General features: G+C 41.2%; 12 protein-coding genes across 23 annotated transcripts in view; 5 read left to right on the plus strand and 7 right to left on the minus strand.

Moving 5' to 3' along the window:
* The window catches only part of LOC129588762 (uncharacterized), a 9,757-nt gene extending 1,779 nt beyond the window's left edge, over positions 1-7,978 (minus strand). The window contains exons 1-7 of one of the 3 annotated variants that reach the window (XM_055483128.1): positions 7,298-7,978; positions 6,905-7,237; positions 3,652-4,949; positions 2,656-2,745; positions 1,313-1,604; positions 589-662; positions 1-100 (exon numbers count right to left, since the gene is read on the minus strand). The exon at positions 1-100 is cut by the window's left edge and continues 155 nt beyond it. In XM_055483128.1, the coding sequence (XP_055339103.1) occupies positions 1-100; positions 589-662; positions 1,313-1,604; positions 2,656-2,745; positions 3,652-4,949; positions 6,905-7,022 (1,972 nt within the window). In that variant the 5' untranslated portion in view covers positions 7,023-7,237; positions 7,298-7,978. Of the gene's footprint in view, positions 101-588; positions 663-1,312; positions 1,605-2,655; positions 2,746-3,651; positions 4,950-6,904 lie in introns of all 3 variants that reach the window. The other 2 variants (XM_055483129.1, XM_055483127.1) reach the window with 2 other exon arrangements.
* A 1,136-nt stretch (positions 7,979-9,114) lies between these two features.
* Positions 9,115-11,868, minus strand: LOC129588841 (protein D3-like). Its single transcript, XM_055483237.1, has 4 exons — positions 11,618-11,868; positions 10,715-10,841; positions 10,408-10,542; positions 9,115-9,664 (listed from the first exon to the last, which is right to left on the minus strand). Exons 1-4 carry the CDS (start codon positions 11,798-11,800, stop codon positions 9,450-9,452), a joined length of 660 nt encoding a protein of 219 aa, XP_055339212.1. The 5' UTR covers positions 11,801-11,868; the 3' UTR covers positions 9,115-9,449.
* Positions 11,869-21,259: 9,391 nt separating this feature from the next.
* On the minus strand, positions 21,260-26,564 carry LOC129588842 (galactoside alpha-(1,2)-fucosyltransferase 2-like). The gene is made up of 5 exons (XM_055483238.1): positions 26,368-26,564; positions 26,022-26,095; positions 23,335-23,729; positions 22,703-23,095; positions 21,260-22,146 (listed from the first exon to the last, which is right to left on the minus strand). The coding sequence occupies exons 4-5, from the start codon at positions 23,091-23,093 to the stop codon at positions 21,482-21,484; spliced, it is 1,056 nt and encodes a 351-aa protein (XP_055339213.1). The 5' UTR covers positions 23,094-23,095; positions 23,335-23,729; positions 26,022-26,095; positions 26,368-26,564; the 3' UTR covers positions 21,260-21,481.
* A 9,278-nt stretch (positions 26,565-35,842) lies between these two features.
* On the plus strand, positions 35,843-76,738 carry LOC129588718 (uncharacterized). Of its 5 annotated transcripts, none has more exons than XM_055483065.1 (6): positions 35,843-35,999; positions 36,295-36,722; positions 40,874-41,024; positions 45,905-46,324; positions 46,933-47,185; positions 47,434-47,734. In XM_055483065.1, exons 1-4 carry the CDS (start codon positions 35,945-35,947, stop codon positions 45,949-45,951), a joined length of 681 nt encoding a protein of 226 aa, XP_055339040.1. In that variant the 5' UTR covers positions 35,843-35,944; the 3' UTR covers positions 45,952-46,324; positions 46,933-47,185; positions 47,434-47,734. The 5 variants fall into 5 exon arrangements, with proteins under 5 accessions (XP_055339040.1, XP_055339041.1, XP_055339042.1 ...); XM_055483066.1 differs by having other exon boundaries at positions 46,946-47,185; XM_055483067.1 differs by lacking the exons at positions 46,933-47,185; positions 47,434-47,734 and adding an exon at positions 76,585-76,738.
* Positions 49,438-56,557, minus strand: LOC129588716 (uncharacterized). 3 transcript variants are annotated; one of them, XR_008690507.1, is made up of 5 exons: positions 56,197-56,556; positions 54,881-55,308; positions 52,712-52,865; positions 50,337-50,845; positions 49,438-49,747 (listed from the first exon to the last, which is right to left on the minus strand). XR_008690507.1 is itself a non-coding variant. In XM_055483063.1 (5 exons), exons 1-4 carry the CDS (start codon positions 56,249-56,251, stop codon positions 50,400-50,402), a joined length of 1,083 nt encoding a protein of 360 aa, XP_055339038.1. In that variant the 5' UTR covers positions 56,252-56,557; the 3' UTR covers positions 49,438-49,747; positions 50,363-50,399. The 3 variants fall into 3 exon arrangements, 2 of the variants coding, with proteins under 2 accessions (XP_055339038.1, XP_055339037.1); XM_055483063.1 differs by having other exon boundaries at positions 50,363-50,845; positions 56,197-56,557; XM_055483062.1 differs by having other exon boundaries at positions 49,438-50,845; positions 56,197-56,557.
* On the minus strand, positions 62,755-67,916 carry LOC129588715 (receptor-type tyrosine-protein phosphatase delta-like). Its single transcript, XM_055483061.1, has 6 exons — positions 67,713-67,916; positions 66,249-66,613; positions 65,480-65,633; positions 64,362-64,780; positions 63,409-63,649; positions 62,755-63,076 (listed from the first exon to the last, which is right to left on the minus strand). The coding sequence occupies exons 1-6, from the start codon at positions 67,762-67,764 to the stop codon at positions 63,033-63,035; spliced, it is 1,275 nt and encodes a 424-aa protein (XP_055339036.1). The 5' UTR covers positions 67,765-67,916; the 3' UTR covers positions 62,755-63,032.
* Positions 68,622-71,225, plus strand: LOC129588719 (protein D3-like). The gene is made up of 4 exons (XM_055483069.1): positions 68,622-69,015; positions 69,812-69,947; positions 70,295-70,432; positions 70,912-71,225. Exons 1-4 carry the CDS (start codon positions 68,869-68,871, stop codon positions 71,127-71,129), a joined length of 639 nt encoding a protein of 212 aa, XP_055339044.1. The 5' UTR covers positions 68,622-68,868; the 3' UTR covers positions 71,130-71,225.
* A 3,283-nt stretch (positions 76,739-80,021) lies between the features above and the next one.
* Positions 80,022-86,366, plus strand: LOC129588772 (uncharacterized). Its single transcript, XM_055483142.1, has 6 exons — positions 80,022-80,563; positions 80,919-81,052; positions 81,486-81,864; positions 82,660-82,864; positions 83,681-84,152; positions 85,532-86,366. The coding sequence occupies exons 1-6, from the start codon at positions 80,269-80,271 to the stop codon at positions 85,958-85,960; spliced, it is 1,914 nt and encodes a 637-aa protein (XP_055339117.1). The 5' UTR covers positions 80,022-80,268; the 3' UTR covers positions 85,961-86,366.
* A 1,057-nt stretch (positions 86,367-87,423) lies between these two features.
* Positions 87,424-96,698, minus strand: LOC129588708 (proton channel OtopLc-like). The gene is made up of 10 exons (XM_055483054.1): positions 96,104-96,698; positions 95,615-95,767; positions 94,699-94,816; positions 93,863-94,192; positions 92,773-93,108; positions 91,567-91,917; positions 89,989-90,255; positions 89,460-89,521; positions 89,322-89,369; positions 87,424-89,013 (listed from the first exon to the last, which is right to left on the minus strand). Exons 1-10 carry the CDS (start codon positions 96,313-96,315, stop codon positions 88,899-88,901), a joined length of 1,992 nt encoding a protein of 663 aa, XP_055339029.1. The 5' UTR covers positions 96,316-96,698; the 3' UTR covers positions 87,424-88,898.
* Positions 96,699-97,559: 861 nt separating this feature from the next.
* LOC129588709 (beta-1,3-galactosyltransferase 5-like) lies at positions 97,560-100,356 on the minus strand. Its single transcript, XM_055483055.1, has 3 exons — positions 100,237-100,356; positions 99,210-99,737; positions 97,560-97,962 (listed from the first exon to the last, which is right to left on the minus strand). Exons 2-3 carry the CDS (start codon positions 99,656-99,658, stop codon positions 97,614-97,616), a joined length of 798 nt encoding a protein of 265 aa, XP_055339030.1. The 5' UTR covers positions 99,659-99,737; positions 100,237-100,356; the 3' UTR covers positions 97,560-97,613.
* Positions 100,357-102,042: 1,686 nt separating this feature from the next.
* On the plus strand, positions 102,043-114,625 carry LOC129588706 (uncharacterized). 4 transcript variants are annotated; one of them, XM_055483052.1, is made up of 10 exons: positions 102,285-102,475; positions 102,541-102,622; positions 102,857-103,233; positions 104,090-104,499; positions 107,860-108,406; positions 109,206-109,503; positions 110,236-110,578; positions 111,445-111,819; positions 112,579-113,187; positions 114,169-114,625. In XM_055483052.1, the coding sequence occupies exons 3-10, from the start codon at positions 102,867-102,869 to the stop codon at positions 114,298-114,300; spliced, it is 3,081 nt and encodes a 1,026-aa protein (XP_055339027.1). In that variant the 5' UTR covers positions 102,285-102,475; positions 102,541-102,622; positions 102,857-102,866; the 3' UTR covers positions 114,301-114,625. The 4 variants fall into 4 exon arrangements, with proteins under 4 accessions (XP_055339025.1, XP_055339028.1, XP_055339027.1 ...); XM_055483050.1 differs by lacking the exons at positions 102,285-102,475; positions 102,541-102,622 and adding an exon at positions 102,043-102,204; XM_055483053.1 differs by lacking the exons at positions 102,285-102,475; positions 102,541-102,622 and adding an exon at positions 102,043-102,204 and having other exon boundaries at positions 110,239-110,578.
* Positions 114,626-136,206: 21,581 nt separating this feature from the next.
* On the plus strand, positions 136,207-137,640 carry LOC129588760 (uncharacterized). Its single transcript, XM_055483125.1, has 2 exons — positions 136,207-136,738; positions 137,141-137,640. Exons 1-2 carry the CDS (start codon positions 136,207-136,209, stop codon positions 137,452-137,454), a joined length of 846 nt encoding a protein of 281 aa, XP_055339100.1. The 3' UTR covers positions 137,455-137,640.
* The last annotated feature ends 3,550 nt before the right edge of the window (positions 137,641-141,190 follow it).

A 141,190-nucleotide genomic window follows, 5' to 3' on the forward strand; every position in this document is an offset into this window, starting at 1 on the left:
CGAACAACGGATGGTATGCCGTGTCGGCCGGCTTCGTCTCGTTCAGGCTCAGGATCCCGCTGGGGATGCCCGGGTACACGCGCGACAACTGCAGGCTCATCTACAAGCGATTTATTCAATAATATATTATTTTTATCGGATTTCTTTTTGAATTTTTTATATTTCTATTTTTCAGTATTTGTTCCTATGATGGAGAAAAAAATGGGTCACTATCATTTTACCAGAAATCACTCCAGCAAAATTGCTGATCGAAACAAAGCCACAAAAAAATAAATCGGCTCTTCTGACGCTGTTTTATATGCAGCATTAAAATCTGATCGTACGCGGACAGGGATACTGGCGTACAGACGAATTAAAAAATGAATTTTTGTTTTACACGAAGAAACACTGCCAATAGTTTTTTATTAAGCATAAAATGAAGGTTTATTTATTACCGTCAACTGCTTATTGCTATTAGTGACCAGAGTGAACTGCTGCACATTCATAATTCCGCATAAATAAAAATTAAACCATTACTTCCTGTTTTTTTAATAAATAAAATCAAAAATCATAAAATGTTTTGATAAATCTTCCGCATTCTCCGCTTGCCTTTTGCATAAGCTTCAGCTCGGATTCGTAAACAAGGGTAAGCAGCCGGGCACGGGGCATTACAGTGGCCGTATCTGCAAATAAAACAAAGAGCACCTAAAGAAAAATATTTGTGCTATCCAGCCGTGACAATAGCACCGAAAATGTTCAATTATATCACGCGGCGGAATCTCACAACTTAAGCAGAATCGTAGTGCAGTGGTTAGTACAGTCAATGTAAACCGTACCAATACAAGAATGGGATGTCGTATAAAATAGGAAATTTCGATAATTACCAAACATGCTCACAACAGCGAGTAAAAAAGAGAAATCTTTTTTAATGCTCAAACAGATTAAAAACTGCACAAAAAATAGAAATAATGATTTTTAATGAAGCAAATACGAAAGATTATTCTGATATTCAAAAGCGATTATAACATATTTATTACAAAACGTAGAAATAGAAACAGTTATCTAATGAAACAAATTCGACAGATTAATTAACCGATGTTAGAAAGCGATAACAACATAATAACAAAAGCATGTAAAAAATAGAAATAATAAATTTTAAGAAAATAAACTCGGCAGATTAATTATTCTATGTTCAAAGACGATTAAAACACATCAAAACCGGCACAAGCAATTAAAACACATTAATAACAGCACGTAAAAAACAGAAATGTTTATTTTCAATAAAATAAATTCAGATTAATTATTTCGATGTTCAAAAGCGATAAAAACCTACTTGTTGCGGTGTCCTTGTACACCGCGTACGCTGTCACCAGCCACACATTCCCGTTCTGCGCGGCGGCGGCGGAATCGCTATCCAGGAGCTTCGGGGACGGCGCAATAAAGCGCAGCACCGGCCAGGGTGTCGACGGGACCGGCTCCGTCTCCAGCACCCCCGGATGCATGCGGTGCTCCTCCACGACGTCGGGCGAGGTCGTGCTGACGTTGCTGGAGGAGGGCGCGTAGATAATCGGCCAAAAGACCATCTCGGCCAAACGTTTCTTGGCCGTCGCGTCGAAGACGAACTCCTGCGTGTTTAAAAGCGGACAATTCAATATTCATACCCGATGGGATTATCAGCGCGGCGGTTAACGGGATTGCCGGTTTAAGCTGCTTATTGTCGCGGTGTTTTACGTTTTTTAACCGCTTATCGACGGATTAAATGCCAATTGACGGTTAGCAAATAATGCGGCTGTGAATCTGGTAAAAATTGTCTGTATGAAGTGCAGACAATTTTTACCAGATGCGCAATGGAAAATTAGTTTCAGATTCAAAAAATGAAATACAGTACATGGAAAGTTGCGGAGAAATTTCGATCAGTCAATTGTAGTTTAGTCGAATATGGAACGAACAATCGAAAAAAATCCCTTAAATGATGGCCAAACAATTTTACAAGCTGCAGTTTTCAAAAAAATCAAGCATCACTACAACATTATTTTTGCACCTTCACAAAATGTTACTTTAATTAACAGAACATAGACCAATTCGTCAAGTTGTGTGCTCGAGCCCTAACTCTACGATTTTAATAACTAATACAGTAATACCGATCTTCAACTGTTCCCGCTTGTGAATCACTTTTTTACATCCGAATGTCACCATACTAACTCGTTTGTTTGTTTTAAAAATAATATTCTTCGATTCTTAATAATTTTTTATGGGGAATATTATTAAGAAAAACATACCTATAAATCAGTATAATGTGCTGTGAAAACTCATAAAAACTTAATACGCAAATTTTCAGTAAAACAACAGTTCAGTAAGAGTTTACAGTGTTTACTGTATACGAGTACTTATACTAAAATCCCCATATCGATAATTTATGTTCAAGTATCAGTTTGTTTTTGAATGCTTCTTCATCGATTACACAATTTTTCATCTTTATGATACTGATTTTGTGCTGGTTTATTTTCGAAGTCTTAAATACATAAAAAAGAGAAAACTGTAACGGAAAATTGTTTATTAATTCTTATTATTTTAATAATTATTTACTTTTTTTCCTTTTTCTTTGTTTATTAATTTTTTATTAATTCCGAGAAAATAATAAACGTCAAAGGCGTAGCGATCGAGTTTGCTTCTTACCGGCTGGCCGACATATTTCAGCAGGATGGTAATGAGATTGTCCAGTGCATCGCGTGAGAGATTTTGTTTCGGAATATAATCCAGTGTGTCCTTGATGGGAGAAAACAAATAGCCGCTGTTAGCTATATAAAGCTAGATCAGTTGGAATCACTGCATGTACTGCCGTTTAGAGTATCTGTATATTTGTTGTTTTTCCTCCGTGCCGCGCATCCTTTACGACGGCCACTTTACGACACTTGAGCCGCATCGTCTTTAAGACAACGTCAAGTGCTATCATATCCATGAGCGACAAAGCCGGCTCGACTAGCCGATTTTGTGCTCCTTACGACAAGTGCCCTTTTCGGTTTTTTCCCCAAAATAACTTAAGAAAAAAAATATTGAATTAATGGCATAAATTTTAGTCAACGCATTAAAATAACATTAATTTGAAAAATCAATTTCCAATAATTTAGCAAAGTGGGTTTCTTAAGTTTATTAAATCTGGACTTTTATTAAATAAAGCTAAATGTTGACATTTACAAGTGGACGGGAAGAAAAAGGAAATTATTCCGACTTTTCAAAAATTTATTTAGGTTATTTTTTTCATTATCGAAATTCGAAAATTTTTTACAAAGCGTAGTCACCTTCCAAAAAAATCGCTAATTAATTTTTGTCAGCTCCATTTCTAAAAAGAATAAGGCTTAGTTTTTGAAACACGGATAAAAACGGCTGGGAAGAAACGGGGACTATTCAAATTTTATTCACATTTTTCCAATTAATTTACAATAGATTTCCATATTAAATTTGTTAAATAAAGCGTAGTTACAGTTATAAAAATTAATATTTGGAGCGCTTGGATTTTTTGCTAAACATAATTAGCTTCAAGATGTAGGATTTTGGGCACTTACAATGGGCGGGAAAATACAGAAAATATTTCAATTTTGCGAATTATTCACGATAGTAATGCCATTACTGTAATGGTTTTCTTATTAATTTCTTGGATTTTTCATTGCTTACTTTCGCCGATACGCCCTGCGCTTCACTTCCGGCCAATCCCTCATCCTCAAACAACGCATTCGCCGCCTTCCCGGTCTCCGGCTTATCACTCCAGAAGATCATGGGCCGCGGCCGCGTCGTCTCCCGCGCCGTGCTGGCCACGACCCTCCCGGTGGTCCGCGTCGTCGTCGAGGTGGTCGCGGTCGTTGTGGTACTCTCCGTTGTCGTCGTCGTCGTCGCGGTGGTGGTCTCCATGGTCGTCAGGTCCTCCTCGACGATCGTCGCCAACCGTCGACCCTCCGTCGTCGTCATCACGTGAGTGGGTTCCGTGGAGCTCGCCAACGGCTCCATCATCAACGTCGAGAACAGGAACTGTGGGAGATTGGAGTGCGGGATGGTGAAGGGTGTCCAGCCCTCGGGATGGGCCTCCGGACCCTGTTCCGCCACCTCCGGGTTGCGATCTTCCGGGAGCAGCGCTATTTTCCAGGGGGAGGTGGTGTTGTCGACGTTCTCGGGGGTCGCGGCGTCCAGAATCCGGTGTTCGCGGAGCTGGTACATAGCCATGGAGTTGTTGGTCGTTTTGGCGGGAAACACTCGGGAGGTGTTGGATTCCGGGAGGTGGGACGTCTCGTTGTGTACACGGGAGGTCACAATCTTCAAGGGGTCTTTTTCCAAATGCCCGAAGACCTCCGATGAATTGTGGTGGTCAGAAGGGGCCTCCGGATCGAAAACACCGCGCAGGAAGTTCGTCTCCCGGTTCGGAAGGGTCTCGTTGACTTCCGGAAAGGTCTCCGGGACCGCGGAGGTCAGTTCCTCGATTTCCGGGATGAACGCGGTGGTGGGCGCATCGGTTAACCCTGCGTGACTGGAATTCTGGTGTTCCGCCGGGGAATGGGACACTCCCGCCCGGAAACTATTGGGATCCAGCGGCGTCAGCGTGATCCCGCCGCTGTCCCCGAAGGCGTCGGTGTGGGCGACGGTGAAGACGTCCGGCTGCTGGCTGACTACATCCGGCAGCTCCCCGTCTCCGCTGCCGACGGCCAGGTCCTCGGCGCTGGCCCCGGCGGCGCGCAGCGTGTCGTTGTGGAAGGGCAGGAGGGTTTCGTGGAGGAGGTCGTGGCGGGTGAGGGTGTCCGGCGGGGCTTGAGAGGGGTCAAGGAGATCAAGGTCAGCCGCGGCGGATGGGCGCGGGCTAGGCGGGAATGGAGTGGGGGTGGGGCCGGCAGGGCTGCGTTGCCGGCCGACGGGAGAAGGGAGGCGGTGGCTGTTGGGGTCGGAATTGTGCGAGGAGGGCCGAATGAGGAGGTTACTGGGAGGAACTGTATGATAAACAAAATTTTTTTGAACACTGTTGTACAAAAACACAGATAAAATCAGTCAACCATTTGTGCTATAACGAACAGAAATAAAAAAATAAAATTAAATGAACGATAATCCTCCGCGTTCAAGTGGAAAAATACGGGGTTCAAAAAATTAATACAGTTAAAAAAAGGCAATCATAAAAATGTCTTTAACATGACCGAAAAAAAAAATTAAAGCTTTAATCTAGGAAGAAAAGGCCTGAATAATTGTGATAGGAATTATGAGAAATAAACCCAAGTCAAACAAAATTACGTCAGTCGATTTTCACCGACCACAAATAAACAGACAATATAAAATTTCATTTACTTATAAGCTGCATAATCACTGTCAGGAAAAACAAAAAGCTTTAAAATGATTTATAAAAACAAGAAAATTAAGTCAACCGAATCTCACTGAACTAATAAGTCTAATTAAAAAAATAAGCAGATTTAACTAAAATAGTAAATTTAAATAAATATACCTAAAGAAAAATTTTAAATAAATAATTTACCTAAAGAGAAATTTGTCTGAAATGGGAAAAAATGGACGCGTTAAATGGGCAAAAACGTTTTGCAAGTATTGCCAACAGAAAATTGTGAAGTTTAAAAATTACTAAGTTGCCTTAAAGCCTTAACGAAATATGTTACAACAGTATCCTTTTGTTACCGGCAAAATTTTTACAGACTCACACAGGTTCTTGCAAAGCACTACAACCTGATAAGAGAAAAAAGCAAATCAGTCCACGGACATTAAACTGAAAAATGGACGGCTGTGCGTGGGCTGCAGACTACAATGTCAAGTGCTGAGAAAAAGTGTTGATCGTAACACAAATTGGATCAGTGTTAACAACTGGACCACAACGGCTAATTAATTGGATAACTGTGCTGCACAGACGCCTCAGCTAAATCGCTTCACGCTTAATTAACCCACATTCCAACCAGTTTACAAAATGCCTGCTGATCGAACCGGATTTCCCTTATTAATTATTTCGTCCCCGGTTAACAGAGCAAAACACTCACAAATAATGTGTAAACAATTATCACCGTTTAAAAAAATAATTGATCTTGAAATTCATTGAAAATAATTAATTCCGAGTATATTTTTTCGCTGTAATAAAATTTAAAAGCTAACAAATTCCGTTTGTTTTAAGGATAAACAAAATCTATCAAAATTCATAAACAAACAGCCGCTTAAAATACCTTATAATGATTATAAAAATAGAATAATTCGGAACGTGAATAAAAAAAACTGTGCAAAACGTCCCACTACGTCAACAAACGAAATAACCAAAGTAAAACCGAAAAACAAAATTAATACAACATTTCCGACAGACATGCGCTTTATTATTTTACCGCGTTATTTATTCTTTTACTTTGATCAATTTGTTTTATTTTTAAATTGACCGCATTTATTTATTATTTTATTTTTCGTTTTATGTTTTAAACTTTTTTGAAAAAATACTTTGTTTAAAAATCACGCAACCGTCGAACAAAAATATTAAAAAAAATTTGATTTTCACAGATTGTTTTTCATTTGAGAATGCACAATCAGTATTTATTTTTACAATAATAATGCAAAGAAGGAAAAAATTCGGAAACATTAGAACGATAATTCCGAAAATTATTCCTAAATTCGCTATACATTTAATACACCAAGCCAGCAAAAAGGACGGTAATAAAATTTCACAGGAGCCCTAAATGCATAAAATTTCCGCATAATGAACCCTCGTCGTGCTAATATTGGATTTACAGGTCCTAAATATGACCGTCGTCCATTCTTTACATGTCTCTCTTTCTCTATTCACTGCCTCACTGCTGCGCTGCATGTTTGCACATGTTCACACACAGCGCGGATTATACGCTGGTCGGATTGTGTGCTCCACAGCACAAAGCCCTCCTAATCAGCCCGGACACAAACATCACCTGAAACGCACCAGGAAAATATCTTCCCGTACCTGCTACATGATGCTGGGTGAGATTCACCGCGGCTGCATCACATGATCCCCCAAACAACAACAACGATAACAACACAATCAACATCCCGGCGCGCATTCTCACATCCCTGTAGTGGCAATACGATATCCAATTAACGGTACAGGTGCATTCAACGATATCGCCTTAATATTTTGCATTCCATTGAGTTGAGGGAATTTGTTAATCAGTCGCGGCCGTTGGTCATCTCGCAATGATGGATAACATTGTTGATTTGGCTTCTGGCACAATAATCATCGAACATACAAGCAATTATTTAGAAGGGATGATACTTTCTAAAAGATAATAATAGCCTTTTGAAATGTTTGGAAAAGCAGAAAAGTGAGATTTTTCACCTGTATTGCCAGTCATGCATGTATAATGCTGGCTGTGCGTGCAGTGTGCTGTTGCTGCTGCATCATTCCGACGGACTGACCGAGTGGCCACTTGGCCAGTGCAGCGTCGGTGCAAGTCACGCCCCGTTGTACGTACGTCCACGCTGTCTGGTCAGCGTCTATTCCACTGTGTCCACCTTCACCGTTGTACGTACCTCGACAGCGTCTGGTCAGCGTCTATTTCATCGTGTCCACCTGTATGACGGGTGCAAGCCAGAGTAGGCCATAATTAGCATGAGACCAGATCAGAGAGAGAGACAGAGGGGAGACAACGAGAAACAGAAGCGCTCAGTCGAGAGAGAAATTTGACCGGATGATCATAAAGCCAGGGGCCACTTGATTAATGATGGAAGCAGGTATGTTTACACAATAATCGCCGGTGAGAGCGAAAGTGATGCATGCCCGGGCGCAGCAATGAGATCATACCGGGGTAACCGGGCAGCTAAAGCACGACGGTGCACCGGATTGAAACAATCGACAATTTCTCCTTGTTTCCAAATGGAGAAAAATGTACTTACGGCTTTTCAATATTATATTGGAAATACTGCAGAATATATTTGCAAAAAAATATAGAAAAACAAATTTCAGGAACTCAGTTCCCAAAATTAATACGAACAAATTTTAAAATGTGAAAAATATGAAACTATTAAAAAAAGAAAAATATGAAGAATTTTATAAAAAATTGTGAAAATTATAAAATAAAAAAAAGATCCAAATTATTGTACTATTAAATTACTCATAAAAATGTACCAAAAAACTGTAAAATCTCAGCCTAAATTATTTAAAAAATATTATTCAAAAACGAGAAAAGCTTTCACAAGTATCTCATTAATTTTACGCTTTCAAAATAAATTTTAATTACGTCCAGTGAGGCAGCAGGTAAACACAGTCAGCTGCGGCTATAAAAAATGCAAATTCAGTAGCGAGTCGAGGCTGTATGCGTAAATTAACACACCACTATGCGGCCCAACAAGTGGCTTATTAGCAAATATTTGCCGGTAAATAGCTGCATCTCCCAGGCTGCAACGTGCGATAATAAATACGACCGTTGTTTACATGGGAAATCACCGTCAATACGCAGCGCCGTGATCGCGTAATACCCTTGTATGTCGACACGGAAATTTGCATAAAATAGTCACCCGCCGGCCGCCGCGGTGTCCTCGTCGCATTGATTATATTATCATCGGCCGCATTGTTTTCCATTAATGCCGGCACAAATGCAACGGACGATTATCGATGCGGGATTATTTTTCCACAGACACTCACTGTCACAAATGTTATGCGGCGTTATTAATATTGCCGGCAACTGGCAAGCCGTTACCGGAAACGGACAGTCAGTGTTAACGTTAACGCCATGCGGCGGCGGGGGCAAACGTCAAGTTCCGGTCACGGTCGTTGCGCATGTGTAAAAATATCTCCTTTCCGGAGTGTAGACAATACGCTCATTATATATCCCATACCGCAACAAATTGCCGTTGATAATTGAAGCATTGTAATGGGTATTCATTCGTATTTAACGCGGTACTAGAATTGCCCGTTTACCAAATAAACATATCACCAGGTAATAAATAAATACTTATTTAACCGTTAGCAAATCTCTCATGAATATATGTGTAATATTCTAAAAAGCATTTACAGTTACCGGTAATCATTTTAGTCATGCATCACAAATCGTGTGAAGAACTATTGATGTACAGTATATGACTTGCCTGTGCGCAGTGACTTGTTGAATTCCACGAGAACAAGTAAAAATACATTATCCAAGTTACGATAAATCGACAAGCAAATCGTGAAAATATTCATAACACACACGCGAAGTCAAATCTTGTACGTGCTGTTACGTACTGCCTGCAGTTTCTGTTTATATTGTAGTGAAAAGGTCAACCATCCTTTGTTTTTATAGACAGCACGATCAATAACTACAGCTTAAGAACCCGGGCCGTTAAATTTTAATTTAAGAAAAAAATGCAGCACGTTCACCGCATCACCAGAATCAGAGAGATTCTTAATTGGGGACAAAATTAAATTTTCCATAGGCAACATTTTGTATCTAGTTCCGATCGAGTTCAAGCTTTCTTGGCTCTTTTTATGAGGTATCGCGCAGCAGGAATGTTCAGAAGCTGGTAACGCCTTGTGAGGCCCAGTATTGTCGGGAATAGTCATCAGCTCGCGCGCGGTAGAAATTGCCGGCGAACGGCTGACTTAGTCCGTTCTGCAGCATAAACGTCCGCATGTTGAAGCGGAGACGGGCGTCGTTTCCACTGGGCAAGGCCGATAACTGGATGCTGCGGGTTTGCGGGAACAACAGGAAGACGTAGCGATGGAGGCCTGTCAAAGTTTTGCAATGAAATAAATAGTAAATCTCGGTGTTCTGAGGACATTTGAGCACATACAGATATTATGGCGCATGAACTGTATGTACATACACATGAAGTCTCTACAGCTTATCGTTAATTATAACTGGTAACAATTTGACGAGTGCACGAGAATTGCACTTCACGTAGTTTTCATTCGTATATTTCCTTGCACTGGGAACGTTGCTTTACAAACAGCGAATGCACGTATTTTTCTATAGCCTTGTATAAATGGCGTCAAGGAATCCCTGTACCTGCTGTCGTCACCCGGCTAGAGTATGACGCTGCGGCAGTATATATAATTAAATCAGGTTAAATCTTCCGCGACATGTTTCGCTACAACCGTAGAACACCAGCTTAGTGCCATCAGCAAGTGCAGCGGGAGCGCTTGTGAACTACATAAGGAAGCGTTTCTGTTATAGATGTTTTCTAATACTATACGTTGGTACGTCTGGTTTGTGATACTTAATTAACGGATTACATTTATACATATCGCAATACGTATATACGTATTGTAGAATCTTATTCAGGCAACCGACAGGCCCTGTTCGCGAATTGTACGCCGACACTATCGCAGCAAAAAGTTCAACATCGCAGCCGTCTCAGTTCAACGACTCGATATAAGGTTTTAAAAAAAGCGGACAACTGCTTAGCTAACAACTGTAAGCAACGCGATATGTTACGCCTATCAGCGGTGCCGTTTATCCATTAACATACTTGAATCAAAGGGTGCACTGCCCATGTAGGGCGCGTAGACCTGTCCGCGGAAGATATCATTCCCGGGGATATTGTACACCAGCCAGTGCAGTACCGATCGCAGCGAGCTGTTGGTCGCCGTCGGAGCATCCAGATCTACCATGCAACCGGGGATTATAACTCGGATTTGCAAAACAAGAGCCGGTGGGCACCGGTAGACGTTATGCAAATGGTTAAATTTGATTAACACAGCTAAAATGGGTAATTAAAATCATATATATGTCGCATCCGGATAAATTGACAGTTATTAAATTTCGTCCGGGTGTACCTAATTCAACCAGTGTGTACAGCTGGTCGGCGTAGGTGATGGGCCAGAAGACCGCCGGCTGGGTGGTCACTCCCGCCGGTGTCAGTTCATTCCCCAACTGGACGAACGTGCTTCCGTTGTACGCCATCTGACAATTATTACAAATGGATTACCAATAAATAAACAAAGTAACTGAAAATCGAAATGAAATAAATGTATGTAAATAATATTTCGCAAAATCGCTCTTTGCTCTTAGTATATTGTATCAGGAGAAGTACTCGTTATTTGTATCTCCCTCAAACTGTAACATATTTTATTCTACGTACGTATAGTACGGTAAACGAATACGCGTACGAGCTTTAAATACGAGTTGTACATACAGATGCGAGTTCACGTAAATGAATAAGTTTTATCAGAACTATTAAATCAAATTTTGTAAAGCATAAAAGGGTACAAATGTATTTAATACAGTCGTTTTCTTATCACATCTTGACAGGAATTAATGATGCGCTCATACATTTAATCAATATTTCAGAACTGCCAGTTATCGTTATAATGTAATACTTTTGTTAGGAAATGGCATAAAACGCAAACGCGGGCAGACTATTTACTTAACAGTCAAAATTTTTAACATTCCAACAACAACCAAATCTCTATCCTCCCTTAGGTTGAGTAAAAAGTTACCGTACTTAACACCGCTGCAACGTTTTCCTTTAATGACTATTAAAATAAAACTTTGCTTGAGAGAAGTAGTACGTAGAACGCACAATTCTCTGCAGTCAGTTCACGAATGTGTCGACATATAAAATGCAATAATTCGCTTAAGGCCGAACACACCTAACGTTTCAACTACTAAAGGATAAAAAAGAAATCGATTTTCCAAAATATTGTACTTACAAATTCGTATTATAATATATAGCGTACAATTAACTGCTGTAGCGGCGCTACATCCACCGCATCCGAGACGATTCCGTTCTGGGTGAAGGCACTGGCCACCTGGGCGTTCTGTCCGGAATACCACGTACCCGAACCGGGAATATAGTCCGCCTGCGTCCATCCAGCCAAAACTACCGCGGCAACTATCACACACCGGGAATGCATTGTCATTTGTCAGCGCACCGGTAAATTAAGGCAAAAATATTCACTGGCTTCGTACGTTAAAATTTCTGCTCTAAAAAATTATATTATATGTTATTGTTCAGCTGGGGAATATTCTATTCGCAGTGTTGGTTGCGTATAATCCGTATGATATCTTGCCATTTCAGTCAAATCAGCCGTTTTTTTTAAGTAACAGCTGTTCTTTTGTAGAATGAACGTGTTTGGCGCGCTAAAGCCGACTCGTATTATGTACATACAATATTATTATTTATACCTGCATTGCGACTGATTGCTGACAGTTGTGCATCCTTTGTCGGCAAACGCGCTGGATGTGCAATGTCTGGATTAGTTAACGAATTATGTACTGCTGTAGAATCTATGCCGTCTTTTAAGCAAATTCAAATGACTTTATCGGCGGAAGAATGTCACTGATTTTCGGATTGTTTTGAGGAACTTTTTCCATAATTACCCTACGCTGCAATACTGTACGGTACTTTTAGCCCGCAATATCGGCAGTACTAAGTTACTAACGTGCGAGTGCTTTTAATGTGCTACAAACTACATAATGTACTTGTACACTGTACAAATTTGCACAGCTAGCATGTCGTATATAATTAGAGTAATTCTTCACTTTTGTCTGGTAAGTATATGTCTTATCTTTTTACAGAATTTGTTGCGAATGAGATTGATCGGCTTTATCTCGTACAATTAGGCAGACACTCAGGGCTGCCGCTTCTTGGAATGAGTACATCGGGATATCCAAAACTGCGATTATAAGTACAGTAGTGACTACACAGGTAAATCGAACAAGCAGTCTGATATCAAAGCCGAACTTGACGATAATGCTGTCAGCCTAATTCCAAAAAGATATATATCTATATACTTAATTGTATACAAAATTAGCAGTTAGCATATGTAATTCCAATTTGATAAGTAAATCTACACAGTGACCCTTGCAAGGTCTGCGGAAAATACACCCCGCGCTACGCTCCTTTCAGGCTTGGACAACGGTACACCCAGCCACAATTCTGTTTAGCAGAGCAAGGGATCCGACGGCGATGCGCATGTCTGCCGTCCAGTGGAACATGAGATATATCTATATTACTAATATAGATATTAGTAATACTCTGTGGTGACTATTTTACTAATATCTATATTACATAAATTTTGCTTTAAAAAAAGAAGAATTTACAAAAAATGTTTGCACGAATTAGGAGAAATATACGGCGTTGTTTTAATTATCGGATGCGTGTTTAGCGCATCAAATAACTCTTAAAAGCCGGTTTGGAGCGATTTCACCATGTAGTTATCGAGATCTGAGGTTCTTGTTTTCCGTAATTTCTCACGGTAAATTTTTTTAGCAAACCGTCTTCAGATTCATACTCAGCGCGTCAGATAACATCTAAAAAGCCAGTTCAAGCGATTTTACTGTACATGTGTTCTTTTTGAGATCTGATAACATGTCAAAAATAATACAGTACTGTATTTAATAACAAAAAAATATGCTAGCATTTTAAATATATGTATTTTGATTTTTTATAAAACTAATATATATAAATTGATTTTTTGTTGCAACTTGTATCATGCAGTGACCTTTTACTTTGACGCGGTAGCCGCCACTTTCGCTTCAAGGGTGATTTTGACAATTCAGCCTCATATTATGGATTATGCGTGGATTTTAAAATATCAAAATAGCGATCACCCTTCAAGATTCATGATATGTGATCATATGTCCGTACGGGCAACGGAGTGTCTGTGCGATCAGCAACAAATTCCCGACGGACAGTGCGGCCTTCACGTGAGAAAAATAGCAACCTCGACAAATGTAGATAATTTCAGTGTTTTCCATGATGAAGCCGGCTCCATCTACGGCTGTGTGATGAGTAACGGTTTCGGATGTTTATAGAAAATTTGTGATTGATCATAGCCAGTTTGTAGCAGTCTGTACTTTACACTGTTATCGTATTAAATTATGTAGCACGAGAAACAGCGCGGTAAGTCAAGTACCCAGTAATATCAGCCGGTTCAAAAATTAACTGCATCCCGTTCAAAATTTTTTTGCGTTAGCAGCCTGACCGCGCGTGTTCTGTGAGTGCCCGCATAATTTTATTTTCATAAATTATTTCGCCGCAACTTGACTGCATTTTGCCATGGTTAGATAGACGGCTGTGTGTTACTGCACTGTAGAAAGCAAGTCTGTAGAGTAGGGAAAAAAAGCTGAAAGTATACGAGTACTGTTGGCAAGTTCCGAGTACTGTAGAGTACTGTAATCCCACGTCAGCGTTCGTATAATGTCCGAACTACGATTACATATTGCTCGGCAGCCGAGACAAGTTAATAATAGTTATATGTGTAGCGATCTCGGCAAAACATTTCCTAACCAAGATTCTATCACTGCACAGCATCGGTACAAACTACAAAGTACATAACTACTCCAGCGGATCGGGCGTCATGGTCAAAATCGCGGTAATGCGGCCTCTGCCGTATAAACACTATTAAACAGTATTTACTTCGGCAAATATAAACAGTGTTTTTGGTGATAGGACCGTCTGTTTCCGTTACCAGCGACCAATTGCATACCATACTGCTTGCCTAATAAATCGCCATGAAGAAGAACGCTGTTATCAATATAACCACCAGCACCAGCCGTCAACCATCCTGTTTTTCTTTTACGTTTTGGTTAAGAACTTCACCTAATAAAATGACGGTATAGGCCCATTTTTACAGCAGCACCATTTTTACAGACTATTTTACAGCAGCAACTGCTGCAGCGCAGTGAGTGATTGTCTGCCGCAAATGAGACTTGCGATAACCAGACACGGGTTCGAAAGGATCCGTACGGGTCACATCAAACCCGTGTTTTGTTATCCCTTCGGGGACACTTTCCACGTGATTATCACCTGCATTTTCGCGGCTGTGCGGCCCCTGTAAAGTGTAATGTCGCCGAAATTTGGACCACATTGCATTTTTAAGGGGCCGCCATTTTTAAGGGGCGTGCACATTTAAATGTGAGCGGGTCGATGACGCACCGAAGTGGAGATTACCTGAAAGTCACACACATATTTCTTCCATGGACGATTACCAAGAAGCAGGCATGAAATCGGTGGATTCTAAGGATGTTCCTAATGTGAGTTATTCCTGCGTCCAGTGGTAATCGGTTGTTTCAAAAACGTCTCTTTCAAAAGGTTTGCGATTATGACAATGCAACTGTTTTTTGTTAATTCCGCCGGGGATAACGGCTCTTGTTTGGATTTTTTTCCCTTGGTAAAAGTGTAAATTTAGAACCTGGAAATTAACTAAGACAGATAATATTCCATACAAGAAATTTATAATATACAGCAAAAAAATCTACATAATGAACGTTATTTTATAATTATTGGCCACTAAAAATTTTTGTCGCTTCAGAAATGTATAAAATATGTTGACAATTTATTTTCCGTGTTATTATTTCTGGTTCTACATGTAAATCGAAAATCCTTATAACGGTCGTTTATAATAGCGGTAAAAATATTTTCAACAGGTTTCGGTCCTCCGCGGGAGAGGAGTGACGATATCCGCACACTTCAAGTGTTTGAATATATTCTCGAGTACCCCAGTGTTATTCATGTGGCATGTTTGCCGGTTGTTGGAGCATTGTGCGCGCAGCTCACCGTGCTGTGCTCATTTCGGCACAGGCGTCCATAGTTGGGACATTCCAGAGGTATTTTAAAAATTTTGAAATTTGCTTTAAATTTTGGAAACATGGTGGACAGCTGGTTTGGTGTAAAGACGATTTTCATGGTAATGTACGATTTTAGAAAAAATTTGGAAAGGATCGGTTTATAATAAGATTTTGGTACACCTCCGTTCGTTTGAACTTCTGGAATTTTATTTTCACCGATAAGTCCCCAACCGGATGCTGCGCGCCCAAACGGTATTCACACCAGTGTTTGTACAAATTATTAGCCTACAGAATGTCATCAAACAATGCAAAAGAATACGCAAAAGCAAAAGTTTTCGTCCACGTACACGTACATGAATCTATTATAATAAAATGCAATTGTTGCAGGAAAAATTTCGCCGAACGATGGCATTCGTAGTGCCACCAATCAACAGCTAATACAATCAACAACCAAACAGTTAACTGAATGTAAATTGTCGCTCCTTTGCAAGGGAGCAACAATCTACAACAAATTAACTGGTTTCTTGGCCATGATCCCGGTTAACGTACCAGGACGATGACCTCTCCCGGGACCCGCGGCTACTCTCTGCCGCGCCGCATGTTCCCTTCCTGATGCCTGCGCCGCTGTAGACTACATGAGCTTTATACGCCAATACGGCATGCACGTCATCGAAGGCATCACCTACGGAAATGTTACCTGCAAGGCTTAGCTTCAACCGTGCCATTGCGTACGGCAAGCCTGTGGTTAATATCGCTGTGACTGTTTCGCCGGACACGGCGATCACGGCGCCGGCATGACGCCCGATTAAAATGCAGCTGCGAAACATGGGTGCATACTTCATCCCATTGATTGTGACTTACATTCATGCGGTTGAAATATGCACTCCTGTTTCGTAATCGTCTGCACTTACTGTACAATTTGTGAGTGGCTCGAACGTTTTCACTTCGTGCCCGAAGTTTATAAATTCCGGCCCAATTGCTCCAGGAATGTATGTTCCTATAGGAAGGATATATTCCTGGCGGAATTGGGTCGGTTTTTAGATCAAGCCGTATAGGATTTTGTAGCTGCAAGCCTGCACGTAATATGCTTCTTGGCCCTGCAGTGCCGGTGAGGACGAAACCGACTGTGGCCTGTCCAGCATATACAATTACTGGGGAGTGAGTTACGAGTATAACAGAAGAACGTACGAACGTTTTGATTGCTTTTGTCAGCCAGATTTTCGCCAAATAGAATTTCACTTACAGTTTTTTGCTGTTCGTATTTCATTTTTGTAACAGTTTCCAAGTCAAACTACACTTGCGAAAGCCTATTTGAATGCACTAAAAATAGTAAGACTAAATAATTTAATTAAAAATAGTAAGACTATAAGATTAATATTAAGTGTAATAACTGCATTTGGAAAATTCTTTACCGAAAGCCAGAAATGTTCAGCGTAGAAACTAGTCCATATTTTGTTTTTCCGTTCTCCATTTCAAATTAACTTTGTCTTAACAGATTATAAAATTAGCCCAAAATTGAACGACACGTGTGTACTTAATAGATGTCACTCCGGTTCGAAAACCGGAAACTGGACGACGTACGTTCTGCTCAAATAACCGTTGAATGGTTTTGCCGTGACGCGGATACGCTATGGGCGATTAAGGGAAATGGCCCGGTACATGTTGTCAAAAATGGTAAACAAACACTTAAACTTTCGCTTTCGCGCACTAAAAATTGCTTTTTTGTAATACTTTATGTCATTTTAAAGCTAAATAATAAATTGTTCTGAAAACCGTTTGCGCGCGCAACATCCGGTTGCCGAGATATGGCGTACTAAAATGGGCAAAAGTTTAAATGCACTGTTGTTGTTGTGTACCAAAAGTCTGATCATTGTCCGATCTTCTTGAAACTTTGCTGCAAAAGACAGATGGCCATAAAGTTGAAATTGAATCAATATCAGATTCATAACATGTTTTTCCGATTTTAAAGTGAATTTCAAAAGTTTTAAAATTTATTTGGAAATTATATATGGGAAATTGCTATGAACCTGAAACTGAATTGAAGCATGGCTAGTGCACGTCTCGGCTGCCCAATAGAATATGAGATAACGGGTGCCGTCGAAGGGGCCAAGGGATGTGCTCGCACCTCCACCGCACCGGCATGACGATCTCCACAATGCCGGCCACCACCAGCATCCCCGCCGCGAGAAAACTGCTGGTGACCCAAAGGATACCGGTGTGTGGCACCGTCACCGACGAGACCATGTGGACAAGGTAGGACAGTAGAAAGGTCACGAGACCCACCAGCACCGCCAAATGGGCGCACAAAAAGTGTACCAGAAAGACCACCGCCCGGTGGTCCGCGCGGTGGTGGTATCGGGGAAATCCGGAGCGATGGTATGGAATGGGGGAGGGAAGGGTGGTGTCGTTATTCCGGCCGGCAAGTTGGTAGCGCGGGGCGGAATTAGGTCCCCCAGGGGACGCTGCTCCGTACGCTAACTGGCCACCACAGCGCGATAAAAGTGAGAGTCAGTTGGAGAAGCCTCAAGAAGCTGGGCGTCCGGAGGTACGCGCGGCATTCGGTCCGGGTATGCTGGGTGATGATAGCCTCCACGGAATTCATCGAGCGTGGACCTGCTTGCATATAATGCAGGGTTTTTGCCGTGCTCGTTCACACTCGCATTTTTTCCGGGGGATAAGAAAGAATCAGAGAAAACTGAACCGGACATGCAAGAATACTTTATTACTAAGTAATCGGGTAATGCAGACGATTAAAGTCTCGGATAAAAGAACAGACGATTAAAGAACGGATTGGATCCTCGATGGCGACATAGTCACAGTTTACTACTCGTACCATTTTCCTTTGCAGGCGATGTTATGGATTATTATTCCGAGCCGTATACGCAATGCCCCGTTCAATGCATTTTCCTAGAATATTCTTATTCTGATCAGCCGGTTTAACGCTGGTTCATGCATGCGCTCGATTACTACTTTAATTAGGAGTACTTATCATTACGCATTACAAATAGTTAAAATTCCCATCCCACGTTAACTAGGACAAATTCTTCATTTGATCATATGTATTTGTTGAGCGAAGCTCGCCTTGCACATCTTGAGAAATAAATTTGACACATTAAAATTGCTTAACAGGGCCAAAATAGTTAATTAAAATCATATATGTCGCATCCGGACAAATTGTCAGTTAGTAAACTTAATCTAGATCTGGGTGTACCGAATTCCACCAGTGTGTACAGCTGGTCGGCATAGGTGATGGGCCAAAACACAGCCGGCTGTGTGACCACTCCCGCCGGTGTTAGCTCAGAGCACAAGCAGTCCGGAGTTAGAGCACGCAAAGGCAGAGTATGACCTACAATTTGGAACTAAAAAGTGGAAGCTTCATATTAAAGGGAATACCGGTGTATTTCTCGGTACAATGTACCAATTTTGCACCAAGTCTACTATAAACTTTTGGTACATGACAATGCACTTAAAATTTGACCTATTTGTTCGTTTCAGTCGTTGGAGGTTGCGCAAGAAACTGCTTTTCAGGCCAATTTAGATACATAAATCATTCGGCAATAGAATGACATAAATCGCTACAAAAAACGTTCTGAAGTGCGCGGAGGCGAACGTTTTCGTGGATGTCCGTATATGAAACGATCACCACTTCCGAAAAGTTTGCGTTTACTATCTTTCTTTTACGAGTGCTTTTAGTTTTCTGGGGCTTGTTAGGTTCATGTCTTTATCTTTATATTCATACAAGCTTACCGACCAAAGCGTATTTATGCGCCGTTTTAATAGGCTCGTCAACGCGTGGTCAGTTTAAGTCCAGCTTGGTCTTAAAAAATTCCATATTTTCCATAGGTGTGCCAACAGATTTTTGTTTGTTTTTATTACCCAGTGGTCAGAAGATGGTTTCACCAGGTCTTAAGTATAGGAAACGTAAAGAGCACTCGAAGAAGTAAGTATTCACTGCAGTTATGAAAAGCCCATAACACAATGACTGTAACCACGGAGACTATAACGGAAACATAAATACTTCTTTTTTAATGTAGATTGTAGATAAAAAATTATTATGTGAGCAGCAAATTACAGTAAGTACGTAAACCTCCATAAATGGTAAAGTACATTGCCCAGTATGCCGCCTACACAGTATCTATACGTCAGAACGTAAAAACATCAGAAGTCAGGACGCCAAAAGACAGAACGTCAGGTAATCCGAACGTGAAAAATTAATAACGTCTGAACGTGAAGAATCAAAAAGTCAGAAATTCAGAACGTCAGAAATTCAGAACGTCTGAATATCAGAATGTCAGCATATCAGAACGTTAGAACGTCAGAACATTAGAACGTCAGAAGCTCAGAACGTAAAAAACTAAAAACGCCAGAACGTCAGAAGTTCAGAACGCCAGAATATCAGAACGTCAGAACGTTATTACGTCAGAACAGCAGAATGTCAGAATGTGAAAAATAAAACGTCAAAAGGTCAGAACGTCAGAACGTGAAAAATTAAAAACGTCAAAATGTCAGAAATTCAGAACGTCAGAATAACAGAACGTTAGAACGTCAGAACATCAGGATGTCAGATTGTGAAAAGTGAAAAAACGTCAGAAAGTAAGAATATCAGAAGTTAAGAACGTCAGAAGGTCAGAACGTTAGAAAATCCGAACGTGAAACATCAGAACGTCAGAACATCAGAGCGTAAAAAATTAAAACCTTAGAAAGTTAATACGCCTTATAAAACACTACTACGAAAGCGTAGATCCGATTTCAATCTTAGTCTATTTCCTTTAAATACTTTTATTTATAATGACCTTTCCAAAACAAAGCCAATGCTATCCAGTACTTAAGTGCCGAGCGCAGATGCGCGAGGCTACCTTGTATATAGAGTAATTCTAAACTTTTATTTTTTGTTGTTTTATTCTTTTTGTATGTTAATCGCTCGTAATGTAAATAAGAATAACCATAATTCCCTGGCGGATGGTGGCAGGACGTATAAGCGATGCAGTGGATGCACCCTTATGCAGCAATGCGTCATTGCATTCTATTACAATACGATGCTACTTTTTATTAGCGATTCGTGTTGGCCGGAAATGTAATACAAGAGTATCAGTTAACAAAAGAGAACATGACATCATTTCCGTTCAGCCAAATGAAAGGCAAAGTCACATCTTCCTTCTCTACCATTTCGCTAAATGTACCGGGAACAGAAACTGCATTTCCTCTCTGAATCTCAATACCAATTTTTTGGCGTAAAAACTCTTTAATTACAATACTGTGGCTAGCTGTGTCTCATGTACATGCCAGCTCGCTGAAAGCCGGGAATGTCGCGCAGCTGGCTGAAAACAGCAAGCGGCGGAAGTACGCTTTCGTCGAGGGTTTGGGCTATTTTTTCTACGCTCTGGCGGTCGAGACGTTCGGAACCTTTGGAACGTCGTTTGCGGAACTGATTCGTTTTGCTGGCCGGAAGATCCGTGACGCTACAGGAGAGCCTAGATCCACGGCGTTTTTAAGACAGCGATTAAGTTTGGCTGTTGTCAGAGGAAACGCAGCAGCTGTTTTGGGTACCTTGAGTGCACGTCATAAGATCTTGAATGAAAATCATGATTATGGGTGTTTTTTCAATGTTTAAATTTTATTCATTTTAATTAGTGTAAACCTGTGAAAGCATACCGATATGTGCATTGGCTGCTGCCTATTAAAACAGTCGAATCACAATACTACACAATACATAGAAGTATACTTAGAAGTATATACGTTCTTCTATGTTTTTTTTCTTCCGGCTGCCCTTTACGGCAGCAGCAACTGAGCAATGTGATTCTGTGCAGTTGGTAAAAAACAATAGAACTGCCGAACCATAATAACTCTAATTCCATTCATAACAACATGCCCTGAAACTGGTAAAACAAACATTACGAGCATTCTACTTCATCAGAACTATTATTTCTAAAGCACGCAGTAGGCCATAGAACCAACTCACACAAGACAGCGGCATGGATGAACAAATCTGTCGATTGGTGACCGCTGACGGTGATTGCGCAACCACCCGGCTAATTATCAGCGTGCCATGCCGGCAGGAAGTAGTCTTCCGCTGCGAGACCCCGGGCAAACTCACTGCCATTCCGCGGCCAGTCCTTGAAATAGACGACTTCCTGCGCGTCGCTCAGGTACGCCGCCCACCACCCATAGTTGCCCACACTCAGCACCAGCACCTCCATAAAGGTCATGATGGTCAGGTCTACGGCGGGTGCTTTCCCGGTGACGAAGACGACGTTGGGCTCGCGGAATAGCCGGCGACAATAGTCCAGGTCGTTGCTGAGGACGAAGAAGACGGCGTGCGGGTAGCGGCGCTGCATGCGCAACGCCATACGCAGCAGGTACTCTTCCGTGGCGGCCACGTGGCCGTGAGCGGCGAATCCGGCATTGCTGATGATGTCGCCGCGGCGCACGTGGATCCCCACGCGTACCGGCTGCTGGCTTTGGCTGTCGGTGCGCAGTGTGCTACGATGGCGCACACTTCTCAGGCCCTCCAGAATGGCGTTGATGGCTTCCAGTTGGATGGACTCCCGAAAGGTCAGCAGCGCGCGGATCTCGGGGGCGATAGTGTGAAAGTACTTCCACGATTGACCGTATCCGGATAGCGCCGCGGCGTCGTTCGGAAAGCGCAAGCTCACGTTGTGGAAGGCGGGATTGAATTTTCCCGGTCCCAAGTCGCCTGCAAAAACATACCGGCTGAGGCCATCGCAAACTGATGGTGAGAGTTTAGTTGCAGCTGGGAAGATTAGCACTAGTTGGACTGCTTGAGAGGTGCATAGCTCTTAACGATCACCAGCGATTTTCTTTAGAGTAAAGAGTACTGCTGTGGAAATCGCTTTTCTGTCTAACAAATTTACGTTTCACGAAAACTCTTAAGACACAAATTGCAAAGGGAGGAGATTCAAGAGATTGCCGCAACTGCATTGGAATCTTATCTCGAGATTTTCTAAAAGTGCCCAATCTTCAGCCTTTTCGGTTTTAGTCCCAAGAATAAATTACTCAGTACTTCTAAAAAGAGAAACGACGGGAACCTATGCTAAGCTGCAAATGGGTTGTTTTGTAACCAGACTGCTCCAAAACACAGCCATCTGCCTTCACGAAGGACAGAAATAAATGTTGCGCGAATCGAACGTGAAATAGTGCGTGATAGCACCGTTCAAACGAAGCCCCTTTATTGTGCAGTCGATGCACATTGCAATAAAAAGCTAGCTTTTTAACGATCTGTTCACGCTAACCCAGAGTCCGCGCTTCCAGTGAATTGTTAGGGAAGAGAACAGACGGTTCAATGTAGCCGATGTCCATTCCTTCGAACAGGTCCATCCGTGAATCATTGGTAATGCGTACGGGAATGCGGTTGTTCTGTCGCGCACAGCCGAGCAGCGTGGCCGCCTGGAACATCAAGTTGCCCAGTCCAGCGTCCAGGATCGGTCGATAGTTATACGTCAGGTATCGGGCCGAGGATGCACCGCTGAGCGTGTTGTTGTAGGCCGTCTGGAACGCCTGGCGCAGCTGCAGACGGTATCGCCTAGCCGCTTCGATCCGACCAGACATACGATACACCAAGTCGCAACGGAGCCGGGACAGGTCGACGTCCGGCTCTTCGCCCGTTGCTTTTGGGACACACATATCTACAATAAAACGTGGCAAGTTGGTTCATAAGTTTAATACTTGGACGTTTATCGCGTTCCGGACAGTTTCACAATATCGCCTTCCGAACACCACAACCTCGGTATTTTCCGCGTCCGAGTTTTCTGATGTGGAACAACTCATCCGGAATGCGGTAAAAATCGAAGTGCACACTGGGTGATTCGTAGTGGTTGTTATATCTTAACATGAAATACAATTATACAAAGTAGTATCCGCCTACCGGATTCATATCATTCCAGGGTGATGCTGATCGAATAGAGCTGAAATGTCGCGCGAAATGGCTGAATGTCGGCAGACCCGGTTCTAACAAGAAATAACCAATGGAGACAGCTATTATTAGAGCAGCGATCAGGATTCGCTGCGTTGTCCAGCTCGTCATCCTTGTGGCCGGACACTGTATGGAGGATTAGGATGTGGCATTAGGATTCATTGACAACAACTCTCTCCCACATTCATAAATGGCTAGGTCAAAGTATCCAGTTATCCGAAAGTATCTCAAGGTGTCTTGCGCATTATAAGGAAACTACCATCGTTAACCGTATGATGGTCCGTAACCAGCAGATTCATTTCCACTTGCTGGTGGCTTTAAAGACGTTCAAAACTTCAGACCCAGCACTACAACGACAGCAAGTCACACGTACCAGTACAGTGAGGGGTCAGCCATCCAGCAGACTGTAAAGTGAAGAAATACTCTGTGCAGTGATGCTGTTGACGAGCATACCGTGCGGACTGTTTGTAGGGCTTTACTTTTGCAGTTTTACATCACAACCCCCTGTTCAGTTCAACGAGCTCAGGTGTATCACACGCCGGGACGACACCGGAACCATACTGCCGACATCAGTCAGTTTATTTTGCGTTGTATGTTAATGCACATTGTGGCAGATTAAGCGACAACACAATGCCGTCCGAATTAAATATTCAGCTTTCTTGATATGCTTCCCTTCGGCCGGCGCTTCTACACTGGCCTTTATTAATACGAGTAATTTTGTTATTATTACAAGTATTTTATTAAATAGTAGTAGTTTTGATATAAGTCTGTACCAGGAAATATTTAAGTACATGTAATATATAATACAAGAAACAGCCTCGGCTTTGCCTCCGCGTTTCTTGTGATCCACGGCCACTTTATTTGATTTCGACTGAATAAATACTTATTAGTATCACATCTATATTTCGTCGTAATATGATCGGTACATTGCAGTAGCGCAAAAACACCGGGTTTATGTAATAATTACAGATTCTCTCAGATCAGTATTAAATCTCTCCACTGGGTCCATGATTCTCTGATCCCCAACCTGATGCTACTCAGTAACGGCAGCTCGGTCACCCGCTCACCTAATGAGCTCTGTCCACAAGAAAGGAGTGGTAGCTCGGTAACTATAGCTCCCCTAGTGGGCTCTGTACACACTGCACAGAACACTGTTCTGTGCACAGAATAGTAGTGGTAGCTTGGTCACTCGTTCACCTAACAGACTCTCTGCACTGGACAGTAGTGGTAGCTCGGTCACTTGTTCACCTAACGGGCTCCGTATACTGGAAAGCAGCGTTAGCTTGGTCTTAGAAGCTAGCTAGCGTTAGCGTTAGCTTAGAAGAAATAGATGCGGCTTCGCCTCCGCGTTTTTTTGTAAATAAGGCCCGAATCAATGAATAGCTCGTTACACATTCACGTAGCGTTTTAAGTACTAGATAGTGGTGATAGCTCGGTCACTCATTATGTCAATTAGCGATTTTGCTCACTAGACGGCAGTGGTAGCTCGGTAACTCACTCACTCAATTAGCGATTTTGCTCACACTCAAATAACGATTTCGCTCGCTGGTCAGTGAAGGTATCTCGGCCACTCACTTACCTTAAAATAATAAATGCGGCTCTTTGCTTTTACCAATTGTTTAGAGGAGTGGTACTGACCAAAATGGTCAAACAGCCCGAGGTCCGTATGGTTAAGGCCAACCATTGTATTACAAATGTGCCGACAACGAAAATCGATAGGCTAACTTGTGATTGCTTAATTTTGTGGTAGGTGTTGTACGAAAATAAGTTCAATTTATTCCGTTTAATTTGCGTATTTAATCATTTATGTTGCGTATTGTATCCAGGCAAAATTTTTCGAGGTTTCAAGGTAAACTGGGTTGGATCGTTTGCGGCATCGTGCCGGCACGATTCTGATCGGACGTATTCGAAAACAAGTCATGTGACCCAGTTCTGGACCACGGCCGATCTAACTGTGGTATCAGATTTTTTTTAAAGTTTTTGGTTAGAGAGATCTCCAGACTGTGGGGAGGCCGCGCGTAATATTGATCTTTTTCTTAATAAGTATCTATCTGTACCTGTACCAGTGTTTCTACATTGGACTACTCGCAGAGCTTGCAAGTCACGGCATTTACTATACAGCTAGTCGACCGAAGCGCGGTCGTCGGTCACATCGGTCACGTCGGTCACGCTTTCATATTTTAAAAAACAATTCGTAAGAGAAAATGATGTTGAGAGCCATATTTAATGAAAAGAGAAAATAATAAATAAATATGGGAAAAAAAGATAGACCTAAAAGTTTTTATTTAATTCTGTTTCCCGCTTCGCTTCGGTCTTACAGTGCTAGCCAACAACGGTGCACTTTCTTGGTACATTTACTTATATCAAAAAATTAATATAAGAAAAGGTACTTGCTTACAGAACTTGTAAGTGTAATATATTATCTAGATATGAGTGAAGGCGCATCTTTAATTGTAAGCAGACTTCGACGGCACGATGGTACAATGCATGGCACGTATAACATAGTTAGATGGACGTACAGTTTTGACAAATTAGAGTAGTACTCACTGTACTTGTACAGTCTGTTTTCTGCAAAATATTGTAAGCAGCAGCGCGTTTCTTAATAGACAAAGGTAACTGCTAGCGCCATTTTACACTACCTTCATATAAATGAATATTATTTAACGTCCTTGCGTTAAAAAGCAAATCCAAATCATCTCTTTCCTCTGATGGGCTAGAAAATAGCAATAATTAGATTGAAATATTTAAACCGATGGAATAATTACAATTAATTAATTAATTAATTTTGAAGACTCAACGCCGTAGACCCCACCTGGTCGCCTTTCAGATTGATTAAGCGCAGCACCTACTAGCATTTCCGCATGTAGTCTCCCTCTATTCACCAAGCTGCGATCCAATGTTTTCCCGCTAAGTCTAACGAAAGTCTCTGACGGATTGTCCCACGGCCAAGGACCCACGATGGGCTGCCGCGCAATAAAAACTTACCTTTTTACACCATAGAGATGCGTGACGGATTGTCCTTTTCCCGGGAAGGTCAGCAGAATGTTTGTTCGGTCTGTCACCGCGTCATCAGTCTTTCACTCTTTCGGAATTTCTTTCTACAAAACAAATGTTAGATAACCGTAAAAAAACGGTGGTTTAACGGAAGAAATATTGCAGAATTTACGCAGGTAGTATCAACTATCAAGCAATAGTGTTTGGTTGTAGCCATGAGAATCGTGAAACAAAGCCTGTTAGATCTGCGAAATCTGTATAGTAATGTAGTTTAAGGCTCACTTTAAGTAATGTCGTGGGCTGCTTCGCCACAGCATTTGTTACAAACCTGATTGTTCAGAATTTTCTTCCGCTTTAAATAACATAATTTTACTTCGTTTAAGTAGTAGCAGTCAAGTGCAGAACTACAATGGACTTCAAAATTTTGTTACATTCGGTCCGGGACCGAATGACCAATAGAAATAAATGGCCAAGACCAAATGACCAATAAACCTGGAAACGCGCAGTAATTGAACACTTGCTGTTTGCGCATTTTCCAACGAAAACCATCCACCGATATCTCAAACGAAAGAGAAAAAAATTTTATGAATTTTGATACGAAACAAGTTAGTTTTTATGGGATCTGACAGAAAACCGACGCATCTAAAGTTTCTCGTAGGCAGAGCAAACGTTTTCTGTGTGAAAACTGAAACCAAACCGTGGATTCAAATGCTATGCTTTGTCTACGAGAAACTTTAGATGCGTCGATTTTCTGTCAGATCCCATAAAAGCTAACTTGTTTGGTATCAAAATTCATAAAAATTTTTTCTCTTTCGTTTGAGATATTGGTGGATGGTTTTTGTTGGGAAATGCGTGAGGTGCAAGTGTTTGAACTCAACAGGCCGATGGCCAGCCCGGAATTTGGCTGATTGAGTACAGGTAAATAGCTGGTTGCGCGCGTTTTGTGAGTGTAACAAAATTTTGAAGTCCATTGTATGTCGCGCTTGGATGAAAAGAACCATGATCATCGTATTATGAGTGTAATCTTATTCTAATTATCATTTAGATTAAAAGTATTACATAAAATTAAATAGTTATTTGTAATTATATACTTATGTGTAATTGTAAGTGCAGTATTGTATTGTATTAAATACTAGGGAAGCGCACCGCGGTTGGCTAGCACTAAAAGATCGAAGCGAAGCGGGAAACCAAATTGCATCAACCAACCAATTTAAGAATTCGAACATATCTTTACCCAAGTTTTTATGATTTATTCCATTCAGTTTATTTTAAAAAATTATTTCCGTAGTTGCTTAAAAAATAATTAATGCGTGACCGACGTGATCGATGTGACCGACAAAAATCCGATTTTCCTGAACATAGAGGACCTTCGCTTCGGTTGATTACAGTAAGTAACGCTAGCATTACTGTATTATAACGCTGTAGGGCACTGCAAAACTTTCTCAAACGCTGTACCATGCAGTATTACGGACATTGGGTGCCGTGGCAACAATAAATTTTAATATCATAATAGCAGAAAAGTTGTGTCTTGTGACAGACTTGTACATTTAACAAACGACCACCGCAACAATAATTCAGGCAAGTGAATAAATCAGGCAAGAAAACGAATTAAATATTTGTGTTTATGGTATAATGGTACTGTATCACTTCGGATGCTGTTGATGTTCTGTGTGCTGTAAAGTAGCACAAAGCGCAAGACCTGTCAGTCTGACAAATTTGTACATCGAAAAGCAACCCAACTCTTCCCAGGGGTTAAAATAATAGTGCAGAGTACTTAGTGCTTCACATAGCCGTAACGTTTTCCTTAATGATAACTAACCCTAAGCTAAAACGCGTGAGACAAGTAGTAGTTCACGTTGTCCAGTCAATTCACGAATTTTCCAGCCCATTCCGAAAATAAAAAAATGCGTAAGTTTCTACAAGTAACAGATAATAATGATACTGGACTACTGGTATCAAGCGTCACCGACACTCCACTTGCGAAATGTGATCAGAGGATATTCAGTATTATTTAAATACTGAAAAATTACAGTCTATCATAACTGCGGCAGCTTAATTTTTCCTTTTCCCGAACCATACCGCAGCGTGAGCGGCTATATTTAATGTCACTTATGGAAAATGGCCCGGCACATGGTGTCAAAAATGGGATCCGTGCATTGAAAGTTTCGCTTTCGCGCCCTCCGAAGCACTTTTTTGTAATACGTTATGCCATTCTAATTAATTTGTATGCACTGTTCTGAAAACCGTTTGCGCGCGCAACATCCGATTGCCGAAATATGGCAAACTAAGATGGCCAAAAGTTTAATGCGTTGTTGTTTACCAAAAGTCTTGCTGTTTACCCGAGCTTTTTGAAACTTCGCTGTGAAAGACACCCGGCCATAAAGTCGAAAGTGAACCAGTTTTAGGTTCATAGCACTTTCCTTTAATTTTAAAATAAATTGTAAAATTTTAGAATTTTATTTTAAAATCGGAAAAAAAGATTATGAATCAAAGCTGATTTTCCTGGCTGACTGTGCGGTAAACTGCTTAGAAAAATGTGAGCGGCTTAAAGAACGGTTCGTGCGGGATATTTGAGCACCCTGAGAGTGCCGTTAGCAATTAATTAACGATAAGCATGATATCGTTTTCAACCTGACAAGAAGTGTTTCTGTTTTCATTCCACGGTCCTGCAAAATCCATTACGATGAACGAGACCGTGAACCGTGCACGCTTATAGTTTATACTAGCCTGCGGTTGAAAAGTTGCGGTTGAGAAATGTCGTGGTAATAAATTGTATTCGGTGAAATATTACGATGTGAAATGTCGGGTTGTGAAATGTCGTGATACCGTCAGACAGAACATGGTGAACCGCTTGTACAACATTCATCCGCTTTAATAATGATAATTTACAGCACGTTATTGGGATGCAGCCAATGCCAGCCAGACATTTCCATAGGGTGTAGCCAACGCAGAACAACAATATTAACTATAACTTAACATATTACATGTATTATTGTACAGTATATGCTTTTTGTGTCCAGGACAAGAAATTACACCCGCTAAGGGCAGAAACAGGCAGCACAATAGCCGACGATAAATTGACAATTAATTAATTATTGTAAATAACGGAGGTCATCTCGTTGATGACGGTGAGATTGAGCCCGTTAAAAGACGCTACCAACCAGGTGTTGCCCGTACGGTGGGGCACGTACAGCTGCGTCCAGAGAAAACCGCCGCGGTACACCTGCACGACGGCGTTAGACAGGGCCAGATTCCCGTCCTCCGGCGTCCGGCGCGCCTCGTGGTCGTAGACTGTAATCTTATAGTCGCCGGGCAGCTGTTTCTTGACCATGGTAATGTCCAGCCGGTGGCCGACAAAACAGTTGTCCATCAGTCCGTCGGCACTGACACGGGGACCGGTGTACTCCACCCGGCCGCGTTGTCCGCCGTGGGACAGCGGTCCTTCCACCACTAGCTCCAAGTAGCGCATCCAGCGCTGTTCCTGGAGCATCAGGATGCGCACTTCCGCTTGACTGGAGCAGTCGGCGTCGGGAAGAAGGCCGTGCCATAGCTTGGGCATTCCTTTGCCGCCCAGAACAACGAACGTGAAGTGCTTGGCCTGATAACCACTGCGCGTCACCAGGGCGGTGTAGTAACCGATCGGGAAATTCTTGACGCTCCACTCGCCATTGACCGATGTCGTAGTACTAAGAATGACCGGGCCGCTGATATTGTTCATTCCGGAGCGGAAATCGATCGTGGCCCGGTCCGCCGGTGGATCCGGTTCATCCGTTGTACGGAACAGCTTCACGTCCCCGCTGGCCTGACCATTTCCGGTGAAGGTGCTGTTGATGAGCAGAAGAGGCTCCATGGACGCTTTTAGATGGAAACCCAACAGATGGTGGACGTTGTTGACGGTTAGCGGATGGAATCCTGCGGAGCGAATGGTTAGCCCGTAAGCGCCATCCTTCGGTAAGGACATAGTAAATTCTCCAAAGGAGTTGGTGTGTGCTGTTTAACGGTGGAATGGTACATCCCCATACACGACGGCCAGGGCATGCACGGTGGGCCTGCCACATATCAGCGTCCCGCACCAGCCAGGTGACATTGATCTTGCGATCTGGAACCACATCCAACTACCGATAAGTACAAGTGCAAAGTGCTCAAGCTTATCACGCAATTTCTATTGCAGCAACATAACGACAAAATTTTCAAATTCACGGGTGCATCTAACCCCATACTGCGGCGCGCCATGCCACACTATTCACGCTTGACATTGTACGGTAGTACCATGCATCTGACTTGGCTCATGCCTAAAGTAATTATCGATCTAAATTATACATTCGATCTAAATTATAAACTACCGATGAAAACTATAAAATATTGAGCTTTTTCCTTTATAGTTATCTTAAATACAGATTCTTTAATTAAGCCGTAGTGATACGAGTCATGACTGTAATGTCGCGATGTAAACATGAATAAAGATCTCAGATTCTCTAATTTCCAATAGAGCGATAACAATATCAAGATTCAGTTACACTTAAACAAAACAATATTTTCCACGGTACCAATAATAGAAGCGGCATTTCCTCTTTGAATAGCTAAAGAAATGTTCTGCTTTAAAAACTCATGGCTGCGAATCTCGCCTGTTTGTAATTCAACCCTCTTTCCGACTTCTTTAACCAGTTTCTTGGCTGATGAACCAAAACTACCAAAAGTTTCGAATCCAACAGCAGCGAACTCATATCGTCCTGACAGGAAGCTGTATTTTTGCACTTTTTCGGCTTCTGCCTGGTCGGCTGCCGCTCCGGCCCTTAAGCTGGTGTGATCCAAATAAGAGCGCGCAACGATGTCCACACAGGTTACATCCCAGGCCAAACACAGCCCTCTCGTCCAGGGGAAAGTGGTGATTCCGTCTGGGCGTGTGTCGTTTTCGTGGTGCATACCTCTAGGTTCCGTTCGCGCCGGGATGCCTGCCGAAACCAAAGCTCGTCGCAAGATATCGTTTATGCAGTCGTGCCGTGCCCGTCTTCCAGCGGAGAATTTGCAACTCAACCCATGAAGGCCATCGGCGTTGACTTCGGCACCGCACCTGCACTGGTTTTTGGAAGACGGAGGTGCGCCAAGTCGAATAGCAACGGCGATGCGGAAGGATTCGTCGTCCAATAGGTTTCCAATTGAGGACGAGGGAAGAGCGTGTGTCCAAACCCCGTGTAATGTGTGTGTAATGTGTAAACGCCCGTGTAATGTGTGTTGTGTGCGGCCCGTGTAATGTTATGTTTTACATTGTAGTACTGTATGCAAATGGTCAATGGTGGGCCTTTGTAACTGTACTCGTACTAAAAGTGTGCTGTAATGCTTGTATTAAAAGGTTCAAGAGACAGTGTATTAGTGCATAGATTCGTTCAACCGAATGCGTGGAGGTGAAGTGTCGTGCATTTCCCGTTTTCCAAGCAGCTCATTGGTCTATCCTGTCACGATTACGGGACTATCCTCTGGTCCTCTACAATAGTGAATGCTGCTCGTGACCGGCAAAAATGTCCCCCCTGTCCCCCCGGACATTTTTGCCGTGTCCCCCCTGCCACCATCTCCAGAACGGTAACCCTTTGGCCAGAATGGTGACACGGGGGACTTACAACGAAAAGCTGAATATCAGGTCAATCGGTGACCTTTGAAAAACCGCCACCAGCGTTACCACAGCGTTACCAGTTGAAAGCCGGTGAAGCACATCAATCACAGGATGAACCTTACTGCCGGAACAAAATTACAGGTGTCCTGCACGGGGGACATTATTGCCGGAATTAATTACCAGGTGTCCTGCATGGGGGACATTATTGCCGGAACGAAAATGTTGGTGTTCTGCATGGGTTAAAGTTAAAGTTACATCAGCCTACGGCTAAATTGTCGAAAAAGTGGCTGACTGTGAATAATCAATAGTAATCATTTGCCAGCCATGCAGTTCGACCTTCGCACCACGAGTCCACGACGCCAGTGCACGGAAGTGTGGCAAACCAAGATAATGTTCTTAAAGCATCATTATTCTGAACACGAACTGCTTATTCAGCACTTCTAGAGAGCCATCGACTATGCAGGATGGAGAAGGATGCGAGATGACGAAAGAGGCTTAAATATCGGAAGATTACGGCTATAAGAATCGGGGACTATCTAATTACCGTGTGGCAGAATCGTTTGTCCAATTTTTAAAAAATCGTCCCGCACGTTTATGCAAGCCGGATTTCAAATGGGCTGCGTAAAGGAACAGCGCCAAATGCAGATTTATGGGCCACACTAAGTGCGATACCACGCCAAGCCACACTATTTTGGGGTTTCAAGCATTTGGCATGGCTAGCCCACGAAAATTAATATCGATATCAGCGGTAGTCATATTCGTTCAGTTATTATTGTGTATTATTTGTAAATTAATTTAACTTAACTCAACTTAACGGAATTTGATGTCCTTCGCTACGGAACATTGCCCCCTCTAAGCTAAGACAGAGAAGATCGATAACGTACAGAAAAGTTTATTGTCAAACACGTGAGAAATCGCGTTCACAAAATGAATCCAACAGATGTCATAAACAAGGAGCTTCAGCAAAAATTTAACGAAGCTAAACAATAACACAAGCGAGTCAAGCGGCAAACTGAGGGTGATCCTTGATCCACATAAGTTTCTTCCAGTCCACGTTATCGAGTGCCTTCTGGAATGCGCCAAGAGACCGGTAGGCTTCGAATAGGGAGCTCATTCCACAAAGTCGCCAATCGTTCCAGATGGGATCCATGGACAGCTGTTACGGTCGTGCCACATAATGATGTTGGTGCCGGCATTGTTGGATGCGAATGTTGAGCCATACGAACGAAGTGACGGGTATTCCCTGCAACAGATTGGAGCGCAGCAGCCGTACCAACAAACTTCACAAAACAAATGTTACCTAGCGGCACCTTGCAAAACCATGATTTGTATACGGAAACTAACGCTTTTTTTACTCGACGTAATTTCAGGCTATACCACTGAAGTTCTTTAAGGCGTTCGTCATAGTTAAACGGAGCATTACCGAGACATAAAGTTTTCACAAATCTGATTTGACACTTCTCTACGATGTCACTTGAAATTTTTAATGCTGGGTGGACACAGGAGGCACAGTAATCGATTACCGGTAAGACTAAAGCTTCGAACAGCCTAATTTTAGCGCCGGAATGAAAAAATCTACATAATCGATTTATGTACTTCATTCTACGGCTGCATTTAGAAAAAGTTTTTTTCGCAGTTTTCCTTCCAGCTCATTTTACGATCAACATGAACACCTAAATATTTGACAACATCACTTTTCTGAACATTACTGCCATTTATGCAATAAGTGTTACAACTCTTAATTTCTCGCCTTAATGAAAAACAAACATGGACCGATTTATCAGCGTTCAAGGATAAACAGTTCTCTGTTAACCAGTCATCTACGCAAGTAATGTCTTCTTGCAGTAGTTTGCAATCACTATTATTAGTAACTGGGCGCAGGATAACCATATCATCAGCAAACACAAAAATCTTGCTACCGTTTTTAAGGACGGCAAGGAGTGCATTAAGTACACAAATAAAACTGCCTAACCTTCATTATAAAAAAAAGTGTAGCGGCTTTCGCTTCACACGCCATCACCGCGGTTACTGCCCACTACATGTACAGACACTTTTAGGCAATCAATATTGAAATCCGGCTTGTAAATAAGATCAAAACTATTACGAGACGCATAGCGGGTAACGCATGCGGTAATCAAGTCGAAATCAATAAAACAAATTGTTTTCGTGGATGTACGTAAACGAAACTGGCACCAATACTTTGTACGACTTGTACAAGTAAAATGTCTCCGGCTGTTTTTCTCGATGCATATGAAGTACTGCCAAAACAACCGGTTCTCTGTTCGAACTTGATGCGGGCGATTTATGCGCACTGGATGCGTTCCTGTTCCACTCTGTTTGAGAATTCTTTATTAATTTCGGAAATGCGAATCGTCTGGCTGGTTTCCGCTATTTGTAGTGCTACACTGAATAACCTGTACAGCGCCATATTTTGCGCTGTAATTGCAGCTTGCTAAAGATAACAGCGCGCTGCAAGAAGGACCTGCAGGCTCGGACGATCCATACGTATATGTTGGCGGATCGCCTTTATTATGGTCCTTCCGCGGTTGAATGATCTTTGTCCATGGTAGAATTGTGTCCGCAGGACATTAATGGGCTAGAGTTCCTGCGCTCCTCCGACGCCGAACGACACTGTCGCCGACACTGACCCGCGATGTTGAGTTCAAAATACAGTGTGATTGTGAAGCTGAGCTTGTCCAACGCAATGTCACCAATCTTAAGAGTGGGGTCTGTCGGTATGTGCTACACCTCTTTTTTTTGCAGTGTAATACGACTTAAACGCAAACTTCTCGTAGATATTGGCATAATTTTATGTAGACGCCTGCGCGACTACGTAGAGCTACTGGAAGGCACACTGAACGCGACACTGTCCATCGTATGCTGATCGGACGCGGGAGAGACTACGCGCGACGGGTACTGGGCGCGACATACCGCTTTTTGTTCCACGTGGAAATGGCCTTCGGGTCGTTTCAGTTTCGATGGATTTGTCATCATTTCTGCAGATTTGCCTGCCCACTGATTTTGTGGTCTCGCTTAGGAGAAAATGTACCGTAAAAGACATTATGAGAATAAACTCCAAAACCCTAAAATCTTAACATCCATCTGGTACAACTCATATTATTTTAGAATCTACAAGCGCAGTATCCTCAGCTGCGACATCAGTGTAAATGAGTGTAGTTTTACTGCATTTTGTGGTTAAGTTCCTACCCAATTTACAAGCTGCGCTCCCGGTCTACCAATGCACAGTCCGGTGCATTTTCCTACGAAAATAGCGAACCGAACCTAGGAAGTTGCACCGAAGTGTGCACTGGCAGAACGGAGCGCAGCTCTTGTTTGGGTTGAAAGCGAAGATACGAGTATCATTCTGTCATGGCTGATCTGGAAAAGTTTTAAAGTATAGAAAGACAAAGGGAATTTAGAGGGATTGCTCATTTGCATGTACGTTGTACGTATAATGTAAACGACCAAAACGTCCGGCGAACGTCTTAGTCGTTAGACTGATTGAAAAGCCGGGACCCTGAAGGGCGCCTTCTTCAAACCACAAATACGGGAAGTGAAAAATAATTTAATGGTTAAAACTTGAAAAAAAGGGGGGAAACAAAACGCGGGCGCAATAAATAACAGTACTCTGTAAGTGCGGAAAAAAGCTTTTAACTTTAAATATTTAGCCCCTTTATTACGCGCAATTTGCGCGGGGTCTGTTGGTAACACAATAATTATGTAAAATAAATAATTATTATGATTGTGTGCACGGCTGCTTAGCAACGCCGGTCGCCTACACGAATTTCCAACCTCAGTCAAGACTTGGCTTTCCCCCGCAACATTACTGTGATCGCGTCGTTTCTCCTGCCGCGACATTTCTATAACCGTGCCGTGTTCGATTTCCTCTCACACCAACATGAATGCTCGCATACGATTTTTATTGAATTACCGAAGTGACCTTTACGCCCGTTTCCCACCATGCTCACTATGCCCGTTTCCGTGTTGCTGGTCGTCGTTGTAAGCCTGTTCAACAGTAAGTAATACATTGTTTTCGCTTGATTGTAATAATTATGGTTGTTCCTGTAGCTTGAATTCTTTTCGAAAAGGGTGTTAACTGATTACGCATGTCGTTTCTGTAACGGATCTGTAGAAAGCGGTCTGACTGTGATTTTTATGTTTACATACTCTGTGCATACAAACTACATACAAACTGTATTTTGAATATAAAGTACATTGAAGATGTACTGTAATTAACGATAAATAAGACGTGCTCTATAAATTAAATTAAGTAGGACGTGAATCACGTGATCAATAAATTTCTTAAAAAGGTCAGGACGGCGCCAGTCCGGCCTCGGCCGAGCCTCAGGAGACAGCCAGCGGTCCCAACGGCGACGCCAGGGGCAGCCCCGCCGCCTCGCCTTCCCCAGATCCCGGCAATGCCATCCACCAGCCGAATTTCACCCAGCCTAATCAGAAATTTGTGCCTCCCACGGGCGCTTACACCACTGGCAACGCCACCTACTGGTCTAAGTCCATCCTGCCGGCCCGAGAAATGTATCAGCCCGGCGACACCCCTCAAGGTCAAGAGCAGGGTCCATTCAATGCGGCGGCCGACAAGCCGAAAGACGCCCGCGTGCCTATCCACCAAGCCAACATCCCGACGTCCGTTCCGCTGGTGCATTCCCGCGACACCTTCCAGTGGCCGGACTTCGATAACTACAGCCCGGAGGAAGATTACGTATTCCACTATAAACAGGTAAAGGTCACATGTCTCGCTGGGCGATGCAGACGCTTGCATTTTATTACTACTACTAGCAGACCCCGCGCAAATTGCGCGGAATAATTAATACGATCGGCAAATCATAACCAAGAGTAATGCAGAAATTAAAACTCATGACTGCCACCTGCAGGTAAATTGTAGGTTTTATTGAAGAAGCCCAAATTTCTACAATATACGGAAGTCCACAGATGACGATAATTTCTACTGAAAAATTTTGCCTGTCGCTTTAATTGACTGCAAAGATGACCTTAAACCTGAAATGCGAAATATTTTTTGCGAAATTAAAGCGAGAAATGTTTTTCATTGGTTTCCCATTTCGTAATTTCCAGAACGGTTATCAGTCATTTAAATTGCGTACACCTCCTGCATAGAGACTCCGTAATTTATTAGAAGTTGCTCTCCTTTCCCCTTTTTTGGCTCTAGAGTCGTAGACTCTAGAGCCTGACTAAATTTAAAACGGCTTTAAATGATGTTAACTGGAAGACAGTGAAGTCCCTTAAGAAGTGTTATCATACTGATCATGTGCAGCTGTTGGAAATATGAATGAGTGTTATTTTTTCTGCCTATCGTTGTTCGATATCTTGTGTTATATTTTAATTATGACGAGTCTGCTGCCTCGGATTGGGTCTTACCCAGATTGTGTGCGGACGTTAAACGATTAAACTTAACTTGACTATGAGATAAACTTTACTTAAACTTGAAATCCTAATTTTAGTACTAACACCAATGGTGCCATAATGCCATTTATGTCCCAGTTTAACAATCAGTACACTAAAAAATGCTCTACTTGCTATCGCTATTCCTTTTTAACTATTGCTTTGACCACAGAACACATCCAAAAATTTTTAACTAAAAATAAGAACAGAAGCATTTCGTTGTGTTTCCTTCCTTGCTTTTAACCCTTTTTCAAAATCGGGAACTGTTACGCAAAATTGGTGCATGCTTGCTGCTCCGCGAGCTCCGCTCCGCCTTCCACTATGCTATGTAGCGAACTGAAAAATCTATTTGTCCTTTTTTATTCAAGGGAACTGGTCCAGTACATGATACAAAATTCGTGTACACTGTACATGCACGAAAATCTTGAGTTTCGCGCACTCCCAAACACATTTTGTTTCGTTTTATGCCATTTTATAGCCAGATGATCTGATTTGTATACACTGGCGAAAAAACCGTTTACGCGCGCAGAATCAGGTTCAGGGGTTATGGCTGGCAGAAAATTCCAACAACTTTAAACGCATTCCGGTGTACCAAAAGTCTCATTATGGATCTCATCGCCATGAAGATCGTTTTTACACCGATCCACTGTTCCAGGATGCATTTTAAATTTTAAAATTTATTTTAAAATTTAAAGGAGATTTAGAGGAAAATTTAGAGAACTGTTCCAAGTTGCCCCGTTTGCCTTTCTTGAACATCACCTTACCTTATGTATTGAAAACGAAAGCGTAGCAATTGCCCGAAATCGCAGGCAGTTCTGTAAGAAAGGCAATCGCGCCCGCCCGGCAAGGCAATTTACAACGTAGTTAAGCGAAAACTAAGTACGTTAAACCACTGCGGGTGTCACGTACGTTTTTAAAATCAATCTTTAGAACCGTCCCAAAAGAAAGAAGACAAATGGCTGCGGAATCTTCGCAGCCATTTGTCTTCTTTCTTTGTTGTATTTTCTTTCTCCACACCAAATTTTGATGAGAAATTTACATTAGAACGATGGAATATTATGGAACGCGAAGTCCCATCCAGGAGCATAGAATCAAAATCAGCGGATTTTTCTGATCTAGAATTTACTTTTCAAAACCGGAAAAGGTCACGACGCAACTCTGAACTCTGACTGCCAGCTCCCTAGCGCCCCACAATTACCCTTTTTTTTTCTCCAAAAACCGATTTGGGATGGCAAATGCCGCAAATCTACACTTTAAGAGCTATCGAATGATGCGTAGTCATCGCAGTTTGGTGCAGTGCGTCGAGCTGGCGAACTCAACAAAGACTAAGGCTTGCGCGATTATTATACAGAGTATATCTGGTGATGATAATGATACTACAGTGTCTGTACCTACTTAAATTCGCAATCAGTAAATTTGTGTTATTACTATCATTATCGTTATCCGATCAGCCAACAAAGGCGTGCAAAACAATTGTGAACTGAGTGAATAATAAAGGGAGGAAAGGCCCAAACCACATACAGCAAACCAACAGAAATACCACACAGTCTATGCGGCCAAGGTCAGCTGGTGCAATGGCACTGCACCAACTGGCTTTGGCCGCATAGACTGTTTCGGATAGGATTAGGGTAAGGAAATCTTCCGATGCCCATCTCTACGGTGCACTGCGTTGACGCTAGCGAATGAATGAGCGCGGCAGCGGCTGAGTATCAGCTGTGCCGTATACTGTAGCATGTGCGAATTAGAGATGGGCATCGGGTCGGAATATCCGATCCAATCCGATCCGATCCGAAATTCGGGTAGGATTTTCGGATAAATATCCGGTCGAGTTCGGATTCGGATACGGGCCGGATTTTAAAATTTCAGTTTCGGATCGGATCGGATTTTGAAAGAATATCCGAGAAAATCCGACCGGCTTGCGCAACGGCAAATAAAACATTTCTTATCTTTAAAAAATAGAAAAAATCCATTCGCCGTATACGGAAGAGGTACAAGAATATATGCGGTGGGAAATTAAAATTCCTGTTTGTAAAGAGTGCATATGCGCAGGGTCGAAAATCAGCAGGTTTATACACCGCTTTGAGCAATTTGGTTATAATTTGTCTGTTTTGCAATGGTGTTCCACTAAGGATTTGACCGAAAGTTAGTGCACTCGCTTTTTTCTCAGTGTTCTAACTTCTAAGTCACAGATTCAGGTTTTTTTACCAACAGTTATCGCAAACGGTTATTCCAACTAGTATTATCTATTGCGAAAATTGCTATGACGGGTATAGTTCTTATTATCAAAAACTAGTTTTTTTTTGTACTAACCAGGGAACATTTTCAGCCTCCAAATTCAAAAAATTCTCATGTTTCTTAAAATGGTAGTGTACTATTGTAGTATGCTTAAAAAGTTTTTTTAGCTGCCATCGTCAAGGGGCGTGGCCAGACAACAATTAAAAGTTTGCATACTATCATATACTGTGCAATGCAGTGCAGTACAAGTTATTCGTAATTATTATGTTAACTTTTTCCTGCAGCACCGTGGACTTTTGCAGCTGTCCGCTGTCGTGATATGTTTCAACAATAAGTAAAAAAGGCCCACGTGCATCGGTTCGGGCCATTGCTGCCTGAATACACAAATTTCGGAAAATTTTCATCGATTTGTGTTGTAAACATTAAGTTGTGCAAAAAACCTTGTTCTGCTAATACACAGATCTGTGCTATACTTCATAACAAATTTCTGAAAATGTGCACACAGGCAGCAATGGCCCGAGCCGACGCACGTGGGCCTTTTTTACTTATTGTTAAGACATTTCACGACAGCGGACAGCTGCAAAAGTCCACGGTGCTGCAGGAAAAAGTTAACATAATAATTGCGAATAACTTGTACTACACTGCATTACACAGTATATGATAGTTGTTGTCTGGCCACGCCCCCTTGACGATGGCAGCTAAAAATATTTTTTTAAGCGTACCACAATAGTACCCTACCATTTTACAAAACATGAGAATTTTTTGAATTTGGAGGCTGAAAATGTTCCCTGGTAAGTCGGATTTGAATCCGATCGGACTCGGATATCCGATGATCGGATACGGATCGGATTCGGAAACTGTAATCAATAAAAACTCGGATACGGATCGGATTCGGATTTTGTAAAAAATTCGCGGATCGGATTCGGTTTTAAAATTTGGATCCGATGCCCATCTCTAGTGCGAATGCTCCACGCTGTCGACACACCCTTCATGGATGCAGCAGCGCTGATTGGTCAGCGTAGGCAACGAAAACGCTGAGTAAGCAGCGTAAAGTGAGCGGCACGTGTGTGGCGTCGCCACCTGCGCGCGGGCAAACAGAGCAAGCCTTACGAGCACCGAGTGGCGGTCTCTGACATTTTTTATTGTATTCTTATTTTCTGCTCTTTTTAGTTTATTTGGTTTCGTTTCTTATTTAAGTTTTTACTATTACTTCATTTATTTTTTCTTTTCTCATAGCTGGAGGATGCTATTTCGAAGGCGACTACGGCGGACTACGTGGCGGACTACGTGGATCTGCCGGATGTGGAGCCGAGTGAGATCTATGTGCCGATGGTGAATACTAAGATTAAGCACGGAAAAAAGCCACCGGTGGCCTATGCTCTATCTGGTACGTACACCACTTAAACATTTTATACTTAAGTATCGATTGTGCAGACATGGCTTTTGCATTTGAATTTTCGCCAATTTTTTTATAATGTAGAGTAGTTTACAGTAAATTATTGTTTTGCGAAGCAGGATCTCGCCGTGAGAGCGGGCTTCGCACAGTATTTTATTATTTATTACGCAAAAATTGCGTACAGCAATTGTTAACCGATCCGCAGTCAACGCAATACGACACAGTTTCAAAGAGTGAGTAAGTGCGCAACGCCAACGCGGCAACACGTCAATTCTTTGGCCTCCGTTTTGCTGCCCCGACAATTTACTGACTGGCATTATTGGTGATTCACATAGCCTGTTGACCTACAGATTACTGGCCTACAATTCGCTTTGCGACAGTGTTGTTGCCGGACGTTTTGCTGAAACTGCGTACTTTGTAGCCCTACAGCCTGCTTACCGGTCTGGTTCCTAGGTTTTTGTTTTTTAGCTTTTTGGCTGTTTTTTTTTGTTCTGTCCACTTTGGTTTCTTAGCTAGACGTTGGTTCCTATGCTTTCTTTAGTTCTCTCTTACGTCTCTTATATTGGTTGTTGTTATTTTATATTTTTTATACTTTCTTATGTTTTCTCGTGTTTTCTTATGTTTTCTTATTTGTTTGTATGTTCTGTGCTTTTCTTGTGTTTTCTTATGCTATGTTTATGTTTCTTATGTGTATCTTATGTTTTCGTATTTTTGGCTTATGTTTTTTCATTTTTATGTAAGTCAGCAGATTGTCGTCAGCAAATTGCCGGGGTTCGGCAAACTGTCGTTCATCAGTTTGTCGATCATCTAGTTGCCGTTTCAAAAAAATCGTCAGGCAAAAATTTTGTCGATCAGCAAAAAGTCGTCAGAAAATTGTCGGTCAGCAATATTTTGTTCAGCATATTGTCTGTGACTCTGTGTGCGTGCAGCGCACTTAGCTCATAGAATCCCCTTTCTAGGCCACACTCTGTCTCTGCTTTTTTGGAAGCTTTCCTTTGCCAAAGATTGGTTCTCGAGTCTTTCAGGTTTTGAAATAATTTTTAGAGCGAGTAGCTACATTCTGTAGTCTTGTTATTCTCCGTCGTATGCCGTATGTAGCTAGTCAAGATTCTACTGTCGCCTGGAATCTTCCGCAAAACGAAAACAAATAAAAGTTCAAAGTGCAACAATTCTCACCATGGTCAGAATGTAAACTCGTCAGATACTATCCACTTTTCATGAGTGGTCGCTCTTTGTGTCTAATCATTAATTCACATTGACTTTTTAATAATGAAAAGTGTTCAGAATCAGTTCGGCAGGCTGGGTGACGTCAGCAAGTGACTCGATTCGATATTATTTTAAAAATTTAAATAATAATTATTGCCGTTTTATTTGATTTTTATATACGGTGCAATTGTTTTCAGAGGTACATTGTGCCAGGTAAAAGGTTGGTTTCTAACGAAAAAAATAATTCGACTACCTACGCAGCGTATTCTCATGAGGTGTTCTGATAAAGGAAAAACCGCCAATAAATAAATAATAAAAATAAGCCAGGCATAATAGGTAGCTGATTACTAGGAAAACGCACTCGGTTTTTGCGGGCACTGTATAACCGAAACGTAGCAGAACTTCATATCAAAGTGGGTACATTAAAACGTTGCTATTGCAACCGCGATCTTAATTATTTCATTTTCTACAGAGACGCACTACTCGGAAAATGGATACTATGAAGTAGAGTAAGAATAATGAAAGTTTGTTGCCCTGCAACGAGCGCGGGTGCCCCGTCTAGGATTCGGACAGTGTAAATAAGCAGATGGTGTGTTAAAGTGCCTTTGAGAAATGATATTATGAAAACAGTAAGGTTTTTGGGACCCAGTGCGAAACGGTCGTTGAAAATAGGTTGGCATGGTGCTGATCTTTTCTGTAATTCCTATGTACCTTGGTAGTACCAAGGTACATAGGAATTATACCTTGGTACCACCATTATCTTATCATCTCTTATACACCTTGGTAGTACTGTATTTACACGATATTAAGGGACAGAGAAATCCCCTGGACCGCCCGCACTAGGCGTCGGCTCCATTGATGTCAAAGGAACCGACAGCTAGTGCGGGCGGTCCTGGGGATTTCTCTGTCCCTTAATATCGTGTAAATACAGTACAGTATTCAAGTCTTGGTTGTTACGGGTGCAGAGTTTATTGATTGTGTTAGCACCATTCTGCAGGTCGGTTGGTTGTCGGGCAAATAAAAATTGTTGGTACAGACGAGAAAAATTGGCGGTTACTTACTCCTGATTTTCACTGAGCAAAACGATATTATTGGCTGTCTCAGACAATGCTTGCTTGAAAAAAGGGAGGTTGCTGGATGCTGAAACAGTGGCGCCACTTTCTGAGGAGGTGATCTGAAGGGGGTGGTTGCAATGGCTGAGCCTCCGACGGCAGCTTATGTGGCGTATTTAATACCGTTCTGGACAACAGGGTTAGCGAGGATTTCGGCGATGCCGGCAAAACGATTCTGCCGGAGTTTGGCAACAGGGACAGACAATACAGAATACTAGACAAAATGGCGTGCAAGACAACTGTTATAACATAGGATTGGAGCGTCATTGGAGTGGTAGATTAAGAGAGTCACAGAAGGTCACAGAGTCAAGGTAAATCCAGGAGGCGAGGATCACTGAAAACAGCTGATAGCTTTGGCGATAAAATACAAACTCTGTACACTGACTAAGATTTCCGTTGATTAAAAGCTTTGCCTAGTATACTGTCCCGTATACCGGCACCTCGACATTTCGCCGAGGGCAACTTGTCGCAGGACATTTGAGCTTCATTTCGCCGCAAGGTCCACGTTTTTTCGCGGGACATTTAGTCGGCGGGACATCGCGGCGCGAGGCATCCCGTCGAATTGCCGAAAAATTGCGCATCGAATTTACATAAGTGCGGTGAAATGTCCAACGTCCAGTTGTCAGGGTGCGCCACAAATAGGTATGTATGCTTTCGCTGAAGGCTTGGTATATCTTTTCTACCCTCTGGCGGTCAAAGACGCTCGGTAAGTTTGAAGTGGCTTCGGCTGAGTTCATTAATTTCGCTGACCGTAAGATCCGCAAAAAATTACTGGGGAACCTCGACATACGGGAACCTCGATCTTCTTAAGGCAGGGCTTTAGTTTTGCCGTAGTCAGAGTAAATGCCGCTGCGGTTTTTATCTGCAGAGTAAGATTCTGTATTTTTCTCTGTACTGTCCTAAGATCAGTAATGCGACTAACTATTTTGAATGTTTTATCCGAGTTTCCTGATATTATTAATACAAGAAACAGGCTTCGCGTCCGCGTTTCTTGTGGTCAACGACCACTTTATTCAGCTTTCAATGAATATTTATTAGAATAACATATTTCGTTGAAACATAATGGGTATATCGTATTAACGCAAAGAAAACGGATTTCATATAAAAACACGAATTTTAATCTTACATGATTTTTTTAATCACTTCTTGATTCTCTCAAATCACCATAAATTCTCCCAATTGAATTCATGATTTAGTGGACCTCAACCTGATGAATCTAGGAAGTAAGAGCTCGGTCACTCAGTCATTTGACGGGATCTGTGCATTGGACAGTAATGCCAGCTTGGTCCGCCGTTCACCTAACGGTCTCCGTACACTGGACATTACCGGTTGCTCGGTAGCTTGGTCATTCGTTCGCCTAACGGGCCTAACTGGCCCCGCACACTGGGCCTAACGGGCCTAGCGTGCCCCGTACACTTGACAGTACAGGTAGCTTGGTCACTCGTTCACCTAGCGGGCCCCGTACACTGGACAGTATCGGTTGCTCAACTAACGGTCCTGTACATTTGACAGTACCGACAATACGTTTGACGTACATTTGACGACTTTGCCGAAAATTACCGTACATTTGACGCTACATATGTAGTCGTTCTTGTCGAGTTGTCGTGCTAATTAAATTTCTGATAATTCAAATAGAAGAAATAACTTCCATTTTTTAGCTGTACAGTCTGTATTTTAACTGGTTTACGTGGCAACATTGCCTGGTTAAAAATACCACGATGATAATAATTATCATTGCAATTATTTGTTACATTTGGTGAAGGTAGTCAAAACTCTTCCGCTTTGGCGTTCGAAGCGGGAGCGGTTTTGAAAGAAATGAATACTGTCTGGCCGGGTTTTCGACTACGGGCTTTCAGAATATAATATTGGTTTTGGTCCGACTTTTCTGGTTTGCCGGCTTTGGTGTATCCCATTCGTGGCAGTATAGATCTGAAAAATTAGGATATTTCTGACATTATGGAATGAACAATATTATTGTTCACTTGTACTTGTACAAATCAGCAAAACGGCCGTTAATAATCAATTAATAATTAATAAATCGGTAAAAAAATTAAATAAAAGATTAAAATCGGTAATAAATCGGTAAATAAATCGGTAATTTAAATTATTAATTTAATTTAAATTATAAATCGGTAAATTAATAAATCGGTAAATCGGTAAATTAAACTGTAATAAATAATTTGGTTGATAATAAATAATTTTATTGATCGAAGTTCTTATTATAACTCCAATTCGGTTTTTTAACCATGCACTCCGTAGTTGTAAAGAACAATTATGCGGAAATTCTAACCATGTTTATAATTTTTTACAGAATAATTAAAGATTCAAATAGAGCTTAGGCTTGTAAATAAAGCATGTATAATTAATGTATAATTAATTTAATGTATAATTAAATATAATTAATGTATAATTAAATTTACCGATAATTACCGATTTATTAATTATAATTAATGTATAATTAAATAGTTTCCGATTAATTAGGTTCCAAATTTATTTTCAGTAAATTGTGTTTGATATATGTACATCGGCTGAATGACCTTCAATACCTTACAGTGGCCAACATCACGGATGCGTGCATAACCGGAAATCGTCGACGGTAGCGCCACATCTCTGCTTTTTGACTTCATCCTGCAGGACGGCAACCAGCTGGACCTCGAAGGCTTCGAGGTGAAGTACGCGTTTGATGGACAGCCCTTCGAGCACGCTGCCACTCGCTTCCTGGGCCGTTTCTCGCCCTACATTATCACCGGACTGCAGCCCAGACAACGCTACCGGTTCCGTGTTAATACTCGTGTCAGCGGCGGCGGTGATTCCACGCAAGCCTGCGGCCCCGAATTTATCATTAACATGCCGGAAGTGGGCGCGCTGCTGGCACCAAAGGTTGCGCAGTCCAATTTGGTGTCATTCGAGCTGCAGTGGGAGCCGTCCGATAAGGATGAGGCCATCGGCCACTACCGCCTTGATTACTGGATGGTAAGCGGCATTTGCCGAAGCAACGGAAGGGTAACAGCGGCTGCAGTATTTTATCCAATAACAAAACATATTTCTAAAACGTTTTATATATCATTCTTTATACATTTTTATATTAATTCTATGCGTTTATCGTTAAAATAACAATAATATTATTAATTCTTGTCGATTTTAAAATCTTTCGATTATCAGTTATTGGCAATTGCGCGAATTCAAAAACCGTCTAGCAACAGCTAAATTTACTATTATTATCAAAGTAAATAGAAGCGAAACAATTTATAATACAATTATAAAAAATAAACTGTAATAAATAATTTGGTTGATAATAAATAATTTTATTGATCGAAGTTCTTATTATAACTCCAATTCGGTTTTTTAACCATGCACTCCGTAGTTGTAAAGAACAATTATGCGGAAATTCTAACCCTGTTTATAATTTTTTACAGAATAATTAAAGATTTAAATAGAGTTTAGGCTTGTAAATAAAGCATGTATAATGCTTATTTTACTCACATAACAGGGTAAAAGACAACCTCGGTGAAATATGAATTGGAAAATGGAATAAATTGTATGCCAGTTTAAAACAAATTTTTAAAAATTGCTTGGTGCAGTTCTCGTGCCCAGAGTCCCCGTTTCGGTGAAGTGCCGGTGCGCCACCATGCGATAGTGGATGGCTCTAAGAACTCCCGCAATCTGACGTCGCTACAACCCTGCCAAAAATATCAAGTGGAGATCTTGCCGCGCCGCAAACCCAAGGGACGCACTAACGGCCGCAACACCGATGGCGGCGGTGTAAACGCCAAGAAGGCCGCCCCGGCGTCCCGCACCCCGACATCATGAAGCTGAACTTCACCACGGATTGCGGTAGGTAGCATTTGAGCATTTCTGTGCGAAGGTCACTGTTTCAAAATAATAAAAAATAAGAAAAATAGTAGAAAATTGTTTAGGATTTCTGTATAATGTATATCTTAAAAAATTGGAAGCGTTGCTGTGTAAAGGTCAATTTTAATAGCAATTAATGGCGCAAAATGCGAAAAACTTTAAAAAACTGCCTGAAATGATATAAAAAAAGTATTTATAAAGTAATACATATTATTTTCGCGGTTTTGCAGGGATGGTCACTGGAAGTGTGGAGAGCCCTAGATTTACCTTGTGATTGCAAGCAAATACGCCGGCGCGGAGCTATTGCAAAATAGTCGTATATTGATGGACGTTTTCTGTGTGTGGTTTGTACTGTATTCGTATAAGACGCTCGTTTCCTCTTATAATGTCATCTTTTTTCCAAAACCCGCTTTTTGGCTCGCTTTTGGCGGTTCATTTCATGGTCGTGGTCTTGTATGTTTTGTCTTGACAGTCTTTATATAGTGCCTATTTAATAATTAAGCCAAACTGAATGATCAAAGATAAACAGCAAAACCCTAAAGTACTTGACGCTCGGCTGCGAGCTAGCTAGTAGCTGCATAAAAACGTTTGTCAACATAAAAACTGTTTGCGCTTTTATGAATACTCAGAAAGATGAGGTTGGAATATTTAATTTTTTCCAAGGATTTCGAAAAATTCAGTTACAGTATTCAGCAATTTACACCGGCTTTTAGTCTTTCTTTGCTTAACGCGGAGCCGACGACGAAGCCGTTTCTTGTTCTTTAGCGCAGGGGTACTGAAATTTCTGTACGCACTGAAAACATTTCTACACCGCACGGTTAGCGACTAAAGGATGCACAAATATCAACAACAAGACGAATGCCGGCAAAAAATAATAAATATTGGCAAAAGCGGCTTTACCGCGCCTTAGACGTTGATCCCACAAAACATGAGTCGGATGTAGGAGGTAAGGTGTCAGGTGATGCCGACGATAGAGCGACATTGTAGCCATATCTGCTGTCTGGCCAAAGAAAATGACTCGAAACAGGTAAATGAATGACGTAGCTTGTACAGGACCGTACCAGCTACGCTTCCTGCCGGTAGCGCGTAATAAAATTCTATGTTTATGTGCTACACAGAACATACAGACTGACAGCGACAACGGTGCAAAGGTTGTCGCACAACTAGACATCGTTTTCTCCGAGCGGAAAACCATAATTGACGAAAAACCTCATACTGGGCATTGATTTGACGCTATACAAACGAGAGCAGAGCGGCATGCGCTGACAATGGACATCAGGTTGTCGGCCAAACAATTTATTTTTTACTGTTACTTTTTACTGTCCTTTAAATCCTTTAGTTGGCATACTGTGACATAGGCCACTATATGGTGCATCATCTGCGGGAGAAATTATCGTTTGGTGGAGTGGGGCGAATGCCGACTGATTACGTATGGCACTCTTCCTCCACTCACACTCTTCCTCCACTGAGTGGAGGAAGAGTGCCATACATAGTCACTTCGGCAGTTAGTGAGTGCTTGCATGTTGCATCATCACTCGATCTGGAACCGCGTATTTCGTAGTGCGGACTACACTAACAGAGTCTTTACTGGCAGGCACTTGGAGCAGATCTGTTATCATGGAAGCTATGCGTAAGATCGACGATGCGACATTCGGTTGTGCATGTTTTGTAAAGAGAACCGAGAAAGAGCACTTCATATCCTTCCATCCGACAAGTTAGTAAAACAAGGTAAAATGTCACGCAGTATCGTTAATCGCTTGTTGAGTTTCTTATAATTTGTTGGTCTCTCGGCACATTGCTGGACGATGCCGGTCTGCGGATCGCTGTTGCTTTGCGGATGTGGGCACCGATTTGTAAGGATCCTTACAAATCGGTGCCCCATGCTCCGGAGCATAAATGTCGGTGTGATGAAATGGTTGATGTCTGCGGCATGAATGGGAATGAAATGTCTTGCTCCAAAAGCTAGGGGATTTGGGCGACACGCGAGTTTGAGTAGACGGCCAGAATTAAACGGTTATCCGGCCTTTATTAGTACGTACGCGCTCGTTCTACAGAAAAAGTCCGTGCGTGCGTGAAAAAGTCCGTGCATTGCTGAATAAAGTAAATCAATTTTTTTTGGAAAAAGGGTAAATATTAAATGCTTCAACCTGACCTTACTGAATATTCATAAAAGTACAAATAATTTTTGTGCAGACGAAGGTTTTGTGCAGCCTGACTCGCAGCCGAACGTCCAACACTGGAATTTTAATATTTACCATTAATCGTCCAGTTTAGCTTAATAACAAAATAAGATTAGAAGAACAATAAAAAGGCACAACGCACAAGACAACAATCATGACGTGAATCGCCGAAAACGAGTTAAAAAGCATGTTCTGGAAGAAACATAACATTGTGAGAGAAACGAGCTCATTATACGGGTAAAGTACAAATTACACAGAGAAGCGTCCATCAATTATGCCGCCATTTGGCGATAGCTCCGCCCCGGCGTGTCTGTTTATGATCACAGAGTGAATCCGGGGTTCTCCACACTTCCGGTGACAATCGCTGCAAAAGCAACACTGATAATTTTTAAGGGTGTTTCTATACATTATACTAACGCGCTATGCGTAGATTGCGCGTATTACGTACGTGTTATGACGTACGTCTGTGTGTTCTGTTACGTACGATTTGCTGTTTTTATCTAACGCATTTGATCGCTAATTCCATCCATGATTCTGGTTTAACGAATCAGTCTGGTTTAAGTTTAACGAATCAGTCTGAAGTTTCTAACTTCAACTAAATCTGTGAGCCTGTTCCCAGCTGAAAGGTCTGAGTGACTCTAGGTTAGAAGAAAGTTCATATCTCGTTCTGTTCTTTTCTGTTTGCTTGTTCGTTTTTGTTTGGTGAATAAACATTGGGAAGTTCCTGAGTGTTTCGGTTTCGGTAACTTTCGTTAGGTACAGCTATCCGCTCGTACCTAACGGAAGTAGGTAGTTCGCGTACCACTTACGGAGTCCAGAGCGCATTCCCACTCTACCAATTGAGTAGGTTTGGTCATCTAGTGCGGTTGTCGCGGTGCGACTTCCGCATAGGCGGCATAGCATGCCAATACGGTAATTTTAAATAATTTTACAATATTTTTAGTGCATTTTACGTTATTTTTGAAACAAAGACGTTTACGCAGAAGCGCTCCCGCAGTCCGTGATGAAGTTCAGCTTCACGATGTCGGCGGTACGGGGTGCTGGGGCGGACTTCTTGGTGCTGGGGCCGTCGTTGTGGCCTCACCCTTAATGGCCGCCTCCGACAGAAACTTGAAGGACACCGTACTGGACAGCGCTGCCTTGGGTATCAGCGGCGCGCCCACTTTCGGCATGTCGATTAGGAATTCGGCGCAGGTCTGCCCGGAGCCGTCGCGGCCGCTGACGCGGGTATTAACGCGAAACCGGTAGCGCTGGCTGGGCTGCAGACCGGTGATGATGTAGGGCGAGTAGCAGTCCAGGAAACGGGTGGCGGCGTGCTCGAAGGGCTGATCAGCCAGCGCGTACTTCACCTCGAAGCCATCCAGGTCCAGCTGGCTGCCGTCCTGCAAAATGAAGTCGAAGAGGATTGTGGTGGCACTGCGGTGGACGATCTCCGTGATGCAGGCGTCTGTGCTGTTGGCCTCTGTAATATATTGCCGGTCATCCCGCTGATCTGCATTGCCAAGGCCCACTCTGTACAAGCCTGAGAACTGGGCTGTCACGTGAATATAGATCAGACGCTAACAGCACTGGGCTTACGGGCCGACCGTTGCAATAAGTGCCGTTGACTTGTATGTTAAATTCCAACAACCTCAAAACATTCATTCTGCCTTTTTGCTTTAAAATTTATCACCAGAAAGCATGGCTTACTGTGCACACAACTCTGTAGTTTCAACGATTGTTCTTTGATGCTGCAGCGGCCAGTTTGCCGGCAGTAACCATCTGCATCCACTGTCGGAGTTTGGTTACCGAACATTGTGGTATGCGACTTTGCATAGCTATGACGCTGAGCAAGTATGTACGTCAAGGTAATTACGCGCTTTATCGATACCATACGATTACCAAAATCAAACGATAAAGCATCATAAAGAAGTATACAATATTCGGTTCTTTTAATATTTTGCCTCATTCTACCTAATTGGACGTTTTCAGATGTTGCTCACCATGTATTACATTTTTTTCATTTAATAATAATGTTATGCGAAGTACTGACAATTGTTACCATGGGTGGGAAACTACCAGGTACTTACTACAGTGTGAGAAATACAAAACTACCAAGTACTTACTATAGTGTCTACCTATAGTAAGTTCTTGCTACTACTTGTACTGGAGTATGTTACTGTTCGTACGTCTAAATAGAGCTATAAAGAGCGTAGCGGGGCTTTGGAAACGTAGCAGCTTTGGAGCGTAGTACGCTCAGCGTACCAGCTTTAGAAACATTTATAAATTTTTATTACCATGTAATATCGGAATTCTAAATTTCGGTGTTTAAATAAACGTTTTGAAAAAGCGTTGCAATATAACATTTCGAAGTGTTTAGAGTGTTCATGTGCACCGAAATTGTATGTTATTTTTTAAGTTGCGAAATATCTTAAATTCGTTGCGCAAAAAAAGTAGCATAACAAAAATCCGTGCCCGCAGCCAACACCCGTGCGAACACCAAAAGGTCACTCGTGCACCCAGCAACCGCCCAGCATTCAATTAATGGCCGCCATCGTTTTTTTCGGCCAGCGCTTTGAGCGAAAACCATTCTGCTCCCACAGGGTTTTGCTGGTTTGGCCTAGCCGCTGAATTTCAGTTTTTGTTCCTGAATCAATCATGTAATTGTCATTAAAATGAGCTTAATTCTCAGCGCTTAAAGTCATTCCTGATTTCCTGGATGAATTAAATGTGTTCCCAACACTGTCACGACTCGTTCCATCGATGCCTTCCAGTCCGAAGATGTTTCTCGCAGCATCGCAACGACAAGTTTAACGAATTTGTGCTCATAAAATGTGCAAAAGAAAACTGCACAAGGAACTTTAAAAGTTTTGGGAAAAATTGCGCAACACCAGTCGGCAGAAAAATAAAACGCAATGCCGCCAACTTGGCGCCAGCTTGGCTTGGCGACCTGCGGCATTAATGCACAATTGGGCCAGTGTTGCATGGATACATGTTTATTTTTTGTTATGGGGGGGGAGGGCCTGGAATATCAGATCAACACAGGCTGAAAACTGCGGCAGCCTGCGAAACTGCGGCAGCCTGCGCATTCGTGATAAACTGAGAAAATCGAAACTAATTCTCCTTCAGTTATTCTTTCAGTAAAGTAATCTTTTAGTTGTTTTAATCTTGCTGCTGAAAATTTAGCAGGTCGTAACAGTAAAACCTGGCAAAATATTTTACAAACCTGGCAAAATATTTTTTCGTATATTTTGAGAACGGCAGTCTGGCAGTCTCGCAACGCCGCAGTCCCAGAACGTTTTCCTACCACGTTTACACAACCGGTGCAATATGTTTATACGGTGCGTACCAGATTCATTTCTGAGGATATAGGCCACTGGGGGACTTGTTCCGTGCTTATTCTTGGCATTCACCATCGGCATATAGATCTCACTCGGCTCCACATCCGGCAGATCCACATAGTCCGCCACGGAGTTCATCTCATTCGAAGGGACATCCTTCCGCTATAAGAAAAATAAAAAAATAAGGTCGATGTTGCGTGCACGGGGCTCGAAAACGGGTTCTTGATGTGTGCACGGGTAAATTCTCTCTTTTAAACCGCTTGAAACGTTTAAAAAAATCCTTTTAAAGCCGATTTTTGTGTTGGAATATGTGTTGGATGGGAATCAGATGAGGGACAAAAGGGTGAATTTTGTCAGGGACAGTGTCAGAAATAGAGCAGCAAAACCAGCAAAAGATCGATGGCGCCTGAAGGAAGCAGCCTGGCTGTTCAAGATCCGCAACCGGCAAATTTTGCAGTGCCGTCATACATGTGCGACTTGGTTCCTTTCAAGGACACTGGTTCGCAGTATGGACTCCGCCGGACAGAGCGGATCGATGCGACCGCCCGCGGCGGAGCATCGGGGAGACGACCCTAGCGATGAGGCTTAAAGGTCTGTTTAATAAAATTATGAAGGATGGAGATAATCTGTTTGGTTGTGGTTCTGTTGAAGTCTTCCTGTCTTTACTGCGTCTGAGAAATATTGTTTAAATTTTTGCTGTTTTATTGTTTGAAATTTGACATTGACCAGACTATTGAGTGCCTCAGGGTTTGTCTGCTCGGAAATAAACTAAACTAAACTAAAGAGTGGCTTTAAATGCGGTTGCTCTATGATATCGCATTGGCCGCTGCAATTGTTTACGGGCTTGACCAGGGCACGGCTCCATTAGAACCGAAAATAAAGCGAGGTAATCGGAAGGCCACATTCGAGGCCATGAACATCCCCCCATTCCCTTGTGCAACTGGCAGGGTTGACAAAAGCCTGACCCGGAAGCCAGAAGGCAAAAATTTCTGCAATTGTACTTCGATTATGGCACACCATAAAATGTGTCACCAAAGTGCCCAACTCGCAGATATGTTTTATTTGCTATTATTTTATTGGAAATGGCTATTGTAACACCCCCCTTTGACTATTGTCACTCCCTTTTAACCCCCTTTTGCTATCGTCACCCGCTCTCTAAAAAGCAAAGTCAGCACCACCTTAGACTATATTCACCTTAGACTATTGCCACTCCTGGAACAGTTTTTGTAAGACTTTGCAGCTGACCTTTCAGACAACTTAAGAAGTTACAATATCTTCGAAGAAAGATGCAGAGCTAACAAAACCTATTATATGGAGAACTGGCAAATGTGCTTGGGAGACTAACTTAAGCGGCAGATCTGTACTCCGTAATTGTCGATTTAGAGCCGCCAGGGTTACAAATATTTCAAACGCCTCACGGGGTGGGCTCCAGTTACGGGCATGGGCAATTCGATAATTACGGTATCTTTCATAATCCATGCAGTCCTGATTTAATGGCTTAATCACCTTATCGATGCCGCCAGCGGCGCCATATCTGCAGATACTGTACTAAGACAACAGGCCCAGTGGCCTTTTTGCAGCCGTTTTCGCGGCAGAAATAATTAGCAAAAAATCCTGCATGAAGATGCTAAAATTGCATGTTAAGGAGACGAGGCCGCATCATTTGTAATTAGCGGCGCTTTTAGTGTGCGTAAATAAGCTCCGCTTGGCGCCTTTCCCTCAGGGTGGTGGCCTGAACCGAATCGAAAACAAGCCGCTGGTGGTAAAATTATAAGCAAAAACTTGCAAGTGCTGGCAACAGCGACAAAAGGGGTGTGGTCGGGAGTGACAATAGTCCAAGGGGGTGTTCCTCTTGATTTTTAAAAAGGAGATGGTAATAGCCAAAGGGAGTGAAAAGGCGTGACGTTGGCCACAAGGGGGTGCAAGTGGGTGTCAATAGCCTCACCCTATTTTGTTCATTTATTTGGTACTATGAAAAAAATGAAATACCGGTATATTTTATTATATTATTTTTACAATTTTGTATAACTTTGTAGTAGATTACTAATTTCTGGTTTCATCTAACTAAGAACATTTTGTTTCAGACTACAGTACACTGGTACGAAAGATCGCACGATTCGCACAATAATAATAAAATGTGAAAGTCTGCATCGACCAGCGGGACGTGTGACCTTTACCTTGTTAAAGTGGATTTGATATTCTTTGTCCGGGCTGTCGTTTTCAGTGTCCATTAACGGCCACCGGTAGGTGAGGCGGGAATGCTCCGGCGGGACGGACGTCGGGATCTTGGCCTGGTGGAGAGGCACGCGGGCGTCGTTCGGCTGGCCGCCCTCCACACCGAACGGACCCTGCCGTTGACCTGGAGGGGCGCTGCCGGGCGGATTCGGCAGGACGAACTTGGGCCAGTAGGTGGCGTAAACGGCGGTGTCGGTGCTCGCGGGAGGGACAAATTTCTGATTAGGCTGGGCGAAATTCAGCTGGTCGGTTGTATTGCCGGCGTCTGGGGAGGGCGAAAGGTCTGCGGCGGGGCTGCCGCTGGCGTGATCGCTGGGGTCGCTGATTGTCTGCTGAGGCTTGGCTGAGACCGGACTGGCGCCGACCTGACCTGTTGGAGAAATTTATTGATCACATCCTACTTAATTTAATTTATTGACAACGTCTTATTTAATTACATATATTTAATGTATTTGATATTCAGTATGTACGTACGAGCGCGCGTATGTCTCATTGCGTTTAGTAGATGCGTATTTCTCATTGCGTTTAGTAGATATTGCACAAGCATTTGAAGAAACATTTTTTTAAAATTGTGGCTAAAGCATTTTTCCATCGGATTTTATCGTACGTATAGCTCATAGAGTTCATAAGCTTAATAACTTCTGAGTAACAGAATTTTATTTAATACTCATTTTTTTAAAGGTTTTAGATGTCTTCCTCAAGGTTAAATGGGCGTAATCGTTTTATAAAATAGTGATTATTTTATTACGGAAACATAAAACAAATATTTATGGCGCAATAATTAATGACGAACATCAGTTCAACTAATTATACGGCTCCGACGCTTAAGTACATAGTCGTTTCGACTTTTAAGTGATGTCGACGGTGCCTCGTTAAAAGGGTCGAAGAAGCACGTGGTAATACTTGCTTAGCACAGGAGTATGATTACAATAATAAGCACAAGACTTTTCGGTTTTTTATTAATTATTTTTACTAGTTATTTATTACTGCCGAAATTTTTATTATCAAAGGATGGTATAACTACCGATGCTGGACATTTCACATACAGTACGTAAATGTCAGTTGTTATTAATGTTATTGAAAAATGATGAAAATTGTACCGTTCACTTGATACAGTGCTTAGCTAATAATTCAGCAACTCCTTGATCTTTCTCAAAACAAATATACGTAAAAATCAAAGTCAGAGCTGTCTACACTATATTATGTTCAGTAGAGCAAGTTGTTCTGAGCAGCGACATGCGAAGAAGCTAACACATACTGTTGACCAGGCCAACAACGACGACCAGCAATACGGTGACTGGCACGGGGAGCATGTTGGGGGGGAGACGGCGTAAAGGTCACTTTGGGTACATCTTTGAAAATCGTGTGCGTGCGCAAGCGCGTTCATAACAGGTGTGAGAGGAAATCGAATACATCACGATTAGAGAAATGTCGCGGCAGAGGAAACGACACATGGGACAATAATGTTGCGGGGGAAAGCCCGTTCTTGACGGATATATATAGGCAAGCGGGAATTTGTTTTGGCGATTGGCGTTGCTGAGCAGCCGTGCTTAAAAGTATCCTTTATTTTACATGTTATTGTGTTACTAACAATCATAGATGGATGAATTCGGTGCTATTTGAACCTAATAATTGATACGTACACTCTTGATAAATTGACATCGTGTGGAATTAGCCCACGCGAATCCCCACCCGAAAAGATTGGGAGTGCGACATTTCGCCGTACTCAAGATCAACGGGCCACTTTTCGCCGCGAAGACATTCGAATTTCGCCGCGGGTATACGGACGCTGGGACATTTAGGTTTGAGACATAAAGCTTGAGCGTGCGTAACCAGTTCGGCATACGGTCATTTCAACAAAAAATCTGAATTCTTAAATATCCAAGAATTTTAAAAAAAACTAGTTCTTGAAACCCAAAAGAAAATTAGAGGATAAAAAAGAAAATAAGAAAAAATATAAGAAAACCAAAGAGATGTAGAACAAGGTATAAGAATTTCATAGATAATTCTTCTGTAAAAATTCTGTTTTATGTGCTCTCTGTGTTATGCAACTGGGGAATGTTTAGTGCAGTGTCGGTCGCATAATGGGTGCTCATCATTTGTAACTGAATTATCGAATTTGCACCCCTGGGGTGCAAAAGTTCAAACGTCCTGTAGGAGGTGGGCTTATTTTGGGGAGGTGGCGCTATTTCGCGGGGTGGGACTATTTTCTAACAACAGTTTTCCGAGTGGGCCGTTATTTTTTAAACAGATGCCCATCCTGTTCTATTGATACTGAACGCAATAGGTACCGGTAATTGCAATTTCACAACCTTGCGAGCAGCATTCCGAAGCATCGCACCACATTATTTTTGTGACCGTTGACTGTTTATTCATTAAATCATAACAAATTGTACAGGGATGCTAATTCTAGCGCATACACATTTTAATGTAAGCAAGTTAAAAGATAGTGAAAGCTGTCGGAAGCACAGCGACAAATGACGACAGTGACAGCTTAATTAGTAACTTATTAGTTTAATTGTTAAATATTGCGCTGGCCAGTGCCCACCGCGACAAAGTACCGGCAAAAAGTGGGAGGGTATGTATCGACCGTTCGTACTCACGGCTTGTGATAACCATGGTTACGTCACTTACGTGGTGTCTTTTTCATTACCAAAGCATTGCTGTCACCATGCTAAATATTTTGGTCATTGTTATCAGGCGGTGGTGCACCTGCAGGAAATCGTGCACCTTCGCTCCTTCTTGTGTTGTTTTAGCCTTTTAGGTATATGCAACAACTGACAACAGTGGTAGTTTGGCTGTATCTATCACCATAAGTTTCTGCGCACCGTGACATTTCGCCGAGGGCTATTAGTAGCAGGAGATCTGTTCGCAGACATGGCACCCTATCATTTTGGCCACCATTCATTTTGGCCACCATTCATTTTCGCCGCAAAGTCATCGCGCCGCGCGACATTTAATTATAGTCGGCAGGACATTTTATTGCCTAGGAACACGTTGCTTACAGTACTGTACCTTAAATTTGGCGGTCATTTCGATTTCCCTAACGGTTGTGGTTGCCATGAGATTTTAAATATGACTAATCCTAATTATTTTTAGAGGACCTGGTAATATCATTTAGAATAATTATATTGTTTACAGATAACAATGAAAACATAAGTACATATTCAGTATTCGTTACAACCAGCCAGAAATCTTCCCGCTTAGCAATTGCGTAAAACCAAAAATATATTGAATTGAATTCGCAATTACATTCCATACGAATTATGATTAGCAGCAGTTCGATTCACAAAAAGGGGCGAGATTAATAATAACCGCATTATTTGACTATAATACAAACGCAAAATTATATATAATGTTTTGTTAAATAATTTTGATGAATGGTCTCACTGAATATATCTGATCATGTTAATAACTGACAACTGCGTTGCGTCGCTAACTGGATTATCAAGCACAGTTTTCGTGGTCGGACATTGTTTATGCAGTTTGGCATAAGGCCGGGTGTACTTGCAATTTTATACATACAGATACGTACGACTATACAAGCCCGTCCGGATAATGAGCACGTAAAGGTACAGGCTGTACAGCTAATGCATATTGAGCGCGCTAATCGCGCTTAGCACGATGGCCACTACGCTACGTTTACCACAATGCGTAAATGGCTTCCGCAGTTAGATTGCCCCTTACTGCACCGATCGTTTTCTAGACACCGTTCGCCAGGCAGTTACGATTATACCCAATAAAATATATTGCGTGCACCCTGGCGGGGCGTAGCATATTGTTTGGCGTAACCCATGAATTTACATTTTGCGCTGTTCTGTATCGTGCTCATCATCCGGACGGGCTTGTATATTATGATATAGGTCATGCATGATTCATCACTAATTTTCTACAAACATCCGAAGCCGTATCCCGCAGTTCTATCTCGACGCCAATCAGCTTAAGCTACATACGCCATTTCCGCTAAGCTCTTAGCTGTTTATGGAATGTCGATCAGACTGTAACAGGCATTTTCTCAGAAATACTGGGCTTGTCTTGTACTGTATGTAGTTGCAGTAGTTTGTATCGTACATTATAATCATCGATGTTGTTTAATCTAAAACTTGATGGAGTTAATATTTATTAAGTGCCAGACGGGAGAAACAACGATTTATTCTGTACGAGTACACTGTTTGTAAGCACTTATTACCAATATTCCTCCCTTTCGGCTTCGCCCCATCAGCCCCGTTTCGAACCTCTCCACCGATGCTTGCTCATGGAACTTGTGTACGATCTAGAATCCATCATGCATTACGGACCCTTTTGGTTTCGCTAACGGCGACCAGCCTATTTTACTTCTCAGAAACACAAGTTATGTTCTCTGATCGATTTTAACGTTACTTGTGGTTGCATGTATTACGCACAAGTCACAAGTAAAGGAACGTTCAACTGGTCCAGAGACGCAGGCTTGAGCGCTGCCGATGTGGCCAAGCTTTATGCTTTCCAGTCCCTTAACGAGAGGAAATAAAACAGCCGGTGGAGAGCCGTTTCCGGCAATCATTTCCAATTTCAGCGATGAACAGTGCGATAACCTGCGTGCCCCGCGAATACAATTGCAGTAGACATACAAATTGTATAGCTGCTGCAATTGTATTCGCGGTACTGTACAGTTCGCTTCTTGGATTAGAAAACAGATCCACCTCTCAGTAAATTAAATTCCGATTCTTAATAACGGAAGTCGATAAATCAATGCAGGCACTTGAGTTTGGTCTGTTGCGATGTGGAAAATTTCGATGCATAAATATCTGCAGCCATTCGCCGGGAAGGAATGTCTTCATACGACATACAACAATCTAGCAAACCTAACTGGATTTCGTTTTAACAGTTTAATGATGCGCCATTTCGCTTATTGTCATGATCGATCCCGAAAAGTCCCTCTTTTCAACAATTAGATACTGAATTGTTCAAAAAAGGGACTTCTTGGGATTAGATAGAGTGATAAACAATTCTGTTCCGGCAAAGCACAGTCCAGTCCCTGGAATAGGACGCCTTGGCTGGTTTGCCGAGGTTAAGAGCACAGTAAGCCTAAGGCCTTGGCTCAAATTCGAAGTGAATCTCGCTATGGTACGGCTGCTCAGCCGCACGAGGTGGCTGTATGCAGTGGCCACGCCTACAGATACGGTACGCGAAGCCATCTCGAGAGGTGGAGTTGCTGTATCGCAACGAGATTCGCTTCGAATTTAGGACGAGGCCTAAACTTGGAGTTCCGTCTGTACTCGGACTGTCCAAGTAAGTACAGACCCGCGCGTGCTCATTGCTTGGCACATCCAAGTTGTCCAACCTGTCCTCGTATGACGTACACGCATAGGTTGGGCGCGCCGGGTACGCAGAGTGAAAGGGGTCTTCAGTATATCGAAGATGACGCACACCGAACGTCTGCCACTCGGCTTTCTTTGCCATCATCGTATCTGTACTGTCCGAGTCAGACAGTACGATGATGGCAAAGAAAGCCGAAAGTCTGTAGTCCAGACCTGGGCAGTTATGGAAAATGCACCCACCGTTAGAGTTACGAGTTACAGGTAGCGTGCGAGTTACGCTATTTATGCAAGTAAAACCGAGTTTCGAGTTATACCGCGAGTTACGCTACCATAGACAATCTATACAAATTTTAGACGAGTTACGTTAGAGTTAAGTTTTTTGGGTAGCGAGTTACGCTACAGGGTTACGTTAAAACTCGATAACTCGCAAATAACTCGCGTTAAGTTATAGAGTTAAGTTATAACTGCCCAGGTGTCGTCCGAATTCCATCGCTGGTACGTGATCATCGCAGAAGGGCAGTCAAATCACAATACTTTCTCGTTGCATATCATATTACTACTGTATAATACTAATATTTTATTACTAATGGAGAATAAGTACAAGGCGATAGTACTGTGCATTCGGCCTCACCCTGTTCACGGGATGACCTTGGCTCAGGCTGTAACACTGGTACCCAGCGCGGATTGTGTACGTTTAAACAACCGCTTGCAGAGAATTACGGGTTCAGTTTGGCTACTCATTAACTTTCGGCCATGCTAAGAATTTAATAGCATAGTTTGTACGGCGATAGTGGCGGGCTGATCATTACCACCCAGACGAAGGATAACGCCTGGAATGTCAGGCTATGCGGCAGCTGCTGTGGGAAGTAAGAATGAACATAAATTATGTGCCGAGATGTGTGTACCTGGCGGTAAGAACTGTTCTTTCCACCAATGACGGCAATGTTAAACCGTCGCGGTAAGCCCATATTAACCCATCCCTGCAAGGTACGGTAATCATTCTTCTTACAATAATCACAATAAATCTACGTATTACCAAATCTACTTCCTATTTAAATTTTCGTTCGCAGCATAGCGAAGGTGTGATGGCGTACGTAAGTCTCAGAAAACGTAGGTGCCTCGGTTTTACGACGAGGTAGTTGTGGTCAAAATCAGTTAGCTGAGTGAGAGTCTCAGTGTTACAGGTTTTTTACGTGGCTCTTCTTTTTGGATCATTCCCTAAATCAGACGACGCTGCCTGCGTATAATGAAGGCAGTTTGAATACTAAAAAATAGTTATTCAAATAAAAATGATTCAAAACTGATTCATCTCAAGAACGAAAACTAAAGAAAAAATATTTCAACTGGTAAAATAGTATAACATGCACGAACAATGCGTTACTTTTGTTATTGGCTAAGATTTCCATAAATTTCTTGATCCATTGGCTGGCTTGTGCATTTATACCAATTTTTTGCCGAAAAGCCAAAGAGCTCCAGAAGATTATTTGCATTTTTGGATGGCGGCCGATGAGCGGAAACACGAATTCCAATACGTTGCAGAAAAAATTATATGCTTTATGGTGGTGAGCACGTGTAGCGCCGGATCCGTTTGGCTACATTGGCTGTTATTAAACGTCGGCCATCAGCGTTACCTTATCGAATGATAGGCCCTGGATCATAAATATTTCGGAAGCAAATGGGTGCGAATCGTCACCCTTTTTCCAAATAACATACCCTTTGACAACTGCCACTCCTTGGTCATTTCTTATAAAACATTGCTGCTACATTGACCTTTCAGCCAACTTAGTAATAGTGTATCTTAGAGGAAAGAAGCGAAACCTGCATAAAACAGGGGGATGGTCGCTGTGGTCTTTTTGCGGTCGCATTCGTTGCGGACTCATTAGCAAAGAACTTCGGAAGATGTTAAAAGGCTTCTGTTTTTGCAAAGTATGCCGAGCAAGGCCACGGTAAGACTACGATACGACTCGCGGCAGCATACGACGACTCGTGGCCGCTGGAAATGTCCGCAGACATTAGATTTTGGTCACCTTTATGTCCTCGCAGCGAGAAATTGTCTTGGGACAACTCGATGCGTAACTATCGAAGTATTCGTATTTCGTTACGGCGATGCTTTGGTACCGCGACTGATGGGCTTCGAAAAACTATGTAATGGTGTACGGTATATGGCATGTAGCGAGGCCGTCTATTATGGCCATTCTCCACCAAAATCGAATTGTCTGTAGTCCTTAGGCATGAAATGCCCGCAAAACCGAATTTCTTGCTGCTTACGTTGTCTCACGAAAAACTGTGTTCATGATCAATTAGCCATAGAGCTTATAAGGAATTGCCTCGCGATTAAACTGGGGTGCGGCTTGAGCGTGTAAATGAAATTCAGTGCAAAGATAATGTGCTGCGACCGTGTTTCTCAACCAATAAAATAAACTTCACAGTCTACTGAACCGTAGTCTATATATTGAACATTCGAAAAAAATAATTTCGCGTAAGGTGATACGTTTATTACAGCTTTCCCGTAGCCAAACCCTGTTTGCACTTCCATTTTTTATTTTTAAAATTACGCGACAGGGCTTGCCATATTTTAATAAACAAGATTACAAGAACTATAAGAAGACACAAAATACAAAAACACCACAACGATATGAAAGGCCGAAAACGGGCCAAAATGCGGCTTTTGGAAAGAACACAACATTATGAGTGGAAACGAGCTCTTTACACGGACACAGTATAAGGTACACACACAAACGTCCATCAATAGTGCCGCCATTTGGAAACAGCTCTGCGCCGGCGTGTCTTTTGCTGATCACAAAGTAAATCCGGAATTCTCCACACTTCCGGTGACGATAGCTGCAAAACCGCACACACAATCATCACATCAGTTTTAAAGTATTAAATTTTACAGCATTTGCTTCATCTGTTTTATTAATGTTTTAATGTTTCAATATTATGAAAAATAACTATTAAATTAAATGCTGAATTAGTTAGTTAAATAGTTATTAATTTAAAAAAAGTAATTTATTATTAATATTTCATTTTCACCCCTAATATAAGAAAGTGACCTTTACACAGGAGCGTTAATAAATTTTTGAAATATCCAGTCTGTTTTTTAAGGAAATTTTAATTGCAGCTGTTGTTAATAAAAAGTGACCTTTACTCAAGCACGCGGAATTACAACGTACCGCAACCCGTGTTGAAGTGCAGCTTCATCATGTCGGGGCTGCGGGACGCCGGGGTGGCCTTCTTGGCGTGGGCGCCTCCGGTTCCATTGTTGCGACCGTTATGGCGTCCCTTGGGTTTGCCGCGCGGCGAGATCTCCACTTGGTACTTCTGGCAGGGCTGCAGTGACGTCAGGGTGTAGGAGTTCTTGTTGCCTTCCACCATCTGGTAGCTGTGCGACGACGCTTCACCGTAACGGGGATCCTGGGTACGAGAACTGCACCATGCATTTTTTAAATTTGTTTTTAAATTGGCGCACAATATTTTACAGCAATTCCATTATTTCCATATGCTACTTCGTATTTTGTTAACATTATTCGATCTTTTAATAAAATTTATTCCCACAAAAGAAAAATAATAATTTGATTTCATTTACACTTGAATTTGAATTTTTAAGAAAAATATGGTTCAAATTGTCCGTATATTCCTAATACCGGTAGACTGCATAATTTAAACATCGCAATGAAATTTACTAACACTGTGGGCGAAATAGAAAATTAATAAATAATATATGCGAACCAGTTCTTGTGATTTATTATATTTTTAATCCTTTTATTTCGCAATTACCGTTTAATACGTTTTTATTTTACTGTAATAGTTACTAATAATTGTAAGATTTACGTATTCGCGAGTTTGGCAATAACTTTAATTTAAATATTAGTAAAAGAAATAATTATTTTCATTACTTTTAATTAATAATTAATTACTTAATTTTCTCAAACTATTTTTTTATTTTTTTATCAATTTTTATTTTTTTGTATGTTTTTAATTACAAAAACCTTTTTATACGGTTTGTGTGTCTTCTAATGATGTCTGCTGACTACCTCCCTTTAATATCACAATACTTATAATTAAACTGGTTAAAGTAACTGCAGCCGCTGTTGACCTTTCGTTGCGTTCGGCACATGCCGCTTACCATCCAATAATCAAGGCGATAATGCTTGACATCTCCCGCTTCATGGGGCGGCTCCCACTGCAGCTCGAAAAACACCGGATTGGACAGGGCGGGCTTGGGTGTCAGCGGCGGACCCACATCCGGCATTTCGGTCAGAAACTCCGGGCCGCAGGTCTGGCCGGAACCGCCGCGGCCGCTGATGCGGGTATTGACGCGGAAGCGGTAGCGTTGGCTGGGCTGCAGTCCCGTGATGGTGTAGGGCGACCAGCGGTCCAGGAAGCGGCTGGCGGCGTGCTCGAAGGGCTGATCGGCCAGCGCGTACTTCACCTCGAAGCCCTCCAGGTCCAGCTGGCTGCCGTCCTGCAGGATGAAGTCGAAGAGGATGCTGGTGGCGCTGCGGTCGACAATCTCCGTGATGCAGGCGTCCGTGCTGTTGGTCACTATGCGGGTAAAAGGTCACGCAATTTAAACCGGTTATATACTCGTTGTAACAACCAGTTCATCAATAATATTATTAAATTAATAATAATATAATAATAATACAATAATAATAATAATAAATTTAAACCAAATTTATTGATAATATTTAATTAATAGTTTAATATTTAATTATTATTTAATTTCTTTGTTGTAGTTTGTGTGTTTTTTCTAATAATTTGTCTATTGCATTTTGACTTGACCAATAAAAATTGAACATTAATTGTTTTATTAATATTAGTTTTTAATGATTTAATATTTAATAGTAGATTTTTTATTTTTTATTTTAGTTTCAGCCTCTAATTAACCATTTACAGTAACAGTTATGTTATAAAACCTTTAACAGTAATGAACACGTTGGAGTATTTTTTCAATACTTACGATGGTGGCAAAATGGAGATTATTATTAAAGTTATTAAAAATTATTAAAAATATTAAAAATTACTAAAAGTTATTAAAGAATTTAAAATTACTGAAGAAAGTTACGTATTTTAAAGTTTAATTTTATCAAAAATTAGGTTTATTTTTAAAAAGTTTAGAGAAAAGGACTAAAAATGAATGGGTAATTGACTACTAGTTTGTTATGTTAAATTTTCTTCGATAGTTGGTTTAAACTGCTGGAAACCCCGTAAAGCAGAAAGGCTAAATAGCCGGCACCATACCAGTTGGGGTTATGAATGTGATGGCTAGTGGAGGACTTTGTCCGTGCTCATTCTTGGCGTACACCATCGCGTTATACTTCGTACCCTTCTCCAGATTCTGCAGATCCGCAAAGTCCGCCACGGAGTTAACCACCTTGAATTCCACTTCATCAGTCTGCAATTGATAGACTTTTTCGTTAACATCTAACAAGAAATAATAAAGGTCACTCCTATGCGCCCCTGAATTTTAGCGCCCATAGTAATTTTTGCAGTGCGATGCACTGATGAACACCTATTAACATCTAACAAGAAATAATAAAGGTCACTCCTAAGCGCCCCAAAACTTTAGGTCGCATATTTGGCGTTTCCGGATCAAATCTGGTTAGACGAAAACTGATCGACTGGACGCAAAAAACAGCTTTCGCAAAAAAATTAAAAAAGACTGGGGGAAAATTTAAAAATAGAATGCGGTGGTGAAATTGATTTCCCACTCGTAGGAATTGTACAGAGTACAAGAAAGGCAAATATTGAAATAAAAAATTATTTACCGGAATTCTTGGGCCGCATAGCACTTTCGTTATTATTTATTTATAATATAGAATCGTGCTTTTAATTTAAATACAGTTACTAATTATTAATTATTTTAATTTAATTATGGCTTTGGTATGATCCATATAATTATTTTTATAACTGGCTTGAATTTGCCAGGATTACATGATTAATGGAAAAAATCGCTGTATATAGCGCACGCATACATCGGCCAATACCTAGCTGGCGCCGAGACCTTTACCTTTTTATAATAGACATCGAACCCAGTTACTGGGGCGCCGTTATCCATGGGCTCCTTCCACTGCACCCGGTAGGTGACCAGGGAGTCCTTCAGCGGGACGGACGCCGGGATCTTGGCCTGTTGCGGCCCGCGGGTGTCGTTCTGCTGGCCGCCCTCCTGGGCGGGCCCCTGACCAGGACTTTGGCGGCCGTCGAAGCCGGGTGGGAAGAACTTCTGATTGGGCTGGGCGAAGCTCGGCTGGTCGGTGGCGTTGCCGGGGCCGGTGGCGTTGGAGGCGTCGGGGGCGGGGCTACCGCTGGCGTCACCGCCGGGACCGCTGGTTGTCTGCTGAGGATCCGGGGAGGCCGGGCCGGCGCCGTCTTGACCTGTTGGAAAATATATCAATTTATTGCAGTTCAGTATATGAACTTTTACGTAGTACAGTATTGCGATTTTTCCCGATTTTTAATGTGAGAAGTTTATCATTTTGTTAAGAGAGATTTTAATTCAGGCATTACTGCATCCATATAAAAATGCCAAATAAATGCTTGACGTCAGCAAACGGGAGCGATCATTAATCGAAATTAAAATCGGGAGCGATCATCGAAATTAAAATTAACAGTATTGTCAAAAATTTTTTGCTTCTTTTATATTTTCACACAGTCCACAGACACAATTGCGGTATGCAGTGTGCACATTCATACAAAATAAGTACTACCTAGAATTAAATATTCGCTTCCTTTCATGAGCAACCTAATTTTTCGCTTGTTTCTAAATTACTTATATAAATTTGTTTTTAAGTGATTAATCGCAATTTATCAATCAATCGAATATTTTTATAATTTATTATTTCCCTACATAATAACAACACCTATCATGCAGTTCGTTGGAAAGGGTCAAAAAATAAAAAGCGTTATTCGAAAATTTGTGCATGGAATTTGATTGAAAGACTGGCATGGAAATTTGTGTCTGAAGCCGGCAGACGAAAGTAGAACAAAAGGAAACCGAATAAATTGCTGCTAACGGCACACGTTTGTCGTCGTGCATTCACAAATGAGAATCAGAATAAAAAATAAAATTAGCAATTCCATCATAAAACGAATCTGCAAATTATTAAATTATAAAATTTAAGAGAACTTTAAAATCACCATAAAATGAGAAGAAAAAATTAACACAAAAAAATGAAAAAATAAAAATTGTTATAAAATAAATAAAAAAATCATTATAAAATTAATAATACCGCGATAGCAGTTGCCAATGCATGGCGCTAAAGTACACGATTAAATACATATCAAAAAACAAATGGTAAAAAAGGTGTTAATTAGGCTACTATTGGCAAAGGGCTTCATCTTCATCAATAGGCCTTCAAAGTCAGACAGCCCTAGACACCACAGCAACAAGACAACCGCGATTCTCATAGCCAACGCCCTTTTGAAATATTAACTTTAGAAATACGTCATAAATCAATAAAAATGTAGTACGTACTGTTGACCAGGCCAACGACGACCAGCAGCACGGCAACGGACACGGTGAGCATGGTTAGGGAGAAACGGTGTAAAGGTCACTTTGGTATAATTCTATGCAAATCGTCTGCCTGTTCTATAGATGTGAGAGGAAATCGAAATGCTAGAGAAATGTCGCGACTGGAGAAACGACACGCTGGCAAATGTGTTCACGGGAAAGCCCGGTCCTGCTGGATATATACGGCAACGGGAGGCGGGATCGCGACCGTCGTTGCTAAGCAGCCGTGCGTAAAATTGCAACATTTTATTGTACATGGGCTATTAATCATACGTACATGGATGATGTCATGGTTCTGTGTGAATACAGATTTTGCAGTATAATTCTGATTATATTTTTCGGTATGGAATTTACCCACGTGAATCATGGCGTCTGCCCTGTTTCGTCAATGGATGACGCGGGGGGCGTTGCACTTGTCAGAGACACCTTTATTAGCAATTAAATACTTTACACTTATAGAAAATGTTTCTGTACATTAGAATGGTAATCGATGTACTGATCTGCGTCCACAAACGCATCTTTCTCGGACAGACGGTTATAAATGCCACAAAGGTCACCATTTCAAACAGCTCGCCGTCAAATTATATAGCAAGCAGAAAAGTCAGTTTTTATTATCCAAAGACAAAATAAAATGAAGCAGAGCTCGCTCAATTAATCGCAAAATTAATTTTATGTTGCTCGAACATGTAAAGTTCATCTTTGTTCGCGTCTTCAGTAATGTTATTAGATAGTAAGTAATTTAATTACAAGTAGATTTTTTTGCTCCTCGTATGACTAGAAACTTATTGTACATAAAAAGAACACACCGAAATTTATTTGTTTACAATTTTTATCACCGTGGTTTCCGGCTGTAGAATTGCTAAGATGCAGCTATTCGCAGCCATATATCAAAGCAAATACAAAACAAAATCACACTACTTACTTTTCTTCCGCTGCTTAAATTGTTGTAGTACTTCGACGCACCACTAATTCACCTCAGATAGAACTGTCCGCATATGGCGGTTAAATAAAATTCATTAAGTTTGCAAAGAAAATTCACTGAAAATTTAATTTCTCTGCTTGATGTCATACTAACTACTATTTTGAGCATTCGACTGCGCGATTGAGTGAACACACTACTATGCAGACGGCATGGCACTGGCTGACCTTTACGGCACACTTATTGTCTACGTGCACGGCACAGTCGTTCTCGCCGGTGGCGGATGCGTTTGCCCGGAGTCGCATCGCGCCGGATGTGCTGGACACTCCGCCCAATATGATCCTTGCTGTGAGGAAGCGTAGTGTATATTGTAAAGATTACCCTCATATTATGTGTGTCTTATTTTTTGTGATATAGTATTTTTATTTTGTATTTTTTCTGTTACTATTTGTTTGAATTCCTGTGTCACCGGTACTTTGCGCTGCTCTCCAGCATTTTGTTTTTAATTTTGTTTAGCTTTTTAGCATATTGTTTTCCTTTTTATTTTTAAAAACTATTCTCATATTAATCAGGTTTTATAATTGTAACGATTTTAATTTGTATTATTTGTACTGGTAGTATTATTTATTTCATTTCTGTATATTATGCCCACACGTGCTACTTTTAATGTATTGTTTTTTATCAGTCAGTATAAATTTCTTCAGTTTACTTTTGTGCCACTTATTCTTGCTCGATCAGTGTGCGTTTTCATGGAATGGATCGTATAATTTGGAATATTTTTAAAATTTGCGAAGCATTAATTGATCGCCAGCTGAAAAAGTACACGTCTGTTGTAAATTCAGGAAAAGGTCACCGATTACTTATCCTGATTAGCATTACTTTGCATTAATAACAATTGCCTAATCAATAACAAGTATTAAATAAATACCGCCGTGAGAAATAAAAATAAGTGCCGTGAGAAATAAAAATAAATAAATACCGAATAAAACAAGATTAATACCATACAAGTGGCAATCATCGCCGCTTTCGTCGCAGAAGCCACAAGGTGTCATACTGTATATCCTAACAAAAACTTATTCCGATCAACGTTAGTAATTTTTGCTTAAATACACTGTTTAACATCGCGAACTGTCAACGTTTGCAGGCGGCATTCGGCAGTCATCCCGTGCAGCTGGGCAACGAACTGACGCCGACGGATGTCATTAACCAACCGGTCCTGGTGTGGAGCTACCTGCTGCCGGCCACGCGCGACCCGCCCCTCTTCACACTGATCGAACTCGGTATACACTAATGAGAACAGCCGCAGCGTGATATCTCTCCATCATTTCGAACACTTTAATTTTCGAAACACCGGAAAATTTTAAAAATAAATTACAAACGGACTAGAAGAAAATGATTATGTAAAATTGATTAATTTTATTTCCTACACTGAAATGTTGCTGCCGTACAACGCCAGAATATTCTAGAATTAAATTACCAAAAGCTTAAATTTCTGACGTGCTACGCAAATTTAAAATAAACTGAAAATTGATTAGAAAAGAAATTAATAACAAAAAATAAGAGTGTTCCTGTGTTGCAAATTGTGACCAGTGTATTTTTTACAATTTTATTTTTGAACTGAAAACAGATTTGGACGCTCCCACCGCCACTAACACCAGCTTCCGGTCAGTGCTGCACTGGCTGGTGTACAACATCCCTAACATGGATCTGGCCCGTGGAACGATACAGATGCCGTATACCGGCAGCAAACCCGATGCCAACACTGGTGAATTTTATAGTACCGTTATTTCACAACGTCCAAATTCGGCACTGTTTTCAATAAATTCAGTTTCTTTGCTGTAAATTCCATACATGGACGCAGAATATTTTACATGGTAATTAGGACATAATAATGTAAATCTGACATATATTTATTCATAGTTGATTTTTATTTTGATTCTATTTTCATTGATTAAATATTGTTACGGCTGTGTTTTTGATAACTATGACAGTTAAAATAAGGAGTTATTCTAATGAATTTATTAGAATAAAAATATTTGGTTTTAATTTTAATAAAATTTACCAAAATTAGTTAGCCTACCATTAAATATTTTTTATTTTCACATCGTCGCTGTTTAAACTGAGCATTCAGATCTTGGCCTAGATCGTTAATAATGGCTGACACGCTGCCCAGAAAAACTCGTGAAGCGAATAATAATTTTTTATACTGAGTATGCGTGACCTTTGCCTTTTCTTTTGCTGCAGGTCTGCATCGCTACGCGCTGTTGCTGTTCCGACAGCCGGCGCGACTAACGCTGCCCCCGGTGGGCAATCCCAATAATCCCGCCGCGCGGATCGGTTTTGATCTGCGCAGTTTTATTCAGCGGTACAATCTGGGTCAGCCGGTGGCCGGCAATTTCTACGTGGCACAGGCCGATGCCTACTCGACGCTATTCTGGATGCTGGCCGGCACACCGAAATGATAAGAAAAAAATCGTTGTTTTTTGCCAATAAGAATCACCGAATGTTTGATTGAGCTAGCGTTTTTACGCAATAAAAAATAATGATAGGAAACACTGCGATTTCCGGTGGCCGATGTATTATGATTAAAACCCAATTCTACGATTTTGTGAATCGAATCTGAAACGGGATGTTTTGATACTTACTCGTACCGTAGAACTTTGCATTCTTATTAAGTACTTACTTAATTATGCTGTACATTGGACAACCAGTAATAGCACTGCCGTATTAAGGGAAGTGGGCCGGTACATGGTACCGAATTCGTGTACATGCACGAAAACTTTTACTTTCGCGCACTCCCAAATACATTTTTGTTTCGGTTTATGACATTCTGTAGCCAGGAGATTTATATACACTGGCGCGAAAACCGTTTGTGCGCGCAACATCCGGCTCGGGAATAATGTGTGAGGAGGAGTGGCCTCTCCGTTCACCCGCGCACAGGCGGCTGCTAAGTTGTTTTGCTGTTTTTGCCGTGTTTTTCTCCAGACGCCCTAGCAACGCGTCTTCTGTCTGCCTGGTCTCCCGTGGCTTATATTCCTTCACCACCAGACGTTTTCCCGTTTCTCCAGTTCGACATTTCTCTAACCGTGCGTGCCGTTGCGATTTCAGTTCACATCGCTAACACTGTCACTGTATCGTACGATTTCTAAAGAACGACCCCCGTGACCTTTACGCGCTTTTCGGTAACCATGCGCAGCGTATCCATTAATGCCGTGTTGTTAGCCGTCCTTGGTGGCCTTGTCAGCAGTACGTATTGCATTTCCTTCCGTTTGTATTTGTATCACGTTCTTTTACATCGTGAATGCGTTCAAAAAAGGGCGTTAACGTTGGTTTCGGGATGATTGTGTGACTTGTGTCGTTGCTGCGACTTCGATGTCCTCTGTACAGCTACCTACGGTGGGCTGATTACTAGCATTTAGAATAGGTTGGCTATGTGTTTAAACTCAAATTCTAAACCATTAATCGATTAGTTTTTCTTTGATTGCGTTTGAAATGAAAACTGTAATTATCCAGTGCATGTAAGTTGCTGCAACATACGATTATTTCATTTTAATTTGGTTACTCTTGCATGTTGCCTACGTATACACTGTAGCCCTACAGACATGCATGTAAAATTTGTTTGCTGATATCAGCAAGACACGGGTTGATTTTGTTTAAGTCTGTACCAAAACCTTTAAATACTGTATGTAAATCACCGTGCCCGTTTCATTGGAGCTGGCGTCTGACAATCGAAAGCACAAAATGTAGTTAAAATTTTAACTATTATATACACAGACAATTTATGGTTAGATTTATAGATTTTTTCGTATACATGTAGTTATTTTTAGTATTATAGTATTTTGTTTTATAGTCTTGTATTTATACATATCTGTCTTCCTAACAAAACAACATACACAGAAATGGTCATATAGTTTTCAGAAAAACGAACTCTGTCATTAAACTTGAAGCTATTCAGCAGCTATTCATGTAGTGCGAAACATGTGCGGTCGCACCAGTGACCGGTGACCGGAATATGAATAGCGAAGAACTGAAACAGTAAAATATCGAAAAATTATACAGAAGGCAAATATTTGAGACCTGACTGATACATTATTGTATCAACAGGCAAGGACGGCATCAGTCCGGGCTCAGCCGATCCTCAGCCAACAACCAGCGGTCCCGGTGGCGATAGGTCCGTCAACGACGCCGCGTCATCTAACGACACGCGCAGCGACGCCGGCTACGACACCACCCGGCGGAAGACCGCCCGGCTCCCCGACGACGACCAAGATTACGCCACCCGGCCACCGCTGCACCAGGCTAAGGTCACTGCGTCTGTTCCGCTGAAACAGTCCCTCGTCACGTACCGGCTGCAATGGAAGGACGCACCAGATAACGGCAGTCCGGTGGACATGTACTGGATCTTCTGTAAACAGGTAAAGGTCGATCGCAGAGCAGAGGGCAAAAAACGGTTAGCTTTATGAAAAACCAATAAATTTTCCTTCCATTATAAAATTTTTTTTTAACATAAGGTTTTTTTATGAAATTCGTTGCGCAGATAGGTTACTTTAATTATACAAACTTAAAATATAGAAAATTAATAAGCATATTTCCGGGGCCATGTCGTCACGGCAAGGCAAATGCAACCACGTGTACAGTAATGCTTTATGGCTCGTAGGCTCTGTATGCTGTAGTTTGCTGTATGGAGCGCTATCTTATGAGTTCAAAACAATCAGATTATAGCTTAAAAGAATGCCTAGAACTTGGATCTAGAACTTCCTGATCGAGGGCTTGGATTTGACATAACAGCAAACAGCATGAAAATAATTTCATATACATTTTCTTATTTTTCTCTTTTTTTATTGCGGTACTTTTTCAGTCATGATGCATTAATGAATTCTCGCTTTGACAGAGAGATGAACCGCCGATTGGCCAGCCGAACATGGTGAGCTCCGTGGCGGACTTTGTGGATCTAAAGGGTCTGCAGCCGGGGGAGATCTATGTGGCGCTAGTGCACGCCCAGAATAAGCACGGATTCAGTTCCCCACTGGCCATCACTTTCAGAACCCAGTCTGATAAGCATACTGCTTAGGGGAAATGGCCCGGTACATAGCGTCAAAAATGGGATACATACACTAAAACTTTCGCTTGCGCGCACTTCGAATCATTATTTTGTAATACTTTATGTCATTCTAAAGCTAAATGATTTGTATACATTGTTCTGAAAACCGTTTGCGCGCGTAACATCCGGTTGCTGAGATATGTTGTATTAAAATGGGCGAAAAGTTTAAATTTCAAAGTTTCAAGAAGATCGGATAATAACCAGACTTTTGGTACACAGCAATGCATTTAAACTTTTCGCCCACTTTAATACACCATATCTCAGCAACCGGATGTTACGCGCGCAAACAGTTTTCAGAACAATGTATACAAATAATTTAGCTTTAGAATGACATGAAGTAATACAAAATAATGATTCGGAGTGCGCGCAAGCGAAAGTTTTAGTGTATGTATCCCATTTTTGACACTATGTACCGGGCCATTTTCCTTAAGGCTGTCAAGGGTTTTGTTTCTTTTTGCTTTTCTTAGGTTGTCAAGAAGTTTGAGAAAATTAGAAATCCCTGAATTCCCAATATTCCATCCATTTTTAACTTTGTCTTTAGAAATTTCTTCAAGTGAACTAAAAAAATGATTATTATTGGCCTAGTACTAATTGTTATTAATATCTGCTTCATCCTGATTATTATTATTTACCTATTCTAAAACTATTATTAAAACATATTCTTGGGAAATTATATATATGTATTAAAAATTTTTATTCAGTGATGATCCGAAATTTACTGTTCCATATTAGCGATTAGAAACCACCTACAGGATGACCCTTGGTGTTGTACAGTGGTCAACAGCACGGACGTACGTAACCAAATTATATGGTTCAATTTTGTTAGTTAACGGTTTTATCGTTACTGTGAATTAATATTAATTTTGACAACTATTATTAAATATTAACATTAAATTTGATTTAAATTTAATAAATTCAAATTACTAGTTTTTATCAAATTCAAACTTCTTCCTCTTATTTTATTTTGTTTATTTTTTATTTAATTTATTCTTTATGTTTTTGTAACTCGCTTTTTGGTACAGATATTTATTATTTAATTGTTTGTAACAACGTGTATAAGCTGCAGCTGCATGACCTTTAACCTGCACAGTGACCAACAGCGCGGACGCCTGCATCACGGAGATCATTTAACAACCTACTATTAAATATTAAATTATTTAAAACTTTTAATGAAAATTATTAAAAACTTTCACTAAAAAACTATTAATACATTTATTATTATTAAATATTATCATTAAATTTAATTTAAATTTATTAATTAAATTACCAGGTTTTTTTTAGGGTGACACTATAGGCACCCTAAAAACCCCCGTTTACTATAGGCACCCCTTTTCCGCATCCCGTTAATTAAAGGCACCCTTATCTTATTAATTGATTCTTTCGTACACCCTGTTGTTTATAGGCACCCCTATGAAACTTTAACATAATTGTAATGTTAGAATCTCGAAACGGTACCTGATCGCATAAGCATGGTGAAGCAGATAAGTACTGTGCTTAAGGATATTACAAAAACGTAAAAAAATCTTGTAAACAATGTTAAGCATGTATTAGCAGAATAAAATACGGGGTGCGAATAGGGGTTCCTATAATAAACGAGGGTGTAAGGGGGTGCCTATAGTGATTTCCTTTTTTTTATTTAAATAGTACAGATAATGCAATTAACGAACTGCTTGTAACACCGAGTATAAACCAGTTAAAATTGCATGACCTTTATCCCGCATAGTGACCAACAGCACGGACGCCTGCATCACGGAGATCGTCGACCGCAGCGCCACCAGCATCCTCTTCGACTTCATCCTGCAGGACGGCAGCCAGCTGGACCTGGAGGGCTTCGAGGTGAAGTACGCGCTGGCCGATCAGCCCTTCGAGCACGCCGCCAGCCGCTTCCTGGACCGCTACTCGCCCTACACCATCGGCGATCTGCAGCCCAGCCAACGCTACCGCTTCCGTGTTAGCACGCGCCTCAACGGCCGCGGCGGTTCCGGGCAGACCTGCGGCCCCGAATTCACCACTGAAATGCCGGGCGAGGATGTGCCGCTGCCGCCCAAACCCGCATTGTCCAATCCGGTGTCCTTCGAGATGCAGTGGGAGGCGCCCAGTGAAGCGGAGACTGTTCAGCACTACCGGCTGGATTATTGGATGGTAAGCGACTAAGCGGCATGTGCCGGTGTAACGGAAGCTGTCAACAGCGGCTGCAGTTTTTACTCAAAAATAACAGCGTTTTTTGCGAATAAAATAAACCAAATTAGAAGTAGCATTTGCAGTGAAATGTAATAAATATGCTATGAGAATTGCTTGCGTACTATTAATTTTTTTCAGGTTTTATTGTGATTCCAATTTGATATTTGCATAGTGCGGCATAATTACATAGCAATGATTACACGGAAAATTCAAATCAAGTTTACAGTTAAGATAATTAAAAATTTAAATGGTATGTAAGCTTATAAAAACTTAAATTATTTACATTAAAATAAAGTAATAAATAATAATCCTAAAATTTTTTAGTTTTCTACAAATTAGTGTACACCAAGTTGTTTAGTTTTATACCAACTTTTATGGTTTTATACCAAATTTATACGAGTACGATAATTAAAAATTCAACCAAAATTTAAGCAGGGAACAAATCAATTTATTTACATTAACACAAAACGATAAGAATAATTTTTTTAACAAAAATAAAAAATAATCATAATAAAAGTGAATTATTATTTTCAGGCCGCAGCATAAAAATTATTAATGTTAGTAAAATATGCTATGGCAAATGCGGTTAATTATTCCCCAACATGTAAAACAAGTTTAACCAGTGCATGGTGCAGTTCTCGTACCCAGAGTCCCCGTTTCGGTGAAGTGCCGGTACACTACTATGAGATGGTGGAAGGCTCCAAGACCTCCCACACTCTGACGTCACTGCAGCCCTGCCAGAAGTACCAAGTGGAGATCTCGCCGCGCGGCAAACTCAAGGACGCCATAACGGCCGCAACAACGGCGCTAACGCCACAAACACTGCTCAAGCGACCCGCACCGCCGACGTCATGAAGCTGCAGTTTACTACGAGCTGCGGTACGTGGTGACTGAGCGCTCCTGTATAAAGGTCACAAATTCCGTATACTAATATTGTGCACGGATAATTGCAGCTATTGTCACCGGAAGCGTAGAAAATCCCGGATTTACCTTGTGGTAACATGGCGGCACGCCTCATACAAATTCCCAAATTATGTATAACGACGTGCATGATTGGTTGATGGGTGCGTTTCTAATTGTGCCTTGTAGCCAAATACAAATCACAATTATGTACTCGTATAACAACTCTCACAATGTTGGATTCTTTCCGAAAGCCGGATTTCGGCGCTTTTTCGACGCTCCTGTCGCGGCAAATTCAAATTTACAAAAAATTCATTATAATTATATATGATATTGGTAACTAGAATATCTAGAAGTGTACGAAAATCTAACATATGATGAATTTTTATTAATGTAATTATGACTGTGTTTTTAATAATTATGACAGTTCAAATACGGAGGTAAATATGATGAATTTTTAGTTATAAAAATTCTCTTATTAATTCTAATAAACTTACCAAAATTATTTAGTTTATCAATACCTATTTAATATTTTAATATTTTCCCATCGTCACCGTTAGACTTCTGAGCGTCAAGTCCATGGCATACAGCATTAATACAGACTGCAGTAGCTCGCAGCGCTGCCGAGAAAACAATATTTATAAACCTAAAATAAATAATAGAAATGAAAGAATTTTATTTTCATTTACGATTTACGAAATATAAATAAACTAAATAAATAAATTTAAAAATTAAATTATTTCTAAAAATTAAAAATGATTTTATTACGAGGGTTGTTAGTTATGTTCTGTCGTGCGTATATTAGTTATGAAACTTAAAATATGAAATTATTATTAAAAAGTAGAGCATATCATAACTGTAATAGTAGGCTAATGGTCGAGTCAATGGGTGCTCTCGGTGGCACTCAGCGGGAGTCAGAGAACGACTCACTCGCACCAAATTTAATTCGCAAATTAAAAATGGCGCATTAACACCCGAACGTGGGCTTGCGCTATTTCACATTACAATTTTTTAAAAAAACTGGGATGCAACCCATTGACTATCTGAAGTGCTTGTTATGTTGGGGATTAAATGTTCTTCTGCGCGTGAACTACTGAGCGCTTGTCTTGTCGTTTTTATTCTGGAATTTTAACAAGGGATGGCGAGAGCAGATCGGAACGGTCTGTTTGTTGAGGAACCTAAAATAGCAAGCCATCCTGTTGCGCTTGGCAGACACCGATCCCCAAATGTGTTCGTCCGATGGATGGACAGGGAATCATAGACCAGATCCCCAGTAACAGATTCTGTATTGCGCGTGGATCTGACTTTCAGCGAGGCGGAGTACCGTCGGGCACCACTTGCGCTGACTAGTGGTTACTGGTGCTTTTGCAATTAATGCTCCGTAGCAAAGCCAAACTTCTTTCCTTTAGCCATCAATCCTAAGACTACACTCACGACAGATCCTGATTTGCTTGGCGCCATACTTGGTGGAAGCAGTAGAGCAGAACAGGGTTTTGTCAATGGAGTACGAGACCAAGAGCCAAAAAGCATTCGAAGAAACGTTTATGTTGGTGCGCCTCGCAGCAATGAAATTATTTGCAGAAGCCTTTTCTGTCGGAAATAACTATCAACTGTTTACAGTAATCTGCAAATACCTTGACAACTTTCTTTGAGAAAACGCGAAAAAATGGAGGCGGGAGTTGGTCGACTGGTGTAATTGGCACCACAACGGACCCAAACCAAAAGCCTCTAAATATTAAAAAAATTGTTTTGCTTAATCGCTAGTTCGGATATTCATGTAACCTAAATATTCGATAAGCTTGATCCTGCACAGGTTCAAAATTTTTCCGAATCGGAAAGATTCGTTGCAGAGAAATGAAATAACAAAAAATAAGAAAATTAAACGAAATTTCCAAGGTGCCTTCGTTCAAAAAATTTATAACTTTTTTGTATCATATTTACAAATCTGGCAACAGATGAAAACGATGCATTAGGAGTTTAGTAATAGTAATATGAAAATAATATAATAATTGCATGAATCCAAAAATAGATAAAACTATTACGACAGAACATAACTAACAACCCTCGTATTTTAAAAAAAATTAAAATTATTTCTAAAAATTAAAAACAATTTTTTTTAAAATAATAAAATCATTGTTCTAAACGAATGACGCTTGACCTTTGCCTGTTCTTTTGCGGCAGGCCTGCATCGCTATGCGCTGCTTCTTTTCCGGCAGCAGCCGCGAGTCGCGCGACTAACGCTGCCGCACGGTGGGCAATCCCAATAATCCCACGGAGCGGATCGGTTTTGATCTGTGCAGTTTTATCCAGCGGTATAATCTGGGTCAGGCGGTGGCCGGCAATTTTTACGTGGCACAACTCCACGCTTTTCTGGATGCTGGCCGGCGCGCCGAAATGATGACAAAAAACTGTTGTTTTTGCAAATAAATACTGAACAAGTGTTTCTGTGCGTTGAAAAAAAATAATAATTAGGAAACACGTACCGCAACTTCCGGTGCATAATTTCATAAACAGCGTCACAGCGATCAGTTAAAACCCTTTTACTATCTTGCAAATCGCGTCTGTAAACGGATGGTTTTATTTTCGCAAAATTCTGATTAATTTTGAATACCTTGTGTTGTGTATAATTTAAGCTGAAAAATGTCAACACACAGATTTTTCAAAGCAGTTAGCGCAACAACGGTAAAGCACTTGCCTGACAAAATGTAAGTACAAGAAAGCCCGCGATGTTTACAAGGTCTGACTTCCCTGTGTGTCGAAACCGCAGCCGCCTTTGGGGATTTACGTGATTTCTTTTAGTTTTGCAGTAAATTCGCGCTAAGTGTTCATACTCTGTTTTGTACAATCGAAATCACAGCTTCACAGATCTGATTTCAGGATGATTATTGCAGAAGCAAAAATGATTCTTAAAAAGTTAAATAGCGAGTTGGGAAGCCAACTTTAGCCAACAGTTCCACTTACATCATAAAACGTTATCTGCGCACTCTGCGCCCGACAGCGTTATTACACTTATTAGCGACTTGGATGCTGCTGGTGTAAATGCTGACCGCCAAGACGGCAGTTTGGTAAACGAAAATGTTCAGGTTCAAACAAGCTGCGTGAACGCTGTGAATCGCAGATTACACTCATAACACTGAACTATACTGTCTGCCTGGAAATGCCAGAACGCAAAAGTGGGTTTTGTGATTTTATCACTTGATCTTTGTTGATGGATTTGATTCTGATCCGTTTATCAGTTGACGTTTCCCGTTTTTCATTTTGTATTAGCTGACTTTTGGCTGTCTTTGTTTGGTGTGCAGTGTTTGGTAGCTCTTGTACAGCGATGAGACTGATTTCGCTATATTTAAAAACCCCGTTGCGATAATCGTCATAGTACGGGCGTTGAGCTGGTCGAGGGATTTCTGACTTTCACTCTGAATATGGATGCAGATCCGCCCATGGAATCGCTGGTGTCAGACGACGAGTCCCTTCCGTCTCCTGTTGCCCATCCCGATCCCCAGGAGGACCGTCTCCGCGAGGATGAAGCGATTGTCCAGAAGGAGCTGGATTGCACCGACGGGACCGCCGTCAGCGACACGAGGGCGGGTGACGATGCGACAACGCCGCAGCGCGACAGTCCCGCGTCCGCGTTGGGCGACGCCGTGGAACATGGGGATGACGGGGACCGGGATGACACGCGCAGTCCCGCACAGTCACTGCTGTCCGATCCCGCAGGTGGGTGCCCGTGTGACAGGCGATTTTTCCGAGGAATTTATGTATTTACTCGGAGAATTTGTATAACAAAAAAAAGCACCATATTTTTTATAAAATTAATTGGTTAATATGTTAATATTTTGCTAGAATTTATTTAAATAAGTGATTTCATTATTTTTAGTAATAGTATTAATTTTTCGGAATTTTCTGGTATTTACTATTTAGCAATAATTAATAGATGTTTATTACTAGGTAATTTACATTAGTAATTATTATTATCGAGTAAAAATGCAATAAATTCAGAAATTCTTGGACTAATTTTTTATGATTTTTTCTTCACATCGGAATAATAAATAATTTGCTGTTTGTGTGGTAGATTGTGACATGCCCGTGGAGGACATGGAAGCGGAGCGTGTGATGGCACAAGAGCCGGATTGTAGCGACGGCGGCGTGGACCGTGACGACATCACACCGATGGACAGTATTGCTCCGGAATCCCCCCGGGATGATGTGAGTTAGCCATTACATTACCGTAAACATTTCTTTACGCCAAAAATCAGAAAACTGTAAAGATATTTATAAATTTAAATTATTTAAATTTATAAATATCTTTACAGTTTTCTGATTTTTGGCGTAAAGAAATGTTTACGGTAATGTAATGGCTAACTCTCAATTATTGAAAAATCAAAAAACATTAAAACCACTTTTTAGCAGATTTTCATCCAGATTTTTTCGTTCCAAGATAATTTCCCGCTCACTGATCGATTTGATTAAAAAATCCAAAAAAATTGCGTTGTTCAAAATTAGTTACTGAATAAATTTTACTAATATCCGGTGATTAATCAGGCCGATTAATAAAGAAAAATAACAGAAAAATTCAGAACAATTTGCATTTTTTAGTTCGCTCTTGAATAAATTTGTCTAATATCCGGTGATTAATCAGGCCAATCCCGACTCCGCCGCGCCTTCCCCCATGGCGGAGGCCTCCGTCCTCGCAGAAAGCGCTTCCCCCTCGGACGCCGCCGCTGTCGAGCCGGCGGATCTTCGCTGCATCATCTCCAGCTGTCGCCAGTACAACCGCCCCCATCCCGACGTCTACCCCTTCCCGCCGGCCGCCACACGGGCCCCGCAGCGCCTCACCTGGATCCGCGCCATCAACGCCAGTCCCATCCGCAACCGCACCGTCACCAGCGCCTACCTGGACCACGACCCGTTGGCGGGCGTATGCCCGCAGCACTTCCGCCCCGAGGAGCAGCTGTGGGATGGGACGCTGCAGGCGGATGCGCTGCCGACGGTATTCGAGGGCCGCCCTGGTTACTGGGGTAAATGTTTTCCGTTACTTATTTCCATAGTATTCTTAACCATATATTGTCATATTGTTATGTTTTTATTGTTTTTACGGTGTTATTTTTCACAGGAAATTGTTATTATCCTTCTTCGGTGGTGTTTTTTTTCTGGGGTATCACTTACGCTGAAAATTAATAGATTTTTATCAAGGTTTTTTGTTATTTTATTTTGCGTAGAAAAATAATTTTTGTATATCCTTGGTGCATGATAATTTACTGTGGGCTGATTTTTCGATTTTCGAAAAAATGGTTTTCCTTATTACGTTATTCTTACTGGGGTATGACTTTATGTTTTTTATTAAATGATTTTCCTGGTATTTTTTTCCTGGTGTATTCCTGTCTGTTACGCTAGAAATTTTAAATTGGAAAATAATAATTAGCGCGATACAGTATATTTGCGGGGCTATTATTTCCATTTTTTGAAAACCGTTTTTGTGTGTTTTTGTTGGGGCGCTGTTTTGCGTTAGAACTATATTTTTTTACTGGGGTATTATTTGCGTTTGCAAATTATTTGTTAAAATTTTTCCATTGTTATTTGACTGGTTTCCCTTGAATTAGGCCACATGGAATAAAAAGTGGCACAGTTGGCATAAACTGCCAGTTTAAGCAGTCATAAATTACTGATTTAATAAAAAACCGCTAAACTAATAAAATAAAATAAAATATTAATAAAATAAAATAATAGATTTATTAAAAAAAGCGCTAAATTAAAAATTGTTGTTGAAGAAGCAGGCGTACAGAATAATCAGTGTGAATAAATTGGTCCCGTAGTGGATTGTGTGGGCACCCAGTGCGCCGTGGCCGGCTGCCCGCTGACAGAGCTGCATTTGACCAACGGCCTGCTGCCCCTCCGCCGCCCGGCGGCCCCGGCCCGGCTGCACTCGCCACCGCGCCGCTTCCAAGTCCAGCCCCCGGCCGGTTTCCTGCGCGGTCCCACCAGTGCCACCCTCATCGACAAGACACACGACGAATTCCGGTCAGTTCTGTACCGAAAAAATTATTTTTTAAACGTCTTCTTGTACGGCGATCATTGTCAATACTGTATGTATTTTATTTTCGGAATATTTTTCTTAAATATTTTTTTCGCAGAGGCGTGGGTGGTGATGTGGGCAGCCCTTGCGAAAAAGCGTTCGTTCTCCCCTTTCTGTTATTTGGTAAAAAACTGAATTTCTGTTAAAATTTTGATATTAATGGGATTTTCTTCTTATATTTCGGCTTTATTTTAGTATCCACTGTACTACGATCACAATGTAACAAGCGGTGAGCCTGCATTGCAACGTTGTTCGAGCATTTTACATTCAGGTCCTCATTTTATTTCTCAAAATGTATTTACCTAATTAATATTAGTTTTTTTTATTAATTCTGAATTACATTTGTTATCACTGTATTTCTTAACATTTGTTATCACTGTATTGCTGTCCTTAAAATTTATTTATTCGCGCAGCAGTTAACAGTATTAGATTTTATTGTTATTTCTCACATTTTCACGTTTTAGTTTTATGGCTGGTTTCATTATGGATTTGTAATTATGTTTGCTGTTTACTATATTAATTTATTAGTGATTTATTAATAATTTTTTTAATACGGTTGCTGCTAACTATAGTTATGTCTGTTGTTTATAATGGATACCTATCTGTATTTATTCCCGCAGAAAATGATAATATCATTTTTTTTATTGAATTTTAATTACGTATATTGTTAACTATAAATTACTTAATAATCCTAAGATACGCTTGAAATTCTTAATGTTTATTTCAAGCAAAAATTATCCAAATATGTCATAAATTTGCAGTTCGGAAGAGGGCAGGGTCACCAAGAAGAAAAAGAAACCTCCCCTGAAACTCATCCTCCGCAAATCCCCGCCGTCGCCGCCCCCCGTGGTGGTCCGCCGACCCAAAGCGCCCCCGTTAACCGACGAGGAGGAAGAGGAGTTCGCCGCGATGCTGCGGGAAGCCCAGGGGGAGCTCTTGATCCTCCACAAAGAACTGGACGACGCCGAGGACGCCCTGTTGACGGAGCAGGGCAAGGTGCAGCATCTGCAGGGCCGGGTGGCGGCCTGGATGCAGTTGCACTACAAACGCCAGGCCGAGGAGACGGAGCGGCTGCAGACGCTGGATAGGCTGGCGGAGTTCTATTTGCGCCAACTGCGCTCGGCCGAGTACGAGAAATCCCAGTTGCTGGAGCAGCTGGACAAACTGCGCCCCGAGTGGGTCAAGGCCAAAACCGCCGTGGAGGCGCAGAAGACCCGGCTGGCTGTGCTGCAGGTCAGTCGATGCTTGTGTGAATTTTGTTCGGTATTTTCTTTTGTTGAATCTATTTGGCGAATATTTTTTTGAATGTTTTTGAATGATTTTTTTTGGAAATATTAAGATTGTTTATTTTTTTTATTTTGGTCGGGTTTTTAGTTTAAGGTTTTTTTGTTGTTTTTGTGAATTTTTTGGTTGAATGTTTTTGTGCAATGTTTTTTGATTATTTTTGAATGATTTTTTTACAAATCTTAAGACTGTTTTTTTTATTTGTTTAGGTCGGATTTTTTGTTCATTTTTTTGCGCATTTTTTTCGTTGTATGGTTTTATGCAATGTTACTTAGTATTTTTGAATGATTTTTAGTTACAGTATATCTGGAGGTTGTTTATTTTTACTTATTTAGGTCGGGTTTTTATTTGAAGGTTTTTTTTTGTTGTTTTTGGATGAATTTTCTGTGAATTGTTTCGGTATTTTTTTAGTTGAAAGTTTTTCGGGGATAATATGTTTTTGGAAAATATTAAGGTTATTTATTTAGGTCCAGTTTTTTTATTGTATTTTTTGCTGCCAAGTTTTTTGTGAATTTTTTTCGTCGAATGTTTGGGTAATCAATATCTTTTTAGTGTTTTTGAATGGTATTTTTTGGAAATATTTAAGGTTACTTTCTGGTTGTTTTTCGATAAATTTTTGTGAATTTTTTTAGATGATTTCTTTGCATTATTTATTGCCGCTTTCTTGGTTGTTTGTTGATAAGTTGTTGTGAATGGTTTTTCGGGTTATTTTTTTGTCTGAATGTTTTCTGATGAATTTGTTCTGGATATTTTTGGTAATTTTTTTGTTTATAGCATTTCGACTAAATTTTTCTGGGTAATCTTGAATTTTTAAATTTTTTTACTTGGTTGCATTCTGTACAGTAAATTTACCTGATGATTTGAGAAAAAATAAACCTGTACTTGTAGTACTTTGTAAGTTAGTGCTTTTGCGTACTTGACTTTTTTGCTAACCATAAATTGAAATTTTATATTGTGTGACAAGCCACCATACTACGATTTCCTTGCGTGTAGACTCGTATCGTAAAACGAGCAAGATACGTTTTACACGATTACTTTATAATGGTAATGACTCAACATGTTACAAAATACTCGTAATTTATGTATTTAATATATTTGCAAAAATACTTTACAAATATACATCACAAATTATTAATTTTATAAATATATTTTGCAAATGTATTTACTTATATCCGTTGCTTTACAAAATGAAAAATCGAACAATAAAAAATAGAACAAAATATTATGTTAAATAAACATTATAAAATAAGTATAAAAAATCCTAAGAAATCAGTAAAACATAGATAAACATTTTTAATTATACACTGCCACTGTCTGTGTTTCCATAGACGAAGCAAGCCGCCCGTCTGGAGCAGGCCCTCCAAAATAAAACCAAAAAAGAGCGGGCGAACATGACCACCCTCGCCGGTGTCCGCCGCGAGCTGGCGGCCAGTATCCGCGCCAACCAGCGGCAGCGCCGCGCCTACACGCAGTCCCTAACGTCGCTGGGCGTCCCGTTGCCGGCGGAGATCAACGCGCTGGCCGAGGCCGGCACCGTCAACCGCCTGGCCTGTGCGACACCGCACAAGCTGTCGGTACCGCCGACACCGCTCCCGGTGGCGGTCCCCCTGGCGACACCATATCCGCCAGCGACGGCGCTGCTCAATCCAGTGCACAGCGGCCGCAAACGCCCCGGGGAGGCGGGTGCCGTCGTCAATCCGCCGGTGGCCAAGCGGAGGAGTTATACACGTCGCGGTAAAAAATCATCCGGAAACTAATTTTTAAAAAATTCTGCTGCGTGCAAAATTACGGGAAATGTGGAGAAAAACATTGTAAAAAATCCGGAATTTTATTGGGGAAGAAATCGCCCCGGAAATATTCCGGGAAACAGCGTGGGTCAATTGAGCACAGTTTGTGCGATAAAGAGCGAATCTGAATTCTTCCTGAAATGTATTATTGGTTAAAAAAATGGTTTTATTCTTAATACAGTTGTTGTATATTATTTGAATAAATAATGGATATTTTGTATTTGTTTCTTTGCGATCTCGTGTAGTTGGTCGTTTCATGCGGTCTGCTTGCTCCTGCAGTGGGAAAGTGTTTTTATTATGTGTTTTTATTAATCAAATTATTAATGATGTGTTTTTTTTACGAGCGCGTTGCGGTGCGAATTTCTAGGAAAGCCGCATTATTAAAACAGAAAAATAAACACAAAGACTCGTGGGACTATGTTGTTTGTATGTTCTATATTTGAAGTTCAGTGGAAAATTTATTAAATTTACATATTTGTAATTTTTGGAAAAAAACAAATCCTATTGATATTATTTTTTTACATATGTATATTATTTTCTTATATTATTATGTATGATTAAATTAAGTGAAGTACTTCGCACTGGGATTGGGCATGGGAACCTTGCGTGACCTGTGCACAATGCCACAATACTACGATTCTCAACATTTTCCTCAGCTGGGTCGTTGTTTTGCGTCGGTCCCGCTGATCGGCAGCATTTTTAAAATGCTCTAGGCGTGATTGAAAATGTTAAAAAAAATGAAATCATTTAATTATTTTTTTATTGCAAGATAATGATAATTTTTATTTAGGAGAGAATTCAGCATTTTGGCGAAAACTCTTTACTGAAAATTTCCAGTCTACCAAAAGCATTAGCGATAGCAGCAGTATGACTGGACACATTAACTGATAGTATTCCATATTTCTTATATTTACAGAATTCGAAATTTGTGGATTTATTTGATTATTTCCTTGTCCTGTAAATTCCGAAATCGGGAAAAACTGGTCGAAAACAATTCTTTATTTTAATCTAAACGTGAGTTGGAATTCATGAAAATCCCCAGTCAACCAGTATTACAAAAAAAAACCTACTCAACCTAAACATTAAGTAAGGCCTAAACATTAAGTAAGTACGAGTATTTAAACTGGACGTATTATTCCTTGGTGCGTCGAAATTAGTCACCAATAAACATTTGTTTTTGAGAATTAGTTGGTCGATTAATCCAAAACAATTATTTATACCAATCCCTGCGCTGGATAATTCGGCTGGGCATTATTATTATCATAAGATACTGTCCATTAAAAATGGTATATTCCGGCGAACTGCCAAAAGGGATTTTGTCCGGAAAAGTTTATAAATTAAGAAATTAATAATCTACTGAGGAATTAATGATTTGTACTTGCACAAATATTATACAAGTTATTTTTAAAATAACATATGCCTTGAATAACATAAACCTTGAATGGTTTTAATCGACCAACATTATCGGAACAAAACACACAATACAACTGGGCTTTCGCAGAATATGCAAATTAATCACCGATTTACACAATTTCTTGGAATTAATTTGTCAATTAATCCAAAAAAATCATCTATAAAATCCCTGCGGTTGATAATTCGGCTGGGCGTAATTATCCGCATACTGTCCATTAAAAATGGTATATTCCGGCGGACTACCCAGCGGGATATACGGCGACGGCGGCGCATACCCGGCATCGTACGCCGGCTGCTCCTCCTCATACACCGGCTCCTCCTTCACTTCCGGTTCGGGTTGGGGGCGGGGTTCGGGCGCCGGCGGTATATATACATAATTGACCGCCGGCTGCTGGTACTGTGGATAGGCCGGCGGCGGAAGCGGCTGCGGATATACGATGTTATCGTAGAACGTGCACAACGGTCCGTAGAAGTAGAAGGAGTAGTTGAAGTTGTTGTTGGTGTTGAGGTTGTTGGTGTTGGTGACGCTGGCCATGTTGTTCTCCACGTCGTTGACCACGGAGTTGTTGGTGGCGAAGGAGATGTTGTTGTTGCCGAAGTTGTTGCACCAGTTGTTGTATGTGCCGTACGAGATGCCCGGGCCGCCGTAACCGTACTGGGGGTCGAGGGGCGGATTAGTAGGATCGAGAGGAATATCACCGGGATGATGGAGTATTCCAGGATTTTTAGGGATTTTTCTCCCGTTGAGGAATACATTTTTATGACAAATAGGGAGAAATATTCCGTAGAATTTTCAGCGCGGAAACAGCGATGGCTAACTCGATTCGGCAAAGCCGGCAGTCGTAATGTAAGGTAAAATAAAATGATTGTATAATAAACCAAAATGGAAATTAAATAATAACATGAACACACAAAATATGAAATGCAGTCAAATAAAATTAATAACAGATAATAATATGAAGGCAAAATGAAAATAAAATGAAATCGACATCAAATAATAATATGGACACGAAATAAAAACGCAATCGCATAAAATAGAGATTCAATAATACTCGTATTTATGGCGACAAAATAGAAATGCTGTCAGATAAATCGGAAATTAAATGAAATTTACGAATAAATGGCAAATAAAATCAAGGTAAATTATTCGTCATATAGCGGATGAATTTAAACGCCGGCTAAAATTAAAATGCGTTTCGATCGGCTTTGCGTTGCCGACTAGAAAATAAATTGCCGAACAGTATGTGTGACTGTTATAGCGCGTATACTTATATACGGCTGTGTTATTGTGTGGGTAGCGGATTCAGAAAAACCAGCAAATATTAAACCGTCACCCGGTGATCGTCACGCAGCATTTATTACGCATATTTTTAATACTGATCGCCAGCGTGTTATAATTATAGCAGCCGCAATGGTTTCCAAAGTGCGTTGGTAATTGGTATCCTCGTATAAAAATACACAGGAACGAGCTCGGTATTAAATTTTGCATTGCGGATCAATGGACTTCGGGAAACATGGAATGGTGTCGGGAGCGCAGACCGTGATCATGGCCCGACGGGATTTTATAGGCGCGCTTCCAGATATCGAAGAGACACACCGTGGAATGGAACCTACACGTACCGCTAATATTTATTAAAATACTAGTAAAATGAATTCAGATAAATATTAAAAATGATTTAGTTGTCGAATACTCGTGCAAAAAAAATACTCATATGTACAATAAAATGCCAGTTGACCTTTCGAACGCCTGTTACAGAATATTAAAGTGCACAAAATTTTTACAATAATAATTATTTTAATTTTTTAACATTTTATATGATTTGCCAGCTTGTGTGGATTAAAGCATATACATAGTTGTTTTTATTGGATTAAATATTGTTATGGCCGGTTGCTCTAGCGTGGTGGTCATGTGACTGACCTGTAGAATATCGTCAGGGGAACTGTAGCGTGAAGCAGCACCGCCCACCTAGACAAGCACAAATGCCGCTTAGATAACGCAAACGACGTTATATCGATATAAGGAAATTAACAGGTGAGCTTTATATTTTCCACATACTGGTGGGCACCGTAGAATTCGCGTGGCCCCGGCGCTGCATCGGCTCGCAACGTCAGCAGAACCTGCCAAGTGGCAACCATTATCTGTATATCCAGCTGAATTTATAACGGCTGATATAATAATAATATCACGTGAACTGCACGTTGCAGTATCGCATAGTCAACGCAGGCAATACTTGCACCAGTAAGTTACATAACAGAATTTCTATTAAGCTGTACGTTCACGTTATAAAGGCCACTGCATAGGTTATATATGTACTGCTATATAAGCCTATATTACGTTGACAGCAATTTGCTACCAGCTAAACCACGTCATTAGAAACATCGACTTTGTTGATAATTACCGTCGTATATAGGAACTGCTTCCTTGGCAAAGGAATAATAAAATAAATATTATTATTCAAAAAAAATAAAAAGGTTTCAGCTAGAAAGTGGTACGTGTTAGCAAATCAAATTTAAGCAAGTATAGCGGAGAAAAATGGAGTCATAATAGCCCTTACACTACGAAACCGCCCGTTTAAGTTACTTACATTCAGCGTCCATTGCGCGAAATTGGTGGCCAGCAGGAACATGACCATCTCGCGCGCCGGCTTCTCGGTGTTAACGGAGCCGGTGACCTTATTGTTGGGCGTGACGGCGCGCACGCACACCCGCTTACTGGCGTCGAAGAGGAACACCGTCTGCGCCGTCGACTGCAGGATCTCCAGGGCCGCGCCGCAGATATCTAGGATGGACTCGGGGTACGGCTCGGCGTACGTACCCAACAGCCACACCACCGAGTAACCGTACACGCCGATCTGCATGCGCAAGATAATAAATGGTCATATTACCGTATATATCGATGACCAGTGGAAATTATTTCAGCAAAATATGTCTCAGTTTGTAATAATATTAATGGATATCGTGCAACACAGCTTATACTTCTTGCAAAAAAGTTATTGATAATTTAACGATTAAGTTAAACGGTAAAGTAAAAAAGATGGGCATATTAACGAAATTAACCAGTACGACTACCGGTATATTGCACTCTGTACGAGTACCGTGCACAATATCGTCAATAGTATGTCATCGGCAATAATATACGGTGTTGGCAACGGAGACCATGAATTTCAAGAATTTGTATGCCATTACACTACGATTACCATGCATTTCGCCAAAACGTCTGCACTCTGTAACTGATGGTGAATCTGACAAATACAGAATAGTATAATCTGACGAAAACCGCAGCCAGCGTTGACATAATTCACCTGGTTTGTGTAATCTATAAAAATTTAAAAAAAAGGGTAACACGATTATAATTCATTATTCAGGCTAGATTACAGAATTACTTAACTAGATGTGTATATATATATACGTATGTGCGATACCTATCTATGGCATATGAAACTGCTAATAACAAAAACATAAGTGATGCATTTACGGTTTTTAAATTAGCTTTATTGTATTGTTAACGTAAATTAATGTGAAAAAGAACGGAAAGTGAGGTTAATGTATTGTGCACATTACTGAATCAAAACAAATTATTTAAGCCGTTAGTTAAAATTAACGTTTCAGACCAAGTCCAAAGGCCGTTGCACTACAATAACCTCGCAATTTGAGAAAACGCCTGCCGCGGGAAACTGACAATTGTGTAAGTAGTCGAAACAGAACAAAAAAAGGCAAGCGTTTGATGGGATTAAGCGCAGCCAGCGTGAACACTCACAGTTCTTTTAAAATACAGAAAAATGTAAATAATCATGTAATTCTCTCCATGATTTCAAAGTTGGAAACACCAAGCTGATTATAAGGCTAAATCTTGAAACTTATAATAAAATAAAATCGTATCTATATAAAAATAAATACAAATAAACAAAGTAAATACTCGTATCTATATAAAATAAATATATAAAACCAAGTTTGTTCGTGCCTGTATAAAATCTCGTATCTATCGTAAATTTCGTATTGATCACGTACGAAATTTACATAGATTTCTCGTACGTATCTCGTATCGTATTATTTTTATTTATAAACAAAATTGATAAAATTAAATTTTTTATAATTAGTTCGGTCAATATTCTTTTGATATGATTATGATTATTAATTAATTATTATCGGTGTTTAGTGTTTACCATGGTGATGAGCAGCAGTCCATCGTCCAGCGCCATATTGGCCGTGTGTATATGCACGGTCTGCAGTTTCGTGGCGAACTGGATGCCGCAGTAGATGGACGCGCCCAGTCCCAGCACGTTCAGCGTGACGTCCATGATGTCGCCGATCCAGCTGGCCAGTCCCTCCGTGTCGCTGTTCTCTTCCTCCTTATGGACGTACATAAAGACGATCAGCCCGACAATGGTCAGCACCATCACCAGGATGCCGGCAAATAGTCCGTTAGCCGCGTGCGAACAGTCCACCGTGAAGACCTTGGTGTTCTTCGTGATCAGCGGCCGGTTCTGGCCCGGGTTCTCGCGCTGCCCTATGACCTTTCGGGGAACGACAACCGCGTCATTCAACGATTAGGAGGTTTATTTTTCTTGCAGTTATGCGCTGTTTTGCTGTAGACCGCCGCGCCATAAAAAAAAACATTCACGTGGATTGTGCCAACAGCACACCTTGTCGGAAACTTGTAGTCTAATGGCATTAATGCAGAAATAAGATGAGCTCTTTAATATTCTTGTTTAACAAACAGCACGAGTATTTAAAAATTAATTTTTTTATTATTTGCAATAATAAAAACTGCAACTCCACCCTATGGTGACGCCAGACTTAGCGGAAAAATTTGTAGTGTAACGGCAATGTGCCATTCTTAGCTGACGGAATTTCTATAGTCTTTGCTATTCGTATTTAATCAATTGCTAGTTTAAAAAGTATCTTTCCGCCTTTTTTGATTATATACATAAGTATACAAAATAAATTACTGCAAAATATAAAAGGAGATTAAAATATCAAAACAATGAATAAATATAATATATTTAAATATTATGTAATAAACAAATTTATCTATATTACATAGATTGGTGAAACACTTTATTTATGCATATATGGTCATAAGATTGCATTTCTAAATATTATTTAATATTTATCATAAATAATAAAATCTAACAAAGTGTTATTAATAAATAAGCGTACATAAAATACTTATACAGAAATGGTGCGATCTTGCTTGTATTATACCCATTCCGCTTATAGAAAAACAAATAAAAACACATCAAAGTTCACTCAATCAGCACAAAACAGCCTCGGGAGGTCTACGAACAGAGAACAACTGATCTAAATTCGCTCCCGGTGGAGCCGTTAAAAATTAAAATGGTTGCATTAAACCGGTTTATATGACGCACCTTCCACATGACGAACATGATGCCGGCACAGATGAGGGCGTACTCGATGATGCAGGGAAAGAGGAACATCACCGACTGGCTCATCATCTCCTGCACGGCCGACTTCTCGTTGACACACAGCGGATTGTAGCCCAGGGCGCCGGCGCGATACGTGTGCACCGGCGGCGACGTGACGATCTCCAGGCCTAGCTCGATGCTCTTGTTCTCCGCCTTCTCGATGTCGTCAAACTCCAGCATCGTCTCGTCAATCAGTGTCCGCATCCAGATGCACAGGTCCGTGGCGATCAGGTGCGCCAGCCCGAACCGGCTCACCGCGCGGAATTTCGTGATTTTAAACTGTTAAAAAATTAGTCTTTCGTTAAAGGTCACAACGCGTTGATTTTCCACCGACAGTCAGAGTTATGCTGCAAAAATTATTGGAAAATTATTTTTGATTCTTTAACTTGCATAGGTCAAACAACGAGCTTCCGTCGTAAAGGTCACAAAAACATCTTTTAACAACTGAACAAGAGTGATGTTGGAAAAACCGTTGCAGAACAATGATAAAGAAATTTAACGCTTCAACAATGGCGAACATTATAAAGGTCCCAAATTGGGAACAGTTTTTTAGTAGCAAACAAATGATGTCGATAAAACTGCTTCAGAACATTTAGTTATAATTATGTACAAAATATGTGCCTTTTAGCATAATTAAAGAGGGTTTTAAAAGTTTTAAAAGTTTAAAAAATATGTGCCTTTTAGCATAATTAAAGAGGGTTTTAAAAGTTTAAAAAGTTTTGAATGTTTTGAAAGTTTTAAAAGTTTTAAAAGTTTTAAAAGTTTTAAAAGTTTTAAAAGTTTTAAAAGTTTTAAAAGTTTTAAAAGTTTTAAAAGTTTTAAAAGTTTTAAAAGTTTTAAAAGTTTTAAAAGTTTTAAAAGTTTTAAAAGTTTTAAAAGTTTTAAGACTTGGCCCACTTTGTACCTACAGTGAAATAATACATATGTACATTAAATTTACTGTAAAATAAAATATTAATATAGACTACTAATATTAGATAAGGACTAAAAATAATTCGTAACTGGTGGTGTAACTGTGCACGGTGACCTTTACCTGGGAATTTTTAAAGATAAAATATAATTGTAGCAGGATGAAGATGATGGAGATACAGGGATTAAGTCCCATGACGATGCCGAAGCAGGAGCGATTCTCGATGAACACGCCCAGCTGCATGCACGAATAAATAACGGCGCCCACGGCGAACATGGTGGCGCCGAGTTTCAGGTAGAAACTGCCGGTGTACACGTCATTCGTGGCCATAATCCGGCTGACACTGCTGGGCGAGCGCCGGTCACGACGCCGCGGTCGGCGTTGTCGGAACATCCACAGGAAGGCGAAGCTGATCCACAGGATACTGATGGCCATCAGGAAGAAGTCGTACCACTGCGAATGACAACGTAAAGACACGCTACAACGGCCAATGCAGATTTAGATTAGATTTTTTTAACCTTTTCATTTAATAAGTTTATCGAACCATCTAGTAAAGATTGTTATAAGTCGTTAAATTAAAAGGATTGGCTATACTAAATGAATAAATTAAATGGGTTCGGAGAGTTAACTAATTTGAATTAAACGAAAGAACTGTTTAGTTAGGTAATTAATTAGTTAATTTCAACCAATTAATTAACTAATTAAGTAATTAACTAATCACTGTTTTTTGCAAACTTTACCTAATTAATTTAAAGTTTAAATTATTTATTTTATTTTGAATTATATTAACTGAATTAAGTAATAAAATATATAAATACCGTAAGTCATAACTAAGCAATCTAGGAAATAAATAAAATTAAATTTTAATTTATCGGATTATAGTTGTGACTTGTGAGCATCATCGAGTATGTTGGGCTGTCCTGTATAATTAAAAATTTATAATTATGGGCAATACTGACCCGCGCATAATTAGGATCCATTTTGGTGGTCAGCGTGGAGGACACCGCCAACAGGAAGCCGGTCATCGTGACCAGGATACCGTAGAGGGCGCTGATGTGCGTCGACAGCTCCTCTTCTCTAACAGCGCAAAAGGTCACCTGTTATTCTTGCTGATTAGTTGCACGTCGCGCTCCAGCGACTTAGTTTTTTTGCAATTACATAACATTATTTCCACAGAAAAGCGTACCTCAATAAATTCGTACATGATAGCTTTGTTGAATATATCGTTCGATAACTATGCTAACAATTGTATTACATATTTTAATTACAGTAACTGCATGATGACTACAACAGTGATTCGAATATACGAGTATGCACAAATTTGCGGCATACACAAATTTCTTCTCAGAACGGTAAAACGCGCTCATGCATTGTGAGAATTTTGTAGTCTAAGGGCGCGTACAAATGGTTTGTGATCCGTAAATATCTGAATTTGTAACTCGCACCGCTTAGTATACGAGATCGCAGCGCAACGTTTCCAATCTTTTGATATTAATTTCTATTTCTAAATTTATTTTTCTTTGGGCAGCTGATAACTTATTGTTAGCTGGTAACACAATCTAGTACAATTGTGCATATGCACATATCTGTACGTATCGTATATCATTGTGACATTATTATGTACTCGTATTTATTATTTCTAAATTCAGTTTTTACTTCATAATACAGCCATGAGCCATTCATTTTCGTATTTACCAACTAATCTGTAAATATTGAAGTATAGCAACGTAATATATTGGTATAAAATTAGTCAACCACGTGACAAAAAAAACTGAATATTATATACGACACATTGTACTTGTAGGATCTAAGAATTAATACAATAAAATTAATATCTCCTGTGATGTAATTATGTTTGTGCTGCTCAGCACTTACTGGCCATGCAGACTGGAATGCATAATATCGTGGATGGAGTCATGGCGCTGCGGCGACAGTTGGTCCATCAGCGACATAGCACGCGGGAAGCGGTGTTCGAAATCGGCTTTCTTGCCATCCTCACTGGTGACCGACACCGTTAGCGGCGTCTGCCTGAAAGGTCACCACCAATAACATTACTGCATATTCCAAGCAGAACTATCTCCGTAAAAAACTGTACAAAATTAACAAACAGATCATATATACTATATTCGTAAACCAATATATAAAAATTATAAAAAACTAAAATTAAAATAAAATAATATAAAAGAAAAAAACATAAATATAAACATATCTGAAATATAAAAAATATAAAGTATAAAAGATAGAAAAATAACAATTAGAAAGGTAGATAAAAGTAAGAATAACATAAATAAAGAATGCAATAATTATAATAAAAAATAGGTTATGCCGTAATATGAAATATGTAGGTTCAGGCGCATTAGATACATTCGGTTGGCGCTGTCGGGATGCAGGAGACTGAAGAGCGGCTCCGGTTTAACACCACTGAAACTGACGTAATGATCGTCCGGTTTATCCCCCGACCGCTCATCGGCTGGATTCTGTCCGCTGAAAACCGACGCCGATTTCAGAGCGTCCATCACGCGCTGTCCGAAACGCTGGACGGCTTTCTGCTCGTCTATATGCGTAGCGTTGTCCATAATAATTTTGATTGCTATTCGTTTTTGAAAAAATCGGGCCTTAAAATCACACAGAAAAATTTTCTTTTACAAAGCAAAATAAAATAACGGACGAAGTTTACTGAAACCATTTAAGAAATTTAAAAACAAAATAAAATTACATAATAAATTCTGAAATTGCCAAATAAAGCCATTTGCACTAAAAAATGCATGCACTCTCACAGAATAACAAATATTGCGAGTAGTTAATTCTTACATTAATTTAAAGATAAAAGGAAATATGCGAAATAGTAAATAAATAAAGTACACTCAAAAAATAATAAAATGCTCAAAAATTAAATGGAGAATTACAGCTATAACAGCCTGTAATTGGCCACCGGCAAAAAACACTGTATTAAAATTGGCTTCCGTTGGACGAAAATGTCTGACATAAAATTCAACAAACGGCGTCTTGTGTGCTCCTGTTTTGCCGGTCTTAATTACCGTGCAGTTTTTGCCGGTACAAAAAGCCATTAAGCGTTTTGCAGACTCCAGCGTAAATAAATCCCCCAACGCGGCCATTGTAGCCGGCACACGGTTAAAAGGACTTCTCATGAAAGCCGGCATTGTGCGGCTGCGCCTTACACCGAGCTGGTTACTGTATGCTGCTGAATAAACAATAAATACTGTAGCTAAACGCAGTCGCATTGTTTATAACTTTATGCAGTGGGTAACAAAAAAACCCGGCTTCGGGTAGATTATTTGCGTTTGTTGCTGGTTACGTGCGCAGAATCACGATCAACACGTGTGGAAAGAACTGATGGAAACCGGCTGGAATATATTTCATCAGCAGAATTTTTATAAGATTAAATGAGCAAATATCAGGAGCGATAATTTGTCTTGTCATTTACATTTATTTCTTTACACTGGTGACGAAATTCTGCCGAGCATGAAAACATATTACGTTTATTTATTCAAAATTATTATTTCATTTTTAGATGTTTTGGCTAGTTTTAATTTTGGTCAATTTGATTTATTTTAAGCAGAAAAAATTAAAAATAATTACAGTATACTCTTAATTTAATTGTGATTTTGAAAGACGTATTTTTTTACTTAACGCGTTTTGTTACTCTTTTTACTTATTTTTTTACTTAATTTATTAGCCCTTAAAGGAGCTATTGTACTTTACTATTTTCTGACATTATAATATAGATTGTAATTCTTTATTATTTAATTCATTCGTTTCGCTGTGGTGTATTCATGATATGTGTATGTTAATCAAACGATGTAATATCTAAATTTTTGGTACAGTTGCGAAAATGTTCCCGCTGAAAGTCGCGTCAAAGACATTTGGCCGGCAAGCGCATATACAAATGTTTAACACAATTATGATAAAACAAGTTACGCTTCCCCTCCGCATCCGTCCCGTGAATTATAAAAAAATTCCGCCCGGCACAGCGTTCACTGCGCACCTCTTTATACGAAAAGGAATATTCAGCCACATTCAGCAAATTTAATTGTAGCATTTCCGGCAGCTGACCGGCAATAAATACATCATCGATCCAGTGTACCGGTAGCCGGGTGGCGGCCTGCAGTAAATCGGGGATACGGTCCGCCGGGAAGATGTACAGGTAGCCCATCATGTAGGGCGGATAGGTGTCGGCCGGGTACTCGGATTTCGTGAGGAACCTGTAAAATAATTAGACTTCCAACAATTTATCTAAAGCATACTTACGAAAAAAAAGCTGAATAATGAGAACCTAAATAACTGTAAAAATTACATAGACCGGAAAAAATTCTAAAAAAAATTGGGAGAATAAATAATTTTTCAACTTGGGCAAAAACCCTGGCAAATAATGTAACTGGCCACGTATAGACGTAAATAATTTTGATGCATAATGCATTTCATTATCCAGGGAATATCGTCTATAGCGGTATAAATGGCATTTACCGGTTTGGCTTATTTGCTAGCTTGTTCATCGAATGCACACACGGTTTAATGTTTCCACCATTACCGACCCAATTATTTCCTATAAATGTTTGATTTCGTAGAGTAAGGGCTATTTGTTCGAGTCTTCGGAAACTTGTGAAGGCTCTTAATTTGTGACAGTTTAGTTCACTCAAATGCAGAATATCGATTAAACATAAAATTCTTCTACTTTTCGCATTAGTTTTTAAATATTACAAAATAATTTATTGGTAGGATGGAGAGTAAACAATTTTTAAAAAAAAACATTTAACCAATATTCAAATAAAAATTCAAAAATATTAATCAAAGGCTATCAAGCATTTTACTCGTATTTATTTATTGGTTTCCTTCGTGTTCAGCAACGATGATTACACACTACGGCTACAAGTTCCAAAAACAACCAAAATCATTCCCTTCCACAAATTTATTTCTGCCCGGCAAAGTGCCTAAAACTGCGGCAGCGTTTCCCTTCATTATCGCTAGACTGATGCGTTGTTTTAAGAAAGCGGTAGATCGGCTTTCTCCTGTCTTTCCCCGCTTGATAATTTGCAATTATCAAGCATTATTCACTTGTGAGCATTACAAAACTGGCAGACATTCATTCATATAGCGTTATAAACAACTGGCATATCGTTATTTTGCAGACACATTTGCAAACATGAGCCCTCACACTACGAAAATCATACCACATGCACAATCGTCGGCAATAAGTGCGTGAAAATCTTGCTGTATCGATCGACAAACAGACAATAATTGATGAAGTAATAGTTAATTAAATATTACATGTACTATATATTATAGTGTATGCAATATATACTTGATAATTAATTAACTCTTTAAAGGAATATGCATATATTTTTAAATACATATAATTAACTGAATTAAATTGATCCTGAGTAAGGACCAAGAAGTTAAATTTAATTAATAGCTCGAGCGTGCGCCTATAAAATGATACCAAGAAAATTACCATTTGAGACCATCTTCCGGGCGGTTGACCTTTCGCATCTTCTCATTGGCCACAATCCAGCCGGTGACCGACCGCCCCGCTTCCGGCAGTCGCAAATAGCCGAATATCCCAAAGACATTAATCCACGTGTCCTCATCGGCTTTTCCCATGAACCGCGCCCCGCTGCAATGTTCAACGCCCCAGCGGAAGAAGCGCAGGATCAGCTGCGTCTGATTATAATACGAATCGGGAATATCGTCAATTTGCAGGAGATCTCCGTATAGCGCGTTCTCCGCCAATAATTCCTCTTGAAGCAGTGTGTCGTTGATGCCGCCGAATCCGAAGATAACCCGCACCCCACACAGTCGCCCGTGGGCGGCCCATGTCTCGCGGATAGCGGCGCGGTCGGCCGCGTGGGCGGGGCGTGAGGGACGAAGAGAAGGAGCGAGGGTGGGGCGGTGGGGTCGCATTGTGCCGGTCGAATTTTTCCGCCGGGATTTTCATGAAGAAATGCATCGGTCTTATGAGAGGAAATTATTTCCGAATTATCTGTTTCTAGCAACAAATTCAGTGTTTTAAGTAATAAATGTCGTAATACTTTTTTACATATAACTTAAACATACTTAGCAGTTTTACGATATTTTTAACAATTTACGATATTTATTTTCATAATAATTGATTCTCTAATTCTCTAAAAGGTTTTCTATTTTTAATGCAAATCTTTTTTTAAGATTTTGAAATTAAATAAAAATAAAAATTATAGCAAAACTTGATCACAACGTGTAAGTTTTCAAAACCAAATTCAGCATATTTATTACGTTCTATTTCAGTCTAGTACTTATTAATTAACTCGCTAAGACTGTCAAATTCCAATTTTGCACTTTTAAACGTTTAATCTTAGGTTTTTATAACAATTTTGAATTTCTGAAAATAACCGTTTTGAAACTTATAAATTTCGTTACGGTTTTCGCCGGTTTTAGTGAAGAAAAAAGCGGAAATAAATTTTTCTCTACCACTTTAAAAAAAATCATAAAAGCTAGGAACGTACCATCGCTAGAGTTGTGAAGCGGTTTTGTTTCCAAACATTCAGCGCCACAATACAGCTGAGCAGAATCAACGAGAATCCCACAATCTGTAGCGCATTAACACGCATGATCGCTGATTTACGGCCATGCGGTCGCACTTATACGAGTACATTCGATATTCCGGCATTTCTTTGCTACTTTTGTCTGCCTTCGGATCAGCATCGCATACTCTGTACATCGTTTCTTCACGGCACACTTCAGGCGAAAAGGTGCGTTTCTTCGTTGCAAATGTCTTCACCACAATTTAGGTCAGATTATCGGCGACTATTAATTTCACAGCTACAAAAATTACATAGCTTCTTTTCCGATACAACGGAAACCGCGGTTCAAGTTACCCACGCCTGCTGCATGTCTGCCGTGTAGTACGCAGCTGCATCAACTCTGAAGATCAACATATTAAAGATATAAGTAATTATTAACGATAAGTACTTAATAATAAAACATTACACCAAATTTATCAAAAACTTTATAAACATCATTATTTAAATTGTACTGATTTTGTTGGTTTATTAAAAATTAATGTTTTTATATCATATTATAATTTATTTATTTAAATTTATGATATTGTAATACTTGATATTACATTAAAATTACCAAATTGCAACAGTTATATCAGACTTTATTGTTTTTTTTATAAATTTATTCAAATCGAAAACATTGAAGTTCAGTGCTAGAATTTCCGGTGGAGGCGCCAGAAAACTATGTTTGCGGAATAGCGTAATTGATCGATCACATACTGGTCAAAATCGATGTGAGAAAATACTACAAGTTTCGGCGATTTCGTAGTGTAGTGGATATCTTTCCATATGTCGGCAAAAAAAATTGAAAAATTTAGAGTCAGTGCAAAGTCGTGCTGCGATTTACAAAAATTAATGCTGCTTCCGGAATTTTTTCTCTTCTGCTGACGTTTTTATACTCTTACTTATTTTTTTTATTTATTTTGTTTTATTTATTTTGACGTTAGTTTTTTTTACGTTTTTTGTGACTGTTACACTCATACTTTTTTCCTGTAAATTCCGTATCTTTATATGTTTGCGTAACACGAGTTCTTACCAAAATTTGTTTCACTGTGTTGCAGAGTTTCTTGCATCTTTCTAATTTTTTATAAATACGATTTCTAATTTCTAATTTCTGCATACTATTTCTAACAGTACTGTATGTGATTTCTAATTTCTAGAACGCCAGAAAGTGCATCAGCGGCGCTGCAGCGCTTCGTCAATCGTCATTGGGCGCGTTGAATGAAACTGCCGCCCATGAGCGGTTAGGCTGTCCGCTGTTTGAACGCAGTGCGTCTCTCCCTACAGCGCCTTTCTGTGCGTTTATCCAGTGTTCAAACATATGTCACCAATTGGATAAGTACTTACTGTAGTAATTAATTTCATATTTTCATCCTTTTTTTAATCTCGCCCTCTCCCATTTATGGACATCCACAATTGCACAGCTAAAATAATTTCGCAGCTTCTTATAATCAACCGCAAGCACGGTGTATTTAGCCACGCCTCACGCCTGTTTAAAGTGCAGCAAGCGGCTGCATCCACTCTGCAGCGTGCATGGTGAATCGGTCGGCCGGACCAGTTCCGTCGTGCTGTGTAATGGACTCCAGCGCTCTCTTCGCTAAGAAAATTATAAACCCCGCCCAGCAGCTACCATGTGCAGCCAATAGAAATTCACCATACGGACCGGCGCACGCTTCGTTCCGACCAAATCGAGCGTTTCAGACCGGTTCTCACTCTGCACCTATCGCTTGGGGTCCGCGTAACGAGCTCGCCTACTCTAGTGAGGTTTCACGCGCGCTGCTCAGCACACGTTTTTGACTCTGTTTTTAGCTTTTAAATTTTACGGATTGTTAATCAACGTAGTGCGGTGGCTTTTTTCATCTGTTTTCTGGACGTGGATAGAATTTGGTGCAAGTGATTGATTGTGCGTTACAGGTGAGTACAGGGATTTCTGCAGATGCTCTTTCCTTACTGATTGCTGGTTGTAGCTGTGCAGTTGCACACCGCAGAGGACTTTGTGATTCTCCAACTCTGCTCGCTTTCCAACTGTTTGTTTATACCGTGTACAAGTAAACTTGTGATTTTTTTAAATTTTATATTCTTACAAATGTAACGGTTTCAGATTAGTCTTTCGTAGTTTTTCATCTTTGAAAAAATTTGACGGGGTTGCAATCGTTCCACTTTGCTGCTGGCTGCAGTTCTCTGTGTGAGGAATAATTCCACTCGCGAAATTTCCGAATAACATTTGTATTTGTTATCACTGTTTTGCAGAGTTCCTGGCATCTTTTAATTTTTTACATATATTATTTTCCCCTGCGTTATCTCCAGAAATTATTTGAAAGAATTCTGCGCAGTAAGCACTGTAAGCCTTAATAAATTGTGTTAAATGTTGAACTCTTCGGGAAAACATTTCATTGGCTGGAATGGAGGATCAGGCCAATCAGAATTGGCGATGCTGAGCACAAGCCAATTATAATCCGCCGTTGTTATTTTTATTTTTAATATTTTCTGTGCGGATTTATTGTGGTTGCCAACGTTTTCCCGAGCCGCTGCCATGATTACGCTGACTTGAACTGTCGATTTGCAGCGAGCGGAGAATGGGAGAAGTGATGGCGGACGGGACGGAGCTGATCCTGTCGGATGACGAGGATGCGCCCCTGACGGCGCCCCTCATCACCCTGGACGATGCGGTGATCGACGATCTGCTGGCGGCCTCCACCACCACCCCTACCCCCACCGCCGCCCCGGGGGTCAAGCAGGAGATGAGCTTGCAGGAGGCCACGCCAGCGGCGGAGCGCCAGGACAGCGAGGAGGAATTCCCGGGGGCCTACGAAACGGGAGAGATCCTGCGGCGCCCCGGCCCCGCGCCCCTTAACGGGGAGGAGGGCGAGGGGCGTCCCGCGGAGGAGTCCGAAGATATGGATGTCACGGTCAGTCCCACGCAGCTGCTGGCCGGAATTGAAGGTACGAAAAACTGGAAATTTTCAGAATTTATTGGGAATTTTTAGAGTTTGTTAGCAGTTTTCTGGATTTTTTATGGGAATTTTCTGTGCAGTATCATGAGTTATATTCGATTTATTTGCTTATCTAACATTAAATTCTTCATATGATGGCATTGGATTTGGAGGAATTTTTTTAAAAAAGTTTATACATTTCCCGGCAAATAACTATTCGAAAATGACGCAAAAGAAAATTCCAGTTATCATCATGCAAAATTATTAATTCTGATAATTTCGGTTATGTTTGAGAGCAGCTAAAATAATTATAATAATTGGTCAGTTGTGGGATCTGTATTTTTAATGATTCTAATTTTTTAGCGTAATTAAATAAATTAGCTCTAATTCTCCGCTGTGCCGGCTCTAGTAATACAGTGCGCGTTGAGCAGGATATTATAGTTTTCCGGAAAAAAATTTTCAGTGTTAAAATGTTAAATGCTAATGGGAAAATTATGCACTGAAATAATATAATATGTATGACTGCTACTGATTTTGCTGTTTGAATGTAATCACGAATTCCGCATAGGGTTTGTGATAATTTCATAGAAATCGTTTCATGAGACCCGTCACCCGTGGAATACTTTTTTCCATTAAAATACAGTACTTACGGTATTATAAATACATTTATAAATTATGGTAGGAAATATAATTGTAATTTGTCATTACAGGTAATTATACAGCTAAACACTTGTTCAGATTGTGATAACAAAATCGCTGCATTTTCCAGTAAAAAACGGGCAATTTAATATCGCGGTTTGGTTACGATAAAATCCGTGGCATTCCGTGCCGATGATTACACATTTGGCATCCTTTTTCTATTTCAGACGGACTGCCGGATGAACCGTTGCCCAGCACATCGGGCGCGACGGATCCCGACGTGGAACCCCCGCCCGCGGCGGCCGGAGAGTCATACGACCCGGATATCAGTATGGAGCAGCCGAGCATGGAGGAGTGCTCCCCCATCATGACCTCCAGCACCAACGCCGTCATGAACCTGACGCTGGACGATCTGGATGTGGATGAAGTGGCGGCGCAGCGTCGACAGTCCGCCGCGGACGGTGACGATGATAACGATGTGGAGGACGACGCCGCGTCCGACAAGAGCTACGTGACCAATGAGGAGGATCAGACCGCCACCGCCTCCGAGGTAAACGAGCCGGAGGAGGGCGCCGGCTCCGCGGAGCACATGGAGAATATGCTGAAGAGTATCGGGCTGGAGTCGCGACAAGATGATGTAAGTCAGCCAGAAATTTCGCCATTTTCTGCTGTCGTATGTGTTGGATTTTTAGTTAAAAACAATTTTTAACCGGTTATTTTTCCAGTATTTTTTGCTTAATTTGTGTCATCGCAGTTAGTTTTTTAATTTGATCCATAAAACGATGAAAATAGTAGTGAGTTCTGTTTTAGACCGGTTATGTTTCCTGTATTTTGCTGAGGTTTAATTCGTGTTATTGCAATCAGTTTTTCAGTTTGATCCATAAAAAGATTGAAGAGTTTTAAATTCCATTTTTAACCGGCTTTTTTCCTATTTTGTTTAAGGTTTAATATTTTCTGATGAATTAATGCTTTTGATTTTTACATTAAAATATGGCTAATTCCGCTTGAAAATAATTTTTGTTATTTTATGAAATTTGGCGGCTGGCGATTACTTTTTGGCTTTAATACAATATTGTAAAGATTCTTTTTTCATTCGACCAAATTATACGGCTTGATTTTCAGTTTAAAGATTTCTACAGAATCTGAGTTTTAAGATTTGAAGTGATGTTTTTCTCGTAGCCATGTTGTCTCACTTTAAAGTTTAGTTTTAGTGTTGGCGCAGATTTTATTTTTATGGGTTTCTCAGAGGACTAATTAAGCACTCCCTCGTTTTTTATTTCAAAACTTCACTTAAACACGTTTTAAGAACATTTAAACAAACAAAAGTTCATTAAACATCTCCGCTCTTTCAACGGTACCCATAACAGAAGCGGCGTTACCCCGCTGTATCTCTAGAGACAGGCGCTGCCGGAGAAATTCGTGTGAGCGAGCTTCTCCTGAATGGGTCCGTAGACGCTTTCCCAATTCTTTTATGATTCTTTTATGATTAAGCACTTAAAATCAATAAGAGGTGATTATTAATTATTTACGGAATCTTGAAATTGGTTTTAGTCGGGTAGAAAAAATTATTAGTGTTGATTTAAAAATTTCAAAAAATATGTATTTCTCTGCCATGGCAGTGTAAGAGCAAATAATAATACTTAAATTTCATTAAAGTATCAGTCAAACGCAATCTGTAACGCTTTAGCATGCCGACGAAATTGTGCCTAATTTGCAAATGACGAACACCGTCGGGATGTGTTAGGAAATATCATCCACGCAGAAAACGCCAATATAAAAATATGCAAAATCATCAGTTGTATATTATTGTTTGAATACGGAGAAGAAGATTAATTTAATGAAGTACGTAATGAATTAGTTGATTATGAATCTCTCCGGTACACAGATTCCATCATGGATTGCTCAGCAAATATAATGGCTTTTGTAGTGTAGGGGCGCAGGCCGATAGTTGTTGACCGTTGTAGAAGCGCACATTGGCACACCATACTAGTATTATGTGGTGACTGAGTTACTGTACTACATAATGCATTAAAATTAATTAATGAATCCTTTCTCACTTTTTCCTGTAAATTTTTGATATGCAGTTGCAGTATTCGTAGGGCAGATTCAATCCACGCACAGGTTTGTTGCAAGCAGAGTATTGACAGTTGTCAGTTGTCATTATAAAAATAAAATTAATAATTACCAAAAATAACTGTTTGGTAAAAGTTTTCAAATGCCTGCTTTAAGAGTGCTTTTGTCTTTATTGGGCAAAGGCGCAAAAGCCATCAGAATAATAAAAAGTCCATTCGCTGATTCGCGTATAAGTACTAACAACTAACAAGTACTTACTATAAGTATAATGTACTAAGGCCTTGTCCCGAATTCGAAGCGAATCTTGTTGCGATACAGCAACTCACACCTCGCGAGGTGGCTTCGCATACCGTATCTGTGGGCGTGGCCACTGCATACAGCCAGCTCGTGCGGTTGAGCAACCGTACCAAAGCTAGATTCGCTTCGAATGCGAGACGAGGCCTAACAGTAACATGTAACAAGTACTGTACTTAGTAGTTAGTACATACTAATTAAAATGTTCTTTACCGCTGCTAGCGAACAGGGAACGTAGTGCCGTGCGCATGGTTAACTACAGAATTCCACTGGTGAACGTAATAACAGCGCGCTAGTCACAGTGCGCATCCCCCGCAATCCCTGTTCCGTGTTGTCTGCGCCTGAACTTAGTTCGAAAATACTCTTTGTTCTGATTTTCCGATTTCCGTGTGCTTTTCGTGTCTGGCTCGTCTCTTTCCACTTTTCCGACTTTGAAAACATTCCCATTTAATTCTGATCCCCTAGATTCTAGTCTCAACGATTTTTTTTACATTTCTGGCCATTGCTGGACGATAGCCCGTGTGTGTATGTGGCCTGTTGGTGGTGGATGTGTTGTGAGTGTTCTGTGTCGGATCACTGATGGAGACCACGACGGCGACCCCGTCGCACTCCTTTGTCGTGCTGCGTTCGCGCATTATCCCGCGCACGTCGCCCGCGGAGATGGAGGGGGTGCTGCCCAATGTAGCGGCGCAGAGAAAGGTTCGTGGGTGATCAATTTGCGCTGGGTTGGGATGAGATAGGATCATAGGACAGTGGAACAAGCACGAACCCTGTGGCGAACTGGCTGGTGCTTTCCGTCTTCGCAGTTGATCAGTGTTGCGCGTTGCGGTCTCGTCCGCTTAATTGACGATGGGAAATCGTGGGTTGGGATTTTATAAGTTGGTCGTTGAGGTGGGAGGGTGGTCCAAGCACGAAGAAAGTTGGTTTGTCTGCGGGATGCGGGAACCTGGCTGGTCCTAGCAAATCGCTCTGAGTGCCGTTTTTCGATCATCCGTCCGTATTTTTTTTAATATAAATGTATTAATAATCCATCATCTTGGGTTGATTGTCACTTTTCAGCAGGCATTGAGATTTTCGTCGCTTAGATGGTTCTCAAAACTCAACAGAGTATTACTGAGTGTTTAGTCTTTAGTGTGCAGACAGTTTAGTTTAGTCTTTAGTGTGCAGACAGTTTAGTCCAGAAAAGTGAGAAAACTGAATTTACTATCAGAATCCTGAAAATAGTGTGGAAAAAATACAGTCACGTTGGAAAAAAAATTAAATAAATATTTCTGCATCATACAATTAAATCTAGCTATTAATATTGACCCTTTACAATAAAAAAAAATTATTGATTGAGACATCGAGTCCCATTGATTTCTCCTTGCATAAATCATAGATGACATTTCACATTTGTATATTTTTGGGTAAAGCCAGCTAATAAATGGCAGCGCATATTATGGGCAATTTAAACCTGGATTGGCGGTAAAATTTCTTTTTTTGGTATCAGGAATAATTATTTATTTGTGAAGAAATTAACTTCTAATTCTAGAAAAATCTACTGTAATAATTTCCAGTAATTTTATCAGGCTGCGCGTTGACTGTAAGCCATTATTTTTATTTATTTTACCGTATTTCTTGTTTTCCGCAGTTGAACGAAGGCAATGAGCGTCGTGCCGCCGACGACCGCGAGCACTCGTTGGAGATCGAGGCCCCACCCATGCGCCCGGCCCCCACCCACTCCCCGGCGCCCTCCGCCGCCTCCAGCGTGCGCTCCGCCACGCCCTCCACCCTGTCGACGCTCTCGGCGGCCAGCGGCAGTCAGGGCCGCCCCCCGGGGTTCGCGCGCCGCACCGGCGGAGTGCCGCCGCGTCCCGAGGCCCCCAAACTCAGCGCCAACTCCACGGCCAAGGCACAGCTGCGTCGCTGCATCGTCAGCAGCTGCCGGCACTACAATAAACCGCAGCACGGGGTCTTCCCCTTCCCGCCGCTGGAGGGCCGCGCCGCCGACCGCAACCGCTGGATGTCGGCGATTAATAACAGCGCGGCGCGGAATCACGCCGTTAGCGGGGCGTATCTGCTGCATGACAACACGGCCGGGGTGTGTCGGGAGCATTTTCGGGAGACGGATGTGCTGCCGGATGGGACGCTGCGCAGGGGCTCCGCGCCGGTGCGCTTTGACGTCCGCCCGGGCTACGGTAAGACGGCCAGTACGAAAACTTACGTTCTGCGAAAATTATGGTGTTTTAACCATATTTCTGAAATTGTCGGTTTTAATTTTTATTGATTTGATTCAAATTGATTGATTTTACGGATTTGTTTTGGATTGGACTGTTGGTGGTATTTCTTCTTTGTAAATGTTTTGGTGTAAAGTATCGTATCTTGTTTTGTTACTATTATTTTCAACTAAAAAAATATTTGCAAACGAATTTCGAAAATTTTGCGGCTTATTTGTAAATGTTTTGGTGTAAAGTATCGTATCTTGTTTTGTTATTATTTACAACTAAAAAAATATTTGCAAACGAATTTCGAAAATTTTGCGGCTCATTTCGGTGTGCTCATTTTTCGCTTTTTGCTGTTCATGTACACATTGCACTACGATATCGCTATTCGCTTGTGGTATTTGGTACTATTTACAGCTGTATCTGCCTTGGTTATTCTTGCTATCTTGCATTACCAAAAACTGAATCACTAAAAACATTTTCCAATAGCCTGTTCGAGTCTCCGTTCATATAAGTACTTAGTTTGGTTACCGTAGTTGTTATAATGATAATAAAAATTACCGTCTTCATTTTTTATAACTTTTTTGGTACACTTTGAAAATACGAGTATTATTTTTTTTTGGTTTGATTTTATGAGATAAATACTGGATTCATCGTTAATTAGCTACGTACGTACTGAAGTCATGAACATTGCTGTAAATTAATGAAAGCGGAATAAAAAGAAGTACAAAATATGCCATGCTGTGTTGAAACGTTGTGTGTCACTGTGTTGCAGAGCCGCCGGCCACGGGTAAATCGCAGTTTGCCAAGAAATCCGTCGGCCTGCCGGAGCCCAGCACCTCCCGGGCCTGCACGGTGGCCGGGTGTAAATCGACGAAACCGGGGCATGTCCACATGGCACCGCCGGCCCTGGTAGCCAAACCACCGGGCCGCACCATCAAAAAGACGGTCCCGCTGTCCAGTGTGCCGGTCCCCGTGCCGGTGCGCAGTCAGTCCGTGGCCAAGAAGAAGGGCGGGATTGTGCGGGCGCCGCAACGCAGCAGCACACGACTGGCGGTGCAGTTATCGCGCAGGTACCCTTGCTCGTTGCGATGGCGTAAATGTCGTACCGGTTAACAACTTAACATTACCGTAACTGAAACCGAAATTAATTGGGAAATTCTGGAAATAATTATGAAAAAAATTTCCCGATTTTAATAACTTGGTACGGTCAACTGTCTGCTACGTAATAAAATCTGTGCGCTGTTTTCCTTTTTTTTTGCTTAATTTGAGGGAAATTAATTGGGAAATTCTGGAAATAATTTTGAAAAAATTTCCCGATTTTAATAATTTGGCACGGTCGACTGCCTGCTGCGTAATAAAATCTGTGCGCTGTTTTGCTTTTTTTGCTTAATTTTTTAGTTCCTTCTTATTAGTAATTTTATGATATTAATATTGTGCAGCGTGTTATTGTCAGTGGATTGCTTTTTATCGAAAGTGGGTGGTTTCTTCACTCTGCTCGTTTTGTACGTGCCTTTCAGTTGTTTAAAATTTCCGTTCATTATAATTTTGAATGGAACCTTTTTTTTACATTAAATTTTAGCTTCAGTTTTTCTTGAGTAATGAACTTGATACAGTATATGTGTTGTGTATTATCGTTGTGTTGGGTTTGTCCAGATTTTTTTGTGGAATTTTCGTTTCATAATAATTTCCGGTTTTTTTTACCGCTGAACAATTTCTCAACTGTTTTGAACATATCAGCAACTTTTCCCCAATTGGCGACCGTATGTTGACGGGTTTCTGGATGATGGTGTTGATGTTATCAGCAGGGAATCGGAGGACGGGGATTACGATGCGGATATGGACTTCCCCGATGAACTGCCGGTCGCCGATGATGCCGAGCACGTGGCGCAAGCACCGCTGAAGATCGTCCTGCAGAAGGCGCAGCCCGCCCCACCACCGCCGCCGCCGCCCCGACGGAACGTGGTGGCCGCCGTGGAGGAGGTGTTTGAGGAAGGGGATGATGAGGAGGACGAGGAGGAGGATCCGGTCAATCCTCGGGAGCCGTTGAAGATCATTCTGCAGAAGATGGTGCCCGTGACGCAGCAGCGACAGAATGAGCAGCGCGGATCTACGTCGAAAGGGCCCATGATGACGCGCGCTGTACAGGTCAGCGGTTTTTGGTGGAATTTTGCTGCGGTTATTTTCAAAGTCGTAATTCAATCATAAATTCGTGAACAACAGTTTGGCGTTTCGTATCACTGAGAGGAAAAAGCAGTTGAATCAACAACATCGACAGGAATTTTAAATAAATGTGAAAAATCGCATGAGGAATTAATATGGTAAAATTTATTGCGTATTTCCATGTGGCATCACCGAAGAATAGATGCCGACATGCCGTTAATGTTGTTTTTTTTTATTATAAAAAGATAGATTTATAAATTGCGTCTAATTTAATTAAAATTTAATAAAAGATTGAATTATGATGGTGTATTCAGATAAATAAACTCCATATTGTTGTTATATTTTGATTGAGAATTTTGGAAAAAGAATTTGTTTTTATTTTGACTTAGAAACGTTGAAAACATCGAAAACATCAGTAACTGTAGTGAATACCCATATACCCCAAAATATTTTTATGATGGCAACGTGAACGATCCTTCTCGTACAAATACACGTATCCTATTTGTGAAATTGCCAGATAAGTGCCAATTGAGAAAATATAAAAATAAGCGAAATCGAATACCTCCTAATAATAATCGCATTAAATACAGCACATTATTTCTTTAGGATGGTAAAAGTTGTGCTTTCTCGTTACTGCAAAAATATATATATATATATATATATATATATATATATATATATATATATCCCGATAATCGAAAGAAATTCTGGACGTGAAAAACGTTCAAGAGAAAATAAAATTGAATACGTAGTGTCATAAAAAAAATCGAATATGTAGCGACATAAAAATCACAGTACATTAGCAGGATGATTTCTTTAACGGTTGCAACGGATTGTTTTTGTGTATGCAGGTGCAAGACGAAGAACTGGAGGCGGATTCGGATGAGGAGGAAGTGGAGGCCATCATCCGCGAGGCGCACGAAGAGATTGTGGATCTGCGGTTGAAGGTGGAGGACGCCGAGAGCGCCCTGACCACGGAGAAGTTCAAGGTGGCCCATCTGGAGGCGCGGGTGGCGGCGTGGATGCGCGAGCACTTCCAGTGCCAGGCGCAGGAGACGGAGCGCATCGAGATGCTGGATAAATTGGCACAGTATTATCTGGCGCGCGCCAAGAAGGTGGAGGAGGATAAGCGCGCCGTCGCCGCCGAGGTGGAACTGTTCCGCGCCAATTATGTCCGCGCGCAGAAGGAGACGGAGTCGTATCGCGCCCAGATTATTGAGTTGCAGGTGAGGAAGAAATTTATAAATGTGTTATTTTTATTTTATTTTAAACATTTTATTACTTTTTTATTTTATTTTTTTTCTGTTTTATTTCAGACGTTTTCTTCCATTTCATTTTAATCACTTTTTCCTATTTAATTTTGGAATATTTTTTTAGTTGAATGAAAAATACTTCGCTTGCTGCTGTAGACAGCCTGGTGTACAGCCTGTTGGTTTATCCAGAACAGGGTTACGAAATTTTCATTAGAATGATCTAGTTAATGGTGATTAACAGCTGGTATTTTATAATTATTTTTCTTTTGGCATTTTTTAAATGAAGTTGTCTTTGAATTGGGAATTTCGGTTGGTGATTTATTTTTGGAGATAGGAAATGTTCCATTGTTCCTGAGAAATATTCCCAAAAAAATCCCGTTAATTCGTATCAAAAGTACTGTATGTAAAGATTATTAAAGAGTATGGTGGTTCTGAAAAATTCTGCTTATGCGTTTTATAATTATGAAATTAACAAAAATTGCAAAAAAAAATCTGATGAAATTATGGGAAAAAATCGCAGAAGAAATGTTGGTGATTTGTGTCATAATTTATCAAAATTGAAAATATTTCACAGGAAAGAAAATGCAGAAAAATTTTGAAATTACGGGAAAAATTACATGCCACGTGTGCCATTTTTGATAAAAAAATCAGTAAATTATGTGCGTGTAATATTAACGAAAATTTGAAGAAGTTCCGGATGAAATCCTAAAAACTCTGTTATTTTTGACATAGACCACATCGGCGCGTCAAGTGGAGCTGGTGGTGCAGACCAAGACCAAAAACGAGAAGGAAGCCATGGAGACGATCGCCTCGCTGCGCCGGCAGCTGGCCGAGAGCGTCAGCGCCAACCAGACGGCGCGCAAGACCTACGTCAACCTGCTGAACAAACTGGGCATCCCCGTGCCCGACGAGATCGCCGCCCTGGCCGACGCCGGCACCGTCAACCGCAACGCCACCACCACGTCACCGGCCAAGGCCACGCCCGCCAAGAAAGCCACGGCGGCCGCCAAGAAGAAGGCGGCGGAATCGGCTGCCGCGGCGTTGACCCCGCCGGCCAAAACCGCGCCCCCGCCGACCCCCGTGGCGGCCGCGCCGGTGACCGCCAGTCAGCCGGTGACGCCCAGCGCGTCGTTCAATCCGCGGCAGACACGACAGCGACAACGCGAGCAGGAGGCTGCCGCGGCGCAGCAACAACAGCAGCCGCCCGTGATGGTGCAGCAGCCGATGGCGGGGTACGGCGTGCAGCCGCCCCATGGCGGGTGGAACGGGTATGGGCAGGCGCAGACGTCGGTCATCCAGCAGACGCCGGGCGGGAGTGCCTTCAGCCAGCCCACCTATCAGGTTATCAAATTTGTTGAACGGGAAATTAATGCACATAACTACTCAAATAAATATCCGGATTTTTAAAATTTTCCCGTAATAATCAAGTGATAGTAATTGTCCCATAATTTTGTTCGTACAAATAAATTACAGTTCTTCATTAATTTTTCCCCAAATAAAATAGCAGTAAATAATTTTCCCGTAATGTTTTAGTATATTTTGCCAGTTTTGGGTTTGTTATTTAATGAAAGAAAAATGAAAAACAAAATTTTTTAATTTGTTTTGTCTGTAACTTGTGCTTCGATTTGTAATTTAATACAAAGTAAAAACATAATACTGTACGTAAATCTAATTGCTTTATTGATATTTTGGTTTGCATTCGATTTAAGGAAAACTACTGATGTAACAATTTTTAAACCGTGTTCGGTGATTCAGAAAATGAAAATAAATATAGAAATAATTATTAACTGGAGGAGATTTTTTTAGTCCATTTCTTGGCGACGAAGACTACGTTAGCGCGTTGAAAATGTACGGTGCAACGTAGTGCTGTGGCTCTTTCCGAAGTGTCCATTGTCAGACATACATAACATGAATTCCCATGTTCGGTTTTCATTAATTTCTTTTTCTCTATTCTCTGTTCATTAAAATTTGCAGTTACTGACATAATGGTTACCATTTTTTTTCATTTCAATTTTTTGCTGCATAATTTATGACAATTTTCTAGGCACATTTGATCTGAAATTTCGCCGCATCCAGAACTAACCGCTAATTATCGAAGTCTTTTAATTATCCTTTTTGATAATATTATTTGTCACTTTCTGGCTTAGTTCTTCCATTTAATTACCAATCGCGAATAAGAATAAAATTATTTTCGGTTGTAGAAAAATCTAAATGTATAATAAATTTCAGAAATATTAATCATATATTAAGTAATTTCAGAAATAATAATTTTAATTAAAATTAATAATATGCTGACTGTATTTTATTTTGGGTGAATTGCAGGCGCAGCCGGAGACCAGCGGACGGAAGCGCGGACGGCCGCGTCGCGAGGACACCGAGCCGGCCATTCCCTCGCCCAAGAAGCCGCGCGAGAGCTCCGTCGACCGGGCCGTGCGCTATTTGATGAGCTTGTGAAGAAGTCCCTGCGGAAATTTTGTTGGTCTGACGAAGAAACAAGTGCGCATGATGAGTCTGGATGGATCGTTCCTCGTAGTTTTTAATCGTTTCCAGCGCTGGGCGAATTTCACATCATTTTATACTGAAAATCACTTTGATCTTTTCACAAGAATGCGGCATGATGCGGCTGAAAATGGCTGTTTGTTTATAACTTGGAAATAATCGCGGTATTTGTTGGGTATTATTTTTGTTAGTGTTTGTTCTTTGGAATGAAAACATGACTGCTTGTTGTACGAGATATGAATGACTTTGGATTTGTATGATTAAAACTTATTCGGATTAATTCAGTCAGTGCACTGTTACGCCGCTTTATTATCACTTTAAAAAAAATAAATCAACCGGAGAAAATTAGAATTAGTTTGTAAAAAGTAAAAAAGAAAACTGTTCATAAAAAAACTGTACAGAAACCTTGTTCATAAAAAAACTGTACCGAAAGCTTTTTGCTGTGAGAATTAAAATCGTCCCGCCATTTTTACACTAAATTAAGAGGAGAACCACACAAACAATACCAGAGAAACGATAATTAAATGTCTTTGAAATCAGTTTTTTATTTTCGAAAAAAGAAAAATAAAAAACTGGAAGCTGAAGAAGGAAATTTTTATACACGTCCACTACACTGCCTTTACCAGAGTAGCATATAGTCTAGTCACAGAGCCACAACACTACATTTTACCGGCGATTTTCAATATGTACTCGTACGTTAGTGTCTGACGAATCCTCCGCTTTAAAACTAGAATGATAAGGAATCAAATATCATGCAACGTTGCATTTTGATTTACCGTAGTTCACAGAAACGTACCAGAATAATAATTATATGCATTTTTTCGAAAACGTGAACTATAACTGCGTTCAGTCGATCAAAAATATGGAAAAACATCAACTTATTTGGTAACTGGCCATTAGTGGCCAATGAATTGGGAAAAAAATCATTACTTAACAGTTAGTTCTGTATCTAAACTGGTCTACCAAAAACGACCCCAGTAATTGTTCAAATTTTCTAATTATTCCTAAAATTGTTTGACATATAGAAATGATAATAGCATATATGCGAGATGTGGTTCAAGGCTTTAAGGCAGATTTTTACAAGTTTTGCCCAGTAATTCCAGAGAAAAAATACTTAATGATTCGTTTAACACGATGCAATGCAAATGGGATAAATTGGAACCAAATGTTTTTAGAAATTCAATTCAAATTAGGTGACCAGGCAATTGCAGTGGTCTGAATCTTGAAGTGGGAAATTTTAAAAATTAATTTTAGAAATGTTATTAGATGGGGGAAATGATCAGATTTAATGCCGTTTTACTTAAAAATTTAAAATCTGTGAAAAATACCGATACACGCTACGACAATAATTCAACGTGAATTATTATTTTGAAAGCAAATAAATAAGTCAACACGAAACAAATTTCACAAAAGTGCAATCATTGCGATTCTTATCCGTAGCTGTGCAGATTGTTTTCATGACATAGCTCACTGCGGGCTCGCCGGGCCGTCAAAACGTGTGTAGCAGCGACGCGGCAAAAGCCGCGTTCCTGGTACATGTGTACTGGCGGCCCATAACTCGAGGATGACCTTTTCGCGTGACCTTTTCTGCGTTACAAGAAGCTACAGTTGAAAATTCTGAAAAATTTTAGCGAGACTGAGCGCAATAACTTTTGCAGGAACTGTTTCAACCGTCCGCTTTTTTTCCCTTGTTATAGGAGGTATCGTACTAGACACTTTGCGCCCGCGGCCGGTTGCTGAGCGGCACATGCTTTGAAAATCTGCGCTTCTTGAATTACACGTAGTTTATCCGAATGTGGCAAATTGCGTATTTCATTATCTTAAGCGGATACCCATCGTCCTGCCGTTGCCGTTCTCGGAAACGTTCCTCTATGGTACACGAAATAACAGATGAATAATGGTTAAATAGCAACAGTACAAGTACAGTGAAGTACGATGATAGCATGACAAAGACAACGTGTAACATTCGTAAATCTACCGAACACTAAAGACAGTCAGACAAAACAATATCAGCATAAAACTCAGAATCTCCACACGCCACACCAACTAGATCACTGGTTGAATGGCGAAAACGCGCCGAAGCGCTTTGGGGTAATACTCGCCCCAGATCCCATCGGGCATGACACACAGAGACTCCGAATTTACACCTCCACGTCCCATCCACCAGTGATGGGTTACTGAGTTTTTGGACCTCTTACTTACTCTTACTGTTGCAATACTTTTGACTTACTTTACTGTTACTTTTTCGCTGCCGCAAACGCTACTTTTACTTAATGTTTACTAATTCACCTAAAAGATTACTTACTCAGTAAGCCAAGTAGCAACAAGTACTAATTACCAAAACTTGTGTTAGGAAGGAAATTTCGCGCGAAGCGCGAAGGTGACGAGCGAATTTATGGCGAAATCGTTAGAAATAATTTCTAAGAAATTCCATTAAAAATCGTATTATCAGTACAAATATAGCCAGCCAGAATTTTTCCCTACTTTTTACTTACTTTTACTGTTATTTTAAAAATCTTACTTACTGTTACTGTTACTTCAGGTCCAAAACGTTACTGGTTACTGAATCCTTAATATTAGGCTACTGTTTACTGAGTAACTTTCCCTTACTTACTGCCTACTCAGTAACCCATCACTGCCATCCACCCATCCAGAGGGTTCGGGAGATCCACTCCACGGTCCAATTTGAGCGAAACGACAGCTTCCAGAATGAACATCCATGCGTCCCCGAAAACAGAAAACACAGAGCCCCCGAACGCTGCACCAACTAGGTCACTGGTTGAACGGCGAAAACGCGCCGAAGCGCTTTGGGTTAATACTCGCCCCAGATCACATCGAGCACAACATCCAGAAACTCCAGGCTCCCCACCCTCAGGCCGCATGAATCCGGAATGCGAAAATGACGTATGCAAGCGACGGCAAGTCTCGGAGTCAGCGCGGCTCCCGAGCGCACATCCACGGTTTCCAACCTCACCGTTCCCAAAAGCAAAAACAGCAGAATCCCCGAACGCTGCACCAACTAGGTCACTGGTTGAATGGCGAAAATGCGCCGAAGCGCCTTGGGTTAATACTCGCCCCAGATCACATCGAGCACAACGCTCAGAAACACCGAGCTTCCCGCCAACAGGGCCGACGAAGTCTTCTCCGCGGGATGAATTCAGGAACCGATTCAACTCCATGATATGAGAGACGGATGAACAAAGCGAATCAGATCCACCAGATGAGTATGGCGAAGTGAGATGTTACACGGGTGCTAGAGAGTTTCCAGTGGCGGATGCTGGCAGAACCCGACCGTGAAAGCGCTCTGGACTTGTCCCTGCCAATCTGGCTTTAACCAGAATGGCAGGGCTCAGTTTACCACACAAAAATATCCGCAAAAACAAAATGACAACACAGGAAACTCAAACTCTAGACAAAGACTGTCTAGAGGAAAAAAATTTCTACTGGTTAAATGGTGTATTTCGCCTTGGAGCTCTCTGGTACGTATACTATGTAAAATAGTGTTTATGCTAAAAAAAATGGACGGAAACCGTTTTGTAATAGAATAATTAATTTCTTGGGACGTACAAGCCCGTTTTCAAACTGTAGACCGCTGTAACCGGGACATTTGAAAAACGTGGGCTTGAGCCATTCAAAGTGCTTCGGCACGTCACGGCGTATTGATCATTAACGCCACTGCGGTGTGAGGGGTGTGTGAGAGAGACAAGTATGAGATAGACTGAGTGCTCTACGCCAATGCATCCAGTGTAGAGTAGATAAAATCTAGCCTTTAACTGTGCGCTTATTCACTGCGTCGCGCTTACAGCGGTCTACAGGTTTGAAAACGGGCTTGTACATCATACACTAAAGTTACACTATACTGTATGTGACTAAAGCCACTTTAGTGTGATAAATTTATATGGTATGTATTATATTGTATTATATTTTATCATATTATATGTATCATATTATATGGTATATGGTATGCAGGAATCTGTAGAATGCGTTTACCAGCTACGGGTGAAAGGAGTTCGATTTCTCTATTATAAGAACTTTTAAGTGTCAAATCGAAATAATTATAGAAATTTTTTGTTAATTTTGGAATACGTGCACGTACAGAATGATATGTTATGCTATTAAGCCTGTTACATATCTGTAGATGTGCCGCTTATTTCACCAACGAGCAGTGGCGTAACGAGCCTAATAATTTGGGGGCCACGGCCCACCCAAACGAAAAGTTATAGCATAGAGTCTATGGGAACGGCCTACCCCAAAGCCAGTACTTGTGGCCCACCCCAAACCTTTGAGCTCGTTACGCCGCTGCCAACGAGCTATGGGGCATCCATAAATTACGTACGCAGAAAACCACGATTTTTTACCCCCTCCCTCCCCCTTCGTAGCGGTCCGTCACGTTTGCTTGACACCTGCCCCCTGGTTCGCTCGATCGTAATATATGGAGCTGACCACCCCCTCCCCCTGGGTTCGCCGGGCCGTCACAGCTTGTCACGTTTTTCGACCCGTCCCTCCCTGGTTCGCTGCGTACGTAATTTATGGATCCCCCCTATGCGAACCAGCGGGCAGATTTGTACTGTATGAAATCGAACGCAGAGTACCCAATTACCCAAAGGATGAATCCAGTGCTTAGCAACGCTCCGCACGGAGCCACATATTCATCGTACGTTTTCAAGACACACGACTTCTCTGCTATCGCTATTATATGATCGAATTATTCGAATACGCAAAAATGTCCTTGCGTTTTATTATTATTGCGCTCAATAGGTGTTTGCAGCGACCTGAAACAAAGTTTCTTCTAAATCCACTCTTCACTGTGCTTTTGAGTAATGGTTTCTAATACTGATTACGTATTCCTAGGATTTTTTGCAGAAAAGCTGTAATTGCTTATCTGCCATGGTACTGTGGTTTCTGCGCACATTGCCAATTTTCCATTCAGGTAAGTGCAGCCCGTTTTTGCGCTGCCCTTTTCCCGAAATGGGGTTCTTAGGTTCATCGTGACCCTTTTCGGCAGTTGGTAAATCATGGGAACTCATACATTAGGTATCGTGCAACCAGTTTTCCTCTTATCGCCTCTCTGCACGATAATCGGTCAGGAGGCTTCTCTTTTAATGACGGCTTTGAAAACGACACTTTTCAAGTTTTTCTGAGGCAAGATCTTTTGCTGTATGCGCTTAACTGGCCGTTAATCCTGGATTTCTAAAAACGATAGTTTGCGAAAAGACTTCAAAAACTTGCCTTGTTTGCGTTTTCATCATTTTATGGCTGCCATGTTAACTGAAATTAGTCACACGATTACATGTAGCCGGTCTTTTCAGAGAATCCAAAAGTTCAGAACTACATATACGAGTATACTACTACTTAGTCGCTGGACTTTCAAATTTCCAGCTGAATTTCTTTCTCCCGGGCAATCATTTATATTTTCATCTAGCATTATTCCTTGCGTACATTCATGCAGGGTTTCGTTTATAATGTTTCTGTTGCTTTTCCCTGCGTGAAGTTGCTCGTCACGCCACAGATTTTCCAGTTGCCCTCATACACTGTCCTCTTGCATGAGAACTTCCCGCAGCAAATTAGGGATTTTTTCCATCCGCCGTTCTGTATTAGGTTAGCGATATGATTGTTCAGCATGACCTTCAGTACGTCATGCGTGTGATGCCTTTCTTTTATCCTGCTTAAAAGATATTTAACCGATAACGATCTGGGCGTTTATTGTATTATTTATTATGAATACTAATTTATCATCAATATACTGTAAATGCTACATATTTCCGCTGGCTGGCGCACCACGATGTTGGCGTGACTCTCTTGCCGCCTAGTCGCCTACCGCCTATCACTAAATATCCGTTTGTTTCGTCGAATGTATAAGCAAACAATCAAGGATTTTAAGAAGATCCGTCAAACAAAAACCACTACCTTTAAGTCGGTGCCTGGTACACAAGATTTCAAACATTTAAAGTAGCCAGTTGGGTGTGCCGTCCCATGTGGCGATATGTGTAAATTCGGGAAGCTGTACGACTTTCCACCCCAAGCGAAACCGGATGTACTCTGTAGAACCACCGTTACAGCCGTTATTTATTTAATAAATCAACATGATGGCTTGCATATTTCAAAGTGAATTTCTGGATACCTTAAAATTATGGAAACTTTAAGTTACACCAGCGTTATGAAAATTACACCATTCCCTCGGAAAATTACACCATTAAATAAACTCCGAAAAAAGGCTATGAAATTATAATAATTAGAAATAAAAACTCAAAAGTTTTCAATAAAGGATCTTCCATTGTGCAGGTAAAAATCCGTGTATGCAAAAAAACCCTTGGCGACTTCCCGTGCACGCAGCCGACCAGTAGTCTCGTTTTCTGAACGGAAACATGGAGCATCACAGCACATTCGAGGTCCTTGCTGTCCAGTGTGCGTAACAGGCCGTGACCATTTGCATTTGGGAACGTGTTATTGGTTATGGGCGCCGTACCATTTTATTTGCGAGTACTTGTACTGCAGAGTCGCAGACCTTTGGCTCATTGATCGACTGCTGGTAGCTGGAAAACTGGCTAAATCATTTTTTCGTCGCAAGAGCAGTCTCACTGGCTGCAAAGTTGGCCAGGAAGTACGTGGCCTGTTTTTTGTATGACGAACGAAACGTTATTTTGAAAGAAGCGCTAAAAATTGATCTTTGCGGCGGATATATTTGTGATGCATCGTTGTCATCGTCTTCGATGATTAGCGATAGAAAAAGTGCCCGAGAAATTTTACTCCTTCAGGCTGCGAACGATACACCGTTAACCACGTTTAGCCGAATTATAACCAGTATCTGTACGTACATTTTGCTCAAAGCGAGTTTTATCTACGTGTTTCTTTCGCGGTTGTTGTTTTCGTGACTGTAACTGACTGATGGTTTTTTGGGTATAATTTCCTCGTAATTGTTTGGAACGCGTTTCTCGGGCGGCTCCCGTATTTCTTCGACAAGAGTTATCTTTTCAGCGCTTAACGGTTTCCGCATTCGGTTTCTACGGGAACGGTAGGTAGCTCATGGAACTCCACAGTAATTTTAGCCGTACGCCTGGCATATCGGAACCTGTGAACGTATAAGCATTAATTACCTGAACATAGTACAACGCGGTGGGTTGGAAGTAAACACTCCCTCCCTAGATTTGTTTGGTTTTGCGTATAGTGCCAAGGAACTGCAAAGGCGAAATTAGGTGACAGTAGCGTTTTGCAAACACCGAATTGCACGGGGTTTCAGTACGCACTCTTGTGACGACGTGGGGGTGTTTTTAAATGATTTTACCATTGCCATACTTACGTTCGAGCACGTATGCATGCATCCCTTATTAGAGAACTAGGGAAAAAATCTGCAAAACTACCACCCATTTCCGGCAGAGCGGATGTTGTATCGTCGAGGTTATTGTTAGGCAGTTGCCCGTATTCGTTAGCAGATACGGTCTCCGGTGGCACCAAAGCATACCGAGGCAGGCGGCAGTTAGGTTCGGCTGCAGATGGAATGCGAATTGTTGTTGTTGGGCACAACAGAGGTCTAAAGCGTTTTTACTGGCATCCAGAAGCGCTGGGCACGTGGCAGACTACGATTAGGTCGGGACCGTCGTTGATAGTGGTGACATCCCGTTTATCTTTGATGAGAAGACCATGGCATCTACAGTAGGAGCGATCAGGGGGGCTTCATGGGAGATTTCTTTAGGTTACCGGTGTTCCATGGTGAGCAGTTCCACGGGTAATCAGTTCTCAAGCACAGCCCCTTTGGATTCACCGCCACTGTAACCAGTGCCAGTAAAATAATAATAATAATAATAGCAACGAAAATGTGTTAAGAAAACGGGAATAATAATTAAGTATTCAGTTGGCTGCCGGCTTATTAACTTCAGTTTGTCTTATGTACTAAGACAAACTTCTTCTGTAAGAAACTGCCGCAATGGTTCGGCGTATGACTTTTCCGCTGCTATCAAAATAAGAGGTCACTTTATCCGCTAAACCAGCGGCATATCAGTATTAAATAAACGATTCTGTTGGTAGGGTCTTTTAAATTTTCTTTAATACAACGTACCGCCGATCATAACAACTGCCGGTGTCACGTGTTCAAGCCGTCCTCGGTCAGAACGGAATGATAACAATTTCGATACTTCTATATATTATAAGTTCGCCTCCTGCCTGTAACTGATTCGATAATCCTATCGTTACTGAAAAATTTGTTTTAAGTTTACTGTAACAGTTAGCAGAGTGCTATAGCGGCAGCTTCGCATTTCGATGCTTTCTGCAGATGTTTTGAGCCTTCCCCAAGTACATAGATGATCCCAGGCTTCGTGTTCCATATTAAAAGCTGCATAGCAAACGCAGCTGATAGGTAAATAACAAATAAAGAACGAATACCAAACGCGATATTAATGCCGTGCTAGCTGCCAGATCTGCCGTGCTCAGATCTGGATGGGCCTCTTGTTAGAATAACGATAGGAAGAATGGTTCTTTGTTGCGCAGGAAGGAAAAACAAAAGTTTACGTTTTTTGGGTTATTTTATAAACGGGATCGCAGCTATTCACATACGCCTTTAAGTAAATCTGTGGTTTTTGGGGTAACTTTACAATTTCTATCAAAAATTCGTCTAGATTTCTGGGTGTTGTTCGTGTACCTATGCCTGCCGAGACAGCTGTTCGTCGTAACACCACGGACACCGGTAAAGTCTTCCATCGTTGTCGAGTGTCCTCGCTTAACCACGGGTCGCACGCGTTCCTCGCGTTTCATCCAGGTTTTGTGGCGTTCATTCAACTCGGCTGTCCTTTTGGTGCTCTCGCGTCCAAAGTTTCTCAGGACGTTATGGTTGACTGTAAAGCCAAGCGATTCCAATTTTGCTACGCTTTCTCCACACTACGGTGTGTTTAGTACGTATTATTTTGCGGCCGATCAGATTTGGAAGGTGTGTGTGTGTGCTGGTCGGTAATGTTGGCCGGGATCCTACGTTTCTAATGTCTTGAGCGCTGATTTCGTAGTTGTTTAAAAGAAGTTAAGTCAGTAACTGCATAAAGTACGAACTACTTAAGCAAACCGTTGTACAGCTCCCTATCGGCTGTGTGATTACATCAACTTCTTAATTTTGGCCTTGGGTTTCCGTGCTTGGCAGCATTTCAGATAGCGTTAGCTGATATCCGTTTGCTTGCCGAATACGGAAATCATAAGGGTGTTTCAGCTACTACGGTAGTAGTTGATGAACTAGTGGTAAGCGATATGAAGCACCCGAAGAAAGCAATTTGCTGCAGATTATCGAAATTAAAAATTTCTAGTAAGGTTCGTTGATAATACGCGTACAGTAAATGTGCAGAAATCAACACCAAAGAATTAATTACCGTGCACCTCTAACTCCTTACTGTATTTTATCACGTAAAACAAGCAAGCGATTAAACTGCGACACAAATCAATGTTGTTCCATAGTAATACTAATACCGTACGTGGTATCAGCATTAGTGGCAGCAACATTATGAAACTGATTACTTGTAACTTCACAGGAAACTTACTTATTTAAACAGAAATTAATTATTACAGTTTTATTAATCACGTACTTATATGTTGTGCATACGGGGCATTGGTGACCTACATCATTCTGAACTTTATTACAGCGGTCGAATAAATACGTGCCTAGTGCGTACCGAGGGTGTACAAGTACAGTATACCGCTAATTCATAGGCAGCACTATCGGCTGTGCACAACACCGTACAGATAAGTACAATTCAGCGGTGTTTTAATTTATACTGCGTTAAAATACAGTAAGTAAGTAATTTTTGTCATCCACTGTATCTGAACAAGCCAGCATTAAGAACTGTAAGATTTCCAGTTTTCCACAAAACCAACTTCCGTTCTCCCATTATTCACAAGGCGACTACGTTTATTCTAATTCAACAATAGAGTGTTTCTAAATATCTGTGTTCTGCACGCGCCTACGCGGATTTGCTTATGCAGACTCCATGGCAACCGCGCGCTACGTTCGACAGGGTGTCTGTCTGTAATATTACGAGTATTTATCAGATTAATGCACCGGAAAATTATAATCAGCCTACCTTAGTTAAGTACCTTTAGTGAGTCCTCTGTCATGCAACCTGTGTTGTTTCACTAGCAGGATGTGCTGTACGTGCGCGATCTAAATTTTATGTCATCTTTTATTTCAGCCCACTCATTTGTTGCCGTAACGTTTTTTTTCCCGACGTGTTACAACTGAACATAAATTACATTTTTTTCAACTTACGCTTTCTTGTGATCTTTAATTTTTAGGAAACCTGAGAGCAACATTAAGCAGCGGAGTATAATATGGAGATCCTTACCTATTTGCACTGCAAGGCTCCAAATTCGATAATTACGGTAAGCCGCCATGAAAGGATAATTCCATATCGTGACGGCTCGGCTCACGAACATGTAAAATCAGAGTGATATTAGTTACTGTTATATGATAAGTAAGTGTGAACCCTTATAGGCACACCTTTCCATTCCCATTCTTTATAGGCAACCTTTTTAATGAAAAGCGCTTAGTCCTTAACAATAGTATTACAATACAGTATACAGTTATAGTGAAATTTTTTGGGACGATTGTAATAATTTGTAACGATACGCGGAGATCAGAATATTATTATGAAGATGAATTTACCACATTTTGCCGACCGCATCTCACGGTCTGAATCTTTTTGGAATCTGTCTTGCTGCCTCCTGCTCTGAACCTGATAATTAATTCTTCTCCCGTTGTCTTGCTACGCGCCTTCCGCGCTTCCTGCCCACTTATGCGTTCTTGCTCCGTGGAATGACCGTGCATCCCACCCGCTGTCACCCGTGTTAATATTAGTCAGCTTCCGGTAAGCATCGCTGCCTGCCGTGCCAGCCAACTGGCTCGACATATCGTGGTAAGGTAGATTATCCAACCCACTAAAACAGCAGCTAAACGAGTTACTGTTATAGTGTATCAGGCTGGTATTACTGGACGATTTAGTATGCCAGCCAATCAGGGCCGAATGATTTGCGCGTCCTGTGACCAGAAAATCTCTGGCGTTCGTTAGATCGTTTTCGGTCTTCTTCTGGCGGTCTTGAGCATCGGATAAACCGTTCGGCCGACATGACTTCCGATCCATACCTATTTAATACGACATGATCGCCACCCAAGCGCTCTTTTTCGTAGCAGGTTTGGCAAATCTGCTGGTAGCTGAGCTAGTGTCCAGACACCGGTTCGGTTACTTGGACTATACCTGCCTCAAAGCGCGATTAAGGAGACGGCAGCGGACTTGTGTTTCTCTAATTTTGCTTCTTTAATTAAAGGGTGTTTCTGAAAGTTTTTTCTTGCATGACGGTGTCGGGACGCGGACGCCCTTTCTTCCAATCAGTTTCCGCTAACAAAAAAACTGGCATTAAGATCTTCTTCTTCATCATTGTTGTTTACCCTTTATAAACGCTCATCGTTTGTGGTAGAAGCACTTTTCGTTGGCTTTTCCAGTGACTCCGCGAAGCTACTAAGAACTTTCGTAGACGTTTGGTGTCCGTTTCGAACTACAACGCGACAATTTGACCAGTCTGGCAGGAATGCGTTCTTTAAGTGCGCAGTCTTTGAACATTTTGCTGAATTCGTCGATCATTTTTACAATTTCAGCTCTTTCCTGCTGGAGTTTAGTATCGTCTGAGTTCGCTGTCTTTCGTGCGTAATTCTCGATGGCTTGCGCTCTATGACGGTTGTTCCTGTCGATCGATCGCGATTGATCGCCAGGGCGGTGATAGATTTTTCTATTAGCTTTGGAGCGAAATAAGGGTATGTAAACGTGGACGACAATGCAGAGTTCAAGCGAAGCAATAATACGTTAACAATACGCAACTGGTTCTTAAGTTAAAATAATGAAGAAAATAAAATTATAATATTCCCTTGAAAAGAACTATCTCTGGTCTCTGGTTATCACTGCTGTCACGCTGAATACAAAACAAGTACGACCGTACGAACACCGCGACAAAACCGCTAACGAGTTGCTAATACAATTATACAACAGGACATATGCGCACAATACTAAGACTGGTTAATATACATTATTATACATGACCGCAACGCTGTCTAGAATTCGGAGTAATTTTTGGAAACCTGGTAGCGGGAGGCTACTCTCAGATGATAAGATGCGACAGCTAGTGCTTCGGGTTTCCGGCGCCACTCGAGGTTACCACTGTACGAGGGACCGCGTTAACTATCACAATCTCGGTCCGTTACCCAATAAGGTTCTACGCACGCCCCCGGTAAAGCACGACCTCGGTCCAACGATGAGCCTTTCCGTTCGTATCGCTGAGCCTACCACCGGTAACACGGAGCAGATCCATTCGTCAAAGCGCACGCGAGCATACGCCAAGGGGTTCTTAGCAAAATGAGCTTGACGGGTCTTACCTTCGCCTGAATATTCATAACGTTGGCCTGTACGGGTTTCCCACAATTTATTGCGATTATAAAATTCTTCGTTAGCGGCCCGGTCAAGGTCTATCAGTTTGTTCACAAACTCTTTCTGTGGCTGTGACAGAGCTGCTTTCGACGCTGTCGAAATGATAAATAACAACGAACTCACGTGGAAAAGAGCGCAACTACGAGCATTATGGGCCGCTAGAACAATGGTGTCAATTGTGATGAAAGCCAGTGGGCATATAAATGCTTGCGTGTATTGAACACTACTGCTAACGTCAGATGCGCAGTTTCACTGGGTGGTTGGCAAAAGGGAATCACCACCAAGTCGGCTTTAACAATCCTTTGAAATGCATCTTGACAGCTAATTTTGGTAGGGCGAGCAAAAATCCCATTCTGTTACGCATAGTTGATTATGCTTCCTACCCTATGATCACACTTACCCAAAAAACACCCCACGGTTGCTATTGCCCATTCCAATGATGACACTGCGTACAATGGTGTCGGCATGATCCACAAAGAAACCAGGAAGAATTGGTTTATAACAATTAACTACCAGGCTACAGCCGTCACTCTCGGCTGCGGGGTCGCGTTTATTTGACAACATTTTGAAACATGTTTCTACGGAAAGCTTCTCAATCTCGCAAAGGTCCTCTGCAGAGTACAAATATTGGAAGCATTCTGTAGGAGACGTGATCTTTTCGTACGCTTTTCGTGTGACAGCAGCGAATTTCTATAACGATTCTACAGTGTATATTTCTGTTTCTATCAAGAAGAAAAAATTTCAACGAAAATATTTGAAAAGCAGTAAAAAAACCTACACGTTTTAGAAAAGTTACAAAATGCGATTATTATAGCACAACCAGTGCATGCCGACAACTTTTCTTTCCAATGAAAATAAGTTCTTCTCCATATAAAACAGTTGAAAAAATTAAGTTGGTTCGTAAGGGAAAGGAGTGACGGGAGATTATGCATTCTGCGAGCTGGGACAAAAAAATTTTGATACGAGTTTAGTTGGTACGATTGCTAAGGCGCATGCCTTTTAAATATCTCGAAACATTTTTCTAGTTGTTGATCGCTTAAAAATTGTCCATAAAACGAAACTAAACAATTCAGAATACAAGTCATTCGCGAGAAATGGAGAAAAAGGGATGCCACCATTTCGTTCAGCCGCCCGTTACTTACATGGCACAGTGCTCCCACTTTGTTACCACGGTCTTCCCTCGATTGCTCATGCAGTAATCCTAAATTACGAATGCGATATAGGATGTGTTCAATGCTAAAAGGAATTCTTAATGTTCCAGTTACTTACCGATTGTAAGCATTAATTCGTGCTGAATTGTACCATGCGAGATAGCAGCAGAGTTAAGTGGGCAACACGCAACAACAAGGGCACCGTAATGCCAAACGTAGACATACGGATCTTACTATATCTTCAAAAGGACTGGCGTGCTCTGACTATCGACGTGCAGCTTAGAGTGCGATTTTACGTCTATCAGCAGTTACCCTTCTGGAAAACTGGAATATCGCTTAAATCATAAAATGCTGCAGTCAACGCTTCGACTTCCCGGCGGCCATCGAGGTTAATACTGCATTAGAAACCGTGTCAAGCTTTGACCATCGCCTATCGACGCACCGCCTTCTGCTCTTCCTCCGTTGTCAACGGTTCCTCTTGAGTGACGAACGGCAGTCACGCCCAATAGGGTCTCGTGTCGCCAAAAAAGCAGTACCTCGGTCCATCGCTTCGTCATTTTGGATCGCGTAGTTTACCGCCGGTGCCGTGAATGAGAACCACTTCGTCGAAGATTTGGCAAACATATGCTGAGGTGTTGTCAAAGATTCACAACCTGGTACCTTGTCTACGCGGTATGCCGGTTCTCCAACATCGGTTCGATATGCTGTACAAGGTCATTTAATAGGTACTCCCTAGTTTAAAAGTGCAGTGCATCTCAGACGCCGTCGACAATGTGAAGTAGTAATGCCAGTTTTAGCAAGACTACGTCAAATTTCGGTAACGAAGTCCTGATTTTTTCGATTGCCTAAAAGTCGTCAGTCTTATTGAACTGCTTTTGTTTTTTTCCTGGGAAAGGTGCAGGTTATTTGCGAATTTATGGGTTCCGTGAACTTGGAGCGGTAAAGCTAGCTTTAGCAAGTAGACATCCAGTTTCGGTGATGGAGTCACGGAAAATGAATGTTTTCGCTTGCCCTTAAATCTCAGGCTTTTTTAACTGCTTCTGGTTTTTCCCGTAAAAGTCACATATCTGTACTTGTGAATTTATTGGGTATCGGCTCAATAACTTACAGCTTATCTACCGGCCAAGTTTTTTCTTCGAGAAGCTCACATTGTGGTCCGTCGAATGACTTTCCACCGCTATCGAAGTGAAAGGTCACTATTCCCGCTAAAGCGGAATAGCAGCGTTACATGTTATTGCCGTCATCGGTACAAAACGGAATGACAATATTATCGCACTCATTATCCGTTCGAATGCTATCGCTGTTCGAGAAATGTATCACCAATGAAAAATCTGATGTGAATTTACTGCTGGCGTGAATGGAACTCCTAACGATTGCGTTCTTTTTTCCATAGATGTTTGGAATTTTCTCAAATAAATGTTTGCAAGCTTCTTGTTCAATAATAGAAGCTTCAAAAGAAACGCGATTGATTGGTACAACACAAATAAGACAGCGAATAACTAAGGAGAAAGTGGAGGAACTCCGAACCATGCCGGCGACGAAGCCTAATTTGTTTATGGATTACATGTCGGAGGCTCAACGGATAGAAGCGGGGCTGCCGGAGACCGTGCTGCATTTCGGATTCGTTCATGAATCAATCGCAAATGGTAGCCGCCGGTACAAACAGAACCTCGTGAGTTACCACAGGGTTTCCTCGATCGCGGTCAGGTTCCTGTTGTAGCACAAACGAATGGGGGCTTTCTTTGGGGACAAAATTAATAAGAAAAGCAGGATCTCAGCAATCCACATATGTACGCTGCTAAATTTTACGGTAGTTGGGTGACCTTCGGCATTTCTACAAAATACTGGTCAAGTTTCAATCTCATTGCCTGTCCGTGCATGTGTTTTGTTACTGTTTCAGAAATGCCCGAGATGGCTGTCAGCCTGTTTTACCGCTTCGTATTCTCCATAATACTGTAATTATTGTGTGTTTAGTGATATTGTAGCCGGTCCGATGCGGAAGCTGTGCGTGTTGAAGCCTGAAACTATACTTGAAGTTACATAATTTGGCGGTCTTTTCGGTGTATGTTTTGGCGATGTAGAGCGCAGATCGACGTCGGTGGGTATTGCACAACTTTTCAGTGTCTTTTTGAATGCTGTTTTCGTAGTTATTACAACAAGTAAAAGCAGAAAGGAAAAGCTAGCTAAAACGACATTTGTTGCGTGCAGAGAATGCCATAGCTTTATGATTACGCTATCTTCTTGATTCTGGTCCTGGGTTTCCGTTTTTGGCAGCATTTCAGATACCGTCAAATGGTGTCTGTTAGCTTGCCGAGTACGGAAATCATGAAGGTGTTTTCACCAGTCCACGAATTAACGATAAGCAGATGTTATTTAGTTAGTATCTGGATTCTGGAATATTGCAAAGTACTGTAAGCAATAAAATATCGTACGATATTCCAGATCTACTGTACATCATCATAGATTTCCTGTGAACGGTTAAACAGGATGACTATGTTTTTTACTTAAAACAGGATGACTATGTACAATGTAGGACTAAATGGTCGCATAGCCCCATACCCAGCATTCTGTACGCAAGCGGTGCAGTGAACTTGTACGAAACGGATATTTTGAACTCAGTCGTAAAGTGCACTGCGCTGCATTCGTACTGAATGTGGAGATGTTGGGTATGCGACCATTTTGTCCTAAGCTGTACTATACGTTTTTTACTGTTATACTCGGAGCTCCTCAAAAAAAAATCAATCAGACAACAAAAACAATGTTTTCTGCTGTTACTCATTACTGTGCACAGCGCTGCACTGTGTACGCTAGTAATCATCGTACAAGGAGTACTATACATTGCGTTCGTTAATAATTCCATTATCAATAGTTTAATACAAGTAATTGCCATTTAGTTGTCGTTTGAAAAAGCACAATGAGCTTAAGAATTCCAAGTAGGGAACCTTAACATCACTTAGAGCTGAAGAAAACTTAAAAGCCCAAGACCGTAAAACTTCTAAGAATTTTAAGAAACCGACAAACCCTAAGAAGCCTAAGACTAAGAGTACTGTAAGTGGACACTGTTCTAAAAAAAATTCCAGTAAAACTAATTTTCCAGAAATACAGTACGTGGCTTCTATAGTAAATGTGTTATGCCAAAGTATCCTACGCCGAATACGTATCATTAATCATATTAGTTATATGAATACTAAACATCTCTAGCAGGTCTACGGCTTCTCCTGTTAGACCGCGGTAATCTCCGCTTCTGCTCATCCGATCTTCATGCTTCAAAATGTTTTGAAAACCTCTCAGTGCGGCGGGTGATCTAAGACCAGTCGTTGTTTGCTGAATTCAGAACCGCTAATCCAGTGGTCATTCAAAGGCTTGTTGCCATGGATGCCATAGGCCTAACAAAGTCTGGTCTGGTGCCACGGGCATTAAATTTGAATAAAGAAAACCTTGTGGGCTTAGTGAAGGAATCACTTCAGACACTTCACTGTCCACAGTAGCTTATTAGAATTTGGAGAGTTTAGCAGAACAAGCGTAAAATCAGCAGCCGAGCCACAAACCAATCAAACTTTAGGGGCAAAAGGTCAATACTCCAAAAACTAGGCTTTAGATGTTCTGACTTAAAAGAAAGAAGTGAAATTGCTAACTTAACCGATAATGCCAGTAATCGCTAACAAAAAAAGGCAAATCACTGACAAAAAAAAGACAAATTTTAGCGGATGCAGCCGCAAGTTGACTGCAGAGCATTCCTGTCATCCGTTAAATCTGATAAACTGAACAAGATCTGTTGTCTTTATCAAAAACCAATTGTCTTCAAACAAAATAATAACTGCTGTTGCTTCCTCGAATCCACTGCAACCTTTGAATTTTAAACTGATTATTTACCTAGTCGTAAGCCAATATTCATCCGTGCTCAGCTTGTTATATGAATACTAAACATCTCTTGCAGGTTTTTGGCCTTTCCTGTTAGACCGCGGTAATCTCCGCTTCTACTCGTCCAATTTGCGCGCTTTAAAATGTTTTAGAAACCTTTCAGTTTGGCGGGTGATCTAAGGCCAGTCTTGTTTTGCAATCATCAAGTTATTAAGGCCAGTGGTCACTGCAAAGCTTGTTACCATGGATGCCATAGAGCTAACATGGCTGGCCGGTTACCACGGGCACATTAAATACTGCACTCAAACAACAAGAAAAGCTTCGTCTTCGCGTCTGCGTTTCTTCTTTTCACGGGCTGAGTGAACAAGTCATTTCGGCCACTGCACTGGCTAAAGCAGCTTATTAATTTGGTAATTTCAGAATCCGGTCTCTGCATTTGCTAGGAGTAGCTTAATAATTCAGAAATTTCAATAGAGTAAAAAACCTAGCAGGCGAGCAAAAAACAATACAAACTCTGGGTGTAAAAGGTCAATAACGCAGTACGCTCGCCGCGGACAACCATCTTGAACACTTGTCCGGCTTTGTCATTCTGACTTTTCGGGAAACTGGATTACATGCTAAGCAATATGCTGCACATGAAATACAAAGTTTTAAAATCGTCGTAAGCCAATATTCATCCGTGCTCAGCTTGTTAACTACATCCGTAACAACCATGACAGAGTAAGGTTAAAAAACCTATGTTTGGGAGAACGGGTAGGCCGATTTCAACGCGGTCAAGTGCGCCAGAACCGCTGCAACAACGCGGTGGATGTTACGCTATTACCGAGACGATGCGCCTCGAGGGGAAAAAAGGGGACCGGAAAGGAAAGTTGTTACCATGGGCCTCCATAGACATACATGGACAAGTTGTTCCCATGTGTGTAAATGACACGACACGCCTCGGCCAGCGGCCTCGATGCGAACAAAAACAAAAATAATTAATCACCAAAAGCCGACGCCGATAATTGGTTACGGATGTAGTCCTCCGTAAACTGTTATCTACATCCGTAACCACGTATACACGATTGATAATGTAGCCAATGTTTGGGCGAACGCCTGAACTGATTTCGACGCGGCCAAGTGCGTTAGAATCGTCTCAACGGTGCGAAGGTTCATACCCTATTCCGGAATCGATACGCCCCAGAAGGGAAGGAGCAACCCCAAAAAACAAACTGTTGCCATGGGCCCCCATAGAAAAACATGGGCAAATGCATTGTCTGTTCGCGGACCGTTCAGGAAAACCGAGGCAGACCGCAGCCTTAGGCATCGGCACGTTACAAAATATTGAAAATTCAGGAAACATATGCAAAAATTAATCGCAGTCAATCCCACCAGCCGACCAGCGTGTTCGATATACTGTACCTCGTATTTTATCTACATCCGTAACCACGTATACACGATTGATAATGTCGCTAATGTTTGGGCGAACGGCTGAACCGATTTCGACGCGGCCAAGTGCGTTAAATTCATCTCAACGGCGCGAATGTTCTTACGCTATTGCGCCATCGATACGCCCCAAAAGGGAAGGAGTAGCCCCAAAAAACAAATTGTTGCCATGGGCCCCCATAGATATACATGGTAAATACATTGTCTGTTTGCGGGCCGTTCGGAAAAACCGAGACAGACCGCGGCCTTCGGCATCGGCACGTTACAAAATACTGAAAATTTAAGAAACATGTGCAAAAATTAATCGCAGTCAATCCCACCAGCGTGATTGGTATACCTCGGATTCTTTCATATACGATATTTCTTAGATATCTTAGGTTTCTTAAGTTTTCTTAGGTTTCCTAGGTTTCTTAGGTTTTCTTAGGTATTCTCAGGTTTCTTAGGTATTCTTAGGTTTCTCACGTTTCTTAAGTTTCCTAGATTTCTTGGGTTTCTTTGCTTTCTTAGGTTTCTTAGGCTTTCTTAGGGTTTCTCAAGTTTTCTTAGATTTTCTCTTTCTTAATTTTCTTAGTTTTCTTAGCGGCTGAGACCAATGCAATCAACCGTTGCGAAGTGTGCATTGCGTAACAAACTTGCGCCGCAAAATTTGCGCCGAAATACCCGGGTCTAACCACGCGTTTCCGGGTCCGACCAAAGAATCCGGCCGACCAAGAGTTTTTCTCAGTCCTGTTACAGGTAAACGGATGTTTAATAATTGTTATCTACATCCGTAACCACGTATACACGATTGATAATGTCGCTAATGTTTGGGCGAACGGCTGAACCGATTTCGACGCGGCCAAGTGCGCTAGATTCGTCTCAACGGCGCGAATGTTCTTACGTTATTGCGCCATCGATACGCCCCAACGGGGAAGCAGAACCCCCCAAAAACAAACTGTTGCCATGGGCCCCCATAGGCTAACATAAGCTAATGCGGAATGACAGAGACAGACCGCGCCCTTCGGCATCGCTTCGCTAATAATTCATGGAAAACTGTGAAAAACGCTACAAAATAAAGGTTGCTTATATTTCTTCGGAGTCTTAAGTTTTCTTAGGTTTCTTAGTCTTCTTAGACTTCTTAAATTTTCTCAGAATTATTCTCACATTCTTAGTTTTCTTGGGTTTCTTAGGGTTTCTTAGGTTACTTGTTTTGCTCAAATTATATTTCCAGTTTTCTTGAGCGGCTGAAATCAACCTTCGTCGAACTAGTGCACGACACAAAATTTGGTGCGGATGTAGATACCGTAAACTGGTTATCTACATCCGTAACCACGTATACACGATTGATAATGTCGCTAATGTTTGGGCGAACGGCTGAACCGATTTCGACGCGGCCAAGTGCGTTAAATTCGTCTCAACGGCGCGAATGTTCTTACGCTATTGCGCCATCGATACGCCCCAAAAGGGAAGGAGTAGCCCCAAAAAACAAATTGTTGCCATGGGCCCCAATAGATATACATGGTAAATACATTGTCTGTTTGCGGGCCGTTCGGAAAAACCGAGACAGACCGCGGCCTTCGGCATCGGCACGTTACAAAATACTGAAAATTTAAGAAACATGTGCAAAATTAATCGCAGTCAATCCCACCAGCGTGATTGGTATACCTCGGATTCTTTCATATACGATATTTCTTAGATATCTTAGGTTTCTTAAGTTTTCTTAGGTTTCCTAGGTTTCTTAGGTTTTCTTAGGTATTCTCAGGTTTCTTAGGTATTCTTAGGTTTCTCACGTTTCTTAAGTTTCCTAGATTTCTTGGGTTTCTTTGCTTTCTTAGGTTTCTTAGGCTTTCTTAGGGTTTCTCAAGTTTTCTTAGATTTTCTCTTTCTTAATTTTCTTAGTTTTCTTAGCGGCTGGGACCAATGCAATCAACCGTTGCGAAGTGTGCATTGCGTAACAAACTTGCGCCGCAAAAGTTTGTGTACGGATGTAGATCCCGTAAACTGGTTATCTACATCCGTAACCACGTATACACGATTGATAATGTCGCTAATGTTTGGGCGAACGGCTGAACCGATTTCGACGCGGCCAAGTGCGCTAGATTCGTCTCAACGGCGCGAATGTTCTTACGTTATTGCGCCATCGATACGCCCCAACGGGGAAGCAGAACCCCCCAAAAACAAACTGTTGCCATGGGCCCCCATAGGCTAACATAAGCTAATGCGGAATGACAGAGGCAGACCGCGCCCTTCGGCATCGCGTCGCTAATAATTCATGTAAAACTGTGAAAAACGCTACAAAATAAAGATTAGATAAAATAAAGCTTAAATAAAGATCTTAGGTTTCTTAGTTTTCTTAGACTTCTCAGGTTTTCTCAGAATTATTCTCGCATTCTTAGTTTTCTTAGGTTTTCTTAGGTTTCTTAGGGTTTGTTAGGTTACTACGTTTTCCTCAGATTTATTATATTTCCAGTTTTCTTGAGCGGCCGGAATCAACCTTCGTCGAAACTAGTGTACGACACGAAATTTGGTGCGGATGTAGATACCGTAAACTGGTTATATGAATACTAATTATCTGTGCCAGACCTTCGGCCCCTCTCCTTTGAGGCAAAGGATCTCGGCTTCTACTTTTCCAATTTTGCCACTTTAAAGTGCATAAGAATGCTCTCAGCGCAGCGGTGGATCTAAGATGGTCAACCTTTTGCTAAAATCATTTGGCTGGGTCCAATGGTCAGCCATAAGCTTGTTACCATGGACGCGATAAGAAATGAAAAAGATTCTTGCTGGAGAATCTGAGTATAACGAGGTCAAAACGGCTGACCCTTTGCTGTTATGAATGGATCGAAAGCGGATTCCGGACCTAAAGCGGATCCAGACCTATCTGCACTCAAGCCTATATATAGCAGCGACCACGCACCAACCTGTTTTCAGTTAGTTCTAAACTTTTGCCTGTTCGGCTTCTTTTCGTGAGGTTTTTCTGATACTGTGTAATAAGTAGTAGTAAAATGGTTCAGACACGAGAAGAACTGGAAGCACAAATGTGTGATGAGTTAAGGGGCATTTTGAAGGGTTTAAACTTAATCACCACCGGCAACAAAGACGTTCTGATTAAGCGTGTCCTTGATCACCAAGCGGATTCATCCACCAACAACAGCACCAGCAAGCAGCCAGAGCTTGAACTATCCTGCGGAAGTGTTGAGGGATTAGCCGAGATAGTAGGCCTGGGTGAAGCCGCTATAACCATCCTGAAGAATCAGCGATTCACGACCGTCGAGAAGGTCCTCACCTTGTCAAAAGAAGATCTCTGGGAGCCGCCCCTCAATGCCATTCCTCTCTGCGACCGCAAAGATTTGCTGACCTACATCAATAATTCCGGCCGCAACGGAGACTCTGTCATCATCGTTCCCCCGCTAAAGGTCACCAAAGCCGATGCCGCAGAAATCAAACCGGACACACGCCGCAACATCCTGCCAGATGACCTTGACCTCCCATCACAACGAAGCAGTCCAACCCGTTTCTTTGGCCCAGCGAGAATTGGTGAGTGTGACCTAAGAGAAGTTTTAAATTCTAAAGGTGACTTGTCCAAAATTGCTCGTAATTTACCGCGACCGCATACTGTTGTGTATTCCCGTGCGCAAGCAGATAAGAAGAAAACGGTTGGTGCTCTGGATCTCACTTACGAAGAGTTTATGAGCGGTTCACAGATGCTGATAAGTCAATTGAGTACGATGCCGGGTCACTCTGAAACTCTCAGAGAATATGCTGAGTATATTGCGTTTCTGTCGAGCAAACGCCGCCATTACGATCCGCTGGCTATTTTAGAATTTGATGATGCCTTCCGGCAGTACGCCGATTTTGCACACTGCTCGTTAAATGATTTCAGTGCGTGCGCTTATCTAATTCATGACAGTTTTCATGCGGGCACATTGTTGACTACAGGCGGGTATCGTGGTAGAGGAAATCGTGGTGGTCATGGTGGTTATGGTGGTTACGGTGGGTATGGTGGCTATCGTGGTAATGGTGGTCCTCATCGGTTTCGCGGGCGTGGCCGTGGGTTCAACCACGGCCGGGGTCATGGTTACGACATGCCGCTCGGATGTTGTTTTGCCTTCAACGAAGGACACTGCTATTACGGGGAGAGTCAGTGCGGATACGAACACACCTGCGCCAAGTGTCGCCGGAGAGGGCACAACATGCAAGATTGCCCACGCAACCAGGACGGAAACGGACGTGGAGCCAAGAGCGGCGGGTAGTGAGAGTTGTTGGGTCGCGAACCATGGTTTGTGTGTCAAAAATGCTGTTGAAAATGGCAATGTTTTGGGTACAGATAATCATTTTACTGCCAAATCAATCCATGTATTTTCTGAAGTGAATCATAACGCGAGTAATTTTATTGGTTGTGGCGAAACTGTTGTTATTAATAAAAATGTTGAAAATTGTTCAGACGGTTTGGCTGATGAAGAAGTTCGACAATGTAGTCCTTTATCACGTAAACTGGTTGAGTGAAGAAAATATTTAAAAGATGATCCAGATCGGGAATTCATTTTAGATGGTATTGCACACGGTTTTCGTTTAGTGGATGACGCCGTTAATGTTTCCGCAGCCGAATGTGAGAATTACAATAGCGCACTGTCACCAACAAATAAAGGTTTTCTTGACGAAATTTTTCGTGATGAATTGAATTCTGGTAAAATAAGTCGGCAGTCGTTCAAACCAGTCAGGGTACATGCAATCGGCGCTGTGCCAAAGAAAGACTCGGACATTCCGCGTCCGATTACCGATTGCAGCAGGCCACATTGTGACTCACTGAACTCCTACATGAACCCGGATCAGTTTTCCTTTGCAAGTATCGACGATGCCATTGCGCAAAGTGCAGCCGGTTGTTATTACGGTATTGTGGACATAAAAAATGCATACAGGCAGGTACCGGTTTTTCCTGCCCACCGGCAATTTCAGGGATTTAAATGGGAACTTGACGGGGTCACGTCATACTTTATCGATAACTGTTTGTGTTTTGGCTTAGCATGTGGCCCCGCAATTTTCCATCGCATTTCATGCGCAATTGCCCGTATTGCGAGATTGATGGGCATAATTATTGTTCCTTACCTGGATGATTTTTTAATTATTGCGCTTACCTGGTATCTTTGCGTAACTGCACAAAATAAGTTGATTGAATTATTGATTGCTCTCGGTTTTCCAATTAACTGGAAGAAAGTTGTTCCACCAACTCAACGGGTACAATTTCTCGGTTTGATTTTGGACTCTAACAATGAGATGATTGAACTCCCTTATGAAAAAATTGTTAAAATTGTGAAACAATGCGAGTCTATACTTTTGTTTGAGAAGGTCACGAAAAAAGAGCTGCAGCAACTAGTTGGTCACTTGTGTTTTGCGTCTCGCGCCGTTCGTGGCGCTCGCACCTTTTCTCGTTTGTTTATTGACTTTATGAATACTTTAAGGGAAATTCACCACCGAGCAAGAATAACAGCACCCGTAAGACATGAGTTGTTGTGGTGGATTAAGGTAGCGCCAATGCTTAATGGTATTTTCTCTTCCAAATTCGGGAAGGAACGTCGCCGTGTGTTTGTCAATACTGATGCATCATTGGGTGGGTTCGGCGCTGTTATGGGAAATAGTTGGGTAGCTGGGGCCTGGGACGATAGTTTTGTTCCTGCAGATATGTTAATAAAACGATGCTGGTTGTTAGCCCCCCATGTGCACAACAGTTTAAAAAATAACATCAATTTTCTAGAGCTGATTGCAGCCTGTGCAGCAGTGTTGGTGTGGTGTCAGGTATTCCGTGGATGCGAAGTGGTCATTGTCAGTGACAATGCATCAACGGTAAGTTTTATAAACCGTGGAACGACTGCAAACATTCATGCCCTCAAATGGTTAAAGTTGTTATTTCATGCCTCGTGTGACTACGACTTTGTTGTTACCGCTAGGCATGTCGCAGGTGTTGATAACGATATTGCTGATGCGCTCAGCAGATTGTCGGAGGGCGAAACACAGTTAGCACGGTTCCTGTCAATTTATGGCGCGCCACATAGTCATGTCGGCGTGTATAAAGAGTGTTTTTACAGGTATCCGAACGCTATTACTTCAAAAAACTTTGAAGAGATTACAGCTTTCAGCTTATGCGCCAAAGTCGCTGAAAACGCGGAAAGTACAGTGGGAGAAATATGAAACGTTTTGCGCCAAGTTCCGTCTGATCGCGGTCCCAGCAGAGCCACGGACGCTTGCTTTGTATGTTGCGTATTTGTCAAAAACGATGGAATACTCCTCGGTTGCAAATTATCTCGCCGCGGTTGCAAGTTTACACCATAATTCTGACCATCCCGCACCGGATTTGCAACATTACTCTGTGCAGCAAGCACTAGCCGGTTTAAAGCGGTTGCGGGAAGAACACCCGAAACGAAAAGCAGGCGTGAGTGTTGAACATTTGTTATTGATTTATTCTCATTTGAACCTGGTTCCTGCGCATTGTAGAGAAACTTTTTGGTGCGCTTGTCTTTTCGCCTTTTACACCCTGTTGCGGCGAAGTAATTTGTTTTGGTCCAAAGATAATAAATCGTTTTTGCGCGCTCAGTCCGTGAAGTCATCAGGTACAATATTGATGGTTACTGTGCCCGTTTTGAAAACGGCGAGGTTTATGGGGCAAACAATAACTGTTCCTGTGAAAAGTGTCCCAAATTCTGTGTTGTGTCCAGTGAAAGCACTCCTGGCGATGAACGCCAGGATAACTTTATCACCGTCAGACCCGCTTTTATCGTACAAAAATCTGAAAGGTCACATAGTTCCACTGACGGCGCAAAAATTTACTGAGTATCTACGAACTATTTTGAAGTTTGTAAATCTGCCGTATGGTTTATTTTCTCCCCACTCTTCCGGAGAGGCGGGGCGACATTCGGTATGTCTAGTGGTTCAACGGCAGAAGAGCTAAAAGCTCAAGGTGGTTGGCGCAGTGCATGTTTTGAAAAATATGTGGAACGTGACGCAGCGCTGCAAAAACGCTTCGTTATGAAGGTGTCTGGTGGTGTTTCTTCTGGGTTGCTTGGGCATGTAAAACCCGTCAAATAAAACGAAGTTGTTCATGTTGGCAGACTTTGTGTGTTTAGGTCAAGATGTTGTTGTTCTTGCGAAAATTGTTGCCGTCTGTTGTACATGCATAGATCATGAGTTGAACATCCGGTGCACAACACCGCGCCCAAATAAATATCCCATGCTCTTTGTACAACATCGGTTTCCGTTTGTCCTCGACGTTTGACCGTAGTTATGCATACAGTTCTGGGTCAAGTTGTGTTAGAACAGTAGAAATACCTGTGCTCCCACAAAACAATAAGCACAATAAGTAAGCACAATGCAAAGTAAAAATTCATGTTAAAATGTCAGTCATCAGCGCAAAATGCAACTTACGTACAGTATAATATAGACGGTCCTGGTTCCTATTAACTTACAAATATATACAGTCACTACAGCGTGTCAAAATAATTATTGCTAAATACACGTACGGGTTTCGCAATATTATAACAGTTTGTAAGCAACCAAAATTCAACACATCCTTGAAATTACTAATTCTTATAGTCATCAGCCAATATTCATCCGTGCTCGGCTTGTAATTAATATTAATTATGCCAAAATGGCAGCGCATCGCTCAGTTTCGTTGTATTTATGCGCATTAGCACAGGATAGGCTTGCACGTTGCTGCGCGCCGGTACGAGTTTGTATGCAGATTGCATAGCAACTAAGTGTCCGAACGTTTCGCCAGCGGTGCTTACAATCGTAATGATCATTAGATTAATTATTATTACCGAAAAAATTTATAATTTACTTAAGTACTTTAGTACGAGTACTTGGTTACTTCATTTTAGCGAGTGCTGAGAAGCACACGTGCTATTTCACGAGCAACCGACGGACACGTGGTGAATCGTGACAGTACCGTATGATGGTTGTCGCCATTTGCGTAAATGTACCTGCAGTTTGCTGTGC

The sequence above is a fragment of the Paramacrobiotus metropolitanus genome, unplaced genomic scaffold, assembly GCF_019649055.1.
Source record: "Paramacrobiotus metropolitanus isolate TYO unplaced genomic scaffold, Prichtersi_v1.0 Parri_scaffold0000031, whole genome shotgun sequence".
Taxonomy (NCBI): Eukaryota; Metazoa; Tardigrada; class Eutardigrada; order Parachela; family Macrobiotidae; genus Paramacrobiotus; species Paramacrobiotus metropolitanus.

What these genes read in the sequence shown, in the direction of transcription:
- LOC129588772 (XM_055483142.1), top strand. Translation starts at nt 80,269, where the DNA reads ATGGATGCAGATCCGCCCATGGAATCGCTGGTGTCAGACGACGAGTCC. An exon ending in GGGCCGCCCTGGTTACTGGG is followed by an intron (nt 81,865 to 82,659) that starts GTAAATGTTTTC and finishes TTGGTCCCGTAG; the next exon opens with TGGATTGTGTGGGCACCCAG. An exon ending in AAGACACACGACGAATTCCG is followed by an intron (nt 82,865 to 83,680) that starts GTCAGTTCTGTA and finishes ATAAATTTGCAG; the next exon opens with TTCGGAAGAGGGCAGGGTCA.
- LOC129588716 (XM_055483063.1), bottom strand. Translation starts at nt 56,251, where the DNA reads ATGCTCCCCGTGCCAGTCACCGTATTGCTGGTCGTCGTTGTTGGCCTG. An exon ending in CGTTGTTGGCCTGGTCAACA is followed by an intron (nt 55,309 to 56,196) that starts GTATGTGTTAGC and finishes TTTCTCCAACAG; the next exon opens with GTCAGGTCGGCGCCAGTCCG. An exon ending in TATCCTCAGAAATGAATCTG is followed by an intron (nt 50,846 to 52,711) that starts GTACGCACCGTA and finishes AATATATTACAG; the next exon opens with AGGCCAACAGCACAGACGCC.
- LOC129588715 (XM_055483061.1), bottom strand. Translation starts at nt 67,764, where the DNA reads ATGCTCACCGTGTCCGTTGCCGTGCTGCTGGTCGTCGTTGGCCTGGTC. An exon ending in TCGATGTCTATTATAAAAAG is followed by an intron (nt 65,634 to 66,248) that starts GTAAAGGTCTCG and finishes TATCAATTGCAG; the next exon opens with ACTGATGAAGTGGAATTCAA. An exon ending in GCACTTCAACACGGGTTGCG is followed by an intron (nt 63,077 to 63,408) that starts GTACGTTGTAAT and finishes GCGGTTTTGCAG; the next exon opens with CTATCGTCACCGGAAGTGTG.
- LOC129588841 (XM_055483237.1), bottom strand. Translation starts at nt 11,800, where the DNA reads ATGACAATGCATTCCCGGTGTGTGATAGTTGCCGCGGTAGTTTTGGCT. An exon ending in CGCCGCTACAGCAGTTAATT is followed by an intron (nt 10,842 to 11,617) that starts GTACGCTATATA and finishes AATAATTGTCAG; the next exon opens with ATGGCGTACAACGGAAGCAC. An exon ending in GTACACACTGGTTGAATTAG is followed by an intron (nt 10,543 to 10,714) that starts GTACACCCGGAC and finishes GTTGCATGGTAG; the next exon opens with ATCTGGATGCTCCGACGGCG.
- LOC129588760 (XM_055483125.1), top strand. Translation starts at nt 136,207, where the DNA reads ATGGTTCAGACACGAGAAGAACTGGAAGCACAAATGTGTGATGAGTTA. An exon ending in CTTTGGCCCAGCGAGAATTG is followed by an intron (nt 136,739 to 137,140) that starts GTGAGTGTGACC and finishes TGTTGACTACAG; the next exon opens with GCGGGTATCGTGGTAGAGGA.
- LOC129588706 (XM_055483050.1), top strand. Translation starts at nt 102,867, where the DNA reads ATGGGAGAAGTGATGGCGGACGGGACGGAGCTGATCCTGTCGGATGAC. An exon ending in TGGAGTCGCGACAAGATGAT is followed by an intron (nt 104,500 to 107,859) that starts GTAAGTCAGCCA and finishes TGTTTTCCGCAG; the next exon opens with TTGAACGAAGGCAATGAGCG. An exon ending in CCCAGATTATTGAGTTGCAG is followed by an intron (nt 111,820 to 112,578) that starts GTGAGGAAGAAA and finishes TTTTTGACATAG; the next exon opens with ACCACATCGGCGCGTCAAGT.
- LOC129588842 (XM_055483238.1), bottom strand. Translation starts at nt 23,093, where the DNA reads ATGTGTGTCCCAAAAGCAACGGGCGAAGAGCCGGACGTCGACCTGTCC. An exon ending in ACTGGAAGCGCGGACTCTGG is followed by an intron (nt 22,147 to 22,702) that starts GTTAGCGTGAAC and finishes ATGTTTTTGCAG; the next exon opens with GCGACTTGGGACCGGGAAAA.
- LOC129588708 (XM_055483054.1), bottom strand. Translation starts at nt 96,315, where the DNA reads ATGGACAACGCTACGCATATAGACGAGCAGAAAGCCGTCCAGCGTTTC. An exon ending in TTATCTTTAAAAATTCCCAG is followed by an intron (nt 93,109 to 93,862) that starts GTAAAGGTCACC and finishes ATTTTTTAACAG; the next exon opens with TTTAAAATCACGAAATTCCG. An exon ending in CCCCTGACGATATTCTACAG is followed by an intron (nt 89,014 to 89,321) that starts GTCAGTCACATG and finishes CGGTACGTGTAG; the next exon opens with GTTCCATTCCACGGTGTGTC.
- LOC129588718 (XM_055483067.1), top strand. Translation starts at nt 35,945, where the DNA reads ATGCTCACTATGCCCGTTTCCGTGTTGCTGGTCGTCGTTGTAAGCCTG. An exon ending in CGTTGTAAGCCTGTTCAACA is followed by an intron (nt 36,000 to 36,294) that starts GTAAGTAATACA and finishes TTTCTTAAAAAG; the next exon opens with GTCAGGACGGCGCCAGTCCG. An exon ending in ACGTATTCCACTATAAACAG is followed by an intron (nt 36,723 to 40,873) that starts GTAAAGGTCACA and finishes CTTTTCTCATAG; the next exon opens with CTGGAGGATGCTATTTCGAA.
- LOC129588719 (XM_055483069.1), top strand. Translation starts at nt 68,869, where the DNA reads ATGCAGACGGCATGGCACTGGCTGACCTTTACGGCACACTTATTGTCT. An exon ending in CGCCCAATATGATCCTTGCT is followed by an intron (nt 69,016 to 69,811) that starts GTGAGGAAGCGT and finishes CAACGTTTGCAG; the next exon opens with GCGGCATTCGGCAGTCATCC. An exon ending in CAAACCCGATGCCAACACTG is followed by an intron (nt 70,433 to 70,911) that starts GTGAATTTTATA and finishes CTTTTGCTGCAG; the next exon opens with GTCTGCATCGCTACGCGCTG.
- LOC129588709 (XM_055483055.1), bottom strand. Translation starts at nt 99,658, where the DNA reads ATGCGACCCCACCGCCCCACCCTCGCTCCTTCTCTTCGTCCCTCACGC. An exon ending in CCGGAAGATGGTCTCAAATG is followed by an intron (nt 97,963 to 99,209) that starts GTAATTTTCTTG and finishes ATTATTTTACAG; the next exon opens with GTTCCTCACGAAATCCGAGT.